Here is a 144179-nt window from a genome sequence, read left to right as displayed (position 1 = left end):
AATCCATGATGAGGGCCACTTATGGTTTGAGCACCAAAGACGACGATACGTGATTCTATCGCTTCTATGCCTAGCTAAGGGCGTTAAACAATAGCGCTTGTTGGGAGGCAACCCAATGAATTTATGTTTTTCTTTTTGTTTTGTTGCGTCCACACTTTCATAATTATGGTGTGATTGTGTTTTTTGTGTTTATTTTTGTGTTTGACCCAAGCAAAGCCTTTATGACTATTATTGGTAATGGTTGTTCGATCCTGCTAGAAAAAGACAGAAACTTTTCGCTCACGAGATGATTTTTCATTTTTATTCAGAAAGAGATTTTGAGTTGATTCGTTTTCCTGCTGATTGATATGCTTTTTTCCCATGCCGTCGTAATGTTTCAGATTTTTTTAGGTACCAGAAGTATACGAAGTATACAGATTGCTACAGACTGATCTGTTTTTGACATTCTGTTTTTGTTGAGTTGGTTGCTTGTTTTGATGAAACTATGGTTCGTATCGGGGGGTACTAGCAATGGAAAAGTGAGAATACATTATCCCATAATCAATATAGATATAATTCAAGTTTTCTACAGTACCAAAAGAAGTGGTAGTTTATTTTCTTGTACTAATGTTATCACAAGTTTCTGTTTAAGTTTTGTGTTGTGAAGTTTTCAAGTTTTGGGTGATGTTCTCATGGACAAAGAGATAAGGAGTGGAAAGAGCTCAAGCTTGGGGATGCCCAAGGCATCCCAAGACAAATTCAAGGACACCAAAAAGCCTAAGCTTGGGGATGCCCAAGGCATCCCAAGCCAAATTCAAGGACACCAAAAACCCTAAGCTTGGGGATGCCCCGGGAAGGCATCCCCTCTTTCGTCTTCAATCCATCGGTAACATTACTTGGTGCTATATTTTTATTCACCACATGATATTTGTTTTTGCTTGGACATCTTGTATCGTAGGAGTCTTTTCCTTTTGTTGTGTCACAATCATCCTTGCTGCACACCTTTTTGAGAGAGAGAGAGACATGCACTCATCGTGATTTTTGCTAGAATGCTCATAGTGCTTCACTTATATCTTTTGAGCTAGATACTTTTGCTCATAGTGCTTCACTTATATATTTTGAGCTAGATACTTTTGCTCTACGTGCTTCACTTATATCTTTTAGAGCACGGCGGTGCGTGATTTGGTAGTTGGCTTATGCTATGAAAGTAGTCCCAAAAGTGATAGATACCCAAAGAGGATGCAAAAACCTCCATCTTCATGTGCATTGAGTAGAAAGAGAAGTTTTGATTCCTCTCAAATAGTTTTGAGACATGGGTTTGGTAATATTAAGAGTTATGTTAGTAGGGTGTTGTGAATCTAGAAATACTTGTGTTGAAGTTGATTCCCGTAGCATGCACATATGGTGAACCGCTATGTTAGGAAGTCGGAGCATAATTGATCTATTGATTGTCATCCTTTGTGTTGAGGTCGGGATCGCGCGATGGTTTACACCTACCAACCCTTCCCCTCGGAGTATGCTTTCGCACTTTGTTTCGATTACTAATAAAAACTTATGCAACAAGTATGTGAGTTCTTCATGACTAATGTGAGCCCATGGTATAGATGCACCTTCACCTTCCACCATTGCTAGCCTCTCTAGTGCCGCGCAATTCTTGCCGGTGCACAAACCCACCAAATTCCTTCCTCAAAACAGCCACCATATCTACCTACTATGGCATTTTCATAGCCATTCCAAGATATATTGCCATGCAACTCCCACCGTTCCGTCTCGTGACTTGTGCAGTCACTCTCATATTGCCATTGCATGATCGCAAGATAGCTAGCGAGATGTTTCAACGTCATATGCCATGCTAGATCGTTGCACATCCCGGTACACTACCGGAGGCATTTCCTATGGAGTCATCATCATTGTGATCTTTGAGCTGTGAGTAAATAAAAGTGTTATGATCATCATTATTAGAGCATTGTCCCATGTGAGGAAATAAAAAAATAAAAAAAGAGGCCAAAGAGCCCAAAAATAAAAATAATAAAGAGAAAAGAAAAGAAAAGAAAAAAAGAGGCCTAAGAGCCCAAATGAAAAAAAAAGGGACAATGCTACTATCTTTTTCCACAGTTGTGCTTCATGATAGCACCATGTTCTTCATGATTGAGAGCTTCTTGCTTGGTCACTACCATATGCTAGTGGGAATCTTCATTAAATAACTTGGCTTGTATATTCCAATGATGGGCTTCCTCAAAATTGCCCTAGGTCTTCGTGAGCAAGCAAGTTGGATGCACAACCACTAGTTTTCCTTTTGAGCTTTCACATACTTATAGCTCTAGTGAATCCTTTGTATGGCAATCCCTACTCATTCACATTGATATTTATTAATGGGCATCTCCATAGCCTATTGATACACCGAGTCAATGTGACCACCTCCTCCTTTTTGTCTCACAACCACCACCACACTCTATTCCACCTATAGTGCTATATCCATGGCTCGCGCACATGTATTGTGTGATAGTTATAAAAAGTTTGAGAAAGTAAGAGTGTGAAAACAATTACTTGGCCAATATCGGGGTTGTGCATGATTTACATTAGTTGTGTGAGGATGATGGAGCATAGCGAGACTATATGATTTTGTAGGGATAACTTTCTTTGCCCTTGTTATTTTGAAAGTTCATGATTACTTTGCTAGTTTGCTTGAAGTATTACTGTTTCCATGTCAATAGAAAACTATTGTTTTGAATCTTACGGATCTGAACATTCATGCCACGTGAAAGAAGTTGCAAAGGAAAACTATGCTAGGTAGCATTCCACGTCAAAAATTCATTCTTTATCACTTCCCTACTCGAGGACGAGCAGGAGTTAAGCTTGGGGATGCTTGATACGTCTCCAACGTATCTACAATTTTTTATGGTTTCATGCTATTATCTTGTCAAACTTTGGATGTTTTGCATGCCTTTTATATATTTTTTGGGACTAACTTATTAACTCAGTGCCAAGTGCCAGTTCCTATTTTTCCATGTTTTTTACCCCTTTCAGAGGAGATTTTCAAAGGAGTCCAAACGGAAGAAAATCCCCGAAAAAAAAAAATCTAGAACAGAAGAAGATCGGGAAGCTTGGGAGCCAAGGTAGGGGAGCCTCAGGGGCCCCACAAGCCCCCACCCCGCGGCCAGGGGGAGGCCGCGCCATCCAGGCTTGTGGGCCCCCTGAGCGCCCCCTGACCTAGGGGTTGCGCCTATAAATTCCCTAAAAATCCCAAAAAAATCAGGAGATCATCGAAAGTACTTATCCGCCGCCGCAGGCGTATGTCTCCGCAAGATCCCATCTGGGGCACGTCCTGGTGCCCTGTCGGAGGGGGGATTTGGACACGGAGGGCTTCTTCATAAACACCATGACTTCTCCGATGATGCATGAGTAGTTCACCATAGACCTACGGGTCCATAGCTAGTAACTAGATGGCTTCTTCTCTCTCTTGGATCTTCAATACAAAGTTCTCCATGATATTCATGGAGATCTATCCCATGTAATCTTCTTTTGCGGTGTGTTTGTCGAGATCCGATGAATTGTGGATTTATGATCAGATTATCTATGAATCTTATTTGAGTTTCTTCGGATCTCTCTTATGCATGATTTCACATCCTTGTAATTCTCTTCGAGTTGTGGGTTCTGTTTGGCCAACTAGATCTATGATTCTTGCAATGGGAGAAGTGCTTGGTTTTGGGTTCATACCGTGCGGTGACCTCACCCAGTGACAGAAGGGGTAGCGAGGCACGCATCGTGTTGTTGCCATCAATGGTAAAAATATGGGGTTTTCATCATTGGTTTGAGATTATCCCTCTACATCATGTCATCTTGCTTAAGGCGTTACTCTGTTCGTCATGAACTCAATACACTAGATGCATGCTGGATAGCGGACGATGTGTGGAGTAATAGTAGTAGATGTAGAAAGTATCGGTCTACTTGTCTCGGACGTGATGCCTATATGTATGATCATTGCCTTAGATATCGTCATGACTTTTTGCGGTTCTATCAATTGCTAGTAATTTGTTCACCCACCATGATATTTTCTATTATGAGAGAAGCCTCTAGTGAACACTATGGGCCCGAGGGTCTACTCCACACCATGTTTTGAGCCTTACACTTTTTACTTCATTGCACTTTCCGCCTTCAGATCTCACTTTGCAAACAATCTTGAAGGGATTGACAACCCCTTTGAAGCATTGGGTGCAAGCTTGTTTGTGTTTGCGCACGTACTCTCGACTTGACGAGGCCCTCCTTCTGGATCGATACCTTGGTTCTCAAACTGAGGGAAATACTTACTGCTCCTGTGCTGCATCACCCTTTCCACTTCAAGGGAAAAACCGACGCAAACCAGAGAAGTAACAAGAAGAATTCCTAAGCGCCAAGGAAGGACTTTTGTTGCCGCAGCAGTGTCCAAAACCACGTCCTACGACCGTGGTTTCGACCTCACCTCCACTCTGCACCCCCATGCGCGCCACGGTGAGTCACCGGCGCTCCCGAATCGGCTCACTATCGCGGGCCTATATATAGCCCTCCCCCTCGCTCGTGCACCCCTCAGATAGCATCGCAACAACCTCTAGCACCTCCCTAGCCACCCGAGCAAGCCAGCTGAGCCCCGGTGCTTGAGATCGACCGAGGCCCCTCCGCCTCGGAGCTCCGGTCGATCTCCGGCTACACGTCGGCTCTTGCCCCCTCTGCCCACCAAACCACTCCCCGTGACACCAGGGATCTTTCCCCCATCTTTCCCAAGCTAATCCGTGACCCTAGCTACCACCTCCACCTTCACCCAAAACTCCTCCATCGCGGCTTCCTCGTCGCCGGTGAACCTGAGCCTCTCTGCCGTTGTCTCGACCACCATCACGTAGGCGACCACGAGCCGGACACATTTCCGTCTTTGTTGGGGCCCGAGGGCGTCGGTAGCCACGCCGACGTGCTCCTCCTCTCTGGCCAGAGGTAGGAGACAACCCCGACAGGTGTGCCCCACCTGTTGGTGGCCCATCTCTCTCTCCCTCGCTGCCCGCAGTCGCTGACAGCAGGGCCCACGCGTCATGTCGAAACGTGACGGCGCGCGCGCCTGGGCAGGCTAGCTGGCTGGCCTTTGGGCCGGCCCAGTCCCAGGCCAAGCTAGGCCAGGGTATGTAGCCCTTTTTCTTTTATTATAAAACTTGATTTTCAAAGATTTTCATAAAAAGATTTAACCGGTGTAAAAATATGATTTTTCCACTATTATTCTTCTAAAATGTGTAGTATTTAATAGAATCATTGGATGAATTTTTGCAGCAACTATTCTATTTTATAATAATAAAAAGTATTAATTTGGAATAGTTTTCTTCTGTTCGGTTGATTTTAAAAATATTCCTTCATTATAAATAGAAGCAAACATTTTTTAAATAACAACCTAGATTTATCGAAAATAACCAACATTTTTAGAATGACTTTGTGATTTGTTTGAGAGTGAGCTACTTATTATTTTATCTTTATACGACGATAGAAAACCCGTGTGACGAAGGAATCAGAGCGGAAGACCTCGAAGACCCCGGATACCTAGCTGACCAAGGCAAGCAGCCCTTTGACCATGACTGAGCATATGTTATATTGCATGCTAGTGTAGCAAATATTTTCGTTGCATATGACCATAAGTGTAGGTAAAATCATTGAAGTGATGTTACCGATGTGAAAAGGACGTGGATGTCGCCTAGAGGGGGGGTGAATAGGCACTTTAAAATAGTTAAGGTTTAGGCTAGAACAAATGCGAAATAAAACTAACGTTTAATATGTCAAGCACAAAACCTACAAACAACTAGGCTCACCTATGTGCACCAACAACTTATGCTAAGCAAGATAAACAACTAAGTGATAGCAAGATATATTACAATAAACAATATGTCTATCACAAAGTAAAGTGCATAAGTAAAGGGTTCGGGTAAGAGATAACCGAGGCACGGGGAGACGATGATGTATCCCGAAGTTCACACCCTTGCGGATGCTAATCTCCGTTAGAGCGGTGTGGAGGCACAATGCTCCCCAAGATGCCACTAAGGCCACCGTAATCTCCTCACGCCCTCGCACAATGCAAGATGCCGTGATTCCACTAACGGACCCTTGAGGGCGGTCACCGAACCCGTACAAATGGCAACCCTTGGGGGCGGTCACCGAACCCGTACACGTGGCAACCCTTGCGGGCGGTTACCGGTACCCGTACAAATTGCTCGGGGCAATCTCCACAACCTAATTGGAGACCCCGACGCTTCCCGGAGCTTCACACCACAATCATTGAGCTCTGAGACACCACCAAGATTCTAGGACGCCAAAGCATCCACGAAGAACAATATCAAGGGTACTAAGTACCAAAGGTAGTAAGCTTCTCAACTTCTCACTTCCACGTATCACCGTGGAGAACTCAAACCGATGCAACTAATGCAATGGCAAGAACACACGAAGTGGTCAAGTCCCTCACACTCAAATCCCTCCACAACAACAAAAGCTATGGAGAAATACGAGAGGAAGAACAAGGAGCTCACAAAGAACTCCAAGATCAAGATCCAAGGGGTTCCCCTCACATAGAGGAGAAAGTGATTGGTGGAGATGTGGATCTAGATCTCCTCTCTCTTTTCCCTCAAGAACAAGCAAGAATCATTGGAGGGATTGAGAGTAATCAAGCTCTAAGAATGTCAACAATGGAGGTAGAACAAGAGCTCAACAGATGGATAAGACCAAGGGGGAAGAAGACCCCCTTTATATAGTGGGGGAAAGAATCAGACCGTTACCCCCACTCTCTGCCCGAGCTCCAGCGGTACTACCGTTGGCTGCGGCGGTACTACCGCTGGCACTCCAGCGGTACTACCGCTGTCACTCCAGCGGTACTACCGCTGGCCCCAGCGATACTACCGTTGGGCCCCTGGTACTGCAAAGGCACTACCACCGCCAAGAAAGTCTTCGCAAAAAGGTCCGTCCACGCACAACCGCTAGGCAGGCGGTACTAAGCTCCTGGAGCGGTACTACCAAAGATATGAATATGCCAAAGATATAGAGATGTGAGATCTCTATGAATGAAGAACCGGCAAAAACTCCAACATCGAAAACATCATAGTAGATGCATATGGACTCCGTTTTCGATGAACTCGAGCTTGTCACGAAGATGACCATAAGCTCTAAAACTCACAAAGAGAAACACCAAACAAGAACCAAGAAGTATGATGCAAGGATGCAAATGGTTTGACTCTCAACGAACGATACGATCAAGCTACTCACTTGAGAGCCCCCCTTGATAGAACAGCAATCTATCCTAACCAGAAAACCTATCAAGGGAAAACCTATACCTTGCACCTCGTCCTCTTGAGCTAGATGATGATGATCTTGGCTTCCTCAAGATGGACCACCTTTCTTGATTGTGTTGGCTTGATGAAGACTAGTTGATTGCTCCCCCATACTCACTATGGGTGAGCCACTCTTCAGCATATCTTCACAAGTCCATTGCCACCACAATGGACGGCAAGCTTCAAGCATGCTATCTTCGTGCTGATCCACTTGAACTTGCACATCGCAATCTTGATGACGATCACAACTTGACGTCATACTCCATGGGTTGTATGAGATCTTCCCTTTGACGCAAGCCCATGGAAACACACCTAACCCCCACATAGAACTCTCACAAAGACCATGGGTTAGTACACAAACACGTAATGGACAATGCTTACCATACCATGGGATCACTTGATCCCTCTCGGTACATCTTGTATGCTTTGTGTGTTGATCATCTTGATTTACTCTTTGTCTGAGATCTTGATCAACCATTGATGATGATCACAACTTGATGTCATACTCCATGGGTTGTATGAGATCTTCCCTTTGACGCAAGCCCATGTAAACACACCTAACCCCCACATAGAACTCTCACGAAGACGATGGGTTAGTACACAAACACGTAATGGACAATGCTTACCATACCATGGGATCACTTGATCCCTCTCGGTACATCTTGTACGCTTTGTGTGTTGATCATCTTGATTTACTCTTTGTCTGAGATCTCGATCAACCATGTGTCTCTATGACCATTCTTTGGATAATACCTTGAATACCATCTTGGTCATCATATAAACTCCTTGAACCCAACAGATGGACTTCAAGAAGTGCCTATGGACAAATCCATACCATGGGATCACTTGATCCCTCTCGGTACATCTTGTACGCTTTGTGTGTTGATCATCTTGATTTACTCTTTGTCTGAGATCTTGATCAACCATGTGTCTCTATGACCATTCTTCGGATAATACCTTGAATACCATCTTGGTCATCATATAAACTCCTTGAACCCAACAGATGGACTTCAAGAAGTGCCTATGGACAAATCCTATAAATGTAACTTAAGGCAACCATTAGTCCATAGGAATTGTCATCAAGTACCAAAACCACATATGGAGATATATGCTCCAACACGATGGCTCCTACGGAGTACATGCATTGAGCTTGATCCTACCACCTATGAGGGTCATGCTAGTATCATGTTGACAAGTAAAGTTAGAGTAGTATTAGCATGAGCATGTTGATGGTATAAATCAAAGGTTTATGAAAACCCCGTCGGGTGCCACTAATGCCCGAGGGTGATGATGAGTTAGGTGGCCACTTGTGGTGAAGTGGTGCACCGGGTATTTGTGTGAGTATGGTTTTGGAAATGGAAATAGATTTATGATGTGTCGACCGTCCCAACCTTACATGTACGACCACGTTACCCCTTTATGGGATGGGGTTGTGTTGATTACTCTGGCCGGTGCTAGCAAAGAGCCACATTACTAGTGGCGGGAGTGATGTGTGGTCACTCTCGTGATGGGGTCGTGCCAGGTAGGGCGACTATGCCGTTTTTACGTGTTCCAGGCACACCGTTGGTCCCCGCATGGTTGATACTGTCCAAAGTCGGTGCTCGTAAGACGTACAACATGTGGGCTGGGTACCAATCGAGTGGACCTCTTTGTCTAGTATCGTCAGGGGAAAGGCATTAATCGGGTACTTACCTCGGGTATGTTATATACCACAAGTCGTGGATGACACGGAAGTTTCCCGGATCTCGTGGGTCCAACGTACTACCCCTGCAGAGTGTAAAACTATTCGAATGGCCGTGTCCACAGTCAAGGACAATTGGGTAATCCTGCTTAAACTACGTCCAGTCGTTTCCGCATAAACCAAGTGTGTGTGCATATTTGTTAAATGGTGTTTATATGAAAGAGTTGATATGACCAAGTTTGGTGACTTGGCATATAGGGTGAACCCAGATGGTTCAGCCCGTGGTAGATATATTGATATCTGTAACCTGTTCTTCAAAAGTAGTTTACTTATGATGCATATCTATGATCATTTTATTTACCACCAAGAGATATCCACCAAATAAGCATGTTATTGTTATCCTTCCCTTGCATTGTTCATATCATGGGCTGTTTGCGAATACATTCAAAAGTACTCATTGGCTTGCCACTGGTTATATTATTGACTAGACATGGAAGGACCGGAGTTTGGAGATGAGTACGCCTTCGGAGATGCCCCTTCGAACTAGGACGCTTCCTAGTCAGAATGCCTGTTGGTGTAGGCTGATGGCATGGGCACCCGCTTAGCCCTAAGATTTCTGCTACTAGTTGTATCAGTGTGATTTGGCCTTATAGGCCCTACCTTGTGAACTTGACCATTCGGTCACGTGATGTAATAATTCGGTACTTGGATGAAAGACTCTTAATATTCAGTATTTGTGTGTTCAGTGATCTCTGGGATCACTGAGCACGTTCATTCGGCAATCTCGACTCATAAGTCGGGGTCCCCACAGGAGGATGCCTTGACCGGCTCCTCTATAGCCGAAGAACATTGCACCCTTATGGATGTGGTCTTAAAAAGTATTCAGTTTGTCAACAAGAGACTGAACGAAGCCTTCAACGGCTCGCTGACGAGCTTTAAGGTAAGCCATGTAACATTTCAGGTTTTATTTTGCAAAGTTATATATATGCTTTTATCGGTATAACAGCCCACGGGCCATGGGTTATTTGGAAAGAAAAACTCACACGTGGCTCAAAACCAATTTGTGGGACAAATGAAAAATAGCCCAGAGACTTGTTTAAACTGTTTGTTTGAGAATTTTGTCTGAGCAATGTCCGCCTTGATAATTCGGAACCGGACTAACATGTTGTATTTACCTTGCAGGTTTCGGCCTCGACTGTCAATACGAGTGCATTGGAGATAGCCGAGTTGAACCGGAAACTCAAAGTTTCCGATGAAGAGCTTGACCGCATAAATGATCGGCTCAACGAGAAGCAGAGTAAGCTGGGTCAAGAGATTCATACCGTCCTTGAGAAATTTTAAGGAGTGTCCTCACCGTGTTAGTTGACTCTTTATATTCTAACTTTGTTAGCAGCCCAAGACCAAGAGCTTGAGAAGCTCGGAGCCGAGGTGGAGAAAGCCAAACGAGAGGTTGTTGTCCACAAGGTGGCAGCCAAACAATCGGGTGTAGAGTTGGACGCCATCAAGGTCGTCAGCAGCAAACATGAGGCCAGGGTGACGGAGAACCAACATGAGCTGCAAGAGGCGAGCTTGAAGTGTGAGGCCTTGGAGCAGAAAGCTCAAGAGTATGTGCCCGATCACACCAAACTGTCTGCCGAGGTTAAATCAGAGCGGGTGGAGCGGAGATCCTATGAAGAAGAAGTGCGCCAAGCCAAGCTTATGACAACGGGTAAGTCGTACTTACTGCAATGTGCCTTCGGTGGAAACAAGTATGCCTTTCTTACATGGATATGGTGTTCCACGGGCGCCTTCATGAACCTCCCGCGGAGTGCGGCGGATGCGGACAAGCATTTTGTGACCCGCGATGGGGATGCCGAACAACGGCTATTTTGGGCTCCGTTTGATCCTCCCGCGCTCAACCCCAGTCTAAGCTATCAAATGAAGCAGCTGATGGACCTGCATAGGATGGCGGAGTCGACCATGAAGGATCATTGTGTTCGGCTATGGCCTGACGAGCCCTTGTCGAGCAGTTACTTTGGATTAGTGGAGAAGTTGGTCGACGCCCCGCCCCGGATTGAAGTCGTGCAACACTCTGCTTGTATGGAAGGGGCTCGGATGGCCTTTGCACAGACGATGGTGCACTTGCTGGGGGTAAAGCCTCTTAAGATGGCTATTGATCCACCGCCTGCCTGAAAGGAGCATAGGCGCCTCGAGCTGTATTTCTCCTCCGTTATGGAAGGGCTCGGGCGATCAAGTCCCCATGCTCAAAAGATGTAATATTAGAATGAATATTTGTTAGTGTATTTCAGAACAATCTATCAGATAAGATGCATGCCCAAAGTGGAGTACACTTTGAGTTATTTTGATTCCTATTTTGGTCGTTTAATCTGAAAGTTACCGGTTGTCGGCTTTAGCCCCCATGTAGAGACTACTTGGGGTGTTTCAACGTCCGCACTGTAACCCTTAGCCGGTGTATTGGTGCCCGAGGACGGTAGTGCATGAGGGAAACAAGGCGATTGGACTATGTGGCTTTATCGCTTTCATTAAGACTTAGGAACTTTTTATGCGGGGGCTAGTGACAAGCCCCCGGTATTTTGCGGTAATTGGAAAAAACCTGAAATTGAAATAATTACTGTGAGGTTTGAACAAGTGCAAACTCATCCACATGACGCGGAGTAGCCTCTATCGACTTTGTAAATGAACTCGGGTTGTAGTCCAGTTCTCGCTTATTATGACGGTCAGTTTTCAGCTTTATCCGCTGAGGTATTTCGAACCAGGCCAGCTGGGAATACAATCGTGGTGGTTCTCCCTTTACCCCTTTAGCCGAACTAGCGAAACGTAAGGGGGTAAGCATAGGAGCAGGGCAATCCAACTGTAGACCCAAGACAGAATTCGAAACCGATGCATATAAGGCAAAATCCTGAGAAACTGAACACTTAGGAGAAGGAGCAGTGACGGTGTAGTGATCGGGTGGTGTTACCATCCAAGCCCCCGGGCTATGATCGATAGCACTTTAGCGTGTGCAAAAAGTAATTTTGACCTGTCAGCGCTGATTATGTATATGAAAGTACTCGAAATAATGTGTGCGATGAATTTTTATAACCCGGAGCACAAAGGCAGCTGTTACAGGTAACTATCAATACAAGTATTTTGAAGCAACTTTTTCAAGCGACCTTACATGGGTGACTTGACGTCCGCCCTGTGTTTGGCCGTACTATATCTATTGCTCTAATTAGGGGTGGGGTATTATCCTTTATAGGAATTTCCTATCAGCAAGCGGACCTTGAGTAGGCGGTCTTGAGAAGTTGCTGAATAATGGAGAAGCTTGACGCTTTGGCTCTTCGTGATGCCCTCTTTTTATTTTATAGGAGTGTGTTGGGCCATAGTTCGGTTGGCCCGATTACATAGTCCCTGGTGGGTTGTGTTACCCATTTAATTTTAAGGATGAAATTGTGTTGTCGAGGGACATATCTTTATTGTGTTCGGTCTGCGTCGTGGGAGCCATGTCCCTATGTACTCTCAGCCATAGAAGTAGCCGGCTAGTTTGATTGAGCTCGGGCTCGTTTGCCTCCCATGTGCGCCTTTGTTGTCGGCGTGTGGCTTGAAGTGTGGACGTCATGTCAACATTCAGCTGCTAGTGCGACTGTGTGCTCCTCTGTCCAGAGAGAACACTATGTGTTTCCGTTTACCGTGATTACCCCTTGGGTCCGGGCATTTTGAGCTTCATGTAGGCGTAGTGGGGTACGGTGTTAAAGTGGGAGAAAGCTATGCGGCCGAGCAGTGCATGGTATCCACTACAAAAGGGGACGATGTCGAAGATCAAGTCCTCGCCACGGAAGTTGTCGGGAGAACCGAACACGACTTCCACTGTTATCGTGCCCGAGCAGCGGGCTTCCACGCATGGAATCACTCCTTTAAAGGTAGTGCGGCTTGGCTTGATGTGTGATGGGTCTATGCCCATCTTTTTTACCGTATCCGAATAGATCAGATTAAGGTTACTTCCTCCGTCCATGAGGAAACCATTGATGATGTGGTCGAGGACTAGGGCGACCGACCCTCCATGACGGATACTAGTCGGATGATCCATATGGTCGAAAGTGATCGAGCAAGCCGACCACGAGTTGTATTTAGGTGCTACGGGCTCTACGGCGTATACCTCCCGTGGTTCTCATTTCCTCTCCTTTTTGGTATATGAGTCACATGGGTCATGTTCACGGTCTTGACCTCAGGAGGGAACTACTTTTGTCCTCCATTGTTTGGGCCACGGGGCTCCTCATCATCTTTACTTCGTGGGCCCCTATTTTGCTCATCGTTCGCAAGCTTGGCTGCGTGTTTGAACACCCAACAATTACGGTTGGTGTGGGTGGCACGCTTGTCTTGGGTGCCATGAATCTGGCAGGGCCATTCCATGATTTTATCACATGGAGTTGGTCCATCCTTGTTCCCTTTGAAGGGTTTCTTCTGCTGACCATGTTTTGTACTGTACAATCCAGCATTGGTTGTTGTATCGTTGGTATCACCATTATAGTGGCGGCGTTTGTTCTTAGTTTTACTCAGATTGTTGTTTCCATCCCGAACTTCGGAGGTTCCGGGGTCGTCCGTGTTATGGCTACGTCGAGCTAGCCAATTATCCTCACCTACGCAAAAGCGGGTCATGAGGAAGGTAAGGGCGGATATAGTTCTCGGCCTGTCGTGGCCGAGTTGTCTGGCCAGCCATTTATCTTGGATGTTGTGCTGAAAAGAAGCTATTTCTTCGGCATCTGGACAGTCTACGATTTGACTTTTCTTGGTGAGGAACCGGTTCCAGAATTCTCTAGCTGATTCCCCCGTCCTGTGGACGACGTTGCTAAGATCAGATGAATCCAGTGGCCGAACATATGTTCCGTGAAAGTTGGATAGGAAAGCTTCTTCGAGGTCTTCCTAGCATATAATGGAATCTTCACGTATGTTGTTTAGACAATGTCGTGCCGGTCCTTTGAGTTTTAGTGGTAAATATTTTATGGCATGGAGATCATCTCCTCTAGCCATATGAATGTGGAGAAGGAAATCATCTATCCACACGGCGGGGTATTTTGTCCCGTCGTACTGTTTGATGATTATGAGTTTAAACCCTACCGGAAACTGGTGTTGCATGACCTCATCCTTGAAACACAGTGGGTGAGCAGAGCCTCTGATCCGGGCTATGTTGTGTCGTAGATCGGCTCCGGGTCGAGCCCGATACGTTTCTCGGCCTCTGCTCTTGTAAGCGACCCGAGGTGGTTCATCATCCCATCGAGTGGGAGAGTACCTCCTGGATTCGTAGATGGACCTGTTGTGACCCGATTTGACGTATCGTGGGTCGGGTCTGTCCCCATGGTGCATATTCTCTTTAACTTTTTGGTGCAGAGGTTCGGGTCTATACCCGTTCTCTCCTGTTGTTCTGTCACGCTCTCTGGGTGGGTGATCAGGCTGGTCGTAGTTGGTGCATCGAGGGGACACCTGTTCTCGGGCCTCGTCGTTGAACTGTGGGAGCAGACGTTGGCGCGGGTATGTTTTCTTCTGGTCCGTCCATTCTGTGTTGTATCCTTCTTCGTCCGCTAGGATTTTGGTCCACCTATTATATTGATGGTATCATGTTCGTCATGGAGTTGTTGTTGCTTTGCTTTTAAGCTTTGTGCGGTAGCTATAAGTCGTTGCCGAAATTGCTCCTCGCATTCACAGTCTTCGGGAAATACGAACTCTTTGGCTTCGAGGTTGTTGAGGTCGTCGATGGGAGGGAGGTAATCGTCGTCGTTGTCCAAATTGTTGTGGCCGTCAGGATCGTCATTTGCTGGTTCCTCTGGTTGGTGCTCGGGAGCCTCGAGGTTGTCGTGGCCCTAAGGGGTAGCGTTTTCCCGTGTGGCTTGTGTGGATCCCCTTCCATTGTTTGCCTTGGAGCACTTAGCGTTTTGAGGGATCTTCTGTGGGCTTATCGCCGTTCTGCTTGGGGTGACATTATCTCCATTGGGAGGCGTGTCTACCATGTAAACATCGTAAGTAGATGTTGTGGTCCACTTCCCAGTGTTTATGAGGGTGGGGTAGTAGGCCTCATCATCTAGATCCTCAAGCTCTTCGGAGGCGTAGTCCAGTGCGTCGGTTAGATGTTCGATGGTGGCAATTAAGTGGGTGGTGGGTGGGTCGTAAACGTCCCCATCATCCACCTTGGAGCCGATATTTGAACAAGTCGGACTTCGAGTAAGCGAGATTTGAAGCGACTGGATATGGTCGAGCGTCTCGTTTAACATCGAGAGGCTGACCTGACCAATCCTTTGTGGGTTTTGGGAGTTAACCCGTGCGACTTCCAGAGAGGAAGCCAATTCGGCAATGGTCGTTTCCTGTTGTCCGAGCACTGTGGTCGGTTCTGAGCTCAAAGCCTCCTCTCCGGAGGAGAGGGGACCAAGACCATGATCGGACAGCAGACCAAGAGACAAGGCTTCGGGGTTTTGCACTTCATCAGACGAGGCCGTGAGGTTAGGGGGAACATATTTCCTCGTGAATCAGTGGAGACTTCAAATTCTCCGGACCTTATGAGGTGACCGGGACAGAACCGCCAATTTGGTGAGGATGGCCGGTTAGGTCCGTGCTCAGCGTGAAGCTGTCGAGCATGGAGATGTGTTTGAGGGTGAAGATGCCCTCGTCGCGGACTCGATCGTTGATGATCAAGCGAGCCATCGATCCTCTCGATGATCCAATAGCGGAACTCTCAATGAAAGCACCAGCCAAAACCGACAGATCTTGGGTAGGGGTCCCGAACTATGGAGCTTAAATCAATGGGTTGCAGGAGAGAGGGGAAGAGGATGTTTACCCAAGTCCGGGCCCTCTTGAGGACGTAAACCCTACGTCTTGCTTGATTATATTGATGGGGAACAATGGTTACACAGTTGGTCTACCTCATAAGAGCCCCTGGTTTATATAGACACGAGGGCCCCTAGGTAGGGGTCCCGAACTATGGAGATAACCTACCTTTACGCATAAGAGCCCCTGGTTTATATAGACACGAGGGCCCCTAGGGTTACATGTTATCGACATAGATCAGGGGTAGATGGGCCGAACTGGTCCTCGTGCCTTGGAGTGCATGCCTAGTCTTCGGAGCTTTCCGTCTTCATTACGTAGTCGTCAGATAATCCGGTCTTCAATGGCGTGGCCCGTATGATCGACCCATAAGGCACAACACGAGTGCCCGAGGACCCCTTAATCCGGAACTCCCTCACCTAGATACTTAATGACTGATGGTGGTTCATATTTTATTCATGTTGCTTTTTGTAAGTTGCTTGTTAGATATGATATTAACCACAGAATTGCATCTCCCTACCATCTTCAATCTAGTGGTCAAGTAGAATTAACCAATAGAGAAATAAATTAATATTGCAAAAGACTGACAATACGTCTCGAAAGAATTGGTTTAAGAAATTAGATGATGCATTGTGGGCCTACATAACAGCTTCCAAAATCCTATGGGTATGTCTCCTTATAAAATGGTTTATGGAAAAGCATGTCATTTACCTCCCGAGTTAGAACATAAAGCTTATTGTGCAATTAAAGAACTCAACTAAGATTTCAAACTTGTTGGTGAAAAGATGTTATTTGATATTAGCTCACTATATGAATGGAGAACCCAAGCTTATGAAAATGCTAAACTATTCAAAGAAAAAGTTAAAAGATGGCATGACAAAAGGATCCAAAAGCGAGAATTCAAAGTTGGTGAATATGTTCTATTGTACAATTCTCGCCTTAGATTTTTTGCATGAAAACTTCTCTCCAAATGGGAAGGACCATATATCATCGAAGAAGTTTATCGGTCTGGAGCTATTAAGATCAATAACCCCGATGGCACTAATCCGAAGGTGGTCAATGGACAAAGAATATAGCACTATATTTTAGGTACACCAATTAATGTCGAAACAAATATTATACAAACCATGACACCGGAGGAGCACATTAGGGAGACCTTCCAGAACACTTGAGAACCCTTAAAAGGAAGAGGTATGTGATACTGTAAGTAAGCGAACTCCAAAAAATCCGCAAAACTATTTTTTGTTAAAAAAATAGGAAATTGATAAACACACGGGAAGGCAACCCATGTGCCCACTAGGCATGAGGGCACACCAGCCCCACCTGGCACACCCTAGTGGGTAGTGGGGCCCTCACGCACCTTCCTCGCTCCGTTTTCTTGTATGACAAGTATTTCCTTGTATAAAAAATCTTTATATATATATCCCAATGATTTGACCATGTTCTTGTTTCGTATTGTTTTTCCGGGCAGATCTGAAAATATGTAGTCTCAAGATTCAGAGGGAGAGAGCTATGTCGCTGATTACATCGCAAACTGTAAGGTCTACGTAGAGGTAGATCATTATGGCTGGACTAGGAGGAGGAGGAAGACAAAGATATGAAGGAAGCAAAGGAGGATAGCTTCGAGGAAGAGGAAGATCCACAACCTCAACCCGGAGATATGCACGTGGAATTCAAAAGGTCAATCATCAACAAGTACAAACCTAAGGTCCAATTTATCCTTTCCAATTTTCTATAGGAAAGCAAAGCGACATTATGTGAAAATATATTAAAACTGAAATTGAAGAATTAGGATCTCAGGGAGGATAATTTTAGCCTCAAACGCAAGTTGGAGAAGAAAATGCACCACCACCTTCATCTTCCTCACCAAAGAAGGAGACTTGAGTGCACGGGTATGGGCACTCCCCTTGGCTTGTGCCAAGCTTGGGGGAGGTGCCCCGATATCGTATCACCATCGCTCTTATTATCTTTATTCACGTTAGTTCGATCTTCAGTTATTTTGTGATTTACTCAAATAAAAGTTTAGTTCGGTCCATCTTTTTGAGTGCTAGTTTTGTGATCTATCTATCTATGTAATCGAGTGATAATTATATAATAAAGTTTAGTTAGAGTTGTTGCTTCTTTACTTTCTTGTTGCAATGAAAATAAAGGAAAATAATGAAAAGTATCATATGCTAATCTTATAGTAAGTAGTGACATTACATAAGGAAAAGTATAAGTGGTAAAATTTGTTGAAGGTTGAAAAACATAGCATTGGTAAATGATGTAACACATGAAACAATTAATAAGGGAAGAGAGGATTTACATGTAGATACACTATCCTTGACTTCTTTTATGATTGTGAGCCCCCATTAATTATAGTATGCCAAAACTGTTGGCATTGGACAAGGAAGACAACGTAATGATTTATGTTTGTTCACATTCACATAGAAGTTATATTGTTATAGTTCCTCTAACATGTGGTGCTTGCCCAATATCATTGCTAGCCAAAACTCCGCACTGAGTAGAGATACTACTTGTGCATCCAAAAACTTAAACCCAAATCCATGTTTTAAGAGTCCACCATACCTGCATATGGATTGAGAAGATCCTTCAAGTATGTTGTCATTGGTGCACAAGGCAATACAAATTGCTTCTAAACGTGTTATATCATTTATTGTAAGGTAAATTAAGTGTTGTACGAACTTGTGATGGTTATAATAAAAGCGATAAACCGCATAATAAAGGATGGCATCATAAAGGGCAATATAATGTAACATTCCTTTGCACAAATGGATTTGGCATACAACCAAAAAGCGCATGACAACCTATGCTTCCCTCTACGAAGGTCCTATATTTTACTTTTATGTATTTACTTTTATGCAAGAGTCAAAGTATTCTTTTCTACTCCTTTTTATCTTCTCTTTTGCAAGCACCATGTGGTGGGGAAAGTTCTAGGCATATATATCCGGTTGAATGTGGGTGGTCATGAATTATTACTGTTGACATCACCCTTGAGGTGAATATATTGGGAGGTGACACCTTAAGCCCCTATCTTTCTATATGTTCGATTGAAACATTTTGCTCATATGTATGCGGTGAGTGTTAGCAATCATAGAAGACTAAATGATGGTTGAGTATGTAGACTTGCTTAAAAGCTCCAACATGTGACCCTTCCTGTAAATGTGATGAATTATGTTGCAAAGTTGACTAAAAACATGGTTTGTTAGTTTTAAATAGAGTTTATGCTTCATACTCCACACATCAAGAGGGAGAATGCGGGCATATGGAATTCCCGACCTAAAAATGCTACATCAGAGATACCTATTCTGCACATCTTCAAAGGGACTGAAACTCCACACATAATATTATGGAAGAAATAAAAAATACTAGAAGAAAGAAGTACCAGAGGGGGGCTGCGAGGTGGCCACTAGGCACCAGGGCGCGCTAGCCCCCCTAGCGCACCCTGGAGGGTAGTGGGCCACCCAGCCCACTTGTGGCGACCATCTTTTGTTATATATTCATGTTTGACCTGGAAAAAATAAGGAGAGGACATTCGAGACGGAGCACCGCCGTCTCGAGGCGGAACTTGGGCAGGAGCCTTTTGCCCTCCAATGGAGCAATTCCATCGGAGGAACTTCCCTTCGAGAGGGGGAAATTGAGGCCATCGTCATAACCTACAACCCTCTCATCTTGGAGAGGCCATTCTTCATTAACATCTTCAATAACACCATCTCCTCTCGAAACCCTAGTTCATCTCTTGTGCTCAATCTTGTATCGGAACCTCAGATTGGTACCTGGGGGTGATTAGTAGTGTTGATTACATATTGTAGTTGATGCTTTGTGGTTTATTTGGTGGAAGATTATATGTTCAGATCAAATATGATATTTAATACCTCTCTGATCATGATCATGTTTATCACTTATGAGTAGTTACTTTTGTTCTTGAAGCCATGGGAGAAGTCATGTTGCAGGTAATCATGTGAAGTTCATATTCGTTCGATATTTATTCTTAATATTATGGTTAATGCTATGGTTAGAATTTATTATTAATACTTTTCTTGTAGTTGCAGATGTTTACGGGAGGGTTAATCATAAGTGGAGGCATGTTCAAGTAAGAACAACACCCAAGCACCGGTCCATCCACATATCAAATCATCAAAGTACTGAACACGAATTAATCCGACATGACGAAAGTGACTAGATGAAATTCCCCACTCATATGTATGCGGTGTGCCCTCAACAACACTTTTCCTATTATAAGAAACCGTTTCGGCCTCTCCTTTGCCACATAAGTATTGGGCTACCTTTATGCACTTATTGTTACTATAGCTACCCATTACTTGTTACAAATATCTTGCTATCAAACAACTTGTTACCGCTATTTCTGTGCTTGCAGAAATTACCTTGCTGAAAACCGCTTGTCATTTCCTTCTGCTCCTCTTTGGGTTTGACATTCTTACTTATCGAAAGGATTACTATTGATCCCCTATAGTTGTGGGTCATCAATGTTCAGATTGCTTCCTTCCTTAGTATTATTTTGATTCGACAGTATTGTGGGATGAAGCGGCCCGGACCAACCTTACTCGTCCACGTACGAGAGACCGGTTCCATCGACTGACATGCACCTTGTTGCATAAAGTTGGCTCGCGGGTGTCTGTCTCTCCCACTTTAGTTGAATCGGATTTGATAGAGGCGATCCTTGTAGAAGGTTAAATAGCAACTTGAATATCACCGTGTGGCTTTGTGTAGGTGAGAACATGTGCTGAACTTGTTGCATAGAGATGGTTGGCGGGTGTCTGTCTCTCCCTCTTGAGCTTCCGATTCACCTCTCCCAGCTCCACGACATTGGTGGTTGCTACCAAAGAAGAGGCCTGCATAACAGCTCATGCGTGCCTGACTCCCGAGTTTTAGGTTTTTCGATCCCCTACCAGGTTTTCTTCAATCCTACCAGAGCCTCGGGGGCTAAGGTTCACTTTTACTATTATTAGCTTTTGTTGACCTATTTGACCCCCACTTGAGTTTTTCAAACTCATCCATAGCTCGGGGTCTACTATATATGAGGACTGTCTAACCCTATAAAATAAATTCTTTTTGTAAAAGGGTGTTACATGATTTACCTTGAAGCCTGTTAAGAGGCCGTCGAAAACCTCCTTTGGTCTGCTATCAACAGATTGAATGCTTTCTAAAATGGCACTAAGGAGAGTGCGATGTTCTTCGGTGATGGAGGGGCCATTAATCCTCCTGTATCACGGTCGTTTAGCCATTTTTGGCTCGCTCTGCTACGGGTGGCACTGGTGGCGGTACCTCGGCTCCCCTTTGGTGGATGCCGGAATGGACAACTCTCGGAGCTCGGGGGCTTTGAGACCATATTCGGAGAGAGCTCGGACTGACCAGGATCCACTGCTTTGTTCGCCAAAAGGGATTCTCCCTCGTGGTCTTCACTGACCGAGGTGTTAACCAGGGCCGTGACTTCATTACCCTTGCCCCCCATGTTCAGCCCAGGATGGTCTTTCACGGTAGCACCTTCTCGATCTCCTCGACAACCAGAGGAGGTGTAGTGCATGATGCAGTCCTGCTCTCTGCTAGTTCGGCAAGCGGAGAATCCCCTCTAAAGCCTGATTGGTGGGGATGTCACGCGGTGAGCTACAACATGAAAGGCATGCATATGGTTAGTAACGAATATCAATATGGATGTACGATAGAGTCTTTGAATTCACACCTTTGGGCCAGGGGCTTGGCCTCGGGGTTCCTTTAAGGAACCAATTCGAAAGCCTTAGACTACTCTGAAGAGTTCTGATTGTCATCGTACAGGGCCGCCTTGGCCCTGCATTGTCTTATCAGGGCAGTAGGAGGTAGACCCCCCTCAGCGTCATGAGACGTTATCCTCTTCCTTATTCGAGAGGATTCGCTCTCCTCCCCATCCTCTCCCTTCTCTCCCTCATGAGCAGAAGGGTCTTTGGTGTCCCCGAACTTGGTGTCCAGGGGACCTCTTGGTCGTAGGACTTCTCAGGCCTTCCTCTTCTCGCCCTTCTTCTTCTCTTTCTTCTCCGGTGCCTTGTACGGTGCCTCGACCAGCATTTCCGTTAGCAAGGCCGTCTTGGCGAACTCGGGCTGTGGTGCCGGCCTACTGATCCGCACAAGTTTCTCTAGCCAGCTCTACGAACATGGGGGAGAAAGGGTCAAGTTCCTTGTTAAAATGTAGTACCCGAACATAAGAGTAAAACTTTATCGTACCTCCCGAGGAGAGTGTGCGTCGTCAAGGACGATGTCTTCCGCCTTGACCGGCCAGTCCTTTTGGGGCTTGAACAACACGTTCCACAACTTGGCGTGGGTGGTGTGATAAAAGCGGAGCACGGTGGCAGGATCTTCCGGCTTGTAGGACCACATTGGAGCGTCCCGATGTTGGCAAGGTAGGAGGCGGCGATGAAGCATGATGTGAACCACATTGGTCAGCTCAAGCTTCTTCTTTATCAACTGGGACATGCACTTCTGCAGTGACTCCACCTCCGTGGATGACCCCCCAGTCGAGCCCCTACATGATCCACGACACCAACCTCGTGGGAGGTCCGGATCTGAATTCGGAGGGTGCGGACCATTCCGCGCCGCGTGGTTCGGTGATATAAACAAATCTTTTTGCCAGATTTTGTCGGTATCTATAAAGGCACTTTCCGACCACTCAACCCGAGGGGAGCTTGCTAATCACCCCCCCCCCACACACACACACACAATCCGCCTGCTGGCTATCGACTATCTTCAGCTTAACATTGAAGACCTTTAGCCACAAGCCAAAGTGTGTCTGGACCCGCACAAAGGCCTCACATATAATAATGAAGGCCGAAATATGCAAGAAGGAGTTTGGGGCAAGATCGTGAAAATCCAACCTGTAGAAGAATATCAAACCACTTACAAAGGGGTGGAGTGGGAAGCCAAGTCCTCGGATGAAATGGGGGATGAACACCACTCTATCTCCTTGCCTCGGTGTGGGGATGACCTGGCCCTCCTCTGGAGCGCGGTGGACTACATTTATCGAAAGATAGCCAGCGCGCTTCAGCTCCTGGATATCATTTTCGGTGACGCTGGAGGCCTCCCCCTTGCCCTTGGAACCAGAACCGACCATGGACGATCTGGGGGAGTGGCCTCAGGAGATTTGAGGGAGGGATGGATCTCGGTGCTTAGAGATCAAGAGATTGGGAAGGCGGCAACAATGAGGTATCTGATAAGCGTATGGAGGCTTTGGTGACTGTTTCCCTTCTATAAGTTGTCATAATACCAAGAGCCCATCTACTGCGTCCCAGACCTCGCCACTTCCTGATATAATCACGTCGTTATGCGTGCATGGGATAGCCCAAATCATTGATCATATCCCTTAAAAAACGGGACACAATCTCTATATTGATGGGATGTGCCAATGGAAGAACTATCTTGAGTCATGAATCCAGCTTTCATAACTGGTCAGTGGTCGTGATCGACCGTGACCTTTCACTAAAAGTTGTCAGACTAAGGCATTGTTCACACTTGAGCAGTTGGCCTTCGAGGCTAAGTAACACATACTGTTCAAAAATTGGGAACTCATCAGTGGCCGAACTAGTACCTGCCAAACATAGAAGGGGAGAAGAACTCGCCCCGCAAGCCGGAGACTTTGGGCGCGTGAACCTGCTAGGGACCTAGACCCCGGCATTGGAGGCTAGTTCAGGGGCTACTGAGGGAGTCCGGGACTAATAGTTCCTCGGCCGCTGGTCTATCTCTTATGGGCTGGATAGGTGTGTCGCTTTGTGACTATTACTGGAAGGCCGAGCTATAAGGCGACTACATGTTCATGAAGAAAACCTCTGGTGCCTTGGTGTGTCCTCCAAGTCAAGATGGTAGAATTGGTATGTTTATTCCCTGATGGCAACCGGTCATGTGTAACCCTAGGTACCCCTAGTGTCTATATAAACTGGAGGGTTTAGTTTGTAGAGGAGGGAGAACCATTGTCCTACTCATCTAGGGTTTAGTTCATCTGATCTCGTGGTAGATCGACTCTGTAATTGTCATACACACATCAATATGATCAAGCAGGATGTAGGGTTTTACCCTCTTCGACAAGGCCCGGACGTGGGTAAATACTAACCATGTATTTCATGTTCCCCATTAATCCAAGATCCGCAGCTCAGGACCCCGTACCCGAGATCCACCGGTTTTGCCATGGACACGGGGTAGTTCCTCATCGAGTTGATGGTGGAATTTCTATCCTTCAATATGCCGACGAAACAATAATCTTTATGCAGCATGACATCGAAAAAGCAAGAAATATTAAATTAATCTTATGAGCCTTCCAGGAAATTTTGGGTCTTAAGATAAACTTCCACAAGAGTGATTTTTTTTTGGAGAGGCTCACAATGAGGTCCAACAATATACTGAACTCTTAGACTATGGGCATGGTCGGTTTCTAGTTAGCCATCTAGGTATTCTGATACATTATCACAGACTTACAAATGCTGAATGGAAACATGCCGAGGAGAGACTGCAAAAACGTTTAAGTAGTTGGAAGGGAAAATTGCTATCTCTGGGCGGTAGATTGGTACTCATAAATTCGGTACTCAGTAATATGGTATTGTATATGATATCATTCTTCCTGTTGCCCAAAGGGGTCTTACAATAGTTGGATTATTTTCGATCAAGATTCCTTTGGCAAGGAGATAGTGAGAAGAAGAAATACCGGCTGGCTAAATGGAGTGTGGTTTGTCGTCCCAAAGATATGGGTGGGCTAGGTATTCCTCACCTTGAGGTCAAAAATGCTACCCTCCTAGTTAAATGGATTTTTAATTTACTTACCAAAAATGGTATATGGCAAACCCTCCTAAAAACAAAATATGTAGGCTCAAATGCGTTATCCCAAGTTAGCTGGAAGCGTGGGGACTCACACTTTTGGGCTGGTCTAATGGCTACAAAGAAGCACTTCTTCCATTTTGGATCATTTTCTATTAAGGATGGCTCAGTAATTCATTTCTCGGAGGACAAGTGGCTGGCTAATGCTACTCTCCGGGAACAATATCCAGCTTCATATAACATCGTGCATCACAAGGGTGATACTATTGCCACGGTGTTGGAATCTTTCCCACCAAGCGTGACATCCAGGAGAGATTTAATCAGCTCAAGACTTGCATCGTGGAATGCTTTATTGCAACGTTTGACAACAATACAATTGTCACAGGGTGGTGATTAGTTTCGTTGGAACTTACATGAAAGTGGGAAATTCTCTATGGATTCCATGTATAAAGCGTTAGTCAATCCGATTGTGCCAGTAGATAGTAACAAGAAGATGTGAAAGATGAAGATACCACTCAAAAATAAAATATTTGCATGGTAACTTCATCGAGGAGTCATTCTTACAAAAGATAACCTTGTTAAGAAGAATTGATAAGGAAGCAAGATATGTATTTTTTTGTCATGAGGATGAGACAATTAAACATTTGTTCTTTGAATGCAAATTCGCTTGGTTTATATGGTCAGCTATTCAAGTAGCTTCTCGCTTGTATCCTTCACGTAGCGTTGCTAATATATTTGACAATTGTACATGAAATGGACCACGGGTTTATGATTCAAATTAGGATGGGAGCGCTAGCCATTATTTTTTCGTTTTAGCTATGTAGAAATGACCAGCTACACGTGCACATGTACTCTCCATTTATGGTCATCTCTATATTGTGTGGAGTTTCGCGACCTCTTTATGAAGGTCTCTATACGCTTGGAGCATACGATGAAGGATATTTGTATTCAATATGGATGACAACATGATCTACGAATTGGACATCCATCTACTACGTCATACAGTTTCTTCAAGATTATTTGTATTGCGTTTTCTTTCTTGTTTTGTTTAAACTTATTACGGCTTTATGCATTCCACATATGCAGAGGTCGAGTGGAATGCTTAAACCTTTTATAAATAATAAAGCGTTCGTTATCGAAAAAACAGACCCTAATTCCTCTGGATCGCTACATTATGCCGATTCTTTTTGTTTAGAGGCAAATGGACACGCGCGAATTATGTCAGCGCCTTTGAGTTGTTCTAAAAGAAACTCCAATGGTGCATCCCATTTTGTTCGCCGCCATCTGTTTGGGGCCATGCGGACAAAATGGATGGCCCAACGTGCCGATCCATTGCCAAAAGGTGTCCGCTTCGCGTCCGTGTCGATCCATTTTCGGCCCAAATTTGGGACTGAAATGCGCCGGCGCGGACGTGCGTGCCCTCTTGGTGTCCGCCTGTTCGCCCCAACCACCCACGATCAACATAATTTATGACGGTCGTTGTCCTCGGGCCCACACATCAGCGGCCGCGCTCGACCTTTTTTAATCCGCCCGTGCGGTGGGTTCCACCTCATCTACTTCTAGAACCCACCCGTCCCCATCTTGCTACCTCGTCGGCGACCAAACCCTAGCACCGCGTGCCATGGCCGGCTCCTTCCAAAACAAGGGCAAGGCCCTCTCTACCCCTACGCCATCTCCCCGTCGGCGTCTTCCCGTCGGCCTCACCAACGTGTCAGCGTCCCGGTGCACCAAGCGCGGTGGCACTGGGAGCATCGTGTGCCGCTGCCTTACCCCGATGTCACCCTCCCGCACCATTGGCATCTGAATCCGGAGAGGATACTGGTGCCGACCGTGACGCGGTCGGCGCGGTTGCACGCGAAGGAGATGAGTTGTCGTCAGCGTCTGCTGATGCCGGAGCAGCGACTCAACCGTGCCTACGCGCCCGAATCCCCCCACTCGAAGCTCTGGTTCGCGGTCGAGCACGAGGAGCAGCGCCGGCATGGCGTGCACGATGTGCATCCAGGACGCCCTCCACTGCCCCTGCCCTTCGGCTGATTCCGCCTACCAGGCAGCACTGGCAGCTGTTATCCGCGAGAGCGAGGAGGAAGAGCGGCGCGAGGCTGGCGAGGAGGATGCAGCATACAAGCAACGGCTCGCGGAGGCCATCGCGCTGTCGGCCGCCGACGTCTGCGTCGTGCCACCTCCATCGAAGACCGAGCCCACGGAGACGTAGGAGGTCTACTAGTGCACTAGTTGCGTCTGTGAGTGGGTCAATCAGCCGCCCATCTGGCTGGTCGCGACATCGAAGCAGGAGGAAGCCTACCTCCTGCACTGGAAGTCGGAGCACCTGCGGGCGGAGCACGCTGAAGGACGTCGGCAGATGGAGCTGGAGAAGGAGGCGGAGGAGGAACGACGGGAGATGGAGGAGGAGGAGCGCGCTCGTGCTGCACTGCCACCGCCACCAGCACGGCTCGTGCCGGCGGGACACACGACGGAGGCGCAGGCGGCTGTGCTCTAGAACACGGCGTTCCCCTGGACAGTCCGTGTGCCTATGTTGGTCGACTTCAACGGCCCGTCGTCGCCGCCTAGGTCTACCTCCTAGTCTAGTTTTTTTAATGTTTAATTAATATAATGGGGACGCGTGGACTCTCGCTGGTCTTCGTGGCCGGCTTTTAATGTTTAATTATGCTTGTTTATTATTTTTGCAAATGCTTTATATTTTTTCCAGACAAAAATAGATCGGGGCAGCGTTGGACGCATGCGTCGATCCTAATACCAAAGCAAATGGTGTCCGCTCAGCCTACCAAACCAGAAAAAAGACTGGTTGGATTTGCTCGAGATAATTGCAGGGCACTACCACACTTGGGCACCATGTGACGGATAGGTACCAATAGTCATTTTTTTTGCGTGTCAGTACCATTTCATAGCCTAATTGTTGCAATACGATCTGACGGCTGTATAACTCGTATTGACGCTATATCAGACGTACCGGGCACGCATGTCAGTTGGCACGAACCGGTTCGATCGGTCTTTGTGTCTGGCTCGGACCAAGTCGACCGAGCCAGTCGCCTCCTTCCCCCCTTCTTCTCTCCTCGGACTCGGTCGCCTCTGCCCCTCTCATCGCCGAACCTCGTCGGCCGCCACCACCTCTGTCGCGCCATGGTTTATGAGGATGAGAGTAGCAACGACCTGTCGAGCCTGGACATCAGCTCTTCCTCCGACAGCATGATGTACCGGGTAAGTTGTAGAGCTAGGGTTAGGGTTAGGGTTTTTGTTTCTTGACATTGGGGATTTTCTCTGTTTTTTGGTTGTTTCTTTAGATCCCTACTAGCATCGACGACGAAGACTACATGGGCATCGAGAATTCTGCCCTGGATGTTTGCTCGGAGCATGGGCTACTGCTTGAGCGTCGAGTAGCATTTGAAGGATTTGAGACAAGCAGGAGGTTTTTAGTGTGTGCTCAGCCTGTAAGATGCAACTTAGTTAGATGCAGCTTAGTTAGATTAGCTAATTGTTGATGTAACCAATATAGAATCTTGAAAATGCAGCTTAGCTAATTGTTTTTGGTTGGTTCTTTAGATCCCTGTTAGCTTAGTTAAACAATGTGCCTTCGACAGTCCTGTCTTTAGATGCAGGCTAAAATGTGCCTTGGACACTTATGTTGCGGACTATCATTGTTCCTGATCCCACCACTCTCATTGTTTATTCCAAATGGGCAAGTGCTCTCAGATTGTTTACTACTAAAGATGGAGCTTAGCCAATACTGAAGATTCAGGCTTAGTCATTGTTAAAGTGCTCTCAGATTGTTTAGTACTCCTTGGTCATTACTAATGGGCATCAATCATTGTTTAGTTCCAGCTTAGTTACAAGTGCTGGTATTTTTTTATTGATGTACTGCTAAAGATGCAACTTAGTTACAATTGCTGATATTTTCTTACAAGTAGTGAAAGTAGTGGTGACTACTTCTGCTATTTTTTTATTTATGTAGGTGTTGACATTTTAACTAAGTGAATCATTACTACTGATTAGTATTAATGAATAAGTATTAGTTCTTATATATGTAGGTGGTGACATTTTAATTGGTGTTCATTATGGAGTAATATAATATGTGTTTTTTGTATTGCAACTACCTCAAAAATGTGGTTTTGTTGGGTGGGTAGACCAAGAGTGGCCTCCCACAATGCAAAATGCATTGTTGAAACTTTGGGAAATGTTGGAAGACAGCAAGAGTGCTAGTAGGGATGATAATTTGGAGAATTCACTGAAAATTCACCACCTGACAGAAGAGAAAAGAAATCTTGATGCAAACTATGACAAACTAGTAGAAGATGTGAATCAACTGCTCAATGCCCAGGAGGAGAGGGTCATGGATTTGAGGTATTTGAAGGTCAATGCCCAGGGTGCAGAGAGATCTAGTGCTGTTGTGGTTGTCATGAAGTCTGAGATTGAGAAGAAAGAGGCAGAGATAATGGAAGTTAAAGGGAAGTATTCAGTGCTTATGAACCTTGCAGAAGCTCAAGGCAGGGTCATTAGGACCCAGAAGGCTAATCATTTGAAGGAGAAGGAGAAGCTAAGTGAAGAGAACTACAATTTAAAGGTTTGGGTTGATAAACTGACCAATTCTGAGGAAAAACTTAATGATGACATTATGGTGCTCAACCGTCACATTGATGGTGTGAAGAAAGGAATTGAGAATCTCATTAAACGCATGGATGAGCTGAAGCTCCATATTGCTGATCAGTTGAAGGCAGTGGAGAAGAACCAAGAGAAGTTGAAGATGACCAGGGACATTTTGGATGGATGAGCTGATCAGATGAAGATGAACTCCACTATGCTATGGTTGATTTGCTACCCTTTTGTTAATTGTTGTTCTTGAATGCATGTTGAACTCCACTATGTTATGGTTGTAACTTAATAACTGAGTAGGTTTGTACCAATGTTGTAATGTAAGAATCTCTGAATTATGTATGTTTAAGTGACTTCATCTGTGTGCAACCCAAGTATGTTGTATTATGTGAAATATCTTATTATTTGTTGCATTGATAGATGGGTATGTGTTTAAGTGACTTGATGTGTTTTTAATGACTTGGTTTAAAGAAATTCATTGCTCTAATAATCACCATTTTAGCTTGTCATTCTTGTCTTGTTTGTAGCAGACCACAAATCTGCTAGCTCTTAATTTCCTAACTAAAGAGAGCAGATATAACACACATCAGATTCATGAGCATGAAGCACGTCAAGCATTCTTATTTTTGAACCCAAAACACATAAACAGATGATGAACACATAACATACATCAGAACCATGACCATCAAGCACCTGAGGCATTCTTATTTTTGAACCCAAACACATTAACACATGATGAACCAGAAAATTAGTACACATCATCTTATTACTGATCACTTAGCACACATCACTTAGTACTAATCATACAACCACAAAATTCACTAAGTACTAATCACGTAGTACACAATAAGTCATTTAATACACATCATAGAACTTAGTACTCATCACTTAGTACACATCATCATTAGTCATGGTTACCACTGGCAGTAAAAAATGCCATCCAGCCAGAATGGTTTCTTGGTGCAGGAGCAGCTGATGAACCTACAGGAGCTGATGATGAACCTCCAGCCGCAAATCTTGGGGCAGGAGCAGATGATGAATCTACATCAACAGATGATGAAGCTCCACCAGCAAATCTTGGGGTAGTTAAAGGCCTATGAACACTGGCACTACTTGTTGATCTTCTCGTAGATCTTGCAGGGGGAGGATGTGATCTTGCTTCCCTCCTTGGTCTTGCAGTTGGAGGTTGTGATCTTGCTTCACTCCTTTGTCTTGCAGCTGGAGGTTGTGATCTTGCAGTTGGAGGTTGTGATGTTCCAGTTGTAGGCTGTAAACACAAATGGATTTAACACATGAACATAATAGTTGGAAAGCACATAACGAGAAAATGGTTTACCACATGCTTGTTTTTCCTTAGAGCCAACTCGGCTCTCAACTATTGTTCGAAGTTGGTATATATGTGGCCTTGGATCCCACAGTTGTTGCATGTTATAGTGGCCATTCTTGAATTGTCCTTTGGTTTTGGAACCTCAAATTTTCCCTTTATTCTCTTCTCTTTCTTTCTTCCACTCTTCACATGAAATGTGGGTGGCTCTATGTCTGGTCCACTTGTCCTTGTCCAATTATGTTCACTGTGTTGGTAGGGCAAGTGTGCCACAGCCTCATTTTCTTAATAGCAAAGGTCTTCTCCCCTTTGATAACTGCAGCAACAATGCTCCAGCCTCATTTTATTAATAACAAAGGTCTTCTCCCCTTTGATAACTGCAGCAACAATGCAAAACTGGCAATGATCTTGCTTACAACAAGCAATGATCCTTTGGTCTGAGTTTCTGTGATACCTAAAGTCTCTGGCCTATGTGATGTGCAAGCTCAACAAAGCTTCTCTGAATTGATGTTGATCCTTAAAGCACATGTACAGACATAATTGCTGATGTGGTTGCTCAAGTTTGTCATTGTACCAGATCCTTGGTTTCCTTTTCTTGGCCCTACTCTTCCTCCCTTTAGGTAGCACAAATGAGGGTGGCTCATGTCCATCATCTTCATCCTCAAACAACAACCAATCATCTTCTTCATCTGCTGAAGGAATGAAATCAGGTATCACCTCCTCTAACACACTACAATGTGACCTGGTAGTGGGGCCTTTCCTAAATTCAAGTTTCTTCCTCATTTTTGCAGATTTTTGCATTGGAGGCTCTTCTCTTGCAAAAACATTGACATCCTCATCTTCCTGCTCAAACAAATCCTCAACATCAGTGTCACCCTCATAATGTAATTGTTCCTCATCTAAATCTTCAGATTTGATCTACATCTTCTTCCTCTCCTAATTGTGAGTTGTTATCTGAATTGTTGTCACTGTCATATGCATCCTCAGTTTCATCACTACTATTATGTGACTGTTCAAACAATGACTCTTCCTCCATTATAACATTCAGATTGTCCTTTATGAAGTTTATGCTCTCTTGGGTGCAAAAGCCCGTAGGTTGACTAGGGTTGCTATAGAAAACAACAACTTCTGGATCAATAGCAAGAACTGCAGGCGCACTAAGATCATACAGAATAGGTGGTTCATAAACTATTGCTGCTAATTTATCCTCTCTATGACCGAGAGACATCATATTACTTAAGTTTGTTCTCTCTTCAGCTGCTGCACTTGCTGCTAAATAAGTTGTTGTTGCCCTCACTAGCAAATTGAGAACTAAACTCTGCTTCTATTCCTATTTAGTTCCTGCAGTTTGATGTTTGTGTCAATTAATTCTAAGCCTGGTCTCTCTCCTCTCCTATTCCTAAATTTCTCATGTGGTATAACTCACCAGAAAAATAAAAACCTTGTGTTTGCAACACTTCATATAGGTTTAGAAATGTAACATCTGAGCTACATAGCTTCATATCAATATTTGGCTGAGAATCAAAGTGAATTTGAAGTTCCCAAACATCATCATTCAAACTACAGTTCAGACATATAAATTCAGATAAGCAGATAAGCATATAAATTCAGATAAGCAAACTCATCAGTCAAACTATAATATTACTTGTTGTCTTCATCAATCAAACTACCATAACTCTTATCAACAACACAACACCAAAGCCTCTACTATGAATTCTGAATTGCACACGAGCAACACACAACCTCTAATTGACAAGTATGACATTGCAGAATTACAGTAACAAGATTGAAGACTCTAATATGAACATAATCCTAATAATATCGGCAACCCAAAAGAAAGAACCAACTAGCCTCTACCATTGATACAACAAAACGAAAAGGCTAGGGTTCTTCAGTGACTTACATCAAGCCGCCACCAGCACCACTTGTCTAGTGATGGCTACTGCTAGGGTTAGCGACCCAGATCTCTGCCATCTTCACCCTGTCCTCCACGGACAGCACCGCCTCCTCCTCCAAATTCGCATCCTCCAAACCAGCGCTGGAGGAGTGGTTTGAACTGGAGCCACCATCGTCCATAGCCAGACCTACGTGGTCATCTACCCTGAGGCCGGGGAGGTCTCTGTAGCCGCCCGCAATGTCACCGCCGCCGAGAGTCACCACCGCCATTGTCGGAGAGACGCGCAGAGAGGGAGAGGGGAGAGCAAGGCTAGGGTTCGAGCGAGACCAAGTGACCAAGAGAGGGTTGGTCCGGTTCGACCAGGTTCGAGCGAGACCAAGTGACCGATCTAGTACGTGTACGCCACCGTGCCGACTGACATGCGGGCCTGGCACGTCAGATACATCGTCAATACAAGTTATACGGCTGTCAGATCATATTGCAACAAATAGGTTATGAAATGGTGATGACCCACAAGTATAGGGGATCAATCGTAGTCCTTTCGATAAGTAAGAGTGTCGAACCCAACGAGGAGCAGAAGGATCTGACAAGTGGTTTTCAGCAAGGAAAAATCTGCAGGCACTGAAATTGTCGGTAACAAGTGATTGTGTGGTGAGATGATTCGTAGCAAGCAACAAGTAACAAAAGTAGCAACGGTGCAGCAAAGTGGCCCAATCCCTTTTGTAGGAAGGGACAAGCCTGGACAAAGTCTTATAGGAGGAAAAACACTCCCGAGGACACACGGGAATATCTGTCATGCTAGTTTCATCATGTTCATATGATTCGCGTTCGTTACTTTGATAGTTTGATATGTGGGTGGACCAGCGCTTGGGAAATGCCCTTACTTGGACAAGCATCACACTTATGACTAACCCCTCTCGCAAGCATCCGCAACTACGAAAGAAGAATTAAGACAAAGTCTAACCATAGCATTAAACTAGTGGATCCAAATCAGCCCCTTACAAAGTAATGCATAAACTAGGGTTTAAGCTTCTGTCACTCTAGCAACCCATCGTCTACTTACTACTTCCCAATGCCTTCCTCTAGGCCCAAATAATGGTGAAGGTTTATGTAGTCGACGTTCACATAACACCACTAGAGGAAAAACAGCATACAACATATCGAAATACCGAACGAATACCAAATTCACATGACTACTATTAGCATGATTTATCCCATGTCCTCAGGAACAAAAGCAACTACTCACAAAGCATAATCATATTCATGACCAGAGAGGTAATGAGTAGCATCAAGGATCTGAACATAAACTCTTCCACCAAGTAGTCCAACTAGCATCAACTACAAAGAGTAATCAACACTACTTGCAACCTTACAAGTACCATTCGAAGTCGCGAGACGGAGATTGGTTACAAGTGATGAACTAGAGTTTGGAGATGAGATGGTGCTGATGAAGATGTTGATGGTGACGAGTCCCCTTCAATGAGAGGAGTGTTGGTGATGACGATGGCGATGATTTCCCCCTCCGGGAGGGAAGTTTCCCGGCAGGATCGTCCTGCCGGAGCTCTAGATTGGTTCTGCTCAAGTTCCGCCTCATGGCGGCGACGAAACCACGAAAAAGCTCCTCCTTGATTTTCTTTTCCTAGAAGAAACCCTCCATATAGCAAAAGAGGGGGGCCACTGGGCCAGTGGGCTGCCCACAAGCCCCCATGGCGCGGCCGGGGGGGTGGCCCCGCCGTGCAGGCTTGTGGGCACCCCCTGGTGCCCCTTGATACGTCCATTTTCCATCATGCTTTCATGTTGATATTTTTTGCTTTTTGGACTGTTATTATACTTTGTGGTACCATATTTATGCCTTTTCTCTCTTATTTTGCAAGGTTTATTTGAAGAGGGAGAATACCGGCAGCTGGAATTCTGGACTTGAAAAGGAGCAAGTCTGAGACCTCTATTCTGCGCAACTCCAAATGCCCTGAAAATCAACGTGGAATTTTTTGGGAATGTATAAAAATACTGGGCGAAGGAAGTGCCAAAGGGGAACTTCGAGGGGGCCACAAGCCTGGTAGCCGCGGCCTGCCCCCCTGGCCACGGCTACAGGGCTTGTGGGCACCCTGGTGGCCCATTGGCCCCCCTCTTCTGTATATGAAGGGTTTCATCCGGAAAAAAATCAGGGCGGAGCTTTTTCGTGGATTTTCCGCCGCCACGAGGCAGAAGTTGAGCAGAACCAATCTAGAGCTCCGGCAGGACGATCCTACCGGGGAAACTTCCCTCCCGGAGGGGGAAATCGTCGCCATCATCACCACCAACACTCCTCTCATCGGAGGGGACTCGTCTCCATCAACATCTTCATCAGCACCATCTCATCTCCAAACCCTAGTTCATCACTTGTAACCAATCTCCGTCTCGTGACTCCGATTGGTACTTGTAAGGTTGCTACTAGTGTTGATTACTCTTTGTAGTTGATGCTAGTTGGATTACTTAGTGGAAGAGTTTATGTTCAGATCCTTGATGCTACTCATTACACCTCTGATCATGATTATGATTATGCTTTGTGAGTAGTTACTTTTGTTCCTGAGGACATGGGATAAGTCATGTGAATTTGGTATTCGTTCGGTATTTTGATATGTTGTATGCTGTTTTTCCTCTAGTGGTGTTATGTGAACGTCGACTACATAACACTTCACCATTATTTGGGCCTAGAGGAAGGCATTGGGGAGTAGTAAGTAGATGATAGGTTGCTAGAGTGACAGAAGCTTAAACCCCAGTCTATGTGTTGCTTCGTAAGGGGCTGATTTGGATCCACTAGTTTAATGTTATGGTTAGACGTTGTCTTAATTCTTATTTCGTAGTTGCGGATGCTTGCGAGAGGGGTTAATCATAAGTGGGATGCTTGTACAAGTAAGGGCAGTACCCAAGCGCTGGTCCACCCACATATCAAACTATCAAAGTAACAAACGCGAATCATATGAACATGATGAAACTAGCATGACAGAAATTCCCGTGTGTCCTCGGGAGCGTTTTTCCTCCTATAAGACTTTGTTCAGGCTTGTCCCTTGCTACAAAATGGATTGTGCCACTTTGCTACACCGTTGCTACCGCTTCTTACTTGTTACTTTTCACCTGCTACGTTTCACCTCACTACACCATCACTTGTTACCGCTACTTTCAGTGCTTGCAGTTATTACCTTGCTGGAAACCGTTTATCAGAGCCTTCTACTCCTCGTTGGGTTCGACATTCTTACTTATCAAAAGGACTATGATTGATCCCCTATACTTGTGGGTCACCAAGACTCTTTTCAGGCGCCGTTGCCGGGGAGTGAAGCGCCTTTGGTAAGTGGAATTTCGTAAGGAAACATTTATATACTGTGCTGAAATTTATTGTCACTTGTCACTATGGAAACTGTTCCTTTGAGGAATTTGTTCGGGGTATCTTCACCGCGAATAGAAGCACGAGGAGTTGCTCCTCAACCTAAGGTTCCTACTGAAAATATCTTTTATGAAATTCCTTCGGGTATGCTTGAGAAACTGTTGGATAATCCTTTTACAAGAGATGGATCTTCAGATCCAGACTTGCATCTAATCTATGGAGATGAAGTTTGTGGTTTATTTAAGCTTGTAGGTTTGCCCGGGGATGAGGCAAAGAAGAAAGTATTTCCTTTATCTTTGAAGGATAAGGCGTTGACATGGTATAGGCTATGTGATGATACTGGATCATGGGACTACAATCGGTTGAAATTGGAATTTCATCAAAAGTTTTATCCTATGCATTTAGTACATCGTGATCGGAATTATATTTATAACTTTTGGCCTCGTGATAGGGAAATCATAGCTCAAGCTTGGGGGAGGCTCAAATCAATGCTATATTCATGCCCCAATCATGAGCTCTCGAGAGAAATTATCACTCAAAACTTCTATGCTCGACTTTCTCATGAAGATCGTACCATGCTTGACACTTCTTGTACCGGTTCTTTTATGAAGAAGGATATTGACCACAAGTGGAATTTATTGGAAAGAATCAAACGTAACTCTGAAGATTGGGAGCTTGAAGAAGGTAAGGAGTCAGGTATGAATTTCCAGTTTGATTACGTTAAATCTTTTGTTGAAACAAACACTTCTAGAGATTTTAGCGCTAAGTATGGACTTGACTCTGAGATAGTAGCTTCTCTATGTGAATCTTTTGCTGCTCATATTGCTCTTCCCAAAGAGAAGTGGTTTAAGTATCATCCTCCTGTAAAAGTCAACATAGTTAAACCCAATCTAGTTGAAGAGAAAGTCATTGCCTATAATGATCCTATTGTTCCTTGTGCCTACACTGAGAAACCACCTTACCCTGCTAGGAAAAAGGATTATTCTAAAGCTCCAACTGTGATACGTAGGGGTTCCATTAGACCACTTGCACCCCCTGAGGAAATTAGAGTTGAACCTAGTGTTGCTATTATTAAAGATCTCTTAGCCGAAGACATAGACGGGCATGTTATCAAATTCTGTGAGGACTCCGCTAGAATTGCTAAACCTCACGCGGAAGACAAATACGGACCTGTAGTTGGCCTGCTCGTTGTTTTTGTCAAGATAGGAGATCACTGTTATCATGGTTTATGTGATATGGGTGCTAGTGTTAGTGCAATACCCCGGTCCCTGTATGATGAAATCAAAGATGAGATTGCACCTGCTGAGTTAGAACCCATTGATGTCACTATTGCGCTAGCTAATAGAGACACTATCTACCATGTGGGAATTGTGAGAGACGTAGAAGTCTTGTGTGGTAAGACGAAGTATCCTACTGATTTCCTTGTCCTTGCTACCGCACAAGATAGCTTTTGTCCCATCATATTTGGTAGACCCTTTCTCAACACTGTCAATGCTCATATTGATTGCGTTAAACAGACTGTCACTGTTAGTTTAGAGGGTGTGTCTCATGAATTTAACTTATCCATGTTTGGAAGACAACCCCATGAAAAAGAGTCGTCTGGTAGGGATGAAATCATTGCTCTTGCCTCTATTGTCGTGCCTCCTATGGATCCTTTAGAGCAATATCTGCTTGAGCATGAAAATGATATGCATATGGATGAAAGAGATGAGATAGATAAAATTGTTTTAGAACAATATCCTATTCTTAAGAATAATCTGCCTGTTGAATTGCTTGGGGATCCTCCCCCACCAAAGGGTGATCCTGTGTTCGAGCTAAAACAGTTACCAGATACACTTAAGTATGCCTATCTTGATGAGAAGGAGATATACCCTGTTATAATTAGTGCTCACCTCTTGAATGAGAGGAAGTTATTAAAAACTTTGAGGAAGCACCGTGCTGCTCTTGGATATACTCTTTATGATCTTAAGGGTATTAGTCCCACTCTATGTCAGCACAAGATTAAAACCGATCCTGATTCTAAGCCAGTCGCTGATCATCAACGGAGGTTAAATCCTAGGATGAAAGAGGTCGTGACAAAAGAAATATTAAAGCTTCTGGAAGCAGGAATCATTTATCCTGTTGCTCATAGTGATTGGGTAAGTCCAGTACATTGCATACCTAAGAAGGGAGGTATCACCGTTGTTCTTAATGATAAGAATGAACTAATCCCACAGAGGATTATTACTGGCTATAGGATGGTGATAGACTTCCGGAAATAGAACAAGGCAACCAGGAAAGACCATTATCCTTTGTCGTTTATCGACCAAATGCTAGAAAGGCTATCTAAACACACACACTTCTGCTTTCTAGACGGTTATTCAGGTTTCTCGCAAATACCTGTTGCACAATCTAATCAGGAGAAAACCACTTTCACCTGCCCCTTCGGTACCTTTGCTTATAGACGTATGCCTTTTGGCTTATGCAATGCACCTGCCACCTTTCAAAGATGTATGATGGCTATATTCTCCGACTTTTGTGAAAAGATTGTTGAGGTTTTCATGGATGATTTCTCCGTTTACGGTTCTTCCTTTGACGATTGCCTCAGCAACCTTGATCGAGTCTTACAGAGATGCAAAGATACAAACCTCGTCTTGAACTGGGAGAAGTGCCACTTCATGGTTAATGAAGGCATCGTCTTAGGACACAAAATCTCTAAGAAAGGCATTGAAGTTGATAAGGCTAACGTTGATGCAATTGAGAAAATGCCTTGCCCCACACATATCATAGGTATACGAAGTTTCCTAGGTCATGATGGTTTCTATAGAAGGTTCATTAAAGACTTCTCTAAGATTTCTAGGCCTCTTACCAACCTCTTGCAGAAGGATGTTCCTTTTGTTTTTGATGAGGATTGTGAGAAAGCTTTCGAAATACTTAAGAAGGCCTGGATAACGGCACCTATTGTTCAACCACCTAATTGGAACTTGTCCTTTGAAATCATGTGCGATGCTAGTGATTATGCTGTTGGTGTGTTCTAGGAAAAAGAGTTGACAAGAAGTTGAATGTCATTCACTACGCTAGTAAAACTCTAAACAGTGCCCAAAGAAACTATGCCACTATGGAGAAGGAATTTTTAGCAGTCGTGTTTGCATGTGAAAAGTTCAGATCTTATATAGTTGAGTCCAAAGTCATTATTCACTCTGATCATGCTGCTATTAAGTACCTTATGGAGAAGAAGGACGCTAAGCCTAGGCTAATCAGATGGGTTCTCCTGCTACAGGAATTTGATTTGCACGTTGTTGACTGAAAGGGTGTTGATAACCCTGTAGCAGATAACTTGTCCAGGATAGAGAATGTCCTTGATAACCCACGACCTATTGATGACAGCTTTCCTGATGAGCAATTGAATGTCATCCGCACTTCACATAGTGCACCATGGTAAGCTGATTACGCAAACTATATCGTAGCCAAATACATACCACCCAGTTTCTATTGAAAATATGCCCTAGAGGCAATAATAAATTAGTTATTATTATATTTCTTTGTTCATGATAATCGTTTATTATCCATGCTATAATTGTAATGATTGGAAACACAGTGCATGTGTGGATACATAGACAAAACATTGTCCCTAGTAAGCCTCTAGTTGACTAGCTCGTCGATCAAAGATGGTCAAGGTTTCCTGACCATAGGCAAGTGTTGTCACTTGATAACGGGATCACATCATTAGGAGAATCATGTGATGGACTAGACCCAAGCTAATAGACATAGCATGTTGATCGTGTCATTTTGTTGCTACTGTTTTCTGCGTGTCAAGTATTTGTTCCTATGACCATGAGATCATATAACTCACTGACACCGGAGGAATGCTTTATGTGTATCAAACGTCGCAACATAACTGGGTGACTATAAAGATGCTCTACAGGTATCTCCGAAGGTGTTCGTTGAGTTAGTATGGATCGAGACTGGGATTTGTCACTCCGCGTGACGGAGAGGTATCTCGGGGCCCACTCGGTAATACAACATCACACACAAGCCTTGCAATCAATGTGACTTAGTGTAAGTTGCGGGATCTTGTATTACGGAATGACTAATGAGACTTGCCGGTAAACGAGATTGAAATAGGTATGCGGATACCGGCGATCGAATCTCGGGTAAGTAACATACCGAAGGACAAAGGGAATGACATACGGGATTATATGAATCCTTGGCACTGAGGTTCAACCGATAAAGATTTTCGGAATATGTAGGATCCAATATGGGCATCCAGGTCCCGCTATTGGATATTGACCGAGGAGTCCCTCGGGTCATGTCTACATAGTTCTCGAACCCGCAGGGTCTGCACACTTAAGGTTCGATGATGTTTTATGCGTATTTGAGTTATATGGTTGGTTACCGTATGTTGTTAGGAGTCCCGGATAGGATCACGGACGTCACGAGGGTTTCCGGAATGGTCCGGACACAAAGATTGATGTATAGGATGACCTCATTTGGTTACCGGAAAGTTTTCGGGCATTACCGGAAAAGTTTCGGGCTCATCGGTAGTGTACCGGGAGTGCCGGGAGGGGTGCCGGGGACCATCGAGAGGGGTGTCACGCCCCAAGTGGTCTCATGGGCTATGGGAAGAGATAAACTAGCCCCTAGTGGGCTGGAATAAGTTCCCACTAAGGCCCATAAGGTTTGAGAAGGAAAAAACACAAGGTGGAAAGAGTTTCCAAGTGGGAAGGTGGAATCCTACTCCAATTAGGATTGGAGTAGGACTCCTCCACCTCCAGTTTCGGCCAAACCTTGAGGGTTTGAGGCTGCCTCTTCCCTCTCCCTCCCTCCTATATATACTGGGGTACTAGGGCTGATTTGACACAACTTTTCCAAGGCAGCCCGACCACATAACTCCACGGTTTTACCTCTAGATCGCGTTTCTGCGGAGCTCGGGCGGAGCCCTGCTGAGATTAGATCACCACCAACCTCCGGAGCACCGTCACGCTGCCGGAGAGCTCATCTACCTCTCCGTCTCTCTCGCTGGATCAAGAAGGCCGAGATCATCGTCGAGATGTACGTGTGCTGAATGCGGAGGTGTCGTCCGTTCGGAACTAGATCGGAGCGGATCGTGGGACGGATCGCGGGACGTTTCGTGGGACGGTTCGCGGGGCGGATCGAGGGACGTGAGGACGTTACACTACATCAACCGCGTTCACTAACGCTTCTGCTGTGCGATCTACAAGGGTACATTGATCAGAAATCCCCTCTCGTAGATGGACATCACAATGATAGGACTTCGTGCACGTAGGAAAATTTTTGTTTCCCATGCAACGTTCCCCAACAGTGGCATCATGAGCTAGGTTCATGCGTAGATGTCTTCTCGAGTAGAACACAAAAGTTTTTGTGGGCAGTGATGTGCGTTTTGCTGCCCTCCTTAGTCTTTTCTTGATTCTGCGGTATTGTTGGATCGAAGCAGCTCGGGCCGACATTACTCGTACGCTTACGAGAGACTGGTTTCATCGCTACGAGTAACTCCGTTGCTCAAAGATGACCGGCGAGTGTCGGTTTCTCCAACTTTAGTTGAATCGGATTTGACCAAGGAGGTCCTTGGATGAGGTTAAATAGCAATTCATATATCTCCGTTGTGGTGTTTGCGTAAGTAAGATGCGATCCTACTAGATACCCATGGTCACCACGTAAAACATGCAACAACAATTAGAGGACGTCTAACTTGTTTTTGCAGGGTATGCTTGTGATGTGATATGGCCAACGATGTGATGTGATATATTGGATTTATGAGATGATCATGTTGTAATAGTTAATATCGACTTGCACGTCGATGGTACGGCAACCGGCAGGAGCCATAAGGTTGTCTTTAAACTAACATTTGTGCTTGCAGATGCGTTTACTATATTGCTAGGACGTAGCTTTAGTAGTAATAGCATGAGTAGCACGAAAACCCCGATGGTGACACGTTGATGGAGATCATGATGATGGAGATCATGGTGTGACGTCGGTGACAAGAAGATCGTGTCGGTGCTTTGGTGATGGAGATCAAGAAGCACATGATGGTGGCCATATCATGTCACTTATGAATTGCATGTGATGTTAATCCTTTATGCACCTTATCTTGCTTAGAATGACGGTAGCATTATGAGGTGATCTCTCACTAAAATTTCAAGACGAAATTGTGTTCTCCCCGACTGTGCACCGTTGCGACAGTTCTTCGTTTCGAGACACCACGTGATGATCGGGTGTGATAGACTCAACGTTCACATACAACGGGTGCAAAACAGTTGCACACGCAGAACACTCGGGTTAAGCTTGACGAGCCTAGCATGTGCAGACATGGCCTCGGAACACATGAGACCGAAAGGTCGAGCATGAATCGTATAGTAGATATGATTAGCATAGAGATGCTTACCACTGAAACTATTCTCGACTCACATGATGATCGGACTTGAGATAGTGGATTTGGATCATGTACCACTCAAATGACTAGAGAGATGTACTTTTTGAGTGGGAGTTCTTAAGTAATATGATTAATTGAACTAATTGTCATGAACATAGTCTAATGGTCTTTGCGAATTACGATGTAGCTTGCGCTATAGCTCTACTATTTTTATATGTTCCTAGAGAAAATTTAGTTGAAAGTTGATAGTAGCAAACTTTGCAGAGGATTGTCCTCGTTGTTGCGCAGAAGGCTTATGTCCTTAATGCACCACTCGGTGTGCTGCACCTCGAGCGTCGTCTGTGGATGCTGTGAACATCCGACATACATGTTTCTGATGACTACACGATAGTTCAGTGCAAAATACTTAATGGCTTAGAAGCAAGGCGCCGAAGCCGTATTGAAACGTCGCGGAACATAAATGATGTTCTAAAGAGATGAAATTGTGATTTCATGCTTGTGCCCTTGTTAAGAGGTACAAGACCTCCGACAAGATTCTTTGTCCACAAAGTAAAGGAGAAAAGCTCAATCGTTGAGCGTGTGCTCAGATTGTCTGAGTACGACAATCGCTTGAATCAAGTGGGAGTTAATCTTCCAGATGAGATAGTGATGGTTCTCCAAAGTCACTGCCACCAAGCTGTGAGAGATTCGTGATGAACTATAACATATCAAGGATAGATACAATGATCCTTGAGCGATTCGCGATGTTTGACATTGCGAAAGTAGAAATCAAGAAGGAGCATCAATAGTTGATGGTTAGTAAAACCACTAAGTTTCGAGAAAGGCAAGGGCTAGAAGGGATACTTCGTGAAACGGCAAAGCAGTTGCTGCACTAATGAAGAGACCCCAGATTAAACCCAAGCCCGTGACTAAGTGCTTCTGTTATGAGGGGAACGGTCACTGAGGCGAGGCAACTCTAGATACTTGGTAGATAAGAAGGCTGGCAAAAGTTGAAAGAAGTATATTTGATATACATGATGTTGATGTGTACTTTACTAGTACTCCTAGTAGCACGAGGGTATTGGATACTGGTTCGGTTGCTAAGTGATTAGTAACACGAAATGAAAGCTACGACATAAACGGAGACTAGCTAAAGGCGAGATGACGATACGTGTTGGAAGTGTTTCCAAGGTTGATATGATCAAACGTCGCATGCTCCCTCTACCATCGGGATTGGTGTTAAACCGAAATAATTGTTATTTGGTGCTTGCGTTAAGCATGGACATGATTGGATCGTGTTTATTGCAATACGATTATTCATTTAAAGAGAATAATGGTTACTCTATTTGCTTGAATAATCACCTTCAATGGTTTATTGAATCTCGATCATAGTGTTACACATGTTCATGATATTGGTGCCAAAAGATACGAGGTAATGATGATAGTACCACTTACTTGTGGCACTGCCGCTTGAGTCATGTTGGTATAAATTGCATGAAGAGGTTCCATGCTGATGGATCTTTATACTCACTTGATTTTGAATCACTACTGACATGCAGATCATACCACATGAGCAAGGCCTTGTTTTCATTGAGATGAAACAAGATAGTAACTTGTTGGAAGTGATACATTTTGATGTATGCAGTCCAATGGGTGCTGAGGCACGCAGTGGTTATCATTATGTTCTTACTTCAATGACGATTTGAGTAGATACAAGAGTATTTACTTAATGAATCACAAGTCTGACATATTGAAAAGTTCAATTCTGTTTCGGAGTGAAGTTCGTTGTAACAAGAGGATACACTGTCTACGATATGATCATAGAAATAAATATCTGAGTTATGAGTTTTGGTACGCAGTTAAGACAATGTGGAAATTGTTTCGCAGTTCATGCCACCTGGAACATCATAGTGTGATGATGTGTCTGAACGTCATAGCCACGCACTATTTGGTATGGTGCATGCTATGATGTCTCTTATCGAATTACCACTATCGTTTATGGGTTATGCATTAGAGACAACCGCATTCACTTTAAATAGGGCACCGCATGTTTCCGTTGAGATGACACAGTATAGACTGAGGTTTAGAGAAATCTAAACTATCGTTTCTTGAAAGTTTGGGGTTTCGACACTTATGTGAAAAAGTTTCAGTCTGATAAGATCGAACCCAAAGCGGATAAATGCATCTTCATAGGATATCCAAAACAGTTGGGTACATTTCCTATCTCAGATCCGAAAGCAAAGTGTTTGTTTCTAAAAACGGATCCTTTCTCGAGGAAAGGTTTCTCTCGAAAGAATTGAGTGGGAGGGTGGTAGAACTTGATGAGGTTATTGAACCATCACTTCAACCAGTGTGTAGCAGGGCGCAGGAAGTTGTTTCTGTGGCGCCTACACCAATTGAAGTGAAAGCTGATGATGGTGATCATCGAGCATCGGATCTAGTTACTACAAACCTCGTAGGTTGACAAGGTCGCGTACTATTGCATAGTGGTACGGTAACCATGTCTTGGAGGTCATGTTGTTGAGCAACAGTGAACCTACGAGTTATGGAGAAAGCAATGGTGGGCCCGGATTCCGACAAATGGCTGGAGGCCATGAAATCCGAGAGATGATCCATGTATGAAAACAAAGTGTAGACTTTGGAAGAACTACTTGATGGTCATAGGACTATTGAGTAAAGATGGATCTTTAAAAGGAAGACAGACGATGATGGTGATAAGTCACTATTAAGAAAAGCTCGACTTGTCGCAAAGATGTTTCCGACAAGATCAAACAGCTATGATGAGACTTTCTCACTCATAGCGATGCTAAAAGTCTGTTAGAATTATGTTAGTAGTTGTTGCATTATTTATGAAATATTGCACATAGGATGTCAAAACATTGTTTCCTCGACGGTTTCCTTGAGCAAACATTGTATGTGATACAACCAGGAGGTTTTGTCGATCCTAAAGATACTAACAAGTATGCAAGCTCCAGCGATCCTTCAATGGACTGGTGCAAGTATACACTTTGATGAGATGATCAAAGATTTTGGGTTTGTACAAGGTTTATGAGAAACTTGTATTTCCAAAGAAGTGAGTGGGAGCACTATAGAATTTCTGATAAGTATATGTGGTTGACATATTGTGGATCAGAAGTAATGTAGAATTTATGTAAAGCATACAAGGTTGTTTGAAAGGAGTTTTTCAAAGGAATACCTGGATTGCGCTACTTGAACGTTGAGCATCAAAGATCTATGGAGATAGATCGAAAGCGCTTAATAGAAGTTTCAACAAGATGCATGCCTTGACAAGTTTTTGAAGGAGTTCAAAATAGATCAGCAAAGAAGGAGTTCTTGGTTGCGCTGTAAGGTGTGAATTTGAGTAAGACTCAAAACCCGACCCCGACAGAATAAAGAGAATAGACGAAGGTCGTCTTCTATGCCTTGGCCGTAGAATCTGAAGTATGCCATGCTGGGTACCGCACCTGATGTGTGCCTTGACTCAAAGTCTGTTGATAGGTACAGAGAGTGATCCATGATTGAATCACTAGCAGCGGTCAAAATTTATCCTTATTAAGTGATGGACTACGAAATTTTTCTCGATTATGGAGGTGGTTAAAGAGTTCGTCGTAAAGGGTTACGTCAATGCAAGCTTTGACACTAATCCGAATAACTATGAGTAGTGAAACGGATTCGTATAGTAGAGTAGATATTTGGAGTATCTCCGAATAACACATAGTAGCTGCATCTATAAGATGACATAAAGATTTGTAAAGAACACACGAATCTGAAAGTTTCAGAACCGTTGACTAAAACCTCTCTCACGAGCAAGACATTATCAGACCCCATAACTATATGGGTGTTGGATTCATTGGAATCACATGGTGATGTGAACTAGATTATTGACTCTAGTGCAAGTGGGAGACTGTTGGAGATATGCCCTAGAGGCAATAATAAATTAGTTGTTATTATATTTCTTTGTTCATGATAATCGTTTATTATCCATGCTATAATTGTATTGATTGGAAACACAGTGCATGTGTGGATACATAGACAAAACACTGTCCCTAGTGAGCCTCTAGTTCACTAGCTCGTTGATCAAAGATGTTCAAGGTTTCCTGACCATAGGCAAGTGTTGTCACTTGATAACGGGATCACATCATTAGGAGAATCATGTGATGGACTAGACCCAAACTAATAGACGTAGCATGTTGATCGTGTCATTTTGTTGCTACTGTTTTCTGCGTGTCAAGTATATGTTCCTATGACCATGAGATCATATAACTCACTGACACCGGAGGAATGCTTTGTGTGTATCAAACGTCGCAACGTAACTGGGTGACTATAAAGATGCTCTACAGGTATCTCCAAAGGTGTTCGTTGAGTTAGTATGGATCGAGACTGGGATTTGTCACTCCGTGTGACGGAGAGGTATCTCGGGGCCCACTCGGTAATACAACATCACACACAAGCCTTGCAAGCAATGTGACTTAGTGTAAGTTGCGGGATCTTGTATTACGGAACGAGTAAAGAGACTTGCCGGTAAACGAGATTGAAATAGGTATGCGGATACCGACGATCGAATCTTGGGTAAGTAACATACCGAAGGACAAAGCGAATGACATATGGGATTATATGAATCCTTGGCACTGAGGTTCAACCGATAAAGATCTTCGGAATATGTAGGATCCAATATGGGCATCCAGGTCCCGCTATTGGATATTGACCGAGGAGTCCCTCGGGTCATGTCTACATAGTTCTCGAACCCGCAGGGTCTGCACACTTAAGGTTCGATGATGTTTTATGTGTATTTGAGTTATATGGTTGGTTACCAAATGTTGTTCGGAGTCCCGGATGGGATCACGGACGTCACGAGGGTTTCCGGAATGGTCCGGAGATGAAGATTGATATATAGGATGACCTCATTTGGTTACCGGAAAGTTTTCGGGCATTACCGGAAAAGTTTCGGGCTCATCGGTAGTGTACCGGGAGTGCCGGGAGGGGTGCCGGGGACCATCGAGAGGGGTGTCACGCCCCAAGGGGTCTAATGGTCTATGGGAAGAGATAAATTAGCCCCTAGTGAGCTGGAATAAGTTCCCACTAAGGCCCATAAGGTTTGAGAAGGAAAAAACACAAGGTGGAAAGAGTTTCCAAGTGGGAAGGTGGAATCCTACTCCAAGTAGGATTGGAGTAGGACTCCTCCACCTCCAATTTCGGCCAAACCTTGAGGGTTTGAGGCTGCCTCTTCGCTCTCCCTCCCTCCTATATATACTGGGGTATTAGGGCTGATTTGACACAACTTTTCCAAGGCAGCCCGACCACATAACTCCACGGTTTTACCTCTAGATCGCGTTTCTGCGGAGCTCGGGCGGAGCCCTGCTGAGATTAGATCACCACCAACCTCCGGAGCGCCGTCACGCTGCCGGAGAAATCATCTACCTCTCCGTCGCTCTTGCTGGATCAAGAAGGCCGAGATCATCGTCGAGCTATACGTGTGCTGAACACGGAGGTGTCGTCCGTTCGGCACTAGATCGGAGCGGATCGTGGGACGGATCGCGGGACGGTTCGTGGGATGGTTCGCGAAGGGACGTGAGGATGTTCCACTACATCAACCGTGTTCACTAACGCTTCTGCTATGCGATCTACAAGGGTACGTAGATCGGAAATCCCCTCTCGTAGATGGACATCACCATGATAGGACTTCGTGCGCGTAGGAAATTTTTTTTTCCCATGCAACGTTCCCCAACAGTTTCACCTACCAGCAAAAGAAGAAATTCTTCTTTGATTTGAGACACTACTTTTGGGATGATCCTCACCTTTATAAGGAAGGAGTAGATGGTGTTATTAGACGTTGTGTGCCTGAACATGAACAGGGACAGATCTTGCAGAAGTGTCATTCCGAAGCCTACGGAGGACACCATGCTGGAGATAGAACTGCTCATAAGGTATTGCAATCAGGTTTCTATTGGCCCACTCTCTTCAAGGATGCCCGTAAGTTTGTCTTGTCTTCTGACGAATGCCGAAGAATAGGGAAGATCAGTAAACGTCAGGAAAAGCCTATGAACTATTCACTTGTCATTGAACCATTTGATGTGTGGGGCTTTGATTATATGGGACCCTTCCTGAGTTCCAATGGGTATACTCACATCTTAGTTGATGTTGATTACGTCACTAAGTGGGTAGTAGCTATCCCCACTAGAAATGTTGATCATCACACCTCTATTAAGATGCTTAAAGAAGTCATTTTCCCAAGATTTGGAGTCCCTAGATATCTGATGACTGATGGCGGTTCACACTTCATTCATGGTGTTTTCCGCAAGATGCTCGCTAAGTATGATGTCAACCATAGAGTTGCATCTCCTTATCATCCTTAGTCTAGTGGTCAAGTGGAGTTGAGTAATAGGGAGATCAAATTGATCTTACGAAATACTTTCAATAGATCTCGAAAGAATTGGTCTAGCAAACTTGACGATGCACTATGGGCTTATAGGACTGCTTATAAGAATCCCATGGGCATGTCGCCGTATAAAATGGTTTACGGTAGGGCCTGTCATTTACCTCTTGAGCTAGAACACAAAGCTTATTGGGCAATCAAAGAGCTCAACTTCGATTTCAAACTTGCGGTGAGAAGCGGTTGTTTGATATGAGCTCATTAGATGAATGGAGGACCCAGGCATATGAGAATGCCAAGTTGTTCAAGGAAAAGGTTAAGAGATGGCACGAGAAAAGAATACAAAAACGTGAGTTCAATGTAGGTGATTATGTCCTGCTATACAATTCTCGCTTAAGATTCTTCGCACGCAAACTTCTCTCTAAATGGGAAGGTCCCTATGTTGTCGAGGAAGTATATCGTTCCGGTGCCATCAAAATCAATAACACGAAAGGTAATTTTCCGAGAGTGGTAAATGGGCAAAGAATCAAGCATTATATCTTTGGTACTCCCATAAATGTTGAGACCAATATCATCAATATCATAACTCCAAAGGAGTACATAAGGGATGTTTATCAACCTGTTTCAGACCCTGAAAACGAAGAGGTATGTGTTTCGGTAAGTAATTGGACTCCAAAACTTTTCCAGTAGGAAATTTTCTCCGTTTTGGAATTTTTGGAAAAATAGAAAAATAAAAAGCAGTCCGGAGAGCGCACGAGGCGTCCACAAGCTTGGTAGCCGCGGCCTCCCCCCTGGCTGCGGCTACAGGGCTTGTGGGCACCTCGTGTGCCTCCCGGACTCCGTTTTCTTGCGGAGCACTCCTTCTGGTCCAGAAAAAATCATTATATATACGCCCGAGGGTTTTGATCTCCGTATCACGTAGTTTTCCTCTGTTTTCGTTTCGAGCCTGTTTCTGCTGCAGTTCTAGACTGCTATGGCTTCCCCAAAAGCTCCGAAGGACAAGGTCTTTGAGAAGGTTATCAATCCTTACCTCGCGGAAGTGTTGCAGCACCCTCAATCTATCAAGATGAGTGAGGAGATGTTGCACATTCGTGATGTTGAGGGGCCTAAGAAGACCGGAAGCATGGAGACGAGGCTCGAAGCAATGGAGCAACAAGTCTTTAAGTGCCAAGGGATGGTGGAGCGTGGACTCAACGCCAACCACATGATGATCGCGGAATTCACCAACAAGCACAAGATGGATGCCAATGACATTGGGAAGCACCTCTCCAGGCTCTATGACAGGGTTGATCAACTCCAGGGCCAGATCTATGACAGGCAGAACCAAAACTATGAGTATGAGTATAGATTTAAATCAATACGGTTGGCTGCAGATTTAAGGATTCCGGCGACTCGTTCATCCTGCCATGATGAAGCACCTATGCCTTGGAAGACGGAGGATCAGACTCATGTTGCAACTCCTCCACCACCACCAAAGGAAGACAACTGAGCATTGGTATGGGCAATCCCCTTGGCTTTTGCCAAGCTTGGGGGAGTTGCCCTCGTATCGTATCACCTTTATATCTTTTGTTTTTACCTTTGTTTTAGTTCTTTCTTTTTCAGTTTTTACTTTCTTCTCTTAGTGGGATAAGTCTTTAGTGTTTAGTTTGAGTCTTTTGCCTTGTGTCTCCCCCGATGTATTCGCGCGTTCGCGCTCGCCGAAGAGGTCCAGGCCTCGCTCCCTGGTTCCCGCTCCCTCTTCCTCGGCGCCCCCGCCCCGTCCCTCGAGTCCGCTACCGCCGCCTCTTCCTCTTACCCGTTCGCCGCCAGCCCTTCTTGCCTCCCCCGCGTGTTCCTCGCCATGGCGCTGCACCTCTACCACTTTCGCCCCCACATCCTCGTCGCCACCGGTGGCCCCCCTGCCCTCCCCAGCTCCCTCGTCGCGCTTCTCATGGGATTCCCTTTCGTGATCCAGGCCTCCACCAGGGCGCGTTTCTTCCCCACGGCAGGGCTAGTGGGGGAGGAGGGGACGGAGGTCGTGCTCGTGCTCGCTGGGACAGTGGGATCACCGCAGATCAATGTGGCAGTGCTTAACATGTATTACGAGATGCTGTCGAGAAGGAAAAATAGGTACATTATATGGCAGACGGGACCAGAGGATTTATGCGAGATGGAGAGCCTCGTCAGGGACCATCGCCGGCTGTTTCTGACACCGTGAGTTCCCTTCCTTTGCTTGTATCACGTTGTTTGTACTTGGGATGTCAATTTATAGCTGTTAAGGGCGCGTTCGGTAGCCAGTATACAACCCAACCAGACCCGCTGGATGCTGCTTTTTTCTTGTTGGGTTATTTGGTTATATGCAAACACTGTTGTGCCTGTATCGCATGGTTCTTAAAGCATCGTTTTGCATGCATCGCTGCAAACGCTTAAATCAACGGTTTCCAGCTAGCCATGCCCAAGAGATGCTCTCCAGCCCACGTGGGTGGCTCTGGCCAAGCATGCTTGTATGTAGTTAGCAGGTATTTTCTTCTAAGCACCTCTTTAATCTCCTTCATCCCTTCTACACAACCCTGCTTTGTTTCGCGATAAGCTGTACACAAAAAATATGCAGCTCGGTGTTCTAATTCCATTCAGGCGATTGGATCATAGTTTCGTTCCCTATAGATGCTGGACTTCTTCTTCATATTTGAAGCTTTTTTCGACGAATTTTGTCAAATTTGTGAGACGGTCAACCGTTTGAAGTTTCCTTTGAGTAGTAGTTTCATGTCGTTGTTTGACACGACTTTCGTATTGCATGCATCGTCGTCGGACGAGCATGTGGACGACCCATGGCGGCGCCTGCAAGCTTCGGAGCTGGCCATCCATGGAGCTCCCGCGGAGAATAAAGCGCAACGACAGCTATGGTTAACACGGACACGTGTGCGTGGAAAGAAGAAAGGGGGGGTTCGAGGGGAGCACATGGGACCTTGGTTTGTCCGGTGATGGGGAGGAGCAAAGGCTTGGCCATGCTCGAGCACTACTCCATGTACGATGTGCACGGTGGAGCTCGGTGGTCCTCTGGCGCGGCAGCGGCGAGGCTCCGGCATGAGCAACACGTCCAGGAGAGGGCCTCTTGAGCAGCAGCTTGAGGAGCTCAGGCTCGTGGCGTTCGTGGCGCTGCTTCCTAACCAAGCACATAGAGAGACAGAGAGTTCAGGGAAAGGAGAGATGTATGGATTGGAGAGAGAGAGACAGGAAAGGGCAATGAGGAACAGGGGACTGTGCGGCTGGTGCTGCTTCAGTAGTGCTAGTCGCTGACGGGACGAGGAGGCAGGGGGTGAGGTCGGGATCAAGGTGAAAGCTGACGGGCGGCTGCCGGTACACCGGTGTCGTCGGTGGCACTGGCGCCGACCAGTAGTCTACCCGTGGTTCCCTCTGCCATACTCGTCCTTCTGCGAGCGAAGCACGTGTGCGTTCCACTATAATCTCTTTGTTAACTGTAGTTGTTAACTCCTGGTCACCATGCATGTATGCAACCAAGCACCGGGCAGAAATTGCTTTCACGATGACAACACCCCATATGTAGGCAACCAAACAACATGCAAATGTCGTATTTACCCTATATTTTCTCAACCAGTCTACACTCCATCGGACTCGTTTATCTCCTCTCAACCAGGGCTTGCTGAGGAAGTTACCAAACACGCCCTAATTAGCTTGCACGGGGATCTCGATGTATTAATGGGAACGTGTCAAACTTTTATGGAAAGATGCATGTCCGTTGAGAAAAATAAAAAGGGATAATTGGTTTTATGCCCCTAGTTGGGTTACACTCGACAGGTTTATCCCTACTTTCCCAAAACAATCGTTCTGCCCAAACCACTTTGCTCGTCTTACGCATTTGCCCTTTGACCGTTTGACCGCCACTTTAAAAACTTAATAACAAATGCATACTAACTCAGAAAAATGCAAATAAGATATCAAACTGTTCAGAAATACATCACATAGTGGTTTGGGTGGGATAAACTAGGGATAAACCTGCCGAGTGTGTCGCAACTAGGGGCATAAAACCAATTTTCACAAATAAAAATAGTGGATTGATGACGTGGCATGTGTAGTGAGGTGGCATGTGTGCATGTTGAGATAAATACAAGTAGTGGGCCTATGATAGTTAATTTTCTATGCTTATTAATTGTGATCTTTTCACTTTTGCTCAAATTAGACAGGGTTTAGGTAACATGATACGGTATAGGTAACATGATACCATTCAGTCAAGCGAAGATCAACCTTCTATCATGACAGTACTAATTAGTGCAGAACTAGAAGACACGATTGTGATATTACTACAAGCAGCACTGATAACATTATGATACCATTTCAGTGTTATAATCTCATAGCCTATGTTCCATTTCTTCTGAAAATGTGTATTGGTAACAAAACACTTACATGACACTCGATCCAAATTTGACAATATGTTAGCGACCAACCCTATTCTCGTCTGCGCTCAGCCAAGTGCGCAGGGCTTGGGATACACGGAGCCTCGGGAGGGAGCAGCTACATATGATGGAATTCACTACAAACAACTTGGCTAGGAATTGGATGGCTTAGGCCTCCTCTGCTTCTCTATCTCCTCCTCTCGTGTTCCTCTCCTCCACTGTAATGGCTAACCCTTGGTGAATCCATGGCTTGTAGTTCCAATCGTTGAGCAATTGACCTATGTACTTGAGTGTTGTTAACAATTGGTATTTTTTTAGAGGAAAAGGGAGATAGATATCCCCTGTTCCATTACTTGAACGAAACCAGAAAAGTTGCATACGTCATGTCTCTTAGAGCAGCAGTTCCAAGGGAAACAAAATAAAGACTAGAGCAATGTAGAAACGGGAGGAAGAGAGGAGTACCTCCAGCTCGTGTGTTTGTGTGTGGCGGCTCATACTGGGAACGGGATGGCTGGGAGCCTCTTTTTAGGTCAGTCCCATTACATGGGCCTCGGCCCTAAGAGATAACTGGATGGGTTGGGCCATACCGGTTCAACACTCACCCTCAAGATGGGTGGTAGATATCTATCATTCCCATCTTGTCACATGCCAAGTTACAATCCTTTGTACCGAGACCCTTTGTCAAACAATCTGCAAACTGCTGCCCAGAACTGACATGAGTAAGGCTGATGACCCCGGCATCAAGCTTCTCCTTAATGAAGAACTGATCAATTTCCACATGCTTTGTCCTATCATGTTGAACTGGGTTATTTGCGATGGCTATAGCTAACTGATTGTCACACCACACCTTCAAGGGCCCCTTCCTCAGAAGTTTCAACTCGCTCAGTAGGTACTTCACCAGAGCATCTCACACCTCCCTTGAGATAATGCTCTATACTCAGCTTCTGTTGTTGATCTAGACACAACCGACTGTTTCTTGCTTCTCCATGATACCAAATTTCCTCCCACAAACACGCAGTAGCCAGAAGTTGATCTTCTATCATCTTGACAACTGGCCCAGTCAGAGTCACTATAGTCATCCACCTCAAGATGTCCACTCTTCCCAAACCACAACCCTTTACCCGGAGTCTCCTTCAAGTATCTCAGGATTCTATGCACAATATCAAGATGCCCACTCCTTGGTTCATGCATGTATCTGCTCACCACCCCGTAGCATACGTAATGTCAGGCCTGGTATGACACAAGTACAACAACCTTCCAACCAGTTTCTGATACTCTTCCTTATTCACTAGCTCTCCTGATTGGGTTGTCACTTGGTTATTTTGTTCAATCGGAGTAGGGGCACTACGACATCCCATCATGCCTACGTCACTCAAGAGATCCAAGGTGTATTTTTGTTGGCACAAAGAGATTCCCTTCTCTGTCTGAGCCACTTCAATGCCAAGAAAGTATTTTAGGTTACCCAAATCCTTTACCTCAAACTCCTTGATCAAACAACCCTTTGATCTCTCTATTTCCTCCTCATCATCTCGAGTGATGATAATGTCATCCACATAAACAGCAAGAATGGTGACCTTCCGATCAGAGTGCTTGTAGAACATCGTGTGGTCACTGTTACACTGACCATACCCCATACCACGGAAAAACACGTCTGAAGCTATCAAACCAGGCCCTTGGTGATTGCTTCAGTCCAAACAATGATTTCTTCAGCGTGCATACCTTCCCCGTAGTCTCTGTAGTACCAAAACCTGGTGGTATTTCCATGTACACTTCTTCTTGCAACTCACCATCCAAGAAGGCATTTTTAACATCTAATTTGCCATGGGAGCAAACGTCTCATCATAGTCAATTCCATAAGTTTGACTATATCCTCTGGTGACCAATCTGGCCTTATACCGTTCCACCTTCCCTTCAGGATTCTGCTTCACTATATAGATCCACTTACAACTCACTGCTTTCTTTTCTGTCGGCAATGTGGTTAGCACCCATGTCTTGTTTTTCCTTAGTGCGTCCAACTCTTCTATCATCGCTTCACGCCACCTCGGATCTTGCTTTGCAGCCTTCCAATCCTTTGGAATTGAAACAGTTTGAAGGGAGGCAACAAACACCTTATATGTGGGTGACAAAGCCTTATAAGACACAAAATTGTCAATATCAAGATCATCACAAGCATCATCCTTTGGTAGAGCCTTCCTTGCTACTTCACCCTTTCTTTCCGCTTCACGTGTAGCCTTTCGCAATGCAATGGGCAGCTCCACTGTGTCAGATGAGCTCGTCTCACTGTCTTCCTGCACCCCTGCACTCTTGCCTCATTGCCTTGCTGCTCCCCTTGCACTCTTGCCTCATTGCCTTGGTGCTCCCCCTGCACTCTTGCCTCACTGCCTTGCTGCTCCCCTTGCACGTGTGTTTGCCATCGAGAGTACACTAGGGTGTTCATCTGCCATCGATCCCGAACAGGAACCCGAAGAGCACCAATCTTAAATGTATCGACGGTTAGCTCGACACGAACCTGCACATCATCATCAGTGAGAGTACTAATCGGACTTGTTCCCACTATTGGTTGGACCTGAACTTGCACATCATTAGTAGTGTTATTGCCCACAGAAGCACCCTGAGTATGAGACACATCCTTCTCGCCCTCTTGACCATCTTGCACATGTTGTAGGTGGTCAAGCTCTGCAAATAGCAGACTGCGATCAGTCTGCGTACCATAGAATGGCTCCGACTCCGTGAAGGTAACATCCATACTCACAAACCTGTGTTTTTCAGAGGGAGACCAACATTTATACCCCTGCTGACTAGAAGAGTATCCCAGGAAGACGCACTTCACTGCCCAAGGATCAAGCTTTCCAACAGATGGTCGGTGATCACGAACAAAGCAAGTACTGCCAAACAACTTTGGGGAAACAACGAACTTATTATCTCCAATGAGCAACTCAGACGGAGATTTCATACCTAATATCCTCGAAGGTGTCCGGTTGATCAGGTACGTGGCAGTCATAACTGCTTCATCCCATAAGAACTTAGGCACATTCATGGTAAACATCAATGACCGAGCAACCTCAAGAATATGACGATTCTTCCTTTCGGCCACTCCATTATGTGGTGGGGTGTCCGGACATGAAGTTTGATGAAGAATCCCCTGGTTAGCCATGAAATCCCCAAAAATATTGTTCACATACTTTGTACCATTGTCAGTCCTGAGCACGTTGACCTGCACCTAAAACTAGTTCTTTACAAGAGCATGGAAGTTCTGAAAACAGCTAAACACCTCATCCTTGTGACGCATCAAGTAAATCCAAGTCATACGAGAATAGCAGTCAATAAAGGTAACAAAATACTTCTTTCCATTCATTGACACTACTGGGCTAGTCCATACATCCGAATGAATGAGCATAAAAGGAGATATGCTCCTAAGCCCCTTACTCACATATGAGGCTCGTGTGTGTTTTGCATATTCGCAAGCATCACATGTCAACTTGCCCTTGCCTATTCCACACATAACAACCGGAAAGACTACTCATCTTATCAAAAGATACATGACCCATTCTACAATGATGGATCATCGTTTGCTTCTCCTTGTCCTCCATGGTCGCAGCACACACCAAGTCCGGTTGCACCTCCTGGTCCATGTACCAGAGCCCCCTACGCCTGGTGCCAGTCCCAACCGTCTGGCTCGTCTGTCGCTCCTGAATCAAGCAACTGAACTTGTCAAGGATCACACGATAGTCTATTTGATCAATAAGAGCACTGAAAGAGACCAAATTGACAGGAAAAAGCTGGCACATGCAAAACTTATGATAAGGAGATGGCTGAAGTGCATTTGACTGTGCTAACCCCTACGACAGGCTGATTGGTACCATCGGCAGTTTGTATAGTGCCCTTGTGAGTAGGAGCATGCTTATGGTAAGACTCAAACACACAGAAATTACCCGCAACATGCTTAGATGCTCCAGAGTCAAAGACCCACTTTGAAGCACTCTCATTAGGAGTAAGAAATGCCTTCATCGAATTACCTTCATCAGTGGAGGCCCAGTGCGCAAAGTCTCCATAGGCAGCCTCATCAACTCCCTTGCCGTGTGACGTCCCAGTGTCCTCTTCAACTACCATATGCGCCCCTGCCCCCTCAGTTTCCTGAGTAGCCACCTCTGCCCCTAGAAAGTTGACCCCCTGAGTTCCATGGGTATCCACCTTTGCCTAGAGCATACGTGCCTCTACCAGTGCCCCCTCTGTTGTATCCCCTCCCTCTACCACGAGTTGGACATTCCCTCTTCCAATGACCTACCTCCCCACAAATATGACATTTGTTGGGATCTCCCCACTCCATGCGCTCAGTGACTGCAAATGTCGAAGCCGGCACAAACTTCACGTTTGCATGCTCAAGAGATAGCCTCACCTCCTCTTGAGACATTGCTGCAATAGTCTCCTCAATAGTTGGTAGGAGAAGTTGGTGCAACATGGAAGCCCCCTGCCATGAAAGCAACCTCTAAGGCCTTCCAACAGTTTCAGCACACGCCTGCGTGCAATCCACTTGTGCCCTGACTCGATGCACGCCGCATCGTAGAGTTCCAGAGGATCACAGTTATCCTGCTCCGCCCACAAAGCCTGCAGCTCTGCTACATATGCCATCACTGACATGTCATCGCCTTGGCGCAGCCGACTGATCTTCCCCTCAATCTGAGCAATTAGCATGAAATTACCCTTGCCTGAGTATTGGGTGGATAGAGTCTTCCATATCTCGACGGACGTGGATAGTCCCTCCACAGAGCGACCAATGGAGGTCACCACTGAGTTCAACAACCAGCCAACAAGCACAGAGTTTATGACCATCCACCGCTTTCCCTCCGCGGTAGTCTTGTCTTCGGGTTCATCAACCGCACCCAATAAGTGCCCATTAAGTTCCTTCTATTCCACTGCCAGCAATGCCCTTCTGGACCAGCTCAAATAATTTGTGGGCCCCTCTAGCTTCATGTCCAGGGGTGATATTTCGAGCTTCTGAGCCACTTCCTATCGAGGAATGATGGCCCTAGAGTTGGAGTTGGACTCCGCGAGGATCTTAGCGAGCTTCTCGAAAGCAGCAGCGAGAGCATTTGGTTCAGCCCACTTTGGTGCTCCAGCAGCACCACAACCTCACTTCTTCTCCACAGCAGAACCAACACACAGCAGCAAAACAGCAACATAGATGCACAACAGCAGGAACAACACAACAACAGCTCCACTAACAACACAGCAACAGCTCCAGGAACAGTCCACCACCAGCACCTTCTACTCTAGCAGCAACACCCAGCTCCTCTAGCAGCAGCACCCAGCTCCCGGTCTCCCCTATAGTGCACACCACCACCAGCAGCAACAGCAGCTGCAACTTCCTTCTCGGGCAAGCAGCAGCAGCCGCAACCCCAGATGCAGCCACAACAGCAGACTCAAGCAGCTGCCCTTCTTTCGCTTCCTCCTCTCTCCTTCTCCCTTCCACCCCCAGAAACACAGCAGAACAGAGAGAGATAAGAGAGCCGGGGCAGGTAGGAACCAGCACCAGCCGCCGCCCTGTCGCCCGCGCAGCCGCTTCTCCTCCTCGCGCGCACGCACAACCCACGCATAGCCGCCTCCTCTCCAGCACGCAATGCCGCCGTCAATCCCCACCGGACCCTGCAGCCATGCCGGCCGGCGCTGCCGTCCGTCAAGCCTTGTCGGACCTAGCCTCTGATACCATGTCGAAATGGGAGGAAGAGAGGAGTACCTCCAGCTCGTGTGTTTGTGTGTGGCGGCTCAGACTGAGAACGGGATGGCTGGGAGCCTCTTTTTAGGTCAGTCCCACTACATGGGCCTGGGCCCTAAGAGATAACTGGATGGGCTGGGCCATACCGGTTCAACAAGCAACAAGCAAGAGAAACTAGCCAACACCACCTGGGAGGAAATTATTAAGAGAAACTAGCAACTACTACTACGCGCAGGTGATCTCCAGAGTAGATTTCCTGGCCTTCAGTGGGGGTGCCGATGGAGTTCGAGGAGACCAGCAAACCACCAGGGTTCAAACAGGGCTAGCCATTCCAGGCTCGTCTTCGGAGGTTTTCCTTTTTATAGGGGATCGGAAAGAGGTATCATTAGTGATCTTGAGCTTGCTCCATGGGTCAAACGCCAGCGAGTCTTGTGTGGAAGTAATCTGACTCAGCCACTTGTGAGTGCGAACGGCTTCCTCAAGAAATTCACTAGATGTGTTGCAAAGGCTGAAATTCTCTCCCGAGGCTGGTCCGGAGACAAAATGGCCCAAGCTTTGATCATGGCCAGTAATCCCTTCAGGACCTGATGGATGGACAACCAAGTGTTGTTATTGAAAATCATAGCATTCCTATATTTCCGAAGACACCACAAAACAGCAGAGCTAGTAGTATTTAAGGCAGAGTTTCTATTGTTAGAAACCCAGAGTCTAGCAATTTATTCAAAGTTTCCACCTAGCTGAACTTTAAAATGCTCGCAGATTAAAGGCCAGACATTCTTAGCTACCACACAGTTAAAGAAAAGATGCTGGATGGACTCTTTTCAGAACAAAACACACAATCAAGGGTTTTGATCATCATGTGCCTTTTTCGAAGGTTGTCCTTGGTCATCAGTTTATTGTGTGAAAGCAGCCAGAGAAAAACATGAATTCTAGGATGAACTCTAATTTTTCACACAGCAGGGATGAATACAGGTTGTACACCTCTAAAGTTAATAACATGGTAAAGAGAACTAGCAGAGTATTGCCCTTTATTTTCTAGTTGCCAGACCAGAGCATCAGATTCATCACTGAGAGTAATGCTCCTGGCAATCACAACCAATTGGTACCGTTGCTCCATCAGGGTATCATCAAAATTCCGTCTAAAGGATAATTTTATTTGTTGACCATCCTAAACCTCATTAATAGATTTGGATTGTTCATTGCAAACCGAATAAACATGTCAGAATTGAATTGCTAGAGGGGAAGTACCAAACCAAGTATCTTCCCAAAGTCTAAATTTGCAGCCATTTCCTACTTTCCATCTGTATCCAAATTTGAAGGCTTGGATAATGGATCTAATCCCTTTCCTGAATCTGGAAATTTTCTGTGCGTGATAGGGAGCAAAGGGGTTAGGTTTCTCCGTTTTGTACTTATGATCAATGATCATTTTCCAAGGTTTACCATCTCCTTCATAGTATCTTTTAACCCAGGTGCCTAACAGGCATAGGTTGAGATCTTGAAGGTTAGGAATCCCAAGCCCCCCAAATTCTTTTTTCATAGAAGCTAACCCCCAATTGGCTAGATGGAGTTTCCTGTGACCTTCAAAGTCATTCCACAAGCTGATACGGGGCACACCCGTGGGTGTCGATCTTTCACGGATTGGAGGGGGAATCCTCAAGAACACGAAGAACACGGGGATGAATGGGGAGAAATCACAAGAGAGAACACTCAAGAACAAGTCCAATCACACATCCACTAGACTCACGACACAGAAGATCCACAAGGGTATATGAACAACAAAGGGAAAGTAAGATACATGGTAGAGTTCATCCCAAATCCCATGGGGAGATGGGGCCTTTAATACACTAGGGGATCTTCCCTCGTAAGGGGCCTTGGCATCCACTGCGTGGTATTCTCACATGCAGGCATCTCCATGGGAGGAGGTAGTAGATGGAGCTATGCTCAACAAAAGATGTCTATGCATAAGCTTACCCTAGAAAGGAGGAGTGGGTGGAGTATATATAGTGCCAGGGACGAAGGTGTAAGTGAGATGGATATACAAGGCCAAAGTCCCGTCATGCGCACAGGCAGGGCGGGATGATCCGGGCTAGGGGCCTGATGATCCGGGCATCATCCGGATAATCCGGCCGGGGGTCCGGATGATCCGGATTCGGTAAAAACGTCGGGTATCGTACCCGGACGATCCGGGCTGGGGTCCGGATGATCCGGGCGCCTTCCGGATGGGCCGGGGTCCGGATGATCTGGGCAAGTGCAGTCTTGCACTCCCTCCAGCTTCTGGACTCCGTCTTCTTCCGTCTTCGCTTCCAAGCTTCCCTCGCGGATGGTGTAGTCGTACGTAGGTGTGGGCACTCCTCCTCGTCATACGTGAAGCTCCGACAATATCTATGCGTGCACACGAGAGTAGTGTCAAGTAGTATACCATCCTCGAAGGGGTCAAGTGAGCACGTGTAAAGGAGATGATTCACCTTTGTATATTTGAAGTAGAAGTAGCACGTGTCATTTGGCAAAGGGACTCTTGCCATGGTGATGTCCGTGGGATGCTCCATATCACAAGAAATTAGCCATTTGTGAATTGATCATCTCTATGGCCAATTTCGGGAATTTGAAGAAGGGAAGTAAATAAATGGGGATGCTGGCAAGGCATGCCTGAATGAAAGCCTGCCCTTGTAAGAAAGGAGCTTACCCCTCCATCCTGCAATCCTTTTCAGATTTATGAGAGGTTGAATATATTCTATTTTAAGTTTATCATGGTGGAGAGGGATCCCCAAATATTTAATTGGGAATTTGCCACCACTACAATCTAGGGCAGTAAGGAAGTTTTGAAACTCAGCCTCTTCCACATTAATTGGAATAAGCTCACTCTTAGAATAATTATTTCTCATCCCAGATACTTGCTCAAAGCAAGTTAGAGCTACTTTGAGGTTATTGGCATGAGTAAGGTCCTTATCTAAGAACATAATTGTGTCATCTGCGTACTAGAGGCAGATGACCCCTCCTAGACAAACATCAGGACACAGACCAATAATTAGATTCTGATTAGCAGCTTTATCTAAGATCTTGAGCAAGTCATACATGATTTAAACATATTCTATCTCTAAGTTCTATCTCTACCTTAAACACAATATACTTATAACATTCCCCCTCAGACGTAGTGGGAGTGAAGGAGACCATTGCGACTGAATTTGAATTCTTGCGTCTCTGTCATCTTCTCCACCGCGCCATCATCAACTGCGTCTCTGATGGATCGACACCTAGGGCGGTGACTGCGTCCCCTTCTGGTGCCTTCGTTGTCTTTCCTCTATTCCCTCGCGCAGTCACAACAGGAGTGACGTGGACGCTAGTGACGACGCGAACGCTGTTGACTGGAGTTGTTGTCGATGAGTTGCTATAGACCAAACTATTAATGTCGATGTAGCCGTGGTCGAGGTAGTCATGGTCGATGTGTGATCGTCGTGGATGATGAAGCCAAAAAAATCCGGAGGCACAAAAAAATACGCTATGACGGAGTTGCAGACGTGGACGATGCACCTTGCGAATGTCAGAGGGTGCCGTCAAGGATGAGTCCACCGGTTTTGCCACGGCCGAAGGAAACCCATCGAGCACACATCTGTTTTGCCAGAACCATGTGGCCGTGTAGGATCGTCACTGTAGTGACGCCATATCGATGCAGTCGTGCCATCATGGATGACGCGGTCAATGTCGTCGTCATGACGCGGTCATTGTCGTCATCGAGGTCGCGTCTTGCAGAAAAATTTGTCAGAGGACGCTAGGTGTCCATCTTGTGGACAAGGCAGTGGCGGTGTGTTGACGAAGATGTTGATGAAGACCACGTCGATGAAGACCTTGATGATGAAGCGTCGGCGATGACGTCGCAACAGCGTGTCAATGATAATGTGTTGCGTGAAGGCATCCCTTGCAGCGACCAAGTGTCGATGACGTGTCTCGTCGGAGAAGTCGATGGACAATTGCATCACTTCCCACACCGGCCTGGCGTGTGGATGGTGCATGCCGTGATAGATTCTCATAGTGTGCTCGATGATGAATCTGGTGTAGTTTGGCTTGATGCAGTGCAAATCGGTCGGTGTAGTCGTAGATCGCGCTCGGTGTAGAGGCTCATAGACGACTCAAAAATTGCATGAGTCGCTGTGTAGGTAGCTCGATGTAGATGCGTGTGGAGTCCGTTGGTGTAGTCGGTCTCGTCTTGTGGAAGACGACGTGTGGCCATATTGCCGCTCCTTGGCGCAGATCGAAGTAGACATGTGGACATGCGCGACGGTGTCCAGTGGCGGTGCCAGAAATGTAGTCTATCCATGCGTGGACCTTTCGAGATGATGGATGGACCTTTGGAGATGAAGTCTGCTGGTGGCTGGATGATAACCCACAAGTATAGGGGATCGCAACAGTTTTCGAGGGTAGAGTATTCAACCCAAATTTATTGATTCGACTCAAGGGGAAGCCAAAGAATATTCTCAAGTATTAGCAGTTGAGTTGTCAATTCAACCACACCTGAAAGATTTAGTATCTGCAGCAAAGTATCAGTAGCAAGGTAGTATGATAGTAGCAGTAGCAACAGTAACCAGTAGCAGCAAAGTAACAGCAGTAGCAACACAGAAATAGTAGCAACAGTAGAGTAACAGCAGCAACAGTGACAGCAGTATCGGCAAGCAATGTAGCAAGGACCAGTAGGAAAAACTCGTAGGCATTGGATCGGTGATGGATGATTATGCCTGATGTTATTCATCATGTAACAGTTATAACACGGAGAGATATGTAACTAGCTCCAGTTCGTCAATGTAATGTAGGCATGTATTCCGTATGTAGTCATACGTGCTTAGGGAAAAGAACTTGCATGACATCTATTGTCCATCCCTCCCGTGGCAGCGGGGTCCTAATGGAAACTACGAGATATTAAGGTTCTCCTTTTAATAAAAAAAACATGAACTCCTCATACTATGGTCATCTCCGGGAGTGGTTCCGGCTATTGTCACTCTGGGGTTGCCGGGTCATAACACATAGTAGGTGACTACAATTTGCAAGATAGGATCAAGAACACACATATATTGGCGACAACATAATAGGTTCAGATCTGAAATCATGGCACTCGGGCCCTAGTGACAAGCATTAAGCATGGCAAAGTAGTAGCAACATCAATCTCAAAACATAGTGGATACTAGGGATCAATCCCCGTCAAAACTAACTCGATTACATGATAGATCCCATCCAGCCCATCACTGTCCAGCAAGCCTACGATGAGATTACTCACGAACGGTGAAGAGCATCATGGAATTGGCGATGAAGAAAGGTTGGTGATGACGATGGCAACGATCTCCCCTCTCCGGAGCCCAAAGCAGACTCCACATGTGCCCTCCAGAGGAAGAACAGGAGGTGGCGGCGCCTCCGTATCGTAAAACGCGATGAACTCTTCGCCTTGATTTTTTTCCGGGCGAGACGGACTAAATAGAGCTAGATTTGGAGGCGGTGGAGCGTTGTGGGCCCCACAAGCCTGCCAGGCGCGACCAGGGGGGCCCGCGCCTGGTGGGCTTGTGGGCTCACAGCTCCACTTCCTCCGCTGATTCTTGCGCCAGTATTTTTCATAAATTCCACAAAAATTCTCCGGCAATTTTAGGTCGTTCCGAGAACTTCTATTTCTGCGCAAAAACAACACCATGGCAATTGTGCTGAAAACAGCGTTAGTCCGGGTTAGTTCCATTCAAATCATGCAAATTAGAGTCCAAAACAAGGGCAAAAGAGTTCAGAAAAGTAGATACGACGGAGACGTATCAACCTTCCCAAGCTTAAAGCCTTGCTTGTCCTCAAGCAATTCAGTTAAAAAACTGAAAGATACAAAAGAAAAACTTGTACGAACTATGTTTGATCTTGTTGTTGCAGCTATGTCTAACTCATAACCAGAATTTCAGCAAGATCACAAGCTAACCACATAAGCAAATGACATCTAGGTATCACGGTAAACTCATATCAATAGCATAATCAACTAGAGAGCAAACAATAATAAGTCTCAAACATCAACACTTCAATCAAAACAACATGAATCAGTATGAACAGATGGTATCTCGCTGGCTCTTTCTGAGACCGCAAAACATAAATGCAGAGCACCTTCAAAGACCAAGGGCTGACTAAACATTGTAATTCATGGCAAAGAAGATCCAGTCACAGTCATACTCAACACAACTAAAAGCAAAAGCATAAAAATGACAGAGGTGCTCTCTAATTGGTGCTTTTGTAAGAGGAGGATGACTCAACAGGAACATAAATAGACAGGCCCTTCGCAGAGGGAAGCATTGATTTGCAGAGGTGCCAGGGCTCAAGCTTTGAAAATGTAGATAATAATATTGGGTGGCATGCTTTCATTGTCAACGCAATGACTAAGAGTTCTCACCATCTTCCACGCTACACATGCTATAGGCGGATCCCAAACATAAAAGTAAAGTTTTGACTCCCCCACCACCAATCAATCACACTCCACGACTAGCCGAATCCTCGGGTGCCGTCCACACCAACATCAATCCAGGGGGAGTTTTGTTTGCAATTATCTTTTCGATTTGAGCATGGAACCGGGCATTCCAATTACCGGCCCCTTTCTCATGAATGATAGTGAATAAACACATATCGAGGATAACACGCCTAGCATGGAAGATACTGATAGCCCCCTGTCACCACATGAGCGATTCGGGCATGCAAAACAGATTATTTCTTGAAGATTTAGAGAGTGGCACATGCAAATTTGCTTGGAACGGCAGGTAGATACCGCATATAGGTAGGTATGGTGGACTCATATGGAACAACTTTGGGTTTATGGAAGTGGATGCATAAGCAGTATTCTCGCTTAGTACAAGTGAAGGCTAGCAAAAGACTGGGAAGCGACCAACTAGAGAACGACAACAGTCATCAAAATGCATTGAGATTAACCAACATTGAGTGCAAGCATGAGTAGGACATAAATCACCATGAACATGAATATCATAGAGGATATGTTGATTTTGTTTCAACTACATGCGTAAACATGCGCCAAGTCAAGCCACTTGAATCATTCAAAGGACGATACCATCCTATCATACTACATCATAGTCATCTCAAAATTCATGTTGGCATCCAAGGCAAACCATTATAAGCTCCTACTAAGTAAGCATGGCATCAGAAACTATGATCTCTAAGTTGTCATTGCAAACATGTTTCTCTCACAACATAGCTGAACTAGGAACGATGAGCTAGTCATATTTACAAAAACAAAATAGATCGAGTTCATACCAGCTTTTCCAGGCTCAGTCACTTCATCATATATCGTCATTATTGCCTTTCACTTGCACGACCGAACGATGTGAACAATAATAAGCGTGCTCGTGCATTGGACTAAGCTGGAATCTGCAGGCAAACACAAAGGAGAAGACAAAGTAATATGGCTCTTTAACAGATAAACAGATATGCATGCGAGAGCCACTAAACATTGTAACCATGGTATTCTACCTTGACCCAAAGAAAAAGAAAACTATTTACACGGGAAAGCTCCCAACAAGCAAAAGAAGAACAAGAAAATCTTTTTGGGTTTTCTCAAACTAGACAAACACACGAAAAGAAAACGAGAAAGAGAAATAAACTAGCATGGATGATACAGTGGCAAAGTGTGAACACCGACGAACAAAGTGAAAGCATAAGCAAGAATGTAAAGTCGGTGAGAAACACGTACTCCCCCAAGCTTAGGCTTTTGGCCTAAGTTGGTCTACTCCTAAGGAGGGAAATAACCAGCTCTGGGGTACTCCGGAGTGAACTGAGGATGCCACTGTTGTGTGAGCTCCTCTGGCTCCCACTGATAAACTGGCGTCTCGTACTCGACTGGTGGCTCGGGCACGGGCACCTGTGGTTGGGCTAAGCCCCAATATGCGTATATGTCCGAGGGCATAATAATGTACCTGCCTACATGAAGATTGAACAAAGAGGGAGCAGACAAAGTAATAGTCTCACGAGCACCTTGACTAAATACCAGGTTATAAATCATCCTTCTGTTTATATCTCTATCAAGAAAGTCATGGCGAACCATGCTATCATAATCTAGATATCTCTCAGGAAGAAGAATCTCTTCTTCCTCATCCAGTCTAATGGGTATCTCAAAATGTCTAGCGAGACGAGTAGCATAGATACCTCCATAGACAACGCCTTTAGAACGGTTCGTGTTCAACCGTTGAGCTACTATAGCACCCAAGCTATAAGTTTTATCATTATAAAGGGCTTCGCGCAAGACCGCAAGATCTGGGGAGCTAAGGGACCGAGCTTTCCCACGGCCAATCAAACATTTTCCCACAAATAATGAGAAGTACCGAAGCACGGGAAAATGTATGCTAGTAGCTCTAGCACAAGACACTCCTCTTTCCTCTCCTACATCAATAGTATCGATGAAAGTCTCCAAGTCCCGTGGATGAGGTTCATGAATATCCCCAACAAAAGGCAATTTGAAAACATTGCAAAAATCCTGGAGTGACATGCGCTGGGGGATATCATAAAGTTTGAACTCAACCATAGGAGGATTCTTCCTCGGATAGAAGTTAAAGCTTTGTACGAAAATATTAGTGAGGAGGAGGTATTGCAGACACTTATCTTCAACGAAGGCGGTAAGGTCTGCGTTCTCCACCAAGTAATAAAAGTCCTCATAAAGTCCGACGGTGCGTAAGAACACATCGCTTGGCCACTCGCACGCTCGAACTTCTGCAACTCGAGGGACCAGATACTTGGTCTTCTTCTCACTTCCATCATCCTTGGGGTTACGACTTGAAGAGCCTCTTAAGAACCTCCTCATCTTTTCCCTTTTCTATCTCTGAAATTTTTAGTGACTCTAAGGAAAAGTGAATAAGGTTCAACGAAAATTGTAGCAACTACTCCCACAAGTGCCTAGAGGCCATGTTACGCATCAAAACTACTTGGGACCAACTAAAATTAGCATGCAAAGCTCAAGAACATGGTCACCAAGGCAGCAAAAATACGCGAAGTATAAGGCACTAGAGAAAAAACTAATTGGACCAATGGAGGAGTCACTTACCAAGGAGTAATTTCCCCAAAACAGTTCGGAGAATGGTGCTTTGAGCAAGGAGATCTAAAATCCCAGCAAGAAGAGCAAGAACACGGGTTTGAGCTACGAAACAATTTTTTCTGGAGGTAGGAGAAGCAGATGGGAGCTAGAATGAGTGGAGGGGGTGCACGTGGGCCCCACAAGCCTGGTAGGCGCGGCCTGGGGGGTGCCCGTGCCTCCACGGCTTGTGGCCCACCGGTGCAGCCCCCAGACTAGCTCTTCGTCTCAGTATTTTTCAAAAATTTCAGAAAAAATCATACTTGATTTTCAGGATGTTCGGAGAACTTTTATTTTCGGGGTACTTTTCTACAGGACGCTAAAACAGAAAACAGGGAAAAGTAAACTAAATCTATCATTTTTCTTCTAAGCAACCGAAGGTGACAGCTTGGAACAGAGGTTTGTGACTCCTCGATTCATCCATCTCATGGTCATCGAAAGAAATCCGTCAATGAGGTTGATCAAGTCTCCTTGACAAACTTTTCGAATCGCAAAAGAAGACGGGGAATTTTTGAATAGTCACTAGGTTACCTCAATGGGATGTGTATCTCCCCAACAAGAAAATCACACTTCATCTTAACAAGAGGAATAGGGCATTCAAAGCTCCCAATAAGAATCGATGAAGTCTTTTCGATAGCATTGATGCAATGTGCTTGATATTGTTTCTTCGGAAAGTGCACCGTATGCTCATTACCGTTGACATGGAAAGTGACATTGCCTTTGTTGCAATCTATAACAGCCCCTTCAGTGTTTAGAAAGGGTCTTTGGAGGATGACATCCATGGCATCGTCCTCAGGAATATCCAGAATAACAAAGTCTGTTAAGATAGTAACGTTAGCAACCACAACAGGCACATCCTCGCAAATGCCGATAGGGAAAGCAGTTGATTTGTCGGCCATTTGCAGAGAGATTTCAGTGGGTGTCAACTTATCCAGTTCAAGTCTACGATAAAGAGAAAGAGGCATAACACTAACACCGGCTCCAAGGTCACATAAAGCAGTTATAACATAGTTTCCTTTAATGGAGCAAGGTATAGTGGGCACACCGGGATCACCTAGTTTCTTAGGAGTTCCACCCTTGAAGGTATAATTAGCGAGCATGGTGGAAATCTCAAGCTCGGGTATCCTCCTCTTATTAGTCACAATATCTTTCATGTACTTAGCATACAAAGACATTTTGAGCATATCTGTCAAACACATTTGCAGAAAGACAGGTCTAATCATTTCAACAAATTGCTCAAAATTCTCATCATCCTTTTTCTTGGATGGTTTGGGAGGAAAGGGCATGAGTTTATGAACCCATGGTTCCCTTTCTTTACCATGCTTCCTAGAAGCAAAGTCATTCTTATCGTATCTCTTATTCTTAGGTTGTGGGTTATCAAGATCAGGTTCAATCTCCACATCCTTATCGTTGCTAGGTTGAGCATCTTCATGAACATCACTATTGATATTATCATTAGGCTCATGTTCATCACCAGATTGTGTTTCAGCATCAGAGACAGAGACATCGTTTGGACTCTCAGGGGTAACAGCATCCGTGTTGCTAGCGTGCAAGTTCCTATCATCTTTCTTCTTCTTCCTAGGATGACTAGGTGCATCAGTGCTAACTCCTTGAGAATCTTGTTCAATTCTCTTAGGATGACCCTCAGGATACAAAGGTTCCTGGGTCATTCTACCGCCTCTAGTGACGACTCTAACAGAATTGTCATTCAACTCATTGAGCAAGTCATTATGAGACTTAAGTACTGGTTCTACTTGAGTAGTAACCATAGAGGCATGTTTACTCAGAAGCTTAAGATCATTGACATTTCTGTCCACACAAGCACTTAAATGACTAAGCATACGAGCATTCTGTTCCAATTGTGTGCTAACATAATCATTGAAACTCTGTTGTTTGGCAACAAAGTTATCAAATTTATCCAGGCATAGGCTAGCAGGTTTATCAAAAGGAATATCACTCTCATCAAACCTACGCAGATAATTTACTTCTACTACCTGTATCGGGTTATCGAGACCATGGATCTCTTTGATAGGTGGTAGATTTTTAACATCTTCAGATTTAATGCCTTCTCTCACATAGATTTCTTAGCTTCTTGCATATCTTCAGGACTGAGGAATAGAATACCTATTTTCTTCGGAGTTGGCTTAGGACGTGGTTCGGGAATAGTCCAAGCATTCTCATTGCACAATATGTTATTCAATAGAATCTCAGCTTCTTCTACGGTTTGTTCCCTAAAAACACAACCGGCACAACTATCTAGGTGGTCTCTAGAAGCATCGGTAAGTCCATTATAGAAGATATCAAGTATTTCATTCTGCTCAAGAGGGTGATCAGGCAAAGCATTCAGTAGCTGGACGAGCCTCCCCCAAGCCTGTGGGAGACTCTCTTCTCCAGCTTGAGCAAAGTTGTATATTTCCTGCAAGGCAGCTTGCTTCTTATGGGCAGGGAAATATTTTTCAGAGAAGTAGTAGACCATATCCTGGGGGCTACGCACACAACCAGGAGCAAGAGAAGTCAACCAAGTCTTAACATCATCCTTTAGCGAGAAAGGAAACAGCTTGAGGATATAGTAGTGGCGAATCTTTTCCTCACTAGTGAATATGGTGGCTATATCATTCAGTTTGGTAAGATGGGCTACAACCATTTCAGACTCATAACCGTGAAAAGGATCAGATTCGACTAGAGTGATTAACTCAGGGTCGACAGAGAATTCATAATCCTTATCGGTCACAAAGATAGGCGAAGTAGCAAACTTCGGGTCATATTTCATCCTAGCGTTCAAAGATTATTCTTTCCACTTGAGCAGTAATTTCTCAACATCATAGCTATCCTTACAAGCAAGAAATTCCTCAGCTATCTCTCCCTCCATAACATAACACTCAGGCATATCAGGCAATTCATGTCTAGGAGAGCTAGTTCTAGCAGGCAAAATAGCAGGTTCTACTTCAATAGTATCAGCAGTTTCAGAAGTATCATCACATCTAGCAGCAACTCTAGCAATTTGTGCATCAAGGAAAGCACCTAGTGGCAAAGCAGTATCAAGCATAGCATCATCAGGCAAAGCAGTATCGAGCATAGCATAATGGACAACAAAAGTAGCATCATCAAGCATAGCAGGAGGTGGTGTCGCAAACTTACTCATAACTGAAGGTCAATCAAGTGCAGAGCTAGATGGCAGTTCCTTACCTGTCCTCGTAGTTGAGGGCAAAACTTTAGTTCTTGGATCTTTCAGATTCCTCATAGTGACCAGCAGACGTAAATCCCAAGTGACTCAGAGAATATAGCTATGCCTCCCCGGCAACGGCGCCAGAAAAAGGTCTTGATAACCCACAAGTATAGGGGTCGCAATAGTTTTCGAGGGTAGAGTATTCAACCCAAATTTATTGATTCGACTCAAGGGGAAGCCAAAGAATATTCTCAAGTATCAGCAGTTGAGTTGTCAATTCAACCACACCTGAAAGACTTAGTATCTGCAACAAAGTATCAGTAGCAAGGTAATATGATAGCAGCAGTAGCAATAGTAACCAGTAGCAGCAAAGTAACAACAGTAGCAACAGAGTAACAGTAGCAGCAGCAGAGTAACAGTAGCAGAAGTGACAACAGTAGCGGCAAAGTAACGTAGCAAGGACCAGTAGGAAAAACTCGTAGGCATTAGATCGGTGATGGATGATTATGCTGGATGTTATTCATCATGTAACAGTTATAACACGGAGAGATATGTAACTAGCTCCAGTTCGTCAATGTAATGTAGGCATGTAGTCCGTATGTAGTCATACATGCTTAGGGAAAAGAACTTGCATGACATCTATTATCCATCCCTCCCGTGGCAGCGGGGTCCTAATGGAAACTATGGGATATTAAGGTTCTCCTTTTAATAAAGAACCGGACCAACGCATTAACATGTGGTAAATACATGAACTCCTCACAGTATGGTCATCTCCAGGAGTGGTTCCGGCTATTGTCACTCCGGGGTTGCCGGGTCATAACACATGGTAGGTGACTACAACTTGCAAGATAGGATCAAGAACACACATATATTGGCGACAACATAATAGGTTCAGATCTGAAATCATGGCACTCCGGCCCTAGTGACAAGCATTAAGCATGGCAAAGTAGTAGCAACATCAATCTCAGAACATAGTGGATACTAGGGATCAATCCCCGTCAAAACTAACTCGATTACATGATAGATCTCATCCAACCCATCATTGTCCAGCAAGCCTACGATGAGATTACTCACGAACGGTGAAGAGCATCATGGAATTGGCGATGAATAAAGGTTGGTGATGACGATGGCGACGATCTCCCCTCTCCGGAGCCCAAAACGGACTCCAGATCTGCCCTCCAAAGGAAGAACAGGAGGTGGCGGCGCCTCCGTATCGTAAAACGCGATGAACTCTTCTCCTTGATTTTTTTTCCGGGCGAGACGGACTAAATAGAGCTGGATTTGGAGGCGGTGGAGCGGTGTGGGCCCCACAAGCCTCCAGGCGCGACCAGGGGAGGCCCCGCGCCTGGTGGGCTTGTGGGCTCACAGCTCCACTTCCTCCGCTGATTCTTGCGCCAGTATTGTTCGTAAATTCCACAAAAATTCTCCGTAATTTTTCAGGTCATTCCAAGAACTTTTATTTCTGCGCAAAAACAACATCATGGCAATTCTGCTGAAAACAGCGTTAGTCCGGGGTAGTTGCATTCAAATCATGCGAATTAGAGTCCAAAACAAGGGCAAAAGAGTTCGGAAAAGTAGATACGATGGAGACGTATCACTGGACAAGGAGTCTTCGTGGAGCTAGATCTTGAGTCGGCAGTCGAGGAAGTGCCTACATGTCGAAACATGGGAACGCGCCGCCGACACGTCGGGTAAGGTCAAATTGGATCTGACGGGTCTTGTTGGGTTTATTTGGTGGCTAAGAAAAAAAATCAATCTGTTATGAAATTTGGAAATTGGAAAATATCTAATCTATGGAGGCGATTCAATCATTGATTGATCAGGTGCCGCGCCCCCGGAGAGAGAGGATTAATCTTCCCGGGGGCGGCGCGCTGCGAAAGTGGTGAAGCAACCTAGGATCGGCAATTCAAATGGAGAGCGTTTTAACTTATGAGGAGAAGCCGGTCCTAGGTTCCTTCACCACTTCTGCAGCGCGCCGCCCCGGGGGAGATTAAACATGTCTCTTCGGGGACACCGTATCTCTCAAAGGAATATCTGCCATCTCTGCATGACACTTATTCAGCTGGGAAATGTGAAACACATCATGAAATTGTGACAAACCCTTTGGTAGTTCCAACTTGTATGCAACTTCTCCTGTGCGTTCCAAAACCCTATATGCCCCACGAATCTTGGTGCTAACTTTCCTTTGACTCCAAACCTCTTAATACCTCAAAGTGGAGACACTCGAAGATATACTCTATCTCCCACTTCATAAATCACTTCCTTGCATTTAGCATCTTCACAACTCTTTCGTCTGGATTGAGCTATCTTGAGTCTATCACGGATCAACTTGATCTTCTCCTCAAAATCTCTGATCAAATCTGACCAAACAATTTGCGATCTCCAACTCTATCCCACATCAACGGTGTTCTGCACTTCCTTCCATACAAAGCATCGAAAGGGGCCATCTGCAAACTGGCTTGATAGCTGTTGTTGTATGAGAACTCCGCATAAGGTAAGTATCATCCCAACTAGACCCGTAGTCTAGCGCACAAGCTATCAACATGTCCTCCAGAATCTGATTTACTCTCTTTGTCTGCCCATCTGTCTGCGGATGAAAGGTTGTGCTGAACTCTAGCCTCTAGCCAGGTACCCAAAGTTTCATGTAGTTGATGCCAAAATTTTGAGGTAAATTGTGTTCCTCTATCTGATATGATGGTCCTCGAAACTCCATGCAAACATACGATCCTGGTCATATATATCTTTGCCACCTTAGCACTTGTATAGGTAGTCTTAACTCGAATGAAATGTGCAACCTTGGTCAAGCGATCAACTATTACCCAAATGGAATCATAACCTGAACGGGTCCTGGGTAATCCTGCGATAAAGTCCATGCCAAGTTTATCCCATTTCCAGTCAGGTATCTGTAGTGGCTGGAGTAAACCGTCCAGTTTCTGATGTTCTGCCATTACCATGTGACATACATGACATACTGGTACATACTCAACAATTTATCTCTTCATACCTGTCCACCAAACACTTTCCTTTAAGTCCAAATACATCTTGGTATTGCCCGGGTGTATCGAGTAAGGTGAATCATGAGCCTCGTGGAGAATCAATTTCCTGATCTCTGGGTCATTAGGTACAGAAATACGCTGCTCAAACCATACGTTGCATCCTCATCCTCACGGAATCCTTCTGCCTTCCCTTTGTTGATCCTCTCCTTTATCTCAGAAATTCCTTGATCCAACTTCTGGGCTTCTTTGATCCTTCCCAACAAGGTGGACTGAATCTCGAGTGCGGCAACATATCCTCTTGGAACTATTTCCAATTGGAGATCTCTAAGATCACCACACATCTCCTGAGGTAATCCTCCTGCGATAAGAGTGTTAACATAACTCTTACGGCTCAAAGCATCTGCCATGACGTCAGCTTTTCCTGGATGATAATGAAAACTCATGTCATAATCCTTGATGACTTCCAACCATCTCCTTTGCATGAGGTTCAACTCTTTCTGCATGAAGATAAACGTCAAACTCTTGTGATCTGTGTAAACATCACATTGATTTCCGATGAGAAAATGCCTTCAGGTCTTGAGTGCATGCACCATCGCTGCAACTCCAAATCATGCATGGTATAGTTCAACTCATGAGGTCGTAGCTGACATGAAGCATAAGCTACCACCTTTCCTTTTTGCATAAGTACGCCTCCAAGTCCTTGGCGTGAAGCGTCGCAATACACCTGAAAATTCTCGTGTATATTCGGCAGAATTAGCACTGGGTTGTAACCAAGCGTTTCTTCAACTCCTGAAAACTGGCTTCACATTCCTTAGTCCAGTTATACTTGGTGTCCTTCTTCAACAATTCCGTCATGGGCTTTGCAATCTTGGAGAAATTCTCGATGAACCTCCGGTAATACCCGGCAAGTCCAAGGAAACTACGAATCTCACTGACTGGCGTTGGTGACTGCCATTCGGTGACTGCTTCTACCTTGGAAGGATCCACGACTATTCTTTCTCCTGACACATGTCCGAGGAATCTGACTTCCTTCAACCAAAACTCATACTTGCTAAACTTGGCATACAACTGATGTTCTCTAAGCTCCTTGAAAACCTAGTGCAAATGTTCCTTGTGCTCTTCTTCATTCTTCGAGTACACCAATATATCATCAATGAATACCACAACTAACTTATCCAAGAAATCCATGAATACCTTGTTCATCATGCTCATAAAATAGGTAGGGCCATTAGTCAAACCAAAAGACATGATTGTGTACTCATAAAGCCCATACCTTGTGGTAAAATCTGTCTTGGGTATATCCTTTTCACGGATCTTCAACGAGTGATAACCCGATCGAAGCTCGATCTTAGAGAATACACTAGCTCCCTATAGCTGGTCAAACAAATCATTGATCATTGGTAGCGGATAATTGTTTTTGATGGTTACCGCGTTCAAAGAACGGTAATCCACACACATCCTCACGGTTCCATCTTTCTTCTCCACTAAGAGTATTGGGGCTCCCCAAGATGATGAACTCGGGCAAATATACCTTTTCTCCAGCAACTCTTCAATCCGCTTCTTGACTTCTGCTAGATCATTAGCGAGCATCCGGTATGGCCTCTTGGAGATAGGTCCGGTGCCTGGTAACAACTCAATCAGAAACTTGGGTAACTCCTCTGGAAATACATCGAGATAATCCTTTACCACTGGTACTTCCTCCTGGACAACCCCCGTAAGAGTGATCACCTGAGTCCTCTTAGGCTTAAGCCTATACACATACTTAATCCTCTTCTCCTCTAGGGTGGTGAGGAAAATCAAATACTGGCACAGTCAATGTTTTCGTGATACTTGGACATCCAATCCATACCTAGGATTACATCCAATCCTTGTGACTCTAGTACGATCATATTTGTGGGAAAAACATGTCCCCCTATGTTCGAAGGTAACTGAAAACATCCATGACTAGTCATAGACTCTGCTCCCAGGGAACTCACTAGGATGGGTGACTTAAGAGCTACGGTCGGTAACTTAAGTTTGTCCACAAATCCCCTTGATATGAATGAATGTGATGCATCAGTGTCAAATAGAATGAGTGCTGGAAATGAATTAACCAAGAACTTACCAATCACTGCATCAGGCTGCTCATAGACTTCCTCCACATTAACATGGTTCACATGCCCCTTAGTGAAAGGATTAGGCTTCTTGCATGTAGAACTTCCATTGTCGTTCCCATTTTGCAGCTCAAGACACTCATTGGAGTAGTGTCCTGTCTTCTTGCACTTGAAGCAGGTAATGTGACTCAGATCCTTCCTCAAGGGTGTAGCAAGGTTGAGATGATGGTGATTGTCGTTTCCTCCATTCCCATTGCCATTCTTATGACCATTGTGGTTGTGTCCATTGCCTCCATGCTGAGAATGACCACCATGGTTATGATGGTTGTGCCCTCCAAACTTACTAGGTCCTCAATCGGAATATCCCGAGAAAGGTGCGGAGTGGGACTTCTGCCGAGCTCCAGACTGAAACTTGCCTTGACCATATTTCCTCTTGTGGTTCTCCATCTACTGATGCTTGCCTTCCAGAGTAATAGCCTTGTCCACTAACTCTTGATAGTTCTCAAAAGTCGCTACCATCAACTGAACTCCCACCTCATCGTTCACTCCCTCCAGGAATTTCTCCTGCTTGGCTCCATCGGTGTCCAGTCACTTGGTGAATAACGAGACAACCTGTTGAAGTCCTCATCATACTCTGACACTAAGCAACCTCCCTGGTGCAAGTCATGGAACTCTCTCTTCTTGAGAGCCATAGCTCCAGCTGAAACATGAGCAGTGCGGAACGCCTGCTGGAATTGAGCCCAAGTCACATACTCCATGGGGTACGTGACGGTGTAGCTCTCCCACCACGAAGCGGCTGGTCCGTCCAGTTGGTGAGAGGCAAACCTCACCTTCTCCCGACCAGTGCATCCTGCTATGGCCAGCTTCGTACCCCTGTTGCGAAGCCAGTCAACTGCGACGATCGACTCCGATATGCTCGTTAAGATTGGTGGGTTTAGCCTTAGAAGGCTATCAATTGGTGGTGCAGGTGGAGGTGGAGGTGGGTTGTTGTTTTGGTTCATGTTCTGCATCAACATGTGCATCATCTGGGTCTGGGCTTGAAGCAATTGTGCCAAGGCGGGTGGGACATCTTCCGGTTCACGCCTTGGTGGCATCTGTTGGGTCAGCATAGGTGAGGTATAGAGAGAATTAGGCCTAAGGGAGAAACACTACCCATATGCAATGATAGCAATTAAAATCCAAATCATTCCAATTCAATTTTCAATCAAGAAAGTTCACACGAAAACAAATCTAAGGTGAGCCATGTCACAAGAGTTGACCAGGTTTCACAAATAAATCAAAACGAAATACTAATCGAATATCGAATCCTAAGTTCTCATGATGGTCTAAATCTACTCCTCATCGGAAGTCAGATCTATCGTGCTCATGTAAGCTCCAATTGCATCACTCCGTATCTCCTCATCATCGTCCTCGTAATCCCGGTCTTGGCTGACATAATCCCCATAAGAGTGATCCTCCTGGATATTCTCCCCGTTATAGAGCTTTACCTCGGCTTCCTCTGGCTCAAGCTTCAGGTCGTCAAACTTATCCTGCAGCGCATCGATCTCCTCCTCATGTTTTGCACGAGCGTCCTGGAGTTCTTCCAGCTCGGCCTTGCGGGTCATACTTAATAACAAAGGTCTTCTCCCCTTTGATAACTGCAGCAACAATGCAAAACTCGGAATGATCTTGCTTACAACAAGCAATGATCCTTTGGTCTGAGTTTCTGTGATACCTAAAGTCTCTGGCCTGTGTGATGTGCAAGCTCAACAAAGCTTCTCTGAATTGATGTTGATCCTTAAAGCACATGTACAGACATAAATGCTGATGTGGTTGCTCAAGTTTGTCATTGTACCAGATCCTTGGTTTACTTTTCTTGGCCCTACTCTTCCTCCCTTTAAGTAGCACAAATGAGGGTGGCTCATTGTCACGCCCAAGATGCGACCCTATCCTCAATTTGGCACGAAGGCCTCGTCAGGGATAGAAACGCATCTCGTCGTGTCGCAAGAATGGATATCGTTACAAGTACATGTACTGAAAAGAAGAGATATATAAAGAGTTGGCTTACACTCGCCACAAGCTACATCAGAGTCACATCAGTACATTACATAATCATCAAGAGTAAGAGCAGGGTCCGACTACGGACAAAAACAAACGACAAAAGAAGAACGACGTCCATCCTTGCTATCCCAGGCTGCCGGCCTGGAACCCATCCTAGATCGATGAAGAAGAAGAAGAAGAAGCAACTCCAAATGAACAATCAACGCGCTCGTGTCAAGTAACCTTTACCTGTACCTGCAACTGGTGTTGTAGTAATCTGTGAGCCACAGGGGACTCAGCAATCTCATTTCCAAAGGTATCAAGACTATCAAAGCTTAATGGGTGAGGCTTGGTTAAGTGGTGAGGTTGCAGCAGCGACTAGCATATATTTGGTGGCTAACTTACGAGTACAAGAAATAAAAGGGGGAAGATCTACGCATAACGGACGTGAACTACTGATGATCAAATGAATGATCCTGAACACCTACCTACGTCAGACATAACCCCACCGTGTCCTCGATCGGAGAAGGAACTCACGAAAGAGACAGTCACGGTTATGCACGTAGTTGGCATATTTTAATTAAGTTAACTTCAAGTTATCTAGAACCAGTGTTAAACAAAGCTTCCACGTTGTCACATAACCGCGGGCACGGATTTCCGAAAAGATTTAACCCTGCACGGGTGCTCCAACTAGTCCATCACAAATTACCACAAGCCGCATAGAAATCCTCAATCACGAAGCTCGTGATCTCGTCGGATTCCCTAGTGGAAAACCTCAACTCTGAGATTACCCAAAGCATCATCGGAATCCCGATGCACAAGATATCTCGTCAAAGGTAAAACTAATCCAGCAAGGCCGCCCGACGTGTCGACGATCCAGATAGGAGTCGCGTACCTCGTTCTCAGGACACGACGGATAAGCGAAGCGTACGAGTGCCAAACCTCGAGTTTCCTCGCGGTGGCCCCGCACGGTGCTCTGTTTTGGACCAACACTCATGAGGAGCACTGGCCCGGGGGTTGATTAAAATAGTCCGCGGGTGCCGGCGGGTCCCTATGCATTATTATTAGGTTATTAGGCAAATGTAGTACCAAAGTTGGGCCTTGCCAGACCAGCTTTAATCTAAAACGAATTATCAAGGGGGTCCCCATAACAACCCCGATCGTGTTAGGAGCGCTCATTTATGGAACATAACACCGGTAGCCGAAACTAAGGGGGCAAAGGTGGAACAAAACACCAGGCTAGAAAAGGCCGAGCCTTCCACCTTTTACCAAGTATATAGGTCCATTAAATTAAGTAGCATTAATATGGTGATATAACAAGGAACTCATGCTTTCGCAAGGAAGCATATGCACCTGCAACTAGCAACGCTAACAACATGGATAAGCAAGCGGTAACATAGCCAATCAGTGGTTTGCTAGGTTGAACAGGTTGAAGGTTTCATGGCATTGTTGAGAGGCTGATATTTAACATGTGGTAGGCAACAAGACATAACGACAGAAACAATATAACTAGCATGGCAATGATAGTAATGGTATCTGGGGAAATGATCATCTTGCCTGAGATCCCGCTTAGAAGAAGAATACCTCCGTGAAGCAGACGAACCAACGTAGTCGAACGGGTCCTCACAATCCGGCACGCTGCGGAACTCTATCGAGACGAAGCAAACCGGAAACACAAATCAACACACGAAATTCACCACACGATGCACAACACAAATGATGCATGAACAGCTGAATACATGCAAGTCACGGCATGACAAATCACACCATCAAACACTACACATTAAGTGAAGTTCAATATGCAACGAGTTGCATATTGACGAAACTCCACGTTAATTATTTAGTTCTATCCCGATTAGGTACACGGCAATATTAAATGTTGTTAAACATGGCAAGAGGTGAAGCGTAATTAAACTACTATCTAGGCATTTTAAATGAGGTCGGAAATGTCATATAGCATCTCCGAGACGACCTCACATGTTAATTTACAATTCTGTCCAGATCTGAACTAACACATTTAATTGGTTGTTAAACAGCAAAACAAATAGGTTCACATGATTCTACGCGTCAAGGCAAGCAATCTACACATAAAGAACATCTCCAACGGAGCTACGGATCAAAAGTTACAAGCACCGCAAGATATGATGGCATGAATGCAATATGTGTGCAACGATGGTCACGAGCACTTCAAAACATACAAACAGCAAGAGAACATGAAACTACATGAGATTCTAAGCAAGTTTCATGTAGGACACGATCAAATCGGAGCTACGGTTCAAAAACTACGAGCAAAACAAGAACTGACTACAATCTGCCAAAATCAGCCACATAGCATTTTCTACACCCCACAACTACGGCTACACAACTCCGATATGCACAAGCAAGGCATGACACGGAAGAGGGCAAGAAGCACTACTACGAACAACTAACAACAACTAGCATCGCAGCAAGGAGCACTAGGAAAAGAAGACACAAAATGGCATCTCACACACTATTGCAGACTTAGTGAAAATAACACCTCATGAAAGTGCAGTTTTCAGCCTGGAGCTATATTGACAGCAGCAAAATCTATAGCTACACGACTCCAAATGGCATGAAAATTTACAGCATGCTAGAGAAACACAAGGGGTACAACTAACTCCATTGGACCAACCTCAAAAGAGCTACAGATCACAAGATGCAAGCAACACAAGACAGCAACAAAATATAACAGATTCCAGACTTAGAAATATTTCAGCTCCTCTAAAACAGCACTATTTCTAGCAACTTGAGAGCAATCAAACCACACCTAAACATGCATTTCTATTGCAACTAAAAATACCAGGGGCTAAACAAAACATCCAAGATCAACTCTCTAGTTGACAACTCCGTCAAACGACGCACGGAATAAATCCTACGAATTAATCAAAAGGGCAACATAGAAAAATATCTCGCGAACTAACTTGCTCTAATGCTAAAACTAATTGCACAGAAAAATCCATGGGATTTTCTACCCCGGAAACATATAAAATATGTGGGGTTTGCAACACAAAATAATGCCACACATTAATGCGGGAAAGTAACCTATATACGGGAAAATAAACTAGAAGCAATTCCCTACACGCAAAAATACAAATGAACACTCTAAAATACATGGAATAATGGTCCCTAAAATATAGGCATTTCTAATACGGCATTCGGGCAATACGGTCTAGCGCGAAAAATAAATACGGCGTCTATCCTATAGAAACAGCACGCAAAACTAGGCGTTTGGCATGTTAGACTTCGACGAATGATTATGCAAGTTGTAAATTCGGATTCTACGCGAAATTCTACACGAGATCCATATCTAAATCATCGCGATCCAACAAACGGTTTAAAAGTTACAAACGTTTAAATATACGGTTATTTTCTGGAATTTATCTAATTCCGAAAAAATTTCCTAATTAACTACTGGGCCGAACAGGGGGGTCTCACCTGGGCCGCCTGGAGGAAGGAGGCGAGGCGTTGGAGGAGCCGGCTCGAGGCTGGGCCTGGGGAGGCGCTGCGGCACCGGACTGGGCCTGCTGCGGGGCCCAGCCGATGGGGCGGTTGGCGCTGGGCCGCGGGGGAGGCCGAGGCGAGGCGCCAGCTGGGTCGACCCACGGCTGCTGGCGAGGGGCTGGCCGTTCCCGTCGTTCTGCTCGTGCTCGAGCATGACAGGGGCGACGACGCAAGAGTTGACGGCGAGGTGGGGCTTCAGGCCGGCGTCTCCGGTGGCCGGCGCGGGGCGCAAGGGAGCATGGATCCGACGGGTACAGGGCAACGGGGTCGCGGGGAGGCGAGATCTACGCGGCGGCGGCCGGCTCGAGCTGGTGGTGGTTGCCGGCGGCTGCGAAGCTGCTCGGGGCGAGGGCTGCGCTCGTACGGCGGCGGCGAGGCACGGGGCGGGCGGCGGGGCCGGACGGGGACGGGGCCGGCAGGGCGCTGCGGGCAGGAGGCGGCGCCATGGGAGGCGCTGCTCGGTGCGAGGGGCACGAGAGCACGGGAGGCGGCGGCTGGCGGCGGTTGGGCGGCGGCGCGCCGGATGGGCTCGGCCGGGCCCGATCTGGGCCTGGCGGGCCGGCGGCGCGGGGGAGGAGAGAGAGAGAGCAGGTGGGAGGCTAGAGTTTTGCGTAGGTGGCATGGATTTCGAGGCAGAGGGGGAGTGGCTCTCTAAATAATGGCATGGGGGCTATATATAGACAAACGGGGGGCTCGGTTACCCGGAATCGCGTTTCGGATCCAACCGCGGGGTCGGGTTCGGACGATTCCGAACGCGGGAATGGGTACGCGGCCGTGTAGAGGGGATATCCGGAGACGAGAGGGAGAACGGGCGGTGCGGCAACGATTTTTAAAACACCGACAAACGTCCGACGGTAGACCGAATACGGTGCCGCTACGGTCGACCGTTCGGGTACCTGACGGACTCCGATCGCGACAAAATTCGACAGGCGGCCTAGCTATATTAAAATAAGACCGCACGACAAATCTCAACCCGATCAGAGAAAGTTTTACGCACACTTTAAAAACAGGGTTTCGACGGTGCCGCGGGCGCGTGCGTGTGCGGTCAGGCTCGGAACGAACAACGACGTTAACCGGCAGCTAACAACGGATGCAACATTTGAAAACTGGCGGCAACGAAGATGCCGATGCAATGCAGATGATGCGCATGATGCGATAATGACACGTCAAATAAAATAAGCCACACGACGAAAATGGAAAGAGAGGGGAATCTTCTGGAACGTCGGCATCGGGCTGTCACACTCATGTCCATCATCTTCATCCTCAAACAACAACCAATCATCTTCTTCATCTGCTGAAGGAATGAAATCAGGTATCACCTCCTCTAACACACTACAATGTGACCTAGTAGTGGGGCCTTTCCTAACTTCAAGTTTCTTCCTCCTTTTTGCAGATTTTTGCATTGGAGGCTCTTCTCTTGCAAAAACATTGACATCCTCATCTTCCTGCTCAAACAAATCCTCAACATCAGTGTCACCCTCATAATGTAATTGTTCCTCATCTGAGTCTTCAGATTGATCTACATCTTCTTCCTCTCCTAATTGTGAGTTGTTATCTGAATTGTTATCACTGTCATATGCATCCTCAGTTTCATCACTACTATTGTGTGACTGTTCAAACAATGGCTCTTCCTCCATTATAACATTCAGATTGTCCTTTCTGAAGTTCATGCTCTCTTGGGTGCAAAAGGCAGTAGGTTGACTAGGGCTGCTATGGAAAACAACACCTTCTGGATCAATAGCAAGAACTGCAGGCTCACTAAGATCATACAGAACAGGTGGTTCATAAACTATTGCTGCTAATTTATCCTCTCTATGACTGACAGAAATCATATTACTTAAGTTTGTTCTCTCTTCAGTTGCTGCACTTGCTGCTAAATAAGTTGTTGTTGCCCTCACTGGCAAATTGAGAACTAAACTGTGCTTATATACCTTTTTAGTTCCTGCAGTTTGATGTTTGTGTCAATTAATTCTAACCCTGGTCTCTCTCCTCTCCTATTCCTAAATTCCTCATGTGGTATAACTCATCAGAGAAATAAAAACCTTGTGTTTGCAACACTTCATACAGGTTCAGAAATGTAACATCTGAGCTTCTTAGCTTCATATCAATATTTGGCAGTGAATTCGAAGCTCCCAAACATCATCATTCAAACTACAGTTCAGACATATAAATTAAGATAAGCAGATAAGCATATAAATTCAGATAAGCAAACTCATCGGTCAAACTATAATATTACTTGCTGTCTTCATCAATCAAACTATCATAATTCTTATCAACACCACAACACCAAAGCCTCTACTATAAATTCTGAATTGCACACGAGCAACACACAACCTCTAATTGACAAGTATGACATTGCAGAATTACAGTAACAAGATTGAAGACTCTAATATGAACATAATCCTAATAATATCGAGCCCAGGAGCAACCCAAAAGAAAGAATCAACTAGCCTCTACCATTGATACAACATAATGAAAAGGCTAGGGTTCTTTAGTGACTTACATCAAGCCGCCACCAGCACCACTGGTCTAGTGATGGCTACTGCTAGGGTTGGCGACCCAGATCTCTGCCATCTTCACCCTGTCCTCCATGAACAGCGCCGCCTCCTCCTCCAAATCCCGATCCTCCAAACCAGCGCCGGAGGAGTGGTTCGAACTGGAGCCGCCATCGTCCACAGCCAGACCTACGTGGTCATCTACCCCGAGGCCGGGGAGGTCTCCGTAGCTGCCCGCAACGTCACTGCCGCCGGGAGTCGCCGCCGCCATCGTCGGAGAGCCGCGCACAGAGGGAGAGGGGAGAGCAAGGCTAAGGTTCGAGCGAGACCAAGTGATCAGGAGAGGGTTGGTCCGGTTCGACCAGGTTCGAGCGGAGACCAAGTGACCGAGCCGGTACGTGTACGCCATCGTGCCGACTGACATGCGAGCCCGGCACGTCAGATACATCGTCAATACAGGTTATATGGCTGTCAGATCGTATTGTAACAATTAAACTATAAAATGATACTGATACGAAAAAAAAATGACTATTGATACGTATCCGTCACATGGTGCGGGTAGTGCGCTGCAATTACCACTGGTACTTCCTCCTTTGGGGTGGTGACTCTGGAAATACATCGAGATAATCCTTTACCACTGGTACTTCCTCCTGGACAACTCCCGTAAGAGTGATCACCTGAGTCCTCTTAGGCTTAAGCCTAGACACATACTTAATCCTCTTCTCCTTTGGGGTGGTGAGGAAAATCAAATACTGGCACAGTCAATGTTTTCCTGATACTTGGACATCCAATCCATACCTAGGATTACATCCAATCCTTGTAACTCTAGTACGATCATATTTGTGGGAAAAACATGCCCCCCTATGTTCGAAGGTAACTGAAAACATCCCTGACTAGTCATAGACTCTGCTCCCGGGGAACTCACTAGGATGGGTGACTTAAGGGCTACGGTCGGTAACTTATGTTTGTCCACAAATCCCTTTGATACGAATGAATGCGATGCATCAGTGTCAAATAGAATGAGTGCTGGAAATGAATTAACCAAGAACTTACCAATCACTGCGTCAGGCTGCTCATAGACTTCCTCCACATTGACATGGTTCACATGCCCCTTAGTGAAAGGATTAGGCTTCTTGCATGTAGAACTTCCATTGCCGTTCCCATTCTGCAGCTCAGGACACTCATTGGAGTAGTGTCCTGTCTTCTTGCACTTGAAGCAGGTAATGTGACTCAGATCCTTCCTCAAGGGTGTAGCAAGGTTGAGATGATGGTGATTGCCGTTTCCTCCATTCCCATTGCCATTCTTATGACCATTGTGGTTGTGTCCATTGCCTCCATGCTGAGAATGACCACCCTGGTTATGATGGTTGTGCCCTCCAAACTTACTAGGTCCTGAATCAGAATATCCCGAGAAAGGTGCGGAGCGGGACTTCTGCTGAGCTCCAGACTGAAACTTGCCTTGACCATATTTCCTCTTGTGGTTCTCCATCTGCTGATGCTTGCCTTCCAGACTGATAGCCTTGTCCACTAACTCTTGATAGTTCTCAAAAGTCGCTACCATCAACTGAACTCCCACCTCATTGTTCACTCCCTCCAGGAATTTCTCCTGCTTGGCTGCATCGGTGTCCAGTCACCTGGTGCATAACGAGACAACCTGCTGAAGTCCTCAACATACTCTGACACTTAGCAACCTTCCTGGCGCAAGTAATGGAACTCTCTCTTCTTGAGAGCCATAGCTCCAGCTGAAACATGAGCAGTGCGGAACGCCTGCTGGAATTGAGCCCAAGTCACATACTCCATGGGGTACGTGACGGTGTAGCTCTCCCACCACGAAGCGGATGGTCCGTGCAGTTGGTGAGAGGCAAACCTCACCTTCTCCTGATCAGTGCATCCTGCTATGGCCAGCTTCCTACCCCTGTTGCGAAGCCAGTCAACTGCGACGATCGGCTCCGGTATGCTCGTTAAGATTGGCGGGTTTAGCCTTAGAAAACGGGTAAGGCTATCAATTGGTGGTGCAGGTGGAGGTGGAGGCGGGTTGTTGTTCTGGTTCATGTTCTGCATCAACATGTGCATCATCTGGGTCTGGGCTTGAAGCAATTGTGCCAAGGCGGGTGGGACATCTTCCGGTTCACGCCTTGGTGGCATCTGTTGGGTCAGCATAGGTGAGGTATAGAGAGAATTAGGCCTAAGGGAGAAACACTACCCATATGCAATGATAGCAATTAAAATCCAAATCATTCCAATTCAATTTTCAATCAAGAAAGTTCACATGAAAACAAATCTAAGGTGAGCCATGTCACAAGAGTTGACCAGGTTTCACAAATAAATCAAAACGAAATACTAATCGAATATCGAATCCTAAGTTCTCATGATGGTCTAAATCTACTCCTCATCGGAAGTCAGATCTATCGTGCTGATGTAAGCTCCAGTTGCATCACTCCGTATATGCAGGAAACCCCTTATATATTGGGATAAATACAAAAGCGGAGCAAAACGCTTATAAATTAGAAACACCAAAATCCTGAAGTAACCACTGTAACCAAGTCACCTCTGCCGTCAAAAGAGCCATCGCTCGCAACTCAGCCTCTGCACTCGAACGGGAAACTGCAATTTTTTCTTCGTCTTCCAGGCAATGAGAGAACCATCGTCTTCCAGGCAATGAGAGAACCACCAAGAAAAACAAAGTAAGCAGAAAGTGAACGGCGATCAGAAGGATCACTAGCCCACGTAGCATCCGAATAGGCCTGAAGCTGTAAAGAACTGGAGCGAGGAAAGAATAGACGGTGAGAGATCGTGCCCCGAAGATATCGGAGAACACGGAGGAGATGACTATAGTGAATCGATGTGGGAGTAGAGACAAACTGACTCAGAATATGAACCGGATAAGAGATATCCGGACGAGTGACAGCTAGATAAACAAGAGTGCCAACAAGATGACGATAGCGCGTCGGATCAGGCAGGGGATCACCATCAGTAGCCGAGAGGTGAACATTGAGCTCCATAGGAGTCTCAACAATGCGCTCATCAGTAAGAGCAGCACGAGCAACAAAATCCTGGATATACTTTTCCTGGGATATAAAGAAGCCATCAGAGGTAGAAGAGACTTCAATCCCAAGAAAGTAGCGAAGAGGTTCAAGATCAGACATAAGGAATTGCTCACTAAGACGGGCCTTGACAAAGGCAATATACTCGGGGTCATCCCCAGTGATGACCATGTCATCAACATAGAGAAGAAGAAGAGTCCGATCACGAGGAGAAAGGTGAATAAACAATGCTGGATCATGAACACTGGTGAAAAACCAGCGGCAGTCACCACAGAGGCAAAACGCTCAAACCTGGCGCGGGGGGCTTGCTTAAGGCCATAGAGAGAGCGACGAAGACGACATACCATGCCATCAGGAACAGAATACCCAGGTGGAGGCTGCATGTACACCTCCTCACGCAGCTCACCATTAAGAAAAGCATTCTTAACATCAAGCTGAGAGATAGACCAGTGGCGTGTAGAGGCCACGACAAGAAGTGTACGAACAGTGGTCATATGAGCCACAGGAGCAAAAGTCTCGTCATAATCACGACCATGCTCCTGCTGAAAACCACGAGCCACAAGACGAGCTTTGTGATGCTCAAGAGAACCATCGGAGCGAGTCTTAACCTTGTAGACCCACTTACAAGTGATGGGATGGACTCCGGGAGGAAGGGAAACAAGATCCCACGTACTAGTGCGTTCAAGAGCAGCAATCTCCTCAGCCATCGCAAACTGCCATTCAGGATGAACAACAACCTGATGATAAGTAGTCGGCTCAAGAACAACAGCTCCAGCGGTGGAAAATCCAAAGCGATCAACAGGCGGACGAGGACAAGAACGCAAGCCATAAGTAGGTTGAGACGAGGATGACGACAGATCCACAGAGGCATCCACGGAACGTGAACGACGAGTGTAACACTGAGGAAAAGATGGAACAATGGAAGGAGGAATCACCAAAATAGAATCGGGGAGTGGCGACGAAGAAGTCACCGGAGGTGAAGGTGTAGAATCCGGTGACATGCTAGATGAGGAGACCGTGGAAGATGGTGGCGACAAATCGACTGGAGGTGGAGAAGCAGGGGGAGCGGAACGAGTAGGCAAAGGCTCGACGGGTGTGATAGGTGTGTCAGGAAAAGTGAGAAAAGAGATATCCTCCACTGAAAAAGTCGAGGAAGATGGGCGTGGGTAGAAGGGACGAGACTCATCAAAAGTCACATCCCGAGAGATACGCATCCGACGACCGATAGGATCCCAACAACGATAGCCCTTATGCTCATCACTATAGCCTAAGAAGACACACTCAACAGACTGAGCGGTCAGTTTGGTGCGTTCGCGAGGGGCAAGAAGAACATAGCAAACACAACCAAACAAGCGAAGCATCGAATAATCGGAAGAACGATCAAAAAGACGCTCGAAAGGAACACCACCCTGTAGAGCAGCGGAAGGCTGGAAATTGATGAGATAGGTGGAGGTGGAGACGGCCTCAGCCCAAAAATGAGGCGGGAGAGAGGCAACAATCATCAACGCACGAGCCGTCTCAAGAAGATGACGATGCTTGCGCTCAGCCACGCCATTCTGAGCGTGAGCACCAGGACAAGAGAATTGAGAGAGAGTCCCTTGCTCAACAAGAACAGCACGCAACATCTTGGAGATATACTCGCCAGCGGAGTCAGCACGGAACACACGAATGGGAGAAGAGAACTGAGTATGAACCATGGCAGCAAAACGCTTATAAATGGACACCTCACTACAAGAAGTCATGAAATAAAGCCATGTGTAACGAGAGAAGTCATCTATGAAAATAATATAGTATTTATGACCCCCTTCCGAAGCGAAGGGAGCCTGACCCCATACATCAGAATGAACTAAATCAAAAGGACGCTTAGACACTGACTCACTATGTGGATATGGTAACTGAATCTGCTTGCCAAGACGACAACCCTGACACTCTAAAGAGGCATCTCCCGAGACAGACTTCAGAAGACCTCGACGAACTAACGACGACAAACGAGAACCACACAGATGACCAAGGCGATGATGCCACTGCTGGAAGGAACCAGTAGCCGAGGCAACCAAAGCGGAAGAACTGGCGATAGAGTGGGCAGCGGAAGGAACATGAAGCCAGTCCAACTCCCAAAGACCCTCAGAATCATGGCGGCGAAGACCAGCCCCAACCAGAGTGTGCGTGCGACGGTCCTGGACAGAACAAGAGTCAAGGTCAAGGATGACACGACAACCAGAATCAGCAAGTTGACCAGCTGAAAACAGATTCATGGTAAGTCAAGGAACATGAGCAACATCAGGAACAAAATAAGGAGTGGTAAGATTGCCTCTACTAACGACAGAAAGGGGAGTACCATCAGCGGTGAGGACATGAACGGGAGAATCAAGTGATCGAAGAGAGGACAGAGTGGAAGAATTAGAAGTCATATGAAAGGAAGCTCCAGAGTCCAGAACCCATGGGGATGTACCTGACCGTGTAGAAGGTGGTTGCTCAGTGCGGGAAGCCTCAGTCACAGAACCAGCAGTACCCGTCGAGGAAGAACCTGAAGCAGCGAGCAGACGCTTAAGTCTCAGAATATCCTGCTCAGTCAAAGCGATGGCTGAAGCTGTCGAGGTAGAGGACGAAGTCGCTGTAGATGATGATCGCGCCTTGCGCAAGTGTTTTTTCTTCGTGTAGCAGTGTGACTCAATATGACCATCATTGTTGCAGTAGTCACAATGTGGACGGGGGCGACCTGAGCCTCCAGAACGGGTGGGCAAGAGCGGCGGAGCACTGGAGCGAGAAGGGGCCGGTGCAGCAGGTGGCGTAGAAAAAGTCCAAGCAGCGAGCACCGAGGGAACCTCCAGCAAACCAGCACCACGTAAGCGAGTCTCCTCAGCACAAATCTCAGAAAGCGCCTCCATGAGAGAAATACGGCCACGAGCAAACAACTGAGCACGCCGGGGCTCAAACTCCTTACGGAGCCGAGACAGGAACTCGTAGACGCGATGAAACTCCAAGTCGGCCTTGACAGCCTGGCAACAGGGGCAAGTACGGCAACCAGCACTGCGGAGAGAATCAAGCTGGCGCCAGATAGCAGAACTCTGTGCATAGAAGTCATCACCAGTAGAGTCACCCTGCTGAAGAGCATGCTCCTGACGGACCATAGAGAGGTATAAGGCATCACCAGAGGGCTCATAGCGTTGACGAAGGCGAGTCCACATCTCAAACACAGTAGAAAGGCTCAATAGCAGAACGCTAGCAGTAAGAATAGCTGCAGCACGAGCATCATCATCAAGCCACTGGGTGTAAGCAGACAGAGGACCATGATATGTCTGAAGAGCCTCCTCATAAGCCAAAACCTTCTCATCATAAGCACGGATAGCGGCCTCATCAGCAAGCTTAGCTGCATCCTTTGTGGCCTGAGAAGCATCCGCAGTAAGAGCCGGTGGGGTCGGCGGAGTGGGAGGCACGGGAGGAACCGGACACGGCGGACAACAGACCTCGCCAGAAAGAAAACCCCATAGGCGGATGCCACGCATGTGAATGCGCATGAAGCCAATGAACTCGGTGTAGTTAGTGCCATCAAAGATCACCGGAGAACGAGGAACAACAACGTAGCCGGATGCTGCAGACATGTTTTTTTTTAAACGCAGTCAACAAACCGCAGCTGCGTCAGGAGCCGCATCGGTCTGAGCCATGTCGATCTGGATCGGCAGCTGCGTCAGGAGCCGCGTTGATTTGGAGCTGCCCTCAGTAACAAATCCGGCTGGGAGGACGGGAGAAACCGGGATCCAGCAGCAGTACGGCAGGTGGGAGCGGTGGGATCCAGCAGCAGGTCTGGAGGCGGCGTCGGGATCCAGCAGCAGTACGTCAGGTGGGAGCGGTGGGATCCGCGGTTGACTTCACCGATCCGACTGGGATCCAGCAGCAGGTCTGGATCCGCGGTTGACTTCACCGATCCGGCTGGAATCCAGCAGCAGGTCTGGAGCGGTGGGATCCAGCAGCAGGTCTGGAGGCGGTTAACTTCACCGATCGGGGCAGGACGGGCAGGGGCTGGCGGCGGCCTCGATCGGGGCGGGACGGGCAGGAGGCGATCTGATCGGGACGGGAGGGATCCGCAACGGAATTGATCCAATCGGGTGGATGCGCTCGAGCAGGACGGGAGACCGAGGCAGCGGCTTCGATCGGGGCGGGAGAAGGAGATCGAGGACGAACTCGATCGGGAGCAGAGAGACGGATCAATCGCACGAGTTGCAGCGTGCAAAAAATTGACCTAGCTCTAATACCATGTTAGGAATAAGCAACTTGTATTCCCATGAGGCCATAGGTCGGTATATATACATGTACAGGTGATGGACTATATGCAGGAAACCCCTTATATATTGGGATAAATACAAAAGGGTACATGACTTATATTATAACTCTAACACTTATGACCCCCTTTCGAAGCGAAGGGAGCTGGGCCCCATACATCGGAATGAACTAAATCAAAAGGACGCTTAGACACTGACTCACTATGTGGATATGGTAACTGAATCTGCTTGCCAAGACGACAACCCTGACACTCTAAAGAGGCATCTCGTGAGACAGACCCCAGAAGACCTCGACGAACTAACGATGACAAACGAGAACCACACAGATGACCAAGTCGATGATGCCACTGCTGGAAGGAACCAGTAGCCGAGGCGACCAAAGCAGAAGAACTGGCGATAGAGTGAGCAGCGGAAGGAACATGAAGCCAGTCCAACTCCCAAAGACCCTCAGAATCACGGCGGCGAGGACCAGCCCCAACCAGAGTGTGCGTGCGACGGTCCTGGACAGAAAAAGAGTCAAGGTCAAGAATGACACGACAACCAGAATCAGCAAGTTGACCAGCGGAAAACAGATTCATGGTAAGTCGAGGAACATGAGCAACATCAAGAACAAAATAAGGAGTGGTAAGATTGCCTCTACTAACGACAGAAAGGGGAGTACCATCAGCGGTGAGGACATGAGCAGGAGAATCAAGCGATCGAAGAGAGGACAGAGTGGAAGAATTAGAAGTCATATGAAAGGAAGCTCCAGAGTCCAGAACCCATGGGGATGTACTTGACTGTGTAGAAGGTGGTTGCTCAGTGCGGGAAGCCTCAGTCACAGAACGAGCAGTACCCGTCGAGGAAGAACCCGAAGCAGCGAGCAGACGCTTAAGTCTCAGAATATCCTGCTCAGTCAGAGCGATGGCTGAAGCTGTCGAGGTAGATGACGAGGTCGCTGTAGATGATGATCGCGCCTTGCGCAAGTGTTTTTTCTTCGTGTAGCAGTGTGACTCAATATGACCATCATTGTTGCAGTAGTCACAATGTGGACGGGCGCGACCTGAGCCTCCAGAAGGAGTGGGCAAGAGCGGCGGAGCACTCGAGCGAGAAGGGCCGGTGCAGTAGGTGGCGTAGAAAAAGTCCGAGCAGCGAGCACCGAGGGAACCTCTGCAAACCAGCACCACGTAAGCGAGTCTCCTCAGCACGAATTGCAGAAAGCGCCTCCATGAGAGAGATACGGCCACGAGCAAACAACTGAGCACGCCGGGGCTGAAACTCCTTACGGAGCCGAGACAGGAACTCGTAGACGCAATGAAACTCCAAATCGTCCTGGACAGACTGGCAACAGGGGCAAGTACGACAACCAGCGCTGCGGAGAGAATCAAGCTGGCGCCAGATAGCAGAACTCTGTGCATAGAAGTCATCAACAGTAGAGTCACCCTGCTGAAGAGCATGCTCCTGACGGACCATAGAGAGGTATAAGGCATCACCCGAGGGCTCATAGCGCTGACGAAGGCGAGTGCACATCTCAAACACAGTAGGAAGGCCCAGAAACTCAGAGGCAAACTGAGGCAGAACGATAGCAGTGAGAACAGCTGCAACACGAGCATCATCATCATCATCACGAGCATCATGATACGTCTGACGAGCCTCCTGATAAGCCAAAACCTTCTCATCATAAGCACGGATAGCGGCCTCATCAGCAAGCTTAGCCGCATCCTTTGCGGCCTGAGGAGCATCCGCAGGAAAAGCCGGTGGGGTTGGCGGAGTGGGAGCCACGGGAGGAACCGGACATGGCGGACAACAGACCTCGCCAGAAAGAAAACCCCATAGGCGGATGCCACGCATGTGAATGCGCATGAAGCCAATGAACTCGGTGTAGTTAGTGCCATCAAAAATCACCGGACAACAAGGAACAACAACGTAGCCGGATGCAGCAGACATTTTTTTTACTCGCAGTCACCTAAACGCGTATCGCGTCTGAAACCGCGTCCGTGTCTGGGGCCGCCTCGATCTTGGGCCGCCTCGGTCTGGGCTTCTGGCAAACTCCACTCCACCATGAGCTGGACGAGATCGGGATGAGATCTGGTCACGAGCGGGAGCGGCGAGCGAAAAGAACCAGAGGACGGGGGCGGCTGGATCCGGCGCGAGTCGATCTGGAGCGACGCCCTCGACCTGCCAGGTGAAGAACCAGAGGACGGTGGCGTCTGGATCCGGCGCGAGTCGATCTGGCGTGGGCGCGAGTCGATTTGGAGCGACGCCCTCGATCTGCTAGGTGAAGAACCAGAGGACGGGGGCGGCTGGATCCGGCGCGAGTCGAATATGGGATTGGAGCCGCCTCGACCGAAACTCCTCCACGTGAGAGCGGGACGAGACGAGCGGAGCAGACGAGACGAGCGGGACGGGGTCGACGCGACGCAGCGAGAATTTCACGACGAGGCGAGCGGGACGAGGTCCGGCACCAGAGGGGGAAGATTAGATCGGGAAGAGCACGAGTTGCGCGTGCGAAAAAAGAACCTAGGCTCTAATACCATGTTAGGAAAGCAACTTGTATTTCCATGAGGCCATAGGCCAGTATATATACATGTACAGGTGGTGGACTATATGCAGGAAACCCCTTATATATTGGGATAAATACAAAAGGGTACATGACTTATATTATAACTCTAACAGAAATATCAGAAATAACACACATCTTTATTACATCGATAGTCCAAGAATGAAATATTTATTACAATAGTGTGGCCTAAGGCCAAAGAGAACAAAATACCGCGGAAGCAAAGAAGTGTAACGAGTCCATCAACTCCATGAGCAAAAATTGAGTGTAGAACATCGACCTATCGTACCTTAATCCTCATCGGATAAATCTGCAACATGATAGGTTGCAGCTACATGGAATGTACTGGCAAGTCAAATCATAAGAGAGTAATGAGCCTACTTGTACATGCAATTTGGTTGGTGGAAAGCTCTAAGTTTAGTTTTGCGTAAAGCTGGTTTTTCCTTAACAAAAATAATTATTCTACTTCTACAAATATCATAAGATTGAGATGAAAACCCCAACTCAATCCATTCCCCAAGTTGTGTGTCAATACCCACTTGATTAATTCAAGAGTGACGAGACCTCCTGGCATTTCCACTACTAAAAGCTCAAGTCCGTAACCGGGGACACGGCTAATCGATTAGATTGACACTCTGCAAAGGTTGCGCACTTTTCCCCACAAGACTCGACCACTTCCTTGATCGGAAGATCGAGACATAGCCTTTCGAAAGCATTTCCCTTATCCCACGGATAGGCCGGTGCACCTACATCATCTACATCTGCTAGCCTATCCCGGAAGAGGTCATACCATCTACTCAACTAAGCCAGAGCCCATATTGGCTTGTGGCTGCACACATAAGCTTATAGACATGAAAATACATTTGATCCCTTTGAGCCTGGGTGGACGAACCACTAGTGTGCACTCCCATGGATTCCCCATGAATGCTCCCACTGTACTTCGCCACCATTCAAACCAATTTCCGCCCAGGTAGTTCATTAGAAGTATTGGTCCTGATTACTACTTGGCACTCATATCTCAATGTGAAAACACTCCTCAATCCACGTCTACTTTGGCGAAACATCATAATCTAACACGGTGGCGACAAAGTATGTACGGTTCAGACCTACCTCATGTGAACTACTAGGTGCAAGCATAGCCATCCGGCAAAATTTCCTACCATGCAATCCTACCACCAAAGGACTATGTGCATATAAAAACATAGGTAAAATCAGGTATGATCAAGATGTAGACTTGCCTTGGCACTGGGAGTGAAGTTCTAGAGAATGATAGTACTCGGCTTCGCACTCCGGACAATCTAGCGCAAAATTAAAATGAACACACATAAACAAACGTTCATACAATTCAAAGTAACATGCAACACAAATATTCGTAAAAGCCAAATAATATCCAACACACGTAAATAGCATGCAATTTTTGTAAGTATAAAATAAAGATGTGAAAATATGGTTAAAAATCGTGATGTGCACTAGTGTTCCTACAAGGCATGCTAGCAAAATTATCAAGAACAGAAGCTAATAACATGGAAAATAGTGTGACACTGATCCCAAGTCATAGGATTTATCTTAGGTGATGAAGTGCAAAAAGATTCAATTTAAACGGGCTTACGGTTTGCAAGACATGGCCTAATAGAGTTTGAATTCAAATCTGAAATAAATTCAAATTTGAACTTGCAAAAGTTTGCAATGAAAGGTTCTCCGGATAGATTATTCGAGACGAAGAATTTGCCGCTGGTTTCATCTCGTTTGGATTTACGAGCACACAGTTGTGCTATTCGAAGACTGGAAGCAAATCTGAAAAAAAAAATCTGCACTAGACAGATTCTTGGCCACATGGCGACACACGAGTGGCTGGGAGGTGTTTGCTGCCTAGCTAATCTAGCGGATGGCCGGCAATTAAGCAAAACGGCGGCGACAACTAATTAAAAAAAAACTGACATTCGGTTTTAAATAAACCGTGCGATTTAAGGGATACTCCGGTTAACCAGATACCCCTTCGATCTAAAAAAACAAAACACCTAATCTAATATATAGTAACGTGAGGGCAGCGGCTTATAGAGGCAACGACGCTCGCGTCAGGCAGAAGCTCGGCGTCGGCGTGGCGGCGGCTGCGGCCGTCCTCGATAGCGGGGAAGGAGACGGGCGGGTCCGGCTCGGCGAGGGCGGCCGAACGGTGGTGGTGCGGGGCATCGATGACGTCGGGGTAGAGTAGGGCGAGGTGGTGAAGCGAACTCCGGTGGCGCAGGGTCGAACGGGAGGCGTCTTCGGCGATCCTAGGGGCACAAAAACGTGTCAAATACGTGCACAAGGACTTGGGCGTCCGATTTTCGAAGAGAAAAGAGGCCACGGTGGTTTATTGGCGGTGTGGTACTCCGGCGAAGACGGTCCGGCCGGCGAGATGCAAACGGACGGGGTGGTGGTTGTGAGCGGCGAGAGGAGGAATGGGACGGCTGAATGGAACGAGGGGCTCGAGGGCCTTTTATAAACGTCGCTAGGGCGTCCGGGAGCGAGGGGGTAAACCTTATGCCAGGGGTTTCGTGCGGCCGGTGCGGGAGGACGAGCAGTGGTGCCTATCCCGCTGGTGTCGCGGGAGGTTGGGGACGACCTGCGGCTAGGGCCCATGGGCCAGCGGCGGCAGCGAGCGAGAGACGAGCGAGGCGAGCTGGCGAAAGGGACGCTAGGCGCTGGCGGCCTGACTGCCCTGTGCGTGCGTGTTGTGTGCCCCTGACCGAAACCTTGTTTCGGTCGTGGTGTGCCCCTTTGGACATAAAGTGCTTTGAAGATAAAAACAAAATAAGAGTACACATAAAAAAATACCATAGTAATTTATAAAATCAGTATTGATAATATAGAGCATAGTGGACATTAATTCATGCTCATGATTTTTTTTTTGAAAATAAGTATTTTATACAATAAATGCATTTTTTGGCAATAAATTAATTATCAACAGAACACGAAATTCTCCAAATGATATTCCAACACCTTCCCAGCTCATTTTATATTTGAGGAAGTCATATTATCCTCTCTCTTTTATTTTTCTTGAGTGGGAAATATTTGAAAATCATAAACTCCAAAATGCAATAAATCATGATATGCAAATGATGATTCTATTAACATCCAAATTTAATAAAATTGGGATGTTACACACATGTTCGACACGATGCCTGAGCTGCACTGACACCATCTTGGTGTCAGCGACAGCTTCCACCGAAACATCAGGTTCATCCAAGGTCACCGTCAATGTCGTTCCCGAGCTCTGCTGCCTTGACCTCGAACCATCGGATGTCCTTGAGTTTGTCACAATGCTGCCCACATGTTTGACAGATGGTCTGAATGACGACCCCTTGGTCATCCCTGAGCAGCAGGACCATTCCAAGGAATGTGAAAATTCAGTACAAGATGCCAACATTCCCTGTGAGTTTCATGTCATCAACGTATGTGAGTTCCCTGCATCTGTCACCCGCCAGCTCCTTTGTTGTGAATTGCCCAAAATTGTTACTGCCTTCGTTTGGGAAGTCTATGAGGCTGGCACCTGATCCACTATATGGGCAGAAGAACAAGAGGAGATTCCTGAAACATGATCCGAGTGGTCGTTTCTTGTTGGGGCAGAGCGGCAATAACAGTGATTTATTTCATACTCTGTTTGTTATTGACAATCTTGGTACCCAGCAATATTTGTTGTTTCTGATAGCTGAAGAAGTCGCTCACTCTCTGTATCTGAAGATGAACTGAAGAACAGGTTGACAGTGGTTCTATTTTCGCCGTCGAACTCGACAACTTTTTCTGTTATTGCCGTATGTAAACTTATGACGATTACAAGGATAACAACCTCCCGATCAGCTGCGCCGGATCCGCGTTTGTCGCGCCATCCCACGACTACTTCCCCAGAGCTTGCGGATCGGGAGTCTAACAGAAAACAGAAAAGCTAACCACTACCTGAGATCGTGCAACAGCACGTCCCAGTTCCTAGCTACGAGCATGCGCACATGCAAGTGCTTATTCGACGCTGAAACCCTACTGGAGCTGAGCTTAGGTCCAAGTCCTACAATATTTGGGTTGCCGGAGAGTTTTCAAGTCTCAAGGAAGGCTCCACAAGGTATTATCGACAGCAGATAACCCCATTTCCAATATGAATTACAAGTTACTACAACGGCCATGGGATGTAGGAGATTGGAGTGTCGGTTGTTCCAGGTCCTACCTGTTGGCTGGAGGATGAGGTAAGTGGCCACGCATATATGGAATTGACACTAGTAGCAAGCTACTTGTTACAGCTCACGTTGTCAATGGTACGGCTCGCTTACTTACCGTTATCCGGTACAGTTGTGAGGAATTATTGGCATTGTCGTGGGATCCTGGACAGCGAGCAATTAATTCAACTGCAATTATCCGTGCCCGAAGCTGTATTTTCATCCATCGGCTGGGTCGTAATTCCTCATATAAACACCAGCAGCAACAAGTTTTTACAACAAGCAGTGAACTAGTAGCAAGTGATGGGTTAGCATGGATTGCATGCTTTCTTGATGCTTGTGAAATATTGGGTCCTGATTTTGATGCTCTTGCACTGCTAATAATTGGACCTCAGTTGACATACATCTGCACGAGAGACCAATGGAATATTGCTTGGTCTTATTTGGGTTGAAATCATTGTCAGTGGCAGCCTGTTCCATGGTCACCATTCCTCTTAATTCCAACTGAAATGCAGCTGATCAACGTACTTGACTATTGCCAACATGAACAGCTGAAGCATGCCAGAGACTACTGTACTTTTCAGGTGTTGGGACCACTTTGTCTGCCACCAACGCGAGAAAGGGATTCCTTGCAATTTCTTTGGTTTGTGATTGCTCTGGTGCATTTCACGGAGTGGTATTCTAGCCTGTACCCTGACAAGTTCTGGAATCCAAGTTGTTTTTGGTCTAGTCAACGCTGGCAACTACTAAACCGACAGCATCAGCGACGCTCGAGCCTGACCTCTTCATGCCACCGCGAACGACCCGCTCTGTGGTGTGCCTTGACAAGCCTGAGGACAAGCAACAACAACTCCTATATCAGTTCAACTCTGTTAGCATTTTCTGTCAGCATTACATGGAACGCCATGTTGCTTTGACTTCTACATATCCTGCACTTTATGCTGAACAAGCGACCATTGAGGACAGCCTGTCTGGATTTTTCAGTCAGTTTCAGTTGATTTTTCAACCACGATATCTGGAAGCATCCGAGTACTTGTCACCGGCATCAGATTTAGTTTTTTACCACAGTGCACCTGTAACTGCTGAATGATTGCTCCATATGGTTCTGTTTCTCTATGGAAATTTGCATGGTCCAACTTGTTTGACATTTTGAGGGCGATTCAGAACACATGTGCACTTTGGTCATGCATCCTGCGGGCACAGACTGAAGTGTCACTTCTTATCTATGGAAATTCAACTTTGAAGGGACCAAGGGAGCAATGGGTTCCAAGCATTCCAAAGATCTTCCATATCTGCACTCGATATTACCATTTCCTGTCACCACAAATCCAGTGCGGTTACAACAGAGCTAGCACACAACATATTTCTTCAGGCCGTGTTTAAGTTATACACCATGAACTATGCTTATCTACATGGTCATGCACATATCCAGATAGCAAATTCGGTTATGGACATTAGTCCCTCCCCACTGGATTACTTGTTGCAATCTTGCGATGCTAGACACATGTGCTCTGGTGGTTCTGCTTCCGTTTCATGTGAGATGTTTGCAATTGGAAATCTCTCAGTGGTACTAAATGAAAAGTTGCAGTTCTCATGGGATCTTGGTGTCCCATCTTTCTTGGGATCGTTCACACAAGTGGGATCAAAAGGGAGTAGGAATACCGCAATACCAACATACTGCTGCAACCAGTACCTCGGCCAAGCTTACTACTTCAACATGGTCCATGCCGGCCGAGACTTCTACCTTGATCCCTACCTCGATCAAGACCCTGTTGGCGACGACTACTACATAAGCCTCACTCAAGTCCATTCTGACGACAAGTACAACACCAGCCATGGCTACCATGGCGACCACACTACAATCAAGCTAAGTCAAGTGCCATGGGATCCAGGCGGTTTCATAGGCCATCTGCTCGAGGTTGTTAGGAAAGCAACTAATCTTTATTGAAGGCCCAAGGGGCATATACATATATTACACATGACTTGAGGTGCAAGGAAAGTAACATAGACTAATAAGGACTCCTAGACTAATACTAATACTTCCTAACACCCCCCCTCAAATGCAAAGCGGATGCAATAGCATTGCATTTGAAGAAGTGTAATACTAAAAAAAATGATAATCCAAATCCGCGTCTTGAGAGTGTCGTCGTAGCATGAAGAGTCTTCAAAACTTGTCGAGTCGCCGAAGGAGAGAACGAAGAGATGGCACATCAGAGGTAGACACCGCATCACTTGAAGATACAAGATAAGTATCAAGAGAAGATGGGTTGTCAAAAGAAGATGACACATCAAGAGAATAAAGCATTGTGCAGAAAATCATAGTCCACGACAACCGTCGGCGAAAGAAGCTCGGCGGATAAGGCACGATGGACGTAGATCGACAATGCAAAAGAAGTCCAGAAAATCCTATAGAAAACAACAAGGGCAAGTAGGCCACAAAAGTTGCATAGAAAGGATCAGGACCAGAGAAAGGCTGACGGACTAAGGTATGGTGGACTCGCATGGCATGAGAAAACACAAAATATCAACAGATTTGGTGGACGCAGCGGAAAACAAAGAAAACTAGAAAACTAACACTAGATTAGGGATGATGGCAGCAGAAGAGAAAAAACAATATCATGTCGGCGAAGGCCAATTCCAACCAGAATGTGCGTGAGACGATCCTGACTGTGTAGAAGGTGGTTGCTCAGTGCGGGAAGCCTCAGTCACAAAACCAGCAGTACCCGTCGAGGAAGAACCTGAAGTAGCGAGCAGACGCTTAAGTCTCAGAATATCCCGCTCAGTCAAAGCGATGGCTGAAGCTGTCGAGGTAGATGACGAAGTCTCTGTAGATGATAATTGCGCCTGGCGCAAGTGTTTCTTCTTCGTGTAGCAGTGGGACTCAATATGACCATCATTGTTGCAGTAGCCATAATGTAAACGGGGGCGACCTGAGCCTCCAGAAGGAGTGGGCAAGAGCGGCGGAGCACTCGAGTGAGAAGGGGTCGGTGCAACATGTGGCGTAGAAGTAGCCCGAGCAGCGAGCACCGAGGGAACCTCCAGCAAACCAGCACCACGTAAGCGAGTCTCCTCAGCACGAATCTCAGAAAGCGCCTCCATGAGAGAAATACGGCCACGAGCAAACGACTGAGCACGCCGGGGCTCAAACTCCTTACGGAGCCGAGACAGGAACTCGTAGACGCGATGAAACTCAAAGTTGGCCTGGACAGCCTGGCAACAGGGGCAAGCACGACAACCAGCAGTGTGGAGAGAATCGAGCTGACGCCAGATAGCAGAACTCTGTGCATAGAAGTCATCAACAGTAGAGTCACCCTGCTGAAGAGCATGCTCCTGACGAACCACGGAGAGGTATAAGGCATCACCAGAGGGCGCATAGCGCTGACGAAGGCGAGTCCACATCTCAAAGGCAGTAGGAAGGCCCAAAAACTCAGAGGCAAACTGAGGCAAAACACTAGCAGTGAGAACAGCTGCAGCACGAGCATCATCATCAAGCTACTGGGTGTAAGCGGACAGAGCAACGTGATACACCTGAAGAACCTCCTCATAAGCCAAGACCTTCTCATCATAAGCAGTCACAGCGGCCTCATCAGCAAGCTTAGCCGCATCCTTTGCGGCCTGAGGAGCATCCGCAGTAAGAGCCGGTGGGGTCGGCGAAGTAGGAGCCACGGAGGAACCGGACATGGCGGACAGCAGACCTCGCCAGAAAGAAAACCCCATAGACGGATGCCACGCATGTGAATGCGCATGAAGCCAATGAACTCGGTGTAGTTAGTGCCATCAAAGATCACCGAACAACGAGGAACAGCAACGTAGCCGAATGAAGCAGACAATTTTTTTTTGCAAAGCAGAGATCACGATCCAATCGGGATCAGGACGGGCTCCAACGGCAGGTGGTGGAAGCAGCGACGGCCGTTAGCGCTGATGCGAGATCCGCCGCGATCTGGTAGATGGGGCGGCGTCGGTGCTGGGCGAGCTGGATCCGCCTCAATCTGGCAGGCTGGAGGCGGCGGCTTTGACCTGCGGGAACGAGATGTCGCGGCGGCTGATGGAACCTCGATCTGGCAGGCTGGAGGCGGCGGCTTGGACCTGCGGGAACGAGATGTCGCGGCGGCTGATGGAATCTGGTAACCCCGTGACGGGTGGCGGAACGCGGGGCCGGTCCGGCTTGCCACGGCAACGCCAGGGAAGAGATGTCGCGGCGGCGAGCCTGCAGGAGAACGGCGAGCAGAGAAACCGGATCGAGGATTGTTGGAGGTGGCGGAACACGGCGGCCGGCGACGGAATCCGTCCGGAGCCGAGACGGCGTCCGGCGACAGGATCCGGCTGGAGGACTTGCAACCGAGGCACGGCCAGAAGAAGATAAGCTAGCAGAAAAGCTAGCAGCAGCAAGACGTGAGGAGAGCATGTCCGCGAGAAGAGAGGATCAAAGAAAAATACAAGAACAATACAAAATCGATCTGTACGAGCACGAGTTGCGACGTGCGAGAAAAAATAGCCTAAGCTCTAATACCATGTTAGAAAGCAACTTGTCTTTATTGAAGGCCCAAGGGGCATATATATATATTACACATGACTTGAGGTGCAAGGAAAGTAAACATAGACTAATAAGGACTCCTAGACTAATACTAATACTTCCTAATAGATGTCAAGCCGAATTTTAAGCAAGGAGGAATGTTAGCGACCAACCCTACTCTCGTCTGGGCTGGGCCATGTGTGCTGGGCTCGGGCTACACGGAGCCTCGGGAGGGAGCAGCTACATATACGATGGAATTCGCTACAGACAACTCGGCTAGGAATTGGATGGCTCCGGCCTTCTCTGCTTCTCTATCTCCTCCACTGTAATGGCTAACCCTTGGTGAATCCATGACTTGTAGTTCAAATCGTTGAGCAGTTGACCTATCTAATAGAGTGTTGTTAACACCATAGCTCAGAATAATGGTGCAATAGAGAGTATTGAGATATTCCTCTTTCCGACGAATTCCCCTGCAGTAGTAACACTATTATCAAAGTGGACTGTTAGAAAAGAACACTCTTTCTAGTTCTGATTTGTTATGTAATCTAATCCGTTCTCAAATCATGATGTTGGTTCAGTTGCTGCGTCTAAACTTAGTCTGTATTTGCAGATCCTAATTTGCAGGTTATAATTTCAATGACATGGTATCGATCTTTGGCAGTCCATGATATTTTGTAATGTGCATTTCTGTAATGCTCTAGCAGAGCAGATATAGTATTGGTTGAATTTTTTTGTTTTCCAAGCTTTATTGTAAGTTCTCCGTGCTGATTTATCGTATCTCTTCTTATGAAGATTCTTGCATGAAATGGACATGACATATGCTGCTACTGATGTTGTCGTTTCTCGAGCTGGTTCTGTGGCTTGCACTGAGATATTAGTCACTGGGAAACCGGCAATTCTGGTATCATATATCACATTAATTTACTTGTTATGTAATTCCATTTGTTTTCAGTATATGTACCTAACTCTACCTTTTAACAACAGAACGTAACCAGGTTAATCTTTGTTGTGCTCAAATTTTAACTTTCGTGTTTAATAGTTAACTTATTTTAAAACCAATTCCTCTTTGCTGTGTTCAAAGAAAAAACTTGGATGCTCTAATTAAATTGATGTTATGAGTTGTGTCAAAGCTTAAAGAATAACCATGTAGTAACATATTTGGAGTGCAATAACTAGATAGGTCTTTTCACTCTGAGACCCATAAAATGATCAATGCCGTCATGCTGTGCCAAAGACCTATTGCTGAAAGTATTTTTATTTTAAGTTAATAGAAAAGGTGGACTAATCATGTGCATTTATTGGCCACAAACTGCAAAACCAAACTACAGTACATGTTATAAGTTTTATCCTTTTTCTCAAAATTTGCCTGTGCAAATTTGTTCACATCATTTGTTTCCTGTTTCTTTCAGATACCCTTACCCACAATTGTGGATGACCATCAAACGAAAAATGCATATATCATGGCAGATGTCATGGGAGCAAGGGTCATTACAGAAGATGAACTTGATTCTAGTAGCCTAACATGCATTATTGATGAAATTGTTGGTATGTGACATCCACTTACTTTCATGAGTTATAAATGATAATATCAAACATTGAAGAAGCCATTTTCATTATGGCAATTATCGGAATTTGTACTTACTTATTTTAGACTTGGCATGCTTTGCAAGGTCAAAACTGATTATATACTAGATGAAAACAAAAGGTTGCACTTGAATTGAATTGTCCCCTTATTAGTTTTGTAGTACTTTTGATCAGGATACTTACTCAAGTATGTCTCTAGGGAGGTTATTGTTTTCTCAGCTTGTCTTAGATTAACAGTAAGTATGTTCTTTTGATTAAAGTGCACCCTTAACCATATGATTGGAAGACAAATGGCCTCTTACAGATTATTGAAATTGTGTCGAATATTTTGTACAAGGTAGGTTACAGTTGGACTTGGAGTCGTACAATGTGTAAATAGGGTACGGTCTCGTGTTCGGACGGGACACTTTTATCTCAGACCTCTTATATAATGTGGAGGTAACTTATGTCAACATAAGGCAGAGCCGGAGCCATGTGCTGGCACCCGGGTGGACAGTGTTTGGTACTGTAGCGGTATCCTAGAGAGGAGCGTCCATTGTTATGCCCTAGGATGTTAGCCGATGTTTGGTGAGTCTCCTTAACAAATATCGGTGTCGTGTCTTGTATTATTGCTCGATCCTCGATGGATCATCTACGTGCTTCGGATTATTTTAAAAGTGGTATCATGAGCTAGGTTATGAGGCGGATGTGTTGATCCGGAGAAGGAAAAAAATAGTGATACAGTTCCGCCGAAGCAAATCGATGAGACGATGCTGGCAAGTTGCAACAATCAGCAAATGTCGGGGCGTCGTAGAGCAATCGGGAGGCAGCAGTGCGCGTGTGGCAGACCGGATCAGGTCCAAGGCATGCAGGTTGGTGTGCAACAACAGTATTCCTAGGCGCCAGTGACGCGTGCATGTTCCAGGAGCTCGTGAGATGCACGGCAATTGTTCTGATCAATCGGAGTGGCCATGGAGGTGTGGACGAAGCTATATTTATTTCCTGGTGATTGGCGGCAACCATAGGGCCCAATACAAATGTTGCGGGGGCACAACGTTGCGAATTAGGCTAGGGCCCAATACAAATGGGACTTGGTTTGTCCGCCGGAGCTGATTCCAAGTGGCACGATCGGTGGTATGACTGCGCGTGCCAGGACAGCGCTTCGCCTTCTCTTCTGGAAGTGCCTCTGGTGGCCTGCTTTTTATCCTCTCTTCATGTTGTCTTCATATATGGCCCTTTTTCCTTCAAAATACATCAAACTATTTGTTGTTCCAAGCCCAAAGGAGTTCGACCTCTTCTACGGACACACAAAACCAGAGAAAAGGGAGGACAAATTAATGAAAATAAAGACTATGCAAGGCTCACGTAAAAATGAGTGGAAACTAGTATCATGCATAATGGACATGAAAGCGGCTCAACGGGACATGATATGAGGAGTTTTTCTTTTTGCAAGAAATGAGCTATAAGTTATGATGTAAAATGCATTGGTCAGTAACCTATGCCAACATAATAGCACATGCGCATAGGGGAAGTAGCCGACATGTGTCAGCGCCGGTGTGGCCGTGGTGCGGTATCATGGGGAAGAGCACCCATAGTCATGCAGTGGGGATGTAGCCAATGTGATGAACCTCGTTGAGAAATCTTGGTGTCCTGTCTCTTCTGACTGCTTGCTCCTTGGTAGATTGATTTCGTGACTCGGTTTATTCTAACACAGACTACTTGCACACTGTATAAAGCAAATTGTTCAGGTTATATTGGACTGTGTCACACCTGGCCACACCTGGCATGCCAGCAGGCAACCAAGGAGAAAGGGTGTGCGTGGGTGTGGGGGTTATAAAGCAACCGCATGTGGCAGCGAGAGTGCGTGTGTTGTATGAGACTTTTCCGAACCTACGTAAGATTCCTTTGAAATCCCACCTTCTTCTCCTCCAAGTCTCGTCCCTCTCCTCTCTGCCTCTCATCCCCGATCTGATCGCCTTCCCCCTTTCCTCCGGTGCGTTACAGTTGGTTTTCAAAGCCAAATCTCGTCGAATTCCCCCCCCCCCCCCGATCGATCGGTAACATCCACCGCGCCGGTGCGAGCCACTCCGGTCAGCTCGCTCGAAATCCATCGTGGGGTTTGATCTCTCCCAATCAACGGCAACGGCGCCCCAGAAACCTTTGGCGACGACGCGACAAATCCTGGCGGCCATGGATGAGGGCAACAGCAACATCACCAAGCTGCTGGAGTCGCTCATCACCAAGGTTGACGAGCAGAAATTGCTCCACGACAAGCAGATCGAGATCCTAGCCGCCTTCAATAATCAGTTCTCCCAGGAGCTATGTGGCCTCGCCAAGCAGATCGATCTGATGCTGGCAGACGTCTATGCGACGCGCAAGACGGTGGAGTGATCCTCGTTCACCGCCGGATCGGTCACCACCCTGGTCCACCAAGCCCCGGAGCCACAACCACCACCACCACCACCGCCGCCCCCGTCTCCGCGCAACCCTCCGGATCCGGCTCGTCCGGCAGGACCGCAGGTTTGGTTGGGGGACAACCGTCCGCCCCTGATTCCGATCCTGCCCATGGTCGCCGTGCCGCTGATGGGGTCGGCCTCTTCCCCGACAGCGTTCTACACCAACGGGGAGCACCACAAGCCGCCCAAGCATGATTTTCCAAGGTTCGAAGCCATCGCCCCGTACTTATGGATCGATCGTTGCCTGGCATATTTTGAGCTCTACAGGGTGGCACCACATAACTGGGTGGCCACCGCGGCTCTGTACATCGACGGCCAGACCGCGCACTGGTTACATGCATTTCGTCAAACACATCGCGACATCATGTGGGAGATGTTCACGGCCTCCCTACTGGAAGAATTCGGCGCTGACGAGTACGAACTGTTGATGCACAAGTTGTTGCAGCTTTGCCAAACCGGCACCGTCTTCGACTACCGCGCCGCGTTCGACGAGCAGATGTACCATCTTCTCGCCCTCGATCCCACCATCAACACCAAGTTCTTCGTCACGCAGTTTCTCTTGGGGCTCGAGGACGAACTCCACACCATGGTGCGTCTCCAAGCACCATCCAGCATCACGCGCGCCTCTGTGCTGGCCCGCGTCCAGGAGGAGCTGGGCACGACGCGGGCGAAACCTCGCATGCCCCCACCAGGAAGACCTCCAAAGGCGGCCCCGACACAACTTCCATGAGCCACCTCGCCGATCCACACACAAGGGGAGGGGTACGCGCGCGAGCGGCAACGACGCGACTTCTGGCGTGCCAACAACTTGTGTTTCAAGTGCGGCGATCATTACCCATGGGAACACAAGTGTGCCCAACCCGCCCAGCTGCTCACCATCCGCGTGGGCGAGCACGGCGAGTTCCTCTCCGACGACGCCATACATGCGATGGAGCTGCTGGATGATCCAGGCCCGGGCGCTCCTCCACCGCCACCTCCAGCGGATGCGCCAGAGTGCTGTCTCCTATCCTCGCAGGCATTGGACGGCACCGACTCGGCCACCACCATCCACCTTCGTGCATTGGTGGGCAATCAAGTGATGCTGCACCTGCTCGACTCTGGTAGCACCAAAGTTTAAAATTGCCGGCTATTGAAAAAAGCGGCATCCTGTAGCAGCAGCAATGTGCAGCTATTGCCAGCAATAGCTGCCGCTATGACAAATAGCGGTTTTGCTGGATACATGCAAGAATTCCAAATATAAGTGCAAGATACATGCCAAACTACATAAATTCAGCATCGATTAAATAATTGACACAAACAGGAACAGAATAACTGAAGTATTAAGGTCATCCATTAAGCCAACATTCAGCAATCATCTCAAGCGACAAAGCAAATATATAGTTCGATAGACAGACATAGACTGACACACTATATAACAGAGCATTGACTATCTCACAAAGATGAACTAGTAAGTTTTGCAGATATATAATCCATAAAGTAAATGGTGCATTCTCTTCGATTCATCTTCAGAATCAGAAGGAGACTTATCAGACTCCGATTCAGAAGAAGAAGCAGCTTGCGGCATTGTTTCAACACGCATAGCCATCAAGGACTGCAGGCTCACAGTCTTGATTTTCTTCCTAGGCCGAGAAATCCTCTTCCTTTTAGCTTGTCCCTGTGATGATGATGCCCTGTTTAGTGCCTCTTCTGATGCATCTTCATGAGCTTTCTCTTGTTCTTGATCAGCTTCTGCAGTTGGTTCTTTCCCAGTGATGAACTCATTGTCATTATCAGCAAGAACATCATCCACTTCTTTCTCTATGGGATCTCTGTTTTTGCTCTCTCTCTTGTTCCTTAGTTTAGAGTTGAATTTCACAAACACAAGATCCCTCATCCTGTCATGCAGCAGCCTATTGCGCTTCTTTGTATGAACCTAAGAGTTCAAAAAAATTAAATACTTAACAAATGTAGAAAACAGAAAAACCAATTGTATAAACTCCAAAAAATATTATTTGTTACCTGTTCGAAAACAGACCAGTTCCTCTCACAAGCTGATGAGCTGCATGTCAAATTAAGAATCCTAGATGCCAAAGTTCTCAAATTTGGTGTGCTGGTGCCATGGTTCAGCCACCATTTTGTTGCACATTATACAAGTTAGTAGTTAAAGAAATGGAAATAGAAGCATTTTATTCATCAATCATATTAGCTTCACTAACTAACCTGGATTAAAATTCTTGTTTCTCCTTTGCCTTATAGCAATCTCATGGCCGAAAGATCCTTGCTGATCTTGATACATGTTGAGTTCTTCAATTACAGTGTCTTGGGTTTCTTCGTCCTCAATCATCTTGCAAATGCATGTAATAACAACAGCTCTAAATGTTCCATCATGCTCAATCTCTGACTTGTTTGGATAATAATAGTGAGGATTCAAATAATAGCCAGCCAAGTGGAGAGGAGTCTTGAGCTTGCTGTCCCACCTTTTATCAATGATGTCCCAAGCAACTTTGTACTTGCTCTCATCATTATCAAACCTCACAGCTATATGCTTCTTTGCCTCAAGCATTAATCCATGGAAGAATCCCATTGCAGGAACATCACTGTCCATTCTGCGAAGCACATTAGCCATTGGCTCAAAGAAATTAACAGCCATGTCCACATGTTTCCAAAAAACTTCAGATCGCACCAGTTTGAGTGCTTTTTTCCCCTTTGCCTTTTTCAAGTATGAACCTAGCTCATTCATCTCATCTGATCTGAAGAGCCTTGTCAATTCCTTCTTGTTGTCTAGCAAACTTTTCAGATTTAAGTAAGCAGTGGCAAACCGAGTAACACCAGAGCGAACCAAGTCCTTCCCAAGAAATTTCCTCATCAAATCCAATACCCTTGTATGAGCATACAAGAAGCTAGTCACTTCTCTTGCACTTGAAATAGTTTTTTCAACTGGTCCAAGCTTCCCAAGATCCTCCAACATGAGATCTAGGCAGTGAGCAGCACATCCATTCCAAAATATGGATGGTCTCTTTGCTGTTAGCATACTAGCTGCTGATACATTCACACTAGCATTATCAGTCACCACTTGCACAACATTTTCTTCACCTATATCTTCTATGCATTTGTCCACCAAGTCAAATATGTATTTGCCATCTTTTCTGTCACCGGAGCAGTACACCGAATCAATGAAGCAAACACCATGAGCACTGTGGACAACTAAATTCATTACTCCCCTACCTTCTTATCTGTCCATGCATCAATCATAACCGTGCAACCTGTGAGCTCCCATGATTCCTTATGATTCTTGAATCCATCCAACACCTTCTGTTTCCTCTTCTGCAAAAATGCTCCACTCATCTCATATGGACTAGGCCCTCTCAAGTCCTTGCCAAACTGTCCGTTGGCCTCAAGCATATGAGCAAAGCTAGGGAGGGTGACAGTGTTGTGAGGAATGCTAGCTTCATAGAAAAACTGGCAAATATACTCACAAACTCTGTCCCTTTTCTCTTCTCTTTTCATAGTTGACAACTTTGATTGGACCTTCTGGCTAACATTGAGTCCAATTTGATTATTGCGAAGACACTCTTCTATAGATGTTTTCTTGTAAAACTTATCAATAGTGGCACTGCCACTACCTACCACAGCTCTAGAGCCACTCATCCCAATGCCTCTTGTTGAATTCAGCAACACAACATCATTCCTCTCGTAATCAGAATCATCCCCACTACCCTTTCATCATCTGAGTTTTCTATATTAATTGCAGATGGAACCCTTTGCACTTCATCCTTCTTCTTTTGCTTGTCACCACTCTTCTTCGTAAGAAAAGCAATAATCTTTTCTTTTACATCAGTTGGAACCTTCTTACATTTAACAACATTGAAGCCACGAATGCAAGCAAGATGGTACTTCATTCTACTAATTCCACCTTTCAATAGCTTGTCACAAAAATTGCACTGCAAATGATACTTCTTGTTCACATCTGGGGCAAAACAGTATGCATATGCAGGGTCATCGGACGTTACTGCTTGCCTTGCTTGTGTTTGGGTTACCGAAGGAAAAGCAGCACTTGAATCACCTACAGAAAAAAGTAGAAAATAATTTAATTAACCTGCAGCGCTACAAATGACCTATTTTGATTGATAATTAATCTATCTTAATTAAGGAAGAATCAAATGATATATGCCATAATTAATTACTTTGATTCAGAAACATCTAAAATTGTAAATTGTTGTTGAAGCATAGGAGATTTTCCACAGTTTATTTGATTGATAATCTACCTACAACGTATAATCTACTGCAAATAATAACTGCCTACTTGTTAGATTTCAGATCGGGGAGGTGGAACATAAACTTGTTAAATTTCAGAAAGTAGATGTTAGGAAGAGTATCTACAAGGGAAAATCACTTTCATCACACGTACTCCTCACATCAACCAAATATTATGATGGCCAATGGCACTCAGCAGAACAGAGATGAGCAGAACAACGAGTAGAAGAGATACTGAGATAGTACTAAGATAATAGATGATGAACTAATGAAAGCCAGACTAGGAAACTTGCCTCCATGATTCTCTGGCTCCGGCTGAGACATGGTTCTTCAGTTCTTCTTCGCATCCGAGTTGCAGGCTCGCCGCCGCCGTCGCCAGAGATATAGATCGAGGAAGAGGAGCGGAGAAGTTTGGCTTTGTCAGGGTTAGCGCTAGGCTGTTTTGTAGCTCCTTCTGGGCCTCTGTGTGGTGATTATGTAAAAGCCCAGAATTCACGTACTCCCTTGTGGGCCAAACAAGTAATAGCGGCGCAATTTTTTTCAGTAAATAGCGGCAATGACTGGCTAATTGCGGCCTTTTGCGGTGCATTCCCTGTAGCGCAAAAAAGTGGCATTGCGTTGCCCCCTGCTCTTCCAGCCGCTATGTCCGGCAACTAGCGCCGCAATAGCCGGCAATTTTAAACTTTGGGTAGCACCCACAACTTCGTCAACAAATCCTTCGTCGAGTGGATTGGCGCCAAGACAGAGGGCATCGCGTCGATGGATGTGCGGGTGGCAAATGGAGATCGGCTCACTTGGAATTGCATAGTGCCCGAGCTCAAATGGTGGATGCAGGGGCACACCTTCTCCACACCGATGCGTGAGCTGGAGATTGGCACGTACGACGGCATCCTGCGGATGGATTGGCTAGCCCAGCACAGTCCCATGACTTGCCACTGGCAAGACAAACGGGTCAAGTTCCAGCACACCGATGAGGTGGTCACCCTCCGTGGCGTACCAATGGCAGCAACCCCGACGCTCAAGCCCACAACACCGGAGGAGCTCCGCGAGATGATCGCGGGCAATGACGTTTGGGCCCTGGTGGACACCGGTGGCCGGCCTCCTCCTCCGGCACGTAAGGGCGTCAACAGTACCCCACTCACTGACCTGCTTGACGAATTCGCCGACATCTTCGCGACGCCGTGCGGCCTTCCTCCCCATCGTCAGTATGGCCACACGGTCACTCTGGTGGAGGGCGCGGTTCCCGCCAACACACGGCCGTACCGCTACCCGGCCCTCCAAAAGGATGAGATCGAGTGCCAGGTCAAGGAGATGCTGGATGCCGGGGTGATCACACACAGCGTCAGCCCTTACGCCACGCCGGTGCTGCTCGTTAAGAAGGACGGGACGTGGCGCTGCTGCGTCGACTACCGTTGCCTAAACGGCGCCACCATCAAGAACAAGTTTCCCCTGCCCATCGTCGACGAACTCCTGGACGAACTGGCTGGCACGGCGGTGTTCTCTAGACCGGACCTCCGCGCAGGGTACCACCAGATACGCATGCGCGAAAAGGATGAATCCAAGACCGTGTTCAAGACGCACCGCGACCACTTCCAGTTACGGGTCATGCCATTCGGCCTCACCAACGCGCCGTCGACGTTCCAATGTCTCATGAACGCCATATTCATTAAGCATGTGCGCAAATTGGTTATCATTTTTCTGGGTGACATTCTCGTGTTCAGTGAAACAATGGAGGAACACCTCGAGCATCTGCGCATCGTCTTCGAGCTCCTTCGAGCGCACCAGTTGTTCGTCAAGGAGTCGAAGTGCAGCTTCGCTTGCGACCACATCGTCTATCTCGGACATGTGATCTCCAAGGAGGGCGTGGCCACGGACAAGGAGAAGACGCATGCCATGGAGCAATGGCCGACGCCGACCAACGCCACCGAGCTTCGACGGATTCCTTGTCCTGACAGGCTATTACAGGAAGTTCGTACCTCGCTACGGCATCATCGCCAAGCCCCTCACGCAGCTGCTCACAGAGAAAGGCTTTGCGTGGAACGAGCAAGCACAGGATGCGTTCAACATGCTCAAGACAACGATGACGACCACTCCAGTGCTGGCTCTGCCCAACTTCGACAAGCCCTTCGCCATCGAAACAGATGCTTGCGACACCAGCGTGGGCGCGGTGCTGGTCTAGGACGGCCACCCCGTCGCCTTCTTCAGCAAAGCTCTGGGCGTCCGCAATCAGCAGCTGTCGACGTACGAGAAAGAGTTCCTCGCCATGATGATGGCGATCGACAAATGGCGCCCATATCTGCAGCGCGGGCCCTTCGACATCCTCACCGACCACAAGTCGCTCTACGACTTGGGCAAGCAACACCTTGAGACCGAGTTGCAGCGCAAGGCCATGGCGAAGCTCGTCGGCCTCCAATTCAAGTTCCAGTACAAGCACGGTCTGGACAACGGCGCTGCAGACGCGCTCTCTCAAGTGGGCAAGTAGCTGGATCTCGCCGCCCTGTCGACCTGCCAGCCCGCGTGGATCTAGAAGTGGTCAACTCCTACTCCACGGACGCCGACGCGCAGGATCACCTGCAGAAGCTCGCCATCACCAGCTTGTCGGTGTACTAAAGTTTGGGTCTTTAGTACCCCATACTTGTGCACGGGCAGTTGTAGCCACGCCAGCGGCAAGGCCTGCCGGGGGACAGCTGAAGGCAAATATGAAGATGTCAAGAAAACGTCCAAGTCAACAACCAGAAGACAGAAGACCAAAGACTGGGATCCCAAGATCCTTGCCGGGGTAGCTAGCGGAGCCCCGGCAAGACGTGCACCCGGCAAGATCCCACCAACCTGCCACTGCTCCAGCGCAGCAACCAACTGTCATTCCTCTTGGATACGTGTCAAGGCACTAGCAATGGCGGGGCTTGAGCGGTGCCGATGGGACGGGTCCCTACCCCGCAGAAGGCCAAGGACGCCTGACAAAGCATTTAATGCGTTTGTCTTGAGACATCAGTAAACACTGTAAACTGTGCATCCCGTGTGTGTCCTGTTCGCCACTGTTGGTGACCCCCGCTGACATATAAAAGATGGCCCAAGGCGTAGCTACAAAGGGGATCCGGTTTTTATACTCTCAGAAAGGAAGGCTTCTGGGTTAGTTAGTGTACGTAGTTGCTGTGTACCACATAACGCTCGTGTAGCCAGAGCCCAAGAACACTGGATACACCTAAATCAGGAGTAGGGTTTTACGCTTCTCAGCGGCCCGAACCTGGGTAAAATCCCCCTCGCGCTCATCGTTGGTTCTGCTCTTGGTGCACCCCTCTCCCCGCCGAACCGTAAAGGGATCCACGCGATCCCATAGGTGTCGTACCGCGACATCTTTGGCGCGCCAGGTAGGGGGAAGAGATTGCGCCAACCTGATCTAGCAATCAACGCGTCAGTTTCTTCATCATCTTCATCGCCATGGCTCCCAAGAAGAGGGGTGCAACGACGACTGATCCACCCGTGTCCGGTATGCCTGTGACTACACAGACGGGCGACGGTATGGACACGGGCGGAGGAGGCGGTGGTCTTGAGCCTCCACGACATTCTGGTGATCAAAGCCAAGCGAGCGGCGTCGTTCGCAGCCACAACAACAACCTGCGCGCCGGTGGGTCTACGGACGGAGCTGCGCTGCCTACGGGCGGCATGGCGAACTCCAAGGACGGAAAGGAGCCTTCTCAGGCACCCACACCGGCGCATACATCACGGCCTTCCCAGGTCGCACGCGACGAGCGGCGCCGCGACGTCAGCGGTTCCAAGCATCCCCGAGGAAAGACTCCTGAGCATCACTCTCTCTCGAGATGCACATGTCCAGCATGCACGTCAAGAGGCTGGTGGAAGCGGTGTGCGATCACGGGACCGTGATGGAGCTCCTTCTAACACAATTAGGAGTAAGAGCACCTGACGTTCCTCACACCTCTCGCCGTGCTCCTGGACTTTCCTCCTGCGGCGGGGAAGCTCGAAGAATGGAGCATGGTTTTTAAGGCGACACCTTACCGCTTTAGGCAGGGGGAGCGCTTTGACGCCTAGGCGATGACTAGGCGGATGCTTTAGGCGCCTAGGCGCCCAAAGCGGTCGATTTTCTAAAGCGGAGGGGGAGCGCTCTGACGCCTAGGCGACGCTTCAGGGACGCCTTAAAAACAAGGGAATGGAGAGCTACACATTCAGAGCCTCATCGGCCTCGCTAATGGCGATGGGCCGCAGCAGGCGGAGCCTTCGAAACGGCAGTCCATCAAGCCAGCGCGCGATAATGGCGAGAAGGCTGGAGGTTGCACGACCACGATACACTCCTCCATGGCGGCGGCAGTGGTGGCCGACCCGACGGATCGACATCTCTGACGATTCGACTGCGTTGTCTGACCCGCGGACCCGTCGCGATCAGCTACAAGTTCTTCAAGAACGACGCAAAGAAGACACCTGAACCACCATTGAGCGACGGCGGGAAGCGAGCCATCAATCTGATAGGCGCGCTGGGCCCACTGTCGATGAGCCTGCGCCAGTGTATCCTGGCGACCTACCTTACGAGGTGGGTTGTCTAGTTTTTACCCGTGAGCTGCGGCGCGTCCAGTGGCCCAGTTCCCGAACGTTCAAATCGGTGGTCCCGGAGAAATACGACGGCAAGACTCACCCGTCGGAGTTCTTGAGCATCTACACCATTGCGCTGCGAGCTGCCGGGGCTCGCGACGGCAAGATACTCGCCAACTACTTCCCGTTGGTGCTTAAGCCCAACGTCAGGTCGTGTTTGTTGCATCTGCCGAAAAATTCCATTTCTTCTTGGGCAGATCTGTGCCATGACTTCGTTGGCGCCTTTACCGGTGGCCACCGAGCTCCTGGCCAAGAAAGTGATTGGCATCTCATCCCCCAGAAAGAGGGTGAGATCTTGCGCAAGTACATACAGAACAGAGATTCAGCCGTATACAACACAACATCCCAGACGTTCATCCTGCCACTGTTATCAGTGCATTCCATCAGAACGTGCGCAATCGTAAGATGCACGAAGAGCTGGCGATGAATAAAGTCAGGGATGTTGCCGAGCTCTATGCTCTGACTGATAAATGTGCTCGGGCTGAAGAAGGGAGGTCTATGTTCTGGCTGATAAATGTGCTCGGGCTGAAGAAGGGAGGAGGCTCCCCGGCGAAGATGCCGGCGCAGAAATCAATTCTGAAGACGAAGACGCCGACGTCCCGGCAAAGAAAGGCCGACGACATAACAGGAAACGCAGGGACAAGGCCATGTTTGCTGTATAGTGATCCGGCAATCTCGACACTGCCAAGAAGGCCAAGGTTGACGCCCCCGGCAAGGACGTTGCCGGGTGCGCCCCCTGTCAGGCCTTGGCGGCTGCCGACAAGCTGGAGGGCTCCGGCAAACAGTATTGCAAGATCCATCGCACCAAGGGCCACGATCTCCAAAACTGTCGGCAAGTTGAGCAGCTTGCCGAGAGGCAGAAAGCTGAGTATGAAAAGCGAGATAATGAGAAGGCCCAGGGTGGTACGGAGGTGTTCGGCAAGAAACGCGGTGGCCAAGGGGGTTGCCGCGAGGAAGAAGACCGGGAAGACCTCTAACACACACTCCGGCAAACGCACTTCCTCGGAGTGTTGCGCTGCTGTTGTGGATGTGCCAAGAGAGCTGCACCGGCAAGAGCAAGAAATCCAAGGCAGCTCCACCAGAGACTAAGAAGGTGCCCGCCGAGGTGGACTCAGCCATCCGTGGCACCACCAGCAAAGCCAGATAAGAAAAGGAAGTTGAATTCTGGCCAGTACTTTCCCGCAAAGACACCAGAACCTGCCGGCAAGGAAGTTACCGGGAACAACACCAAGCCTGCCGGGGAGCAACAGGCTCCGGCAGGACCTCGAGTCCTTTCCATAGAGACAAACGCTCCCGCAGCAGAGGACATGCCTTTAGTCCTTGCCGTCGAGCCTTAGGCTCCGGCATGGGCACAGACGAGCTGCCGGCGGTTCTTTGGTGAATCAGAACAACACCAAATCGAGCCATCGGCCAGACACCCTTCTCCCTAGTATACGGGATGGAGGCAGTTCTCCCCATGGAACTCATATACGGGTCGCCTCGAGTGCTCGCCTACGACGAGCTTGAGCAAGAGTAGTTGCAGCAAGATGACGCTACGCTCCTTGAGGAAGACCGTCTTCAGGCTGTTGTGCGAGCTACACGCTACCAGCAAGCCTTGTGCCGCTACCATAGCCGCAAGGTTCAAGCCCGAAGTCTTGAGGAAGGCGACCTTGTTCTTTGGCACGTTCAGTCGGCCAAGAATCGCAGCAAGTTGATGCGGAAGTGGGGAGGCCCTTATCGGGTAGTACGAGTCACCAAGCCTGGAGCAGTCCGCCTGGAGACGGAAGATGCATTCCGGTGAGCAACTCCTGGAATGTTGAGCATCTTCTTAAGTTCTATCCATAAGGCGCGGTTGTCGGGTCTCCCGGCAACCACCTTTTGCACAAGTCTTGCCGGTAAGGCATGTAATCCTTTGTGCAAAGCCAGGCGCACACCCTGTACGTAGTTGAATAAAATTAAGCGTTTCACAATTCTTGTTGATTTTCATGTTTATTTATATGAACGTTTGTCTGAGATATTGTATTACGCTTATTTCTAGCAAGTACTAACGAACCGCCAAGGTTCCATATCCCTATTTTCTCTTCTTTCTTTTTCTCAAAGGATAGAAGGTTCCCTCGCATACGAGTTTGCCGGGGGATGAGGGTATGGACACCAACATGCGATGTTCAACAGAAAGGAGTACAACAACAAAAAGCTAAGTTGCAAAAACTCAAGTAAATTTTGAACTGTAACGTTATTTTCCTTGGACGATTTCGACTTCTGTATGCAAAACCCGCATGCGAAGGAACCTTGTTATGATCGGTTGCGCCCTTACTTTGTTTCGAGCCTGCTCAACTACTTAAGTGGCTGCACTGGTTGCGTCAAGGTATCTTGCCGGTAGCGACACCTCCAGCAGGCTGCTAAGGATCCGTTCCTGAAAGCGCTCACGGCAGGGCTGTGCGCACCGACAAGTTTCCATTGCACCAAGGTATCTTGCCGGTAGCGACACCTCCAGCAGGCTGCTAAGGATCCGTTCCTCGAAGCGCTCGCGGCAGGGCTGTGCGCACCGGCAGGTTTCTAGTAAAGCAAAGGCCATGTACCATACAGGAAGAAATCATACAAGAAGGATAGCGCACATTCATTCAAAACACAGCCAATTATGTTACATTAATAGTTGCCGCGATTCTAACTTAAGACAAAATTATCTTTGACATGGAATGGCAGCGGCAAAAAGAAGTGGAGCGGCTAATTTCTGCGCTGGCCTTCAACCCTCTTGACTTGGCCCACCTTGTCGACGATGGGCATGACAAGCTCCTCGAGTACCTTGAGGTCCACATCCTTCGGCAAGCGGCCAAGCACGTTGGTGAGGTTGATGCCGGGGTTCTTGTGCACTACTTTGGTGAGCACCTTGAGGAGGACGGCCCGACAGAGTTTGCGGTATTCGTTGGCCAGACGGGTTGCTTGACCAGAGTGGAGCTGCTTCAGAGCATCAATCATGCTATCAAAGAACAGAGTTAACCTGGCGCTCGGAGATCTCCCTTCGTCGGAAGAATAGGCGAAGTTTTGCAGGCCCATGGTGGACAGCTGTGCCGTAAGCCTTTCCGCGGCATTGGCAAGGCGTTCAGTCCAGTTCTTCACGCCTCCCACATAGTCATCATGAGCAGCGGCGGCACTCTCGAGCAGAGCCTTCTCATCCTGGAGATCTTTGACCAAGACCCTTTCACGAGCCTTGCTGCTCTCAAGGGTCTCTTCCAATGTGGTCAGCTTCAGCTTCAGATCAGCAATGGAGTCATTGGCTGAGTTGAGTTGTGTGGTCTTGTCGGATACGGCGGTCTGCATCTCCGCCAAGCTAAAGAGAGTCTTCTCTCTTTCGGCCTTGAGCGTCGAGATCTCCTTGCCGAGACCTTCAAGATCGATCTCCAGTCTATTTACCTTGTCGGCAAGCTCGCTCTTGGCGGCCTCTGCAGCATCGGCGTTGTCGATAGCTTCCTTCAGCTTGCCGGCATGGTCTGTGGCCTGAGCCGCAAGGATTCCCATATGCTTCTGCTCCAGCTCCTGAGTTCGTTGCACGACAAGTCTCTCGATTTCTTCATCCTTGCTGCGAAGCTTGTCGGCGAGCGCCTTCTCGCGAGCGGCAAGATCCTCTTCATAAGCATCCAGCCAGACGCTGCGCTCTGTAAGGCGGGCTTCCTCTGCAGCAGCCTGTTGCGAGGCCTCCTCTTGCGCCTTCTCGATGTTAGACTGCTTCAAGAGGAGCTCGATCCGGTCTTCGTTCAGCTGTTCCCTACCAGATTTCAGCTCTTGAAAGGCTTCGGCGAACCAGGCTTGTGTTTCCCCGACGCGCTTCTGGAAATCCACCTCCGCTGCTTCAACGACTGCTGCCCTAGAGTCCAACTTCTCTTTCCGGGCACGGTGGAGCGCCTGGAGATGATGGAAGTTGTCGCTCATAGTTTGGAGGAGCCGTTCTTCCTTGGATTTGTTGCTGCCAGCTCTTGATTCGCCAACGATTTTGAGCCCAGCAGCAGTGGTGATTTCTCGACAAAGGTTTCTCCTTCTGTGGGCACCCTAGCGCTTGCCGCTCCCGGCATGCTGATGAATAGGTTCTCGCCAACTTCGAGGTATCAGCTTGAAGAGGGGGCTTCGGATGTTGTCGATTGATCCTCAATATCCGCCCCACCGGCAACTGAGGGCTTTGTGGCCGGCGTAGCGCCTGGCGCTCCTGCGGCAGGAATGCCGTCAGTATGGTCACTGGACTCCTTGCCGGCCCTCTCCGCGGACTCCTTGGTGGTCTCCTCCTGTACATCCTTGGCGGCCTCATCAGCGGCAACTCTGTCGGCCTCAGCGGCAGCATCGATGGCGATTTCCTGGATGACGGCATCGACATCCATATGTTCCATCAGAGGGAGATCTGAAAACCAAAAGAAGGGGAACAAGATGAGACCAAGATAGAAGTTCAAGAAGACAAAAAGATATAAAGACAGAATGACGAGTACTCTTGGGCAAACGGTTTACCTGCGCCAAGCTGTTGAGAGGTGGTTGCTCCTTTCCTGGCAACATCGGTTGCCGATGTAGGATTGCCGGCCCCTGTGCTTGCGCTGGTGGGAGCCCTTGCCAAAGATCCGTCTCTGGGTGGCGTGGTTGATGGAGGTGGCGCGTAGTAACTGAAATGGTTACAACCGCAGACTCCTGCCACGCGTGCCCGTGCACTGTTTGGGCCTAGCCCAACAACGCCTCGCACCCATGAATGGCCTAGGCCCAGGGGCTCCTGTCGGTGTACTAAAGTTTGGGTCTTTAGTACCCCATACTTGTGCACGGGCAGTTGTAGCCACGCCAGCGGCAAGGCCTGCCGGGGGACAGCTGAAGGCAAATACGAAGATGTCAAGAAAACATCCAAGTCAACAACCAGAAGATAGAAGACCAAAGGCTGGGATCCTGGCAAGATCCTTGCCGGGGTAGCTAGCGGAGCTCCGGCAAGACGTGCACCCGGCAAGATCCCACCAACCTGCCACCGCTCCAGCGCAGCAACCATCTGTCATTCCTCCTGAATACGTGTCAAGGCACTAGCAATGGAGGGGGTTGAGCGGTGCCGATGGGACGGGTCCCTGCCCCGCAGAAGGCCAAGGACGCCTGACGAAGCATTTAATGCGTTTGTCTTGAGACGTCAGTAAACACTAGAAACTGTGCATCCCGTGTGTGCCCTGTTCGCCACTGTTGGTGACCCCTTTGACATATAAAAGGAGGCCCAAGGCGTAGCTACAAAGGGGATCCGGTTTTTAGACTCTTAGAAAGGGAGGCTTCTGGGTCTGTTAGTGTACCTAGCTGCTGTAGGGTTTTACGCTTCTCAGCGGCCCGAACTTGGGTAAAATCCCCCTCGTGTTGATCGTTGATTCTGCTCTTGGTGCACCCCTCTCTCCCTGCCGAACCGTAAAGGGATCCACGCGATCCCATAGGTGCCGTACCCCGACACAGCCCCGACGCCGAAGGCTATGAGCTGCACCGGGGCGTCATTCGCCGCGGCGGACGCATCTGGATCGGCGCCAACACCGCGCTCCGCACCAAGCTCATTGCCGCGTTGCACAACATCGCGGTGGGCGGGCATTCTGGCTCCACGGCGACCTACCAGCGAATGCACAAGCACTTCGATTGGTGCGGACTGGAGCGGGACGTTGAGGAGTTCGTGCAACAGTGTCGACCTGTCAGCAGGCCAAGCACGAACACTCCAAGCCGACGGGGCTCCTGGCACCCCTGCCAATCCCAACAGCTCCATGGGAGGACCTGACCACCACGCCGGTGGCAGCCATCCCAACAGCTTCATGGGAGGACCTGACCACCACGCCGGTGGCGCCGATGGCTGCCCATGGCGGAGTTCTGGTATAACTCCACATTTCATTCGTCCCTGAACTGCACTCCCTTCAAAGTACTCTACGAGCAAATCTGGGGGCCAATGCAACATGGCCGGCGGAGGCGTCCGTCGGTGATGACATGGACTGGGCGGCGCACACCGCGCAGGCGCAGCTGGAGTGCGCGCAGCGGCGGTTCAAGAAGCAAGCTGATCACAACCGCACCGAGGGTCACTTCGACGTGGGGGAGCAGGTCCTCCTGTAGCTGCAGTAGCTGCAGCCGTACGTTCAGAAGTCCGTCGTCAGTCGCCCCTGCGCCAAGCTCTCGTACAAGTTCTTCGGGCCATACACCATGCTGGAGAAGATCGGGCCCTTGGGGTACAAGCTGGACCTGCCAGCCACGAGTCGGGTGCGCCCCGTCTTCCACGTCTCCCGGTTGAAGCCGTTCACGCCTGACTACACCCCGGTCTTCGCCGAGCTGCCAAGCGTTCTGGATCTGTCCACATCGACGACGGATCCAACACTGATCCGGGAGCGGCGCATGACCAAGTGGGGCAACGTCGCGATTGGGCAACTCATGGTTCAATGAGGCGCTGGCACACATCCGGCCACTACCTCGGAGGACTATGAGGTGCTTCGACAGCGCTTTCCGACGGCGACCATCTGGGACCAAGAAGACCACGGTGCCCAAGACGAAGATCATGCTTAAGGAGGGGAGAATGTCACAGCTGGCTACACCTGGCATGCCAGCAGGCAACTCAGGAGTGGGCGTGGGCGTGGGGGTTATAAAGCAGCCGCATGTGGCAGCGAGAGTGCGTGTGTTGTATGAGACTTTTCTGAACCTACCTAAGATTCCTCTGCAATCCCACCTTCTCCTCCAAGTCTCGTCCCTCTCCTCTCTGCCTCTCACCCCCGATCTGATCCCCTTTACCCCTTTCCTCCGGTGTGGTACAGACTGCCACTAATTTTTTTTCGAGAAAACGCAAAGAGCCTTGCGTTTCTTTGTATTGAAAAGAAGGGGGATCACAGCCTCCTAGGAGGTGGTTACATCATTGTTATAGGGGGTTTAATGGACATCCCAGGATGGGGGTAAGACTACCCTAAGCCCTTTGTCCCCGGCTCTAGCCCAGCACCTCATCTCATCCTTGATCATATCCAAGAGCTCGTCGAGCGACGGAGTCATATTGTCGGAAGACACATGCATTCCTATGCTTCAATATCATCCAGGGCACCAGCAGCGGGGCAGACCTCAGCGCCCTGCGGAGCGATGGTGGTGTGGCATGCATAATTATCTGATGACACTGATGAATGCAGATGTTTTCTATTTTTTTGCTACTTGCATGAAATCTGCTATTCTTGATCGTTTGTGCATTTATGACATTTTTCGTCCCAGTTGTCTTGTTCCATGTCTTCGAACTGATGTTTCCTTGACCATTCTTGTTGTACAGGTGATGAGAAATTGATGGCAGAGATGTCTCAGAAGGCATTAAATGCTGCTCGTCCAAATGCTTCAGCTGATATTATTAGTCACATCTGTTCACTGATTGGCTGAACCAACCTGACATAAATCTTGTTTTGCACATCACTCGAACTCTTGTTTGCAGTAATCCATGCGCTAGTGTTAGTTGCTGGGATGCTGTGCAGCAGAATGGCATCTCATTCTTGAATTCGAAACTGAAGAACTAATAATTAATCTATTTTGGTTCACTTGAACGACAAAGCATCCAGGTAGGGAATGGTGCCTCCAGGAGTGTATATATATTTCCTTTTAAAATCATGGATGGTGCAAATATCCGAGGAAATTGGATACATGGTAGAACATCCTTACTGGTCCAACTTTTATTAACTTGTGATGCGCTCCTTGGACAACATTGTCACCAAGCTTTCAAGAGGCAAGACTTTTCGGCAGTCCTGAAAACAAAGTTGACATAATCATCCCTATGACCAACTTCTCATAGCATCAACCCCTCGATTTGGTGTTTGGTGTTTTTCTCCCGGCGAAAGCCTAGGTTCGGTTCCGAACCGGCGATGGCCTTTATGAAGACTCAACGTGGAGGTACTCTTGCGATCATATCAATCGGTGCTCGTTGCTGTCCTAGATGGAGCTTCAGGGGCAGGACGATGTCTTACTCGAGACCGACCAAGTGACGCCACCTACTCGCCATCTTTTAGGTATTCATGGGTGGATGGTGCCTTGATTAGGGCATTAGGCAAGTCTTGGTGGTGTGTTGTCTTGGAGGCATTCTGTGTTAGTAGAGACGCAGTTTTGTCTTTCAGTTTAGGGAAACGTTTCTGGCCGGGCGCCCCGTTGACTTGGCATGCAACTTTTTTCGTTTAAATTTGTTGCAACCAAGCATTTTTTTTGCTACATTTGTCCATTAAGAAAGTTGCATATACGTTTGGTTGCAACTTCAGTTCGTCGAATTTTTCTTTACAATCGATGTTTTTTACTTTTACTACAACTGTGTTAATTTTTGCTACAACTGGTATCATTTTTTTCTGCAACCGTTCATTAAAAAAGTTACATACACGTTCATGTAGATATTTGTTACAACCGGCGTTTGACTTTTGCTATCACGCGTCATTAGTTTCGTTTTTTTGCTACGATCACGTAGATAATTTTTTTGCTACAAATTTTGTTTTTTGTTGCAACCGTTGAAAAAATTGCTGCATCGCGACGAAATTTGCTGTATCGAGAGAAAAAAATGTTGCATGAAGAACTAACGGTGCGGACATGCGGGGGTTGGTGGATCGTGCCGCTCGCGCACGGCCGGCCGAAAGTTTCGGCCAACGCGCCGGCGCAGAGCACTACCTTCAGTTTAGAGTAGGCATCATGTGTTGTGGTTGTAATGTTTGTGGTGGCTTGTCTCTCGATGGTCTTGTGGAGTTTGTACTATACTTGTTCGCAAACGAGTGTAGTCTTTTTATAATTTATTTTTGATTTTTATAAAAATATGGTATGTTTAGGCGTACTCTAAACAAAAAAGGTGTTACCGTCCATTCTAAACTATAAATAAACGGAATGTGCTTTGGTGATAAATAATGCATAGCCTGCCCTGACAGATCCTTGTAGAAATGGGCGCTTCTTTGCTTGAGAAAGTAATTAATAATTAATAGCGGCACACTTGAGGTGCAAGCCGTTTCTTGTGCCAGATGCGGAAGCGTGTCATCTTTTTCTTCTTCTTTGTGAATACGCGTAGCTTGTCGACTAACTCTAAGGGCTGGTTTTTAACACACCTAGTTTAATCTTCAAGGGATCAATCAACAGAATATGAGACCTTTGGGTCAGCACTTACTGTATCTTGTATCTGGTTTTAGGAAAGCTAAGCTATTCGTTACAAATGAAGCAAGTTAACCATGAATCAATGAGTGTGTATCACTTTGAGATGAAGAAAGCGCCTTTCTCACCTTTATTGTAGATGAAGCAATTTGTAACTGATCTTGACATATGTTTGACACTGGATGCCGTAAAAGATCAAACGACCTTCAACCACTCCTGCCAATCTGTTGAAACTATTAAGCTTATAGGAATGAGAAACAATCTGAACTGAAATATTACGCGCAATTTCATCTAGGCTTATAGTAAGCAACTCAAACTATCATTTTAGTGGACACACTATCGATCTGTTGTAGACATGGAGTGAAGGGGCATGGCGCTTTGGCAAAGCGTGCATAATTTGTTTCACAAGCAAAAGCACTATGATCCCTACTGCCTAAAAGTGACGTGTGAGCGTAATCCGCGGTCGCTTAGCCATCGATGGTACAACATGCAAAAGACCTTCAACAAGTTTGCGGCTTTTCCAAATAGGTGCAAAATGGATGGCCAAGTTGCAACACACTTCAAGATCTTGTATGTTTTGTGGCTTGTTGCTCTATATGTTGCTCATTTCATTGAATTTATCAGTGTTGCAACTTGTTTTAATCCATTGTCTTCCTTTGCCAGCATGTACGCGTGTGCACACGTTATACCACAAGATGGAAAAGAAGCACTTCTTCTATATGCATTTTTGGATGAAGTTAAATGCGCAAAGCAAGTGGACCTCCTTGATTGCGAGTTCTGTCAAGACTGTCATGGTCAATGAAGATGAAACTGTCCTACTGTTCGAACATAACGAGGGCTTGCTGTCGACAAAAAAGTGATTAGAAACTGGGGGAGGAAATGGGAGGGAAGAAGGAGAATCAACAAGGGGCGGCGACAAATGAAAAAGAAGTTCGAGATCATCTTGACAAAGGAGACACACAAGTGTCGCGTGCAATGAGGTGAAGGAGGGAAAGAAGACAGAGAGGTTTAGCATCTTCATGATACAAGAAGGAGGTGAAGCTTCAAAAAAAGAATGACCCATGTGCTATATGAGCGGGATATATGTATAGCCAATGAATTGCCTACAAGGAACCCCGACCAAGTTCGAGGTAGTTTTTTGGCTGCGGTTTTCTACAGTAATCTTGACCCACCGTTTATTTTGAAGCCTACAACTCAATAAGTTTTCCATTGATTACAAGTTTAAGCATTTTTCTTTGTTATTTCTTTGTGTTGATGAATGGTGTTCTAGCCATATGTCGGCTGCCCACTCTGCCGCAAAAGATGGCGTTTTTGTCCCTCACCCCCAATAAAAATCAAAATGCACGTTCCACCTATAGGCCCCAACAAGCAGCTTCCTCTTGTGGAGATGATTTAATGGATGACTCGGTTGGTCAAGAAGAATAAAAGGTGTTTCACCAGCTCGACCACAACTATAACTTCTTCTCAAGCAACTCCTATTCCATATGTAGCAGCACTTACGAGAGCAAGTAAGGGTGAATACTTGTGTAACAACAAATTCTTTCACACTAAAATAATCAGAATCTCAAACAATATTACATAAGACAGTTGCAAACATGAGAAGAAGGGCTTGATTCTTTACCGAAAAAGGCTTCCGCTTTATAAATAAAGCAACCAACATCGATCATCCTGTACGGACTCATGCCACCACAACATACGCACACATCCAAGGCAGGATACATAAATGCTTAGCGCAACAACACTACCCCTAGTGCTACAAGAGCAACCGGAGTTCTCAACCATGAGCGAAGAGATGAAGCCGCATATGATGAACCGTGTGCTCCAAGGTTGTAATGCCCAAGATGCGATCCTATCCTCAATTTGGCACGAGGGCATCGTCAGGGATAGAAGCGCATATCGTCGTGTCGCAAGAATGGATATCGTTGTACATGTACTGAAAAGATGAGATATATAAAGAATTGGCTTACACTCGCCAAAAGCTACATCAGAGTCACATCAGTACAAAACATAAACATCATGAAGAAGAGCAGGGTCCGACTACGGACGAAAACAAACGAGAAAAGAAGAACGACGTCCATCCTTGCTATCCCAGGCTGCCGGCCTGGAACCCATGCTAGATCGAAGGAGAAGAAGAAGAAGCAACTCCAAATGAACAATCAACGCGCTCGCGTCAAGTAACCTTTACCTGTACCTGCAACTGGTGTTGTAGTAATCTGTGAGCCACAAGGGACTCAGCAATCTCATTCCAAAGGTATCAAGACTAGCAAAGCTTAATAGGTGAGGCAAGTTTAAGTGGTGAGGTTGGAGCAGCGGCTAAGCATATATTTGGTGGCTAAACTTGCGAGTACAAGAAATAAGAGGGGGAAGATCTACGCATAGAGGACGTGAACTACGGTTGATCAAATGAATGATCCTGAACACCTACCTACGTCAGACATAACCCCACCGTGTCCTCGATCGGAGAAGGAACTCACGAAAGGGACAGTCACGGTTACGCACACAGTTGGCATATTTTAATTAACTTAACTTCAAGTTATCTAGAACCAGTGTTAAACAAAGTTTCCACGTTGCCACATAACCGCGGGCATGACTTTCTGAAAAGATTTAACCCTGCAGGGGTGCTCCAACTAGTCCATCACAAATTACCACAAGCCGCATAGAAATCCTCGATCACGACACTCGCGATCTCGTCGGACTCCTTAGCGGAAAACCTCAACTCTGAGATTACCCAAAGCATCACCGGAATCCCAATGCACAAGATATCTCATCAAAGGTAAAACTAATCCAGCAAGGCCACCCGGTGTGTTGACGAACCCGATAGGAGCCGCGTATCTCGTTCTCAGGACACACCGTCTATGCATAGTGGATAGTAACCAAATGCTCGAGTTGCCCCGAGGTGGCACCGTCGACTGCTAGGTGGGTGGACCAACACTCATGAGGAGCACTGGCCCGGGGGTTGATTAAATTTCCTCAGGTTAATTACTCTCTATGCGGTTCATTAGTTATTAGGCAAATGTAGTACCAAAGTTGGGCCTTGCCAGACCAGTTTTAATCTAAAACAAATTATCAAGGGGGTCCCCATAACAACCCCGATCGTGTTAGGAGCACTCAATTATGGAACATAACACCGGTAGCCGAAAACTAAGGGGGCAAAGGTGGAACAAAACACGAGGCTAGAAAGGCCGAGCCTTCCACCTTTTACCAAGTATATAGGTGCATTAAATTGAATAACAATTAATATGGTGATATAACAAAGAAACCATGTTATCACATGGAAGCAACTGCACCTGCATCTAGCAACACTAACACATGGATAAGCAAGCGGTAACATAGCCAATCAGTGGTTTGCTAGGTTGAGAACAGGTTGAAGGTTTTCATGGCAATGTTGGAAGGCTGATATTTAACATGTGGTAGGAAACGATACATAAACGATAGAAACGGTAATACTAGCATGGCAATGATAGTAATGGTATCTGGGGAAATGGTCATCTTTCCTGAGATCCCGCTTGGAAGAAGAACAACTCGGTGAAGTCGGCGAACCAACGTAGTCGAACGGGTCCTCACATTCTGACACGCTTGCGGAACTCTATTGAGACGGAGCAAACCAGAAACAAGCATCAACACAGATATTCACCACGGCAAATGCACGACATGAAGCACAACCTAATATGATGCATGATCAGTTCAATAATGCAAGGGATGGCATGGCAATTCACCTCACGCAAACACTACACATTAAGTGAAGCTCGATATGCAACGAGTTGCATATCGACGAAACTCCACGTTTAATTATTTAGGTCACTCCCGTTTATTTACACGCAATATTAAATTTTGTTACACATGGAAGAGGTGAAGCAGGTGATTCTACATGTCATCCTAGTCGGTCAACACACGGAACATTGAACGGAGCTACGGTTACAAGAAACATGCAACACAGGAAATTATGCCATGAATGTGACATGCATGCGAGTTCATAACATCACTGGCAAGAAGATAAAGAAGCATGTGTCGCCATGGCGAACGAAAGGGAACCATGGCGGCAAAACGGAAACGATGCCACGACAACGTTCCGGTCCCGAAAACTCAAGGAGATACCGGTGCCAACGAATAGGGAGCGCGTGTGTGTCATGCCAAAATAATGATGGGGTGATCCCATTTATCAGGTTCCCATGTGTCGGGGGCACAACAAAAGAGGGACAACGTGCAACGGGAAACATATATGGTGCAAGCATACGGTTCATTCATTCATCACAAGCATTCGGTCCACGACATCGTTCCAACGGTTATACCTTTGAAGTGTGCGTTCGGGCGGATCGGGTCGTTGCGGTGTAGGTGAACATGGGTCGTCATGGACGTCGTGGAAGTAGTGGTACACGGGTCTTTGGCATCGGTAGTCGTACACGGGTTGGAGAGGAACTTGGCGAATCCACGAACTACGGGGTCGACGGTAGTGCTTCCCGTAGTTGTTCATGTGTTTGCAGCGTCGGCCTTGACGATTGCGAAGGCGGGTACTTGGCGATCCACGGATGCTCTTGTTTGGGGAGGTCTCGGTTACGGCGACTTGGCTGGCTTGAAAAGGGCCACAGAAGCGCTGGAGTGGGTCTGAAGGCGCACTGGCTGGGCAACGGTGCAACAGAGGCGATGCTTGGAATGGATCCAGCCCGGGTCGAGCTGGATAGGGCAACGACGGTGCCAGCTCCGCAGTTGCCTCCTCGAGCTGGCGTAGGAGCGAGGCACCGGGCCGGCTGGGGCTGTCTGGTCCACACACGCGAGCCCGACCTGGCCTCGCACGGTCAACGTGCAGGGGAGGAGGGTCGAAGCGCTGGCTCTCGGCTTCGCTAGGACCTGAGGGCAGCGGTGCACAGGAGGGAGGGGCGAGGACGAGCGGGGCTCGGGCGAATCCGGCCGAGGGAGCTGGTTCCCGGCGACGGGCGGAGCTCGGGGACACCACGACGACCTGGTATCATGGGAAGTATGTCAAAGGCATTGCGAATGAGATAAAGAGCAAAGTTGGTATGACACACAAGATTTCAATGGATTGAAATAAGTTGAGAATGGGAAAAGGAAAGGATCAAGGAGTGGCTAGGAGAAGAGGGAAAAAATGAACACAATAAGGGAAGCAATCACACCAGAGATGATGGAGATGATGCATAATGCGTGACGAATGCAACAAACAAAATAAAACACACTGCGACAAGGGATTAAAAGGGGATCTTCTGGAACGTCGGTCTCGGGCTGTCACAAAGGCGGCGCCTTCAGGAAGGTTACGACACCAGAATGTCGCAACCGCCCGACCCGAGGATCAGAGTTTCCCCTGGAGCAACACGACGGGCAATGAGAGCCGCGACAATGCCTTCAAGAAGGGAGCGAGTTACACCGCCGCTGGTCCGTCTAAAGATGGATCAGGTTTTCAGCCCGGCCAACACTCACCACCACTGGATGCCACACCCCGACGACCACGTCACCCACACGGCCATGGGCACCGGACAACACCTAGCCACGGGCTCCGCCTGTTTGGAAACGTTGCATGGGAAACAAAAAATTTCCTACGCACACGCACGGCCTATCCATGGTGATGATTATCTACGAGAGGGGAGATCGGATCCACATACCCTTGTAGATCGCTAAGCGGAAGCATATGTAACGCGGTTGATGTAGTGGAACATCTTCGCGATCCAAATCGCAGTCCGTCCCGCGATCTCATCACGATCCGTCCCGCGATCCCATCATGATCCATCCCGATCTAGTGTCGAACGGACGACATCTCCACGTTCAGCACACGTACAACTCGATGACGATCCCTGCCTTCTTGATCCAGCAAGAGGGGTGGAGATGTAGATGAGTTCTCTAACACGACGGCATGGTGGTGGTGGTGGTGGACAGTCCAGCAGGGCTTCGCCAAGCGTCGCAGAACTAATCTGGAGGAGAAAACGATCTAGAGAGAGACGACAACACGTGGCTAATTAGGGTTAGGGATGCCTCTAATTCCTCTAGTATATATAGGAGGGAGGGAGGGGAGGAGGCAGCCTCAAACCTTCAAGGTTTGGCCGAAATTGGAGGTGGAGGATGTTAGGAATATGCAACTTGTATTCCCATGAGGCCATATGTCGATATATATACATGTACAGGTGTGGACTATATGCAGAAAACCCCTTATACATATGGGATAAATACAAAGAGGTACATGGCTATACTATATATACTCTAACACCCCCCTCAAACTCATGGTGGATGAACAACACTGAGTTTGGAGAAATAGAAGCCATGTTGCGCTCTAGTCTCGGCCTTCGTCAGGAAATCCGCCAATTGTAACTCGGAAGGCACATACTGAAGAGCAATAACCTGATCTTGCATACCAGCACACACATAAAAAGCATCAACACCAATGTGCTTGGTGACCTCATGCTTCACAGGATCGCGCGCAATGCTGATAGCACCTGTACTGTCAGATAAGAGTATAGTAGGTGTAGTGACAGAAACACCAAAATCCTAAAGTAACCATCGTAACCAAGTCACCTCTGCCGTCAAAAGAGCCATCGCTCGCAACTCAGCCTCTTCACTCGAACGTGAAACCGCGGTCTGTTTCTTCGTCTTCCAGGCAATGAGAGAACCACCAAGAAAAACACAGTAAGCAGAAAGTGAACGGCCATATGAAGGATCACTAGCCCACGTAGCATCCGAATAGGCTTGAAGCTATAAAGAACCGGAGCGAGGAAAGAATAGACGGTGAGAGATCGTGCCCCAAAGATATCAGAGAACACGAAGGAGGTGACTATAGTGAACCGAGGTGGGAGCGGAGACAAACTGACTCAGAATATGAACCGAATAAGAGATATCCGGGTGAGTGACAGCTAGATAGACAAGACTGCCAACAAGATGACGATAACGCGTCGGGTCAGGCAGGGGGTCACCATCAATATCACGTAGGTGAACACTAAGCTCCATGGGAGTTTCAACAATGCGCTCGTCAGTAAGAGCAGCACGAGCAAGAAGATCCTGGATGTCGGGGGGATAACCCCGGGGTAGGCTCAACGAGCCTGCTCCTTTATCTCCGGCCCCAAAGGAATGACCAAGAACCATTCTGCAAGGCCCAAGTCCTCTGGCCGGCTAGGCTACACCTACCGGCTAGGGGGCGAGACGGCCAACTCTCTGGCCGGCCAGGCAGCACCTACTGGCTAGAAGCAAGACGACTACCTCTTCCAGGCCGCCTAGGCCAAGCCAGCCGACTAGGAACGAGGCGGCCATGGCCAAGCAGGCTAGCCGCCCGGGATCTCAAGTCACATCAGATAATAGGTCATGACGAGACCCTACGATTAAAGGTGGCTATGAGTCAGCGAAGGTACTGGATCGGAATGCACGACGGGTACCAGCGTCAGCGGCCACGCCGCTGACCTCCCCCGGCTCCGATCCATCACCCAACACAGTGTCGGCCGTCAAACTCCCACTTCATTACTGCACTCGGCGTGGGAACCGTGGAGGCGGCCGTACCGTTTGCCCATGACGAATCTCGCTGGACGACGCCGGACATACCATACCTGTCCTGCGTCAACCTTATGCGAGAGCCTCATTGGCTAGCCGGCGGGTCCCACAGCCAGACGAGACCTCGCAGCCGGCGGGCCCCTCAAGCGACAAGACAAGACCCTCATGGGCCCCCTGGCCAGCTGGCGAGGCTGCCAGCCGGGTCCCACTCTTGTACCCTTTATCCATAATGTAGGCCGGTGGGTTCGTCTATAAAACCCCCCGACCCCCTCCATGCACGGGGTCGGTCAACTGATCACACACACACACCAACCACATAGGAGAGGCAGAGACGAGCCGACTGCTCCTTCTTCCTCCTCCGCAATACAGCTCCAGGAGCAACCTTGTAATCCCACCCATACATATCATACACTCCGGCAGGACTAGGGGTATTATCTTTACGGAGAGCCCTAAACCTGGGTACATCGTGCGTTCCATGCTTGTACCAACCTCGCCCCCAGCGCCCTCCGTTGCCACTTCAGTTCCTACCTTCTTTAGCCTACCCATGGCATATGTTGTGAGTATTCACCGACATTTGGCACCCATCGTGGGGCCGATCGCGGCATCGGCTGGCTTTACGCGCTGGGCGGGGCCCCGCACCTACACCACCGGATGCATCGCGTCCGGACCGATCTACATGCCCGTGGAGCCTGCCTTCGATGAGGCAACACCGATGATGATCGACGTCCCGGTCCGCCATGCGAATTCAGACGAGGAGTCCGATGACGAGGCGCCTCCTAGCGTCGTCGTCGCTGCTATGGAGAACCTCAACGTTCTCTTTAACGACCTGCGCCTCAACGACGGTCCTCGCTACTTTGGCGAGGACTTCGATGTCGAGGCGTTATGCGCCAGCTTCAGTAGGCTCTCTATCGCTGAGACGCCTACGCACGACGTGTACCCCAACAACGTACTCGTCTTTGACAGCCCTCCACCGTCGGTGGGGTTCTTCACCCCATACCATGTCGCCACCGTCTCCAACGTCGTGGAGGTGATGGTCATCAGCGCCGGCACCAGCACGGCTCAGGGCAAAGCGTCAGCAGACGCTGCTAATCTGATCCTGTTGCTGTCGCTGCTGACACTCTTTAGGCTGCGCTTACCGGCCTTAAGACGCCCATCGCCGCCTCCACAAACCCTAACGATGCACGAGCCTTGCTGGAGGAGGCTCGCAGGCATATCTTGGAGGAGGGCATCGCCATCGCTTCGGCTCAGCGTCGGATGGAGGCCACGCAGCACGAGTATAACTCCGCATACGACCTCACTCCAGTTTCCAAGGACCCTAGCCGGCTTGGTTCAGTCCGTGGCCACGGCCGGTTCATTGCCGAAATTCTAGGCGGCAAACAGCCCGTCTACGAGACTCGTGCAACCAACTTGCAGGCGACACAGGCGGCCATGGCAGAAATGCAAAGCTTGGAGGGGGAGGAGCGCGCCTTCCAGGAGAAGCGGGTCAAGGATCTCCTTGACGCTGCCAACAAGTAGCAGACACGACTTGACCTCGGTTAAGCCCAATCAGAGTTTCCGGGACCCAACCCCGGAGCGCGCCGCAACCCTAGCGGTCATTAGCATGCGGAGGGATCTTCGTCGCATCGCACTTCCGACCGGAAGGGCAAGGGAAGCCAAGAAAGGCGCTCCCAGCGCTAGAGCGAGCATACTTCGAGCCGGCATCGTGAAGGCGAGGAGAGCAACTCAGTGTATGAGGTTCCTCATCTGGGAGGACCCATGCCACCGGTTCGCAAGGTGCCCTTCTGATCGCGGCTCGGATCGGCGCTCGCGTTCCCCAGGGCGATCAGGACACCCGCATGCGTCTCAACGCCCTAGCCCAGTCAGCCCTCCTGGAGGAAGACGGCCCCATCGGTCCGGCCTACTTCGGCCCCCGGATCCGAGGGGAGCCATTTCCCCGAGGCTTGACCTTGCCTCGGGATACTCCCAAGTACAACGGCACCGCCAAGCCAGAGGACTGGCTGGTCGACTACATGACCGCCGTTGGCATTGCCAGGGGCAATAAACATGTAGCAGTTCGCTACGTGCCACTCATGTTGGCCGGCTCGGCTCGGACTTGGCTTAACAACCTTCCAGCCGGCAGCGTCAACTCATGGGTGGACTTTGAGGAGGCGTTCGTCCGCAACTTCACTGGCACCTACAAGCGCCCTGGCCGGCCTCACGAGCTGGCCATGTGTGTCCAAAGGCCTGACAAATCCCTTCGCGACTACGTCACTAGCTGGACAGAGCTTCGCAACTCCTGCGAGGGAGTGCATGAGGTACAGGCCATCCAGTACTTCATCGACGGTTGCCGAGACGACACTCTCCTCAAGCACAAGCTCATGTGCTCCGAGCCCACCTCTCTGGCGGTGCTCATGGTCAAGGCGGACAAGTACGCCACGGCCGGCTGCGCAATGCGAGTCAAGGTGACCGCCTCGGACAAGGCTATCACCATGTAGTCTACTCCCAAGCCGGTTGGAGACAATCGAGGCGGCCAGAACAACAACAAGCGCAAGGCGGATCAGCTAGATTCGCGCTCCAACAACAAGTTGGTTGCCAGCATGGAGGGTGAGGCGTCGGCTTCTCAAGCCAGCTCTCATCGTAAGAGGCCCAACAAGAGCAACTGGTTGCCCAGGCAGACTTTCGAGCAGCTGCTTGACGCACCCTGCAAAATTCACTGTGGAGCACAACCTTCTACCCACACCCTTCGACAATGCAGCTTTGCACGACGGATGTCGCAAGGGGAGGGCCTGCCGGCTGCCCCAGGTGCACAGGCCGCGCCTCAAGCCCCGACTCCTAGTCCTGCTCCGGCTCCACTGCCGCCGCCTCGCGACGACGGCCGCCTCCACGACGACTACCCCCATCAAGACGGAGCATTCGTCGTCTTCACCAGTGAAGGCGACGACAAGCATAGCCTACGCCAGTGATGACGTGAGGTGAATGCCACGGTCCCCCCGGTTCCCCAATACATGCATTGGTCTGAAAAGCCCATCACATGGAGCCGGGTCGACCATCCTACGGTGATGACCAACCCGAGCTCATACGCGCTCGTCCTCGACCCCACCTTCGCCTCCAAGAGGCTCACCTATCGTTTTTCTGGGGTGCTGGTCGACGGCGGCAGCAGCATCAACATCCTCTACCTCGACACTCTCCTCAAGCTCGGGCTCAAGGAGACAGACGTCCTGCCGACCAACACTGTCTTCCACGGCATCGTGCCGGGGCAGTCCTGCTCGCCTATCGACAAAATCCAGCTGGACGTCCTCTTCGGTGACAAGGCTCACTTCCGCCGCGAGTCCATATGGTTCGAGGTAGTGGACCTCAGTAGCCCGTATCACGCGCTGCTGGACAGACCGGCTCTGGCCAAGTTCATGGCTATCCCCCACTACGCCTACTCGAAGATGAAGATGCCGGGTCCAAAGGGCATCATCACCATTTCTGGCGACTACAAGAAGTTGGTCGAGTGTGCACAAGACAACAGCTGCCTGGCCGACGCCATGGTGATTGCTGAGGAGAATAGACAGATCGACCGGCTCGTGGCTCAGGCTACCGAGCAGCCGATGATCCCTTCTCCTCCGTCCTAGTCAGCCGGCGAAGGCTCCTTCAAGCCGGCTAAAGAAACCAAGCAGGTGCCACTCGACCCTGCAAACTCCAAGCAGTGCATCACCATCGGGGCTGGCCTCAGCCCCAAATAGGAAGGCGAGCTCGTCGACTTCCTCCATGAGAATCGGGACATCTTTGCATGGTCCCCCAAAGACATGTCGGGTGTTCCGAGGAAGTACACCGAGCACAAACTTCACGTGCGACCGGATGCAAAGCCGGTAAAACAACCTTTGCGCCGCTTCACCGAGGGGAAGCAGCGCACCATTGGAGAAGAGATTACCCGGCTCCTTGCAGTCGACTTCATCATGGAGGTTTTCCACCCGGACTGGTTAGCTAATCCAGTCCTGGTGCTGAAGAAAAACAACACATGGCGAATGTGTATCGACTACACAAGCCTGAATAAGGCATGTCCGAAAGGCCCTTTCGCGTTGCCTAGGATATATCAAGTGATCGACTCCACTGCAGGCTGCGAAATGCTGTCATTTCTAGATGCTTATTCAGGCTACCATCAAATCAAGATGGATCCAGCTGATCGCCTGAAGACCTCCTTCATCACGCCCTTCGGGGCCTACTGCTACACCACCATGACATTCGGTCTGAAGAACGCTGGTGCGACATTCCAACGCTGCATGCAGCAGTGCCTACTGCCACAGATTGGCAGAAACATCCACGTCTATGTGGATGACATCGTTGTCAAGACCAAGCAGCACTTCAGCCTCCTCGATGACTTGCGGGAGACATTCGCCAACGTGCGCGAGTACAAGATCCGGCTCAACCCGGAGAAGTGCGTCTTTGGGGTTCCAGGCGGCTAGCTCTTGGGGTTCTTTGTGTCCGCTCGTGGCATCGAGGCGAACCCCGGGAAGATCGGCACCATTGAACGGATGATGAAGCCGGCTCGGATCCTAGACGTCCAGAAGTTCGCCGGCTGCATGGCGTCCCTCAGCCGGTTCGTCAGCCGGATCGGCGAGAAGGCCCTTCCACTCTACCAGCTCATGAAGAAGTCGACAAAATTCGAGTGGAACGACCAGGCGGACGAAGTCTTCCGCGACCTCAAGCGGGTCATTTCGAGCCTGCCAATCTTGGCAGCGCCGGCTGAAAGGGAACCCATACTCATATACATTGCAGCGACCATTCGCGTGGTTAGTGTAATGCTGGTAGTTGAACGCAAGGAGGAGGGAAAGGTACTGTTAGTGCATCGCCCTATCTACTACCTCAGCGAGGTCTTGTCCGCCTCCAAGCAAAACTATCCCCACTACCAAAAAATGTGTTATGGTGTTTACCTTGCTGCAAAGAAGTTGAAGCAATACTTCCAAGAGCATGCCATCACCGTGGTGAGCACTACTCCACTTTCAGAAATCATGGGCAACCGTGATGCAACTGGCAGGATCGCCAAGTGGTCCATCGCCATGGCGGACCACGATATCCGCTACGAGCCTCGCACCGCCATCAAATCTCACGTGGTGGCGGACTTCCTGGTCGACTGGGTTGAAACCCAGTTTGAGCCACCACCTCCAGACTCCACGCATTGGCGGATGCACTTTGACGGCTCGAAGATGCGGACTGGTCTGGGATCTGGCATCGTCTTGACGTCTCCGAAAGGAGACCAACTCAAGTATGCTCTCCAGATTCACTTCGCCGCCTCCAACAACGTCGCCGAGTACGAAGCACTCGTTCACGGCCTCCGGCTCACGAAGGAGATTGGCATCCAGTGGCTCATCTGCTTCGGCGACTCATACCTCATGGTGCAGCAAGTTTCTGGCGAATGGGACGCCAGGGACGCCAACATGGCAAGCTACCGCTTCCTTATCCAGCAGCTCAGCGGCCCCTTCGAGGGTTGTGAGTTCCACCACGCTCCCAGGGCGGACAACGAGGCGGCCGATACATTGGCCAATATTGGCTCCATGAGATAGGCTATCCCAGCCGACGTCTCCCTCGAGCAGTTGCACAAGCCGTCCATCATGCCTTTTCCAGAGTCAGCATCAATTTTCGTGCCGGCTGATTCTTCGGTGCAAGCGCTGCGGGCTCCACTAGCTACACCGGCTACATCTCCTGTGCCGGCTGCGCTGGCTCTGCCGACTCCAGTTGCGGCACCGGCTACAACCACTTCGCCGGCTACGACTACTTCACCGGCTACAACAACAAATCCGGCTCCGCCCTGCCTCGAATCCCGTCATATCGACACCCAGTGGGTGGACGTCATGGAGGTAGATGGCAAGCCGGCCGCCACGACGGCATCAGAGACACCATGTCTCGAGCCCGCGACTACTGCTTCATCAAGCGCGGGGGCTGCAGAACCCTCGACAGTCAGGTCGAGACGGAGCCGTCCCTTGTGTCGGCTCCGTCATGGGCTCAACCCATCCTAGCCTTCCTCCTTCGCGGAAAACTTCCTCAAGAGGAGGCGGAGGCGAGGCAGATCCAGCACAGATCTGCAGCCTATGCCATCATCAATAGCGAGCTGGTTCGGCGTAGTGTGACTGGCGTGTTCCAGTGCTGCGTCGAATCAGAAAAGGGACAAGAGATCCTCAGAGACATTCACCAAGGGGAGTGCGGGAATCATGCGGCCTCTAGAACCCTGGTGGCCAAGGCATTCCACCACGGATTCTACTGGCCCACGGCCCTCGAGGAGGCCGTGGACATGGTCAACAAATGCGAGGGCTGCCAATGCTTTGGCACGCAGAGCCACATGCCGCCTTCAGCCCTCAAAACCATCCCCTTGTCATGGCCTTTCGCCGTCTCGGGATTGGACATGGTGGGGCCTTTCAAGACGGTTTGCGGTGGCATGACTCACCTCTTGGTGGCCATCGACAAATTTACCAAGTGGATCGAGGCTAGGCCCATCAAGAAGCTTGATGGCCCCACGACTGTCAAGTTCATCACGGACATCTCTGTGCGATACGGCGTCCCCCACAGCATCATCACCGACAACGGCACTAACTTCGCCGAGGGCGCTTTGGCGCTCTATTGCTCCAAGGTAGGCATCCGGCTCAACTTGGTGTCAGTGGCACATCCTCAGTCTAATGGCCACGTAGAGAGGGCCAACGGCCTAATCCTGGCGAGCATGAAGCCAAGGCCGGTGGTACCACTTGTCAGGTCAGCCGACTGCTGGATCAAAGAATTGCTGGCTGTACTCTGGAGTCTCCGCACCATGCCCAACCGGTCAACCGGCTTCACTCCGTTCTTTCTGGTATACGGGTCCGAGGCCATCATCCCTACCGATATCGAGTTCGACTTGCCTCGGGTCACCCTATACACAGAAACGGCGACGAAGGAGGCAAGAGAAGACGGTGTTGATCTCCTCGAGGAAGCAAGGGACCTAGCCTTGAGCCAGACGACCATCTATCAACAGAAGCTGAGATACTACCACATCAAGAAGATCAAGCCTCTCTCTTTCATAGAGGGAGAGTTGGTGCTCAGAAGAATCCAGCGCACAACCGGCCAACACAAGCTCTCATCCTCATGGGAAGGACCCTTCATCATCAATAGGGCATTGCACAACAACACATACTACTTGATCGATGCCCAGAAGCCAAGGAAGCGCAAGAGGGACGACTCCGGCCAGGAGACGGAACGTCCATGGAACGCGGTGTTGCTTCGCCCGTTCTATTGCTAGAAGGCAAGTATCAAACATGGAAAGAGCATGCACATATGTATCTTTCTCCCTCTTGAGGGATTTCTAATGAATGCAATGAAAAGAGCATGCGCATATGCTTCTTTTTAGATTCATATCTAGAGTGCTCACTCCGTGAGTCCCTTGCCGGCTCTAATAAGCTCGGGGGCTCGCTAGCCACCCGGACGACTTCCTTATGTTGTAGAAAAACACATAGTGTAGGCCGGACCGATCCCTGGTCACCTCGTAACAGCTACAGACCGGCTCCCGGCTGTCCGGCTAGCGAGGTGACGCCAGGTAAGGCCGGATACATGGAAAGTTTGACAACAAAAAGGTTTCCGGCTCGGGTTGGTTTGATCTTTTTACGATCTCATTCTAGTCGTCCTCTACTGCTTTATGTCTGAATCTTTAAGTCTTGATGGCTTCGAAAAATCTAAGTCCTATATTCCCAAAGTCAGAAACCTCGACCCAGTCACAGACCGGCTCCCGGCTGTCGGGCTGGCGGGGTGGAAACTTAGGGGGTAGAGGGGTTGGAGAAAAAGAAGTCAAGCAGGAATCAAAATATGAAGATATAAAACAGCACACATGGCATTACGAATATAATGCTGATTCCATACATTCAAAAGCATTGGCCCACGACCGAAGTTCATTACACCCCCCAGTGGGTGGAACTGTTGGACTGACAAAATAATTGCAGACAACGAAAAGAAAAACAGGATCGGCTAAGGGGCGGCGACCTCGTCTGTCGCCCCGGCTACTGCTCCTGAAGTGGTGGCTTCACCATCGCCGACTGCTCCCGAGGCGGTGGTGCCGTCTCCTCCGCGAGGGCTTTCGGTTCCGTCCGTGGAGGAGTCGGCATACGCCTTGCCGCTGGAGGCGGCGTTTTCCACTTCATGGGCCGCCTCGTCGGAGTTGCCATCGGCGTCATAGGGCTGAAGGCCATGCAAATCCTCGTGGATCACTTTGCCGCCTTCACCCCACTCCAAGTTGAGCTCATCCCAGGCGGCGTCCGAGGCGATGTCGCTGACCCTCATGCGCAGCTCCTCCTCCACGGCCTGTAGCTTGCCCTACGAGCCGTCACGCTGAGCGACGAGCTTACCCAAGTCCAGGTTTCGGTACCAGGACTTGGCCAAGCGCAGGGCCATGTAGGCTCCAACACGCGCGACCGAAGTGCGCCAGGCGTCAAGGTGGTCTTCGCCAGCCGCAAGCCAGCGAGAGGGCTGGCTCATCGACGCCGGCTCCATGCCATCAGGCCACAGAGCCTTCACCATCGACGAGCCTGCAACCTAGAGCCAAAACATGGACTCGCCCAGGGCATGCAAGCGGGCTCCGAGGCCCACCCCGATCTCCTCCACGCTCCAGCCAGAGGCAACGTCTACCTCCTGCCCGGCCACGCGGCGCTCCTCGCGGATCACCTCGACGGCCGTGTCGGCTGCGTCCCGTGTCTCAGGGAAGAGGCCTGAGATAGGGGAACGGGCGCAAAGAATAGTAAGAAGAGGAGGCGGCAAAGAAGAAAATTCAAGACAAAACAAAGAAGACTCCCGATCGAAGTTGCTGTCAGTCTCGTGAGCGCTCTCCAGGGCCTCAAGCTCCCGCAACTTGCTCGCTTGGGTGATGCGGGTGACTTCTTCCTGGAGGGCCGTGGCTGCGTCCAGCGCCTTGGCCAGCTGCGCCTGCTTCTGGATCAGGGCTTCCTCCTTCTCCTTCAAGGCAGCGTCCTTGAGCTTCATCTCCTCGAGATGAACCGTCTCAAGACGCTCCACGTCGGCAGCATGGGAGGCGTTCTTCTCCTTCCGGGAGGCGCGCAACTGCTCCTGCTTCGCCTGGCGGGCCACCTCGAGCTCCTTCTTCTCCGCCTGGAGAAGAGTCAGCTGCTGCTGGAGCCGGCCGTCCGCCTCGCGTAGGGCGTCCCGCTCCACGGAAACCTCGCCCAGCCAGTCTTTAAGTTCGGCGACCTGGCCATCAGCCGCCTGGTTTTGAGCCCGCAGCATGTTGTAGGCTTGCACGTGGGCATCATAAAGATCCTAAAGAAATGAAGAAGAAACAGTAAGATTCGGCCTGGTTAATTCATAACCAGCCCAATTCTTGGGGGCTACACCCAGTGGGTGCCCTAGCGCGCCCCCACTAAAAAAGCGACGCAAGAGATGAAGCTCGAAGAGATTCGGCCCGACCAATGATCGACCGGCCCGATTCTCGGGGGCTACACCCATTGGGTGCGCTAGCGCACCCCCACTGATTCAAGAAGAAGAAAAAACTGAAGACAAAGACGAGACACTTACCCTGGTGCGCTCCTCAAAACGCTCTAGATCGCTGTCCACCACGCGGGCCGCCTGCTCCACCTTGTATCGGCTGCTGGCAAACAACGATACCAGCTCCGGGACACCTTGGAGCATGGTGCCTGCGGGCAGCTTCTCGCGCTCAAGATTGGCCGCTCGCCAAGCCTTCATAGGCCGGCTCCCGGCTCTCGGGCCGGCTCCTGGAGCAGCCGGGCCACGGTTGGAGACAAGGATGGTGCCGTCTCCAGGCGCTGTTATGGCGGCCGGCTCAGCCGACGTCCTAGCCGGCGCTGTCTCCACAGCAAGAGGAGGATGGACCGCGTCCGGCACATCCATGTTCACCTCTGGCGCATCTAGGGCCACGTCTGGCGCATCCAGGTTTAGTTCCGGCGCGTCGGCCGCTGCCTCGGCCTCCGGTGAATCAGGGTTGACCTCGAGATCCACCGGTGCAGAGAGCTCCGGCTCGGACGGTTGGGCCGCCTCGGTCCTCAGGGCACGCCTCGGGGCCGCCTCGCTAGCTGGCTCCTTCACGCAAGCACGCATGGAGGGGTCATGTCTAGCCTTCGTGCGCCTCTCCGCAAGCTTCTCGGCCCGGCTGTGCCGAGACTGACCCTCGGCCTTCTTCTCCGCGGCCGAATCCGAGCGGCGGGCAGATTGCTCCTCGAGCTCCTTCTGGGCAGCGTCAGCCGTTCCCTAGCTAGCTCGCTCGGCGGCGGAGGCGGTGTCTTCCTCCACATCCTCCGCCTCCCTACCAAGCGACGCTTTGAGGAACAAAACTTCACACAAGACAAAGTAAAAAGAATGAAAGGGAACCCTTACCCCGGGACGATGGGCACCTACCTCCTACCGCCACCAGCACCACGGTTCTTAGCACCGCTTGCTCGTGTTCCGGCGAGAGGACCCGTCGCGGATTGCTTGCGAGCCGGCCTAGAAGCTGTTGCACCCTTGCCTTTCTTCCGGGCCGCCTCGCCAAGACCGGCCGCCTCGGCCTTATGACACTGTCCGCGCGTCAGAGGCGGGCTGGTGACCTCCTCCACCCCGCCGGAGTCTTCCTCGAAGGCTGCATCAGATAGGGAGGAGGGAGTCTCATCATCATTCGTGCAATCTACAATGGAGGGCCTCAGATGCTCACCAGACGGCTCCGTCCCCTCCGACTCCAGCGCATCCTCCCAACCTTCGGAGGCGGCAGAGCGGGACTCAATCATGCCCTCGTCCTCAATCTCTGAGGCGTCAGACGTTACCACGTCGGGGGCAGGCGGGTTGAGTGCGTGCAGCTTCTCAAACACCTGCGCGATGGAGTTGGCGGCTGGCTCAAAAAGACGGCCGGCCACAAGAAAAACAGCAGGAACAGATGCAATGAAAAGTGCTTACCATCGGAGGCGGACGGGACCTGCTGTAAGGGGCCATCCCCCACGCCTAGTTCCCACTGTCGTCCATACGGGTGGTGGAAATCTGGTTCACCCCCCGCGCCACCGCACTCGTGGTGAAGCTCTTGGTGGAGGTCCGGCAGGGATCATACCGGCCACTCATCTGGCAGACCAAATGGGGCCGCCTCTGTAGAGGCAGGATCCGGCGGATGACCATGGTGGTAAGCAGGTCACGGCCAAGGAGGCCGCAATCCTTCAAGATATCGAGGTGGGCGCCAATCTGCGCCACCTTGGGAATCGGCTTCGGGTACTTCGCTCCCCAGTTCAACTTCGTCGGAGGATCGACGTTGAACGGGGGCATGTTGAGGGCGTCGTGTGCGGGGTTGGCATTCTTCACACAGAAGAAGCCTCTCTGCCACTGCTTGATGGATTCCTGTAGTGCCATCTGGGGGAAGCCGGACTTCGAGTGATGGTGCACCAGTGCGGCTCCGCACGACGTCATCGGGCGAGGCCCGACGAGCTTTTCCAGCTCGGCCTTGTCCATCTTCCTGGACTGCTGCTTGAAGAAGAACAAGCTTTGCCAGAGGTCGAGGCGACGCTCGATCCCCAGGAAGCCCTCGCACAGGATAACGAAGGCCGGCAGCTGAAGGATGGCGTTCGACGCCAGGTGGTGCGGCTTGATGTCAACTGTTCTTCCCCTTGCAATGGCACCAGAAGAATGCTGCTAGCACTCTCCGGCAATCGAAACTAGAAGAATGTTGTTGACGGCCCACCGGTGCGTGGGATCGTAGCAGTTTTCGAGGGTAGAGTATTCGACCCAAATTTGTTGATCGCCAAACAAGAGGTGAGGGAATACTCTCGAGTATTAGCAGCTGAATTTGTCAGATTCAACCACACCTGAAAGATTAGTATCTGCAAGCAAAGTAGTAACAACAAAGTATTATGATAACAACGGTGTCAGAAACGATCTGTTGACACGGCTGACTATTTCTAACGACTGTATCAATGGCGCCAAGTTGACTCGTTGACGGAAATTGTCAGTTCCCGTCAACGACCAGCGAACCAAAATTGTAGCACGTAGCAGCAGTGTAACGAGTAATAGCAGCAGCAAGGAAAAGCAGTAGTGACAGTAGTAGCAAGTAGCAACAGTAGCAAGCGACAGTAGTAGCAGAGCAAGACAAGTAACATCAGTAGCAACAGTAGTAGCAACAGCAGAGCAAGACAAGTAACAGCAGCAGTAGGACAAACTCGTTGGCAATGGGTCGATGATTTGTTTGCATGATATTCATCATGCAACAGTTATAACACGTAGAGATATGTGGCTAGCTCCCGTTCGTCAATGTGATGTAGGCATGCATTCCGTGTGTCGTCATACGTGCTTAGGGAAAAGAACTTGCATGAC

General features: G+C 47.8%; 1 protein-coding gene across 1 annotated transcript; it reads left to right on the top strand.

Annotated features, from left to right (window-relative positions):
- Positions 1–50148: 50148 nt before the first annotated feature.
- On the top strand, positions 50149–122866 carry LOC123441706 (UDP-N-acetylglucosamine--N-acetylmuramyl-(pentapeptide) pyrophosphoryl-undecaprenol N-acetylglucosamine transferase; the record flags this gene model as incomplete). Its single annotated transcript, XM_045117989.1, has 4 exons — positions 50149–50663; positions 103294–103402; positions 103911–104046; positions 122602–122866. Coding segments are annotated over 4 exons (864 nt in total), but the record flags the coding sequence as incomplete, so codon positions are not given.
- Positions 122867–144179: the final 21313 nt, after the last annotated feature.

This window comes from Hordeum vulgare, chromosome 3H, assembly GCF_904849725.1.
Source record: "Hordeum vulgare subsp. vulgare chromosome 3H, MorexV3_pseudomolecules_assembly, whole genome shotgun sequence".
Classification (NCBI taxonomy): Eukaryota; Viridiplantae; Streptophyta; class Magnoliopsida; order Poales; family Poaceae; genus Hordeum; species Hordeum vulgare.
Note: the sequence above shows the minus strand (reverse complement) of the source record. Positions and strands in the feature narration are given on the sequence as shown.